This window comes from Heloderma suspectum, chromosome 1 (genome assembly GCF_057233095.1).
Source record: "Heloderma suspectum isolate Gila_16-S chromosome 1, 16-S_ref, whole genome shotgun sequence".
NCBI classification, from domain to species: Eukaryota; Metazoa; Chordata; class Lepidosauria; order Squamata; family Helodermatidae; genus Heloderma; species Heloderma suspectum.
The window spans coordinates 363,522,801-363,666,443 of record NC_139458.1 but is presented as its reverse complement, the minus strand read 5'-3'; the positions used below and the strand labels follow the sequence as shown (position 1 = coordinate 363,666,443).

The 143,643-nt window shown below is 42.7% G+C and overlaps 5 protein-coding genes and 1 long non-coding RNA gene across 11 annotated transcripts in view; 2 read left to right on the top strand and 4 right to left on the bottom strand.

The window, feature by feature from the left end:
- The window catches only part of ACTA1 (actin alpha 1, skeletal muscle), a 12,969-nt gene extending 6,060 nt beyond the window's left edge, over positions 1–6,909 (bottom strand). The window contains exon 1 of one of the 2 annotated variants that reach the window (XM_084828122.1): positions 6,832–6,909. The gene's annotated coding sequence lies outside the window, so the exon portion shown is untranslated. Of the gene's footprint in view, positions 1–379; positions 445–6,831 lie in introns of those variants that run through there. The other variant, XM_084828121.1, reaches the window with a different exon arrangement.
- On the bottom strand, positions 4,955–47,960 carry NUP133 (nucleoporin 133). The gene is made up of 26 exons (XM_084828120.1): positions 47,720–47,960; positions 46,233–46,351; positions 44,610–44,713; positions 43,034–43,141; positions 41,737–41,868; positions 41,282–41,452; positions 40,186–40,341; positions 40,040–40,110; positions 37,184–37,331; positions 35,638–35,782; positions 35,104–35,261; positions 34,788–34,879; positions 31,147–31,310; positions 30,340–30,434; positions 30,032–30,256; positions 29,129–29,251; positions 26,696–26,795; positions 24,863–25,105; positions 22,943–23,076; positions 19,257–19,415; positions 17,957–18,092; positions 16,530–16,648; positions 12,508–12,588; positions 10,406–10,470; positions 6,832–6,920; positions 4,955–6,499 (listed from the first exon to the last, which is right to left on the bottom strand). The coding sequence occupies exons 1-26, from the start codon at positions 47,887–47,889 to the stop codon at positions 6,363–6,365; spliced, it is 3,444 nt and encodes a 1,147-aa protein (XP_084684246.1). The 5' UTR covers positions 47,890–47,960; the 3' UTR covers positions 4,955–6,362.
- Positions 47,961–58,469: 10,509 nt separating this feature from the next.
- On the bottom strand, positions 58,470–86,397 carry ABCB10 (ATP binding cassette subfamily B member 10). Of its 2 annotated transcripts, XM_084828115.1 has the most exons (13): positions 85,511–86,397; positions 82,854–83,054; positions 81,562–81,764; positions 80,487–80,621; positions 78,612–78,758; positions 77,089–77,224; positions 71,292–71,387; positions 68,498–68,707; positions 67,103–67,182; positions 66,246–66,426; positions 65,724–65,767; positions 63,019–63,053; positions 58,470–59,775 (listed from the first exon to the last, which is right to left on the bottom strand). In XM_084828115.1, the coding sequence occupies exons 1-13, from the start codon at positions 86,058–86,060 to the stop codon at positions 59,514–59,516; spliced, it is 2,280 nt and encodes a 759-aa protein (XP_084684241.1). In that variant the 5' UTR covers positions 86,061–86,397; the 3' UTR covers positions 58,470–59,513. The 2 variants fall into 2 exon arrangements, with proteins under 2 accessions (XP_084684241.1, XP_084684243.1); XM_084828117.1 differs by lacking the exons at positions 58,470–59,775; positions 63,019–63,053 and adding an exon at positions 63,235–63,359.
- LOC146359785 (uncharacterized) lies at positions 85,236–92,669 on the top strand. Its single transcript, XR_014786772.1, has 3 exons — positions 85,236–85,317; positions 86,979–87,222; positions 87,647–92,669. It is a non-coding gene; the product is annotated as an uncharacterized LOC146359785 (long non-coding RNA).
- On the bottom strand, positions 86,466–115,533 carry TAF5L (TATA-box binding protein associated factor 5 like). 2 transcript variants are annotated; one of them, XM_084828119.1, is made up of 6 exons: positions 115,152–115,533; positions 112,435–112,579; positions 107,881–107,985; positions 105,127–105,851; positions 99,343–99,808; positions 86,466–86,575 (listed from the first exon to the last, which is right to left on the bottom strand). In XM_084828119.1, exons 2-6 carry the CDS (start codon positions 112,574–112,576, stop codon positions 86,466–86,468), a joined length of 1,548 nt encoding a protein of 515 aa, XP_084684245.1. In that variant the 5' UTR covers positions 112,577–112,579; positions 115,152–115,533. The 2 variants fall into 2 exon arrangements, with proteins under 2 accessions (XP_084684245.1, XP_084684244.1); XM_084828118.1 differs by lacking the exon at positions 86,466–86,575 and having other exon boundaries at positions 97,611–99,808.
- Positions 115,534–115,636: 103 nt separating this feature from the next.
- On the top strand, positions 115,637–141,063 carry URB2 (URB2 ribosome biogenesis homolog). Of its 3 annotated transcripts, XR_014786770.1 has the most exons (11): positions 115,680–115,772; positions 117,742–117,878; positions 119,128–119,304; positions 120,859–124,246; positions 126,141–126,295; positions 128,475–128,585; positions 130,218–130,451; positions 132,083–132,257; positions 133,332–133,422; positions 134,544–134,683; positions 140,001–141,063. XR_014786770.1 is itself a non-coding variant. In XM_084828114.1 (10 exons), the coding sequence occupies exons 2-10, from the start codon at positions 117,753–117,755 to the stop codon at positions 140,196–140,198; spliced, it is 4,620 nt and encodes a 1,539-aa protein (XP_084684240.1). In that variant the 5' UTR covers positions 115,637–115,772; positions 117,742–117,752; the 3' UTR covers positions 140,199–141,063. The 3 variants fall into 3 exon arrangements, 1 of the variants encoding a protein (XP_084684240.1); XM_084828114.1 differs by lacking the exon at positions 132,083–132,257 and having other exon boundaries at positions 115,637–115,772; XR_014786771.1 differs by lacking the exons at positions 132,083–132,257; positions 133,332–133,422.
- Positions 141,064–143,643: the final 2,580 nt, after the last annotated feature.

Below are 143,643 nucleotides of genomic sequence, written 5' to 3'. Positions count from 1 at the left end.
GGCTTCCAGAATTTTTTTTTTTTTTTAATATTGCTGCCTCCAACAAAAAGCAGGAACCTCCTCTTTCTTTCTTTCTTTCTTTCTCTCCCTCCCTCTCTCTCTCTCTCTCAAATAGTAGCAGCAATTGCAGCGAGGCAAGCGGGGCGGGCTGGATGCAGCTGTTTCCAGCTCTCTCCTGCCAATCGCCGCTCTCCCGGGGAAAGGCGCTCGGCTGCTCCCGCCTTCGGAGGAGTTTGCTCGGCCGGGCCTGCTTCCCGCTCCAGACGCTGCCGAGCCTCCCCCCGCGGGCCCCAAGCGCTGCCCAGCCCTCCTTTTCCCGAGCGCGCTCTGCCGAGGTCCAGCCCTCCGGCCAGCCTCCCTCCCTCCCTCCCTCGCCTACCTTGGGGTTGGTTCCTGGCTCTTAGCTCCGGTCGCTGCTTCTCCCAGCTAGCGCTGTGGCTCGGTGGGCTTGCGAGGGCTCGGTGGGTTTTATATAGGCTCTCCCCGGCCTCTCCCCTCCCCGCGCCGACCCACAGGAATGTCTCCATATTTGGGTCTGGGGCATCGAGCGAGCCCAGCCGGCCCGGCCGGAGCCCCCCAGGCCCCTTGCGCGGCCGCGGGGCTGCCCAAAGAAGGAGCGCCTGGCCCGGGCCCAGGTAACACGGGCCGGGCCGTATAAGGAGTGTCTGCCGGCCGGCCGGGACCTCCTCCGCCCCCGGGCCAGGGGGCTCTGTCCCGAATAATCCCCCCGGCCACCATGCCCTGAAAGGAGAAAGAAGCCCCGGCGGTGGAGGGCGGGCGGCGCGGCGTCCCCTGCCCGGCCGCGGGAGGAAGCAAGGAAGGAAGCGAGCGGCGGGGCAGAGGGCGAGCGGCCGGGGGGGGGGGGGCAGCAGCCGAGCCGGCGAGCTTGGGGCCCGCCCGCCTGCCTTCCCTTTCGGCGGCGCCAGGAGCTGGCCGGCAGCCCCGCGCCGCTGCGCCGCTGCGCCGGCCGCCGTTCGCCCGGCGCCTTCCCGAGGTCGCCCCGCGGCGGTCAGTGGGGCTGAATTTCTGCACTCTTCGAGGCACGTCGGCATAGGGGGCCCCGGCCTTGGAGGCTCCGGGGGGTGCTCGGTTCAAGCCACGCCATCGCATTTTGTCCCAGATTGGCTCGAATACCATTTGCAGTGGAATCCTACGTGGGTCTCCTCGGACGCAAATCCTGTGGCCTTCAGTGGGGCTCAGTTCCACCCAAGTGCGCCCAGGATTGCAGCCTTAGGGAGCATGGATTAAAAAACAACCACACATCCAATGCTATTCAATGTATCACCTATAGAATCGAACCCTTTCAGTCGGACTAATTCTGCTAGCTTTATGGCTGATACGGCGGGCCAGTTATCAGGGCCCTTGCCTGCAATGTTCTGGGCTAATTTTAATCTGGTTAGCGTTCTTACGGGATACAATCCTAAACTCCATTGAAGCCCATGGGATTTATTTTACAGGGAATGGGTTTAAAATTGGATTAGGGGATGTACGCACACTCTAGTAATTCCAGAATAACGGTTACTGCATGTAGTTGCAAAGTGTGCATATTTAAGATTGGTTCACTTGAGTTTGAAACTATGCTGCTGCTAGTATCAGAGGAATGTTGGAGATTGAGATCAGTGATTTGCAACTAGGTGTTTAGGATGAGGGAAGTAACATGGGATAACCATTAATCACCTGACAATTAGGTTGGCAGTCTTCTTCAACCTGTTGCCCTCCAGATGCTTTTGACTTCAACTTCCATCAACCCCAGCAAGCATAGCTGAAATCAGGAATGCTGGGAGTTGTAGTCCAAAATCTCTGGAGAGCACCAAATTGGGGAAAGCTGGTTCAAGGTGATAAACGGTTGCTGGAGCTTAGTGTAGCTAGATCACATTCATAATTATGAACTTTTAAGTCCATAGGCAGGCATGAGATGATTTTGAATTTTCAAAAGTACATTTCTAAAGAAAGTTTATTTTTTATGTTGTGTAATATTTTTGTAATAAGGTCTTTAAACAAGAACACATCTGACCTAAATCATAGCTGAACTGGGATGTTAAGCTGGGCCTGTCCCTTGTGGCCCACAACAATTCTCAAAATATTTGCCTGTTAGAGATGCTGTCTGGTAGAATGGAGTGTGAATTCCACTTCTGAAGTAATATTTCTGTGAGAAAGGGCTGTTTAAACACTTGCACAAGATTGTCTCTGAAGTCAGGACAGACTTCAGAAGGATTTGTCTTTGATGGTGGGGGAAGGGACAAGACCAGCTGACTACCACTATAAGGCCCTTTCAAAATACAATTTAAAATGCTGTGCAAAATCAGTTTTATATATAGATGATGATAAATATCTAAGGGGTTGGCTGGCTGCCAGGCTACACTGAAGAGTTACCATACACCATGGGCCTGCCGTACTTTATGCTATTTATACCGCTTGGGTACACTGACTTAAAAAAATCTAAAGCAATTCACATCTAGTTATGGTCATGGAGGAGGTTAATGGCAGTTTTGGGATTGGAGAAAGGGTGGAAGTACAAGTCCCCTTTAGGATGGGTAATGAGACCAGCCACTTATGGACAGAACAGGACTGAACTGATACCTTAGGGGGACAGCGTAAGTGCATCGCCAAAAGTGAAGGGAAGCAACAGCTACATTTGCAGCAATTCTAGTGGATGCCAAATATTTTCAACCACCTCATAGGCAGGACTATGCAAAAGAGATACTGTAACTTGTATAAATTATGTAGATGCAGGTGTGTACGCATAATTTATTCAGCCTCCACTAGCCATGGAAATGGGCAAAGAGTAAGGAGGAGTATGGAAGCCTCATCTCAGTGTCAACTGCTTAGCTCCCCCTACAGCACATCCGGTTTGAGATTTTGCCAGCCCTTGCCCATCCACACTGATACTTAGTTTCACACTCCCATGGATTAAAAAATTGTTTAAAAAGTGACACCGGACCACCAAAGCAGAGAAATCAAAAGGGAGATTTATCCTATAGCTAGTACTAAACCCCATCTTTGAGCAGCATGATTAGAGCAGCCTTCCCCAAGATGGCTGGAGGATGCTAGGAGTTGTAGTCCAACACATCTAGAGGGCACCAGGTTGGGGAAGGCTGGATTAGAGAATGCACACAGTTCCAGGCATGATCCAATAACATTGGTAGCATGTTTTCATTACTGGTAGAAATACAGGCATTAACAGTAGCAATGGTAAGAAGACTAGCTGTAACAGATCTGTTATAACTGTGTATGATATGACTAGCTTATACATTTGAAGAATACATACGTGCACTCACACAGACTTACTTTACAGACAGCATGATCTCATGCTGAAATTATGTCATGGACTAATTTGATGTATATATATTGTCTATTCAGTTGTGTTAGCTTTAGACAATCAGGATTGTCCATGTGCTAAAAATGTTTAGAATGGAAACACATACACACTCTAACTAAAATGTAGTATTTAACCAAAATGGAAACCTGTTCTCAAGAATGAATACCGCTTTCATATGTTTAGAAGCAAATGAATGGAGTACCAGACTTAGGGTCACATAGGGCCATGCTCCTTCCCTCTTCTTGAAGACATTGTCTAGAGAAAACCCAGCACTTACAGTATATGGGATTGTTATAATTTAATAGGGCTGACTCACAAGTAGATGTGCATAGGTTTACCCTGTAAAATCAAATTATTTGCACTCAAATTATTGATATACTGCTGATACAACCTACACAACATAAAAGCAAACTTTGTGACCTAAATGCTTTCATGAAATCACACAAGTGTACAAAACTACTGTACTTATAATTCATATGTCGTTTGATAAATATCCAAGCCAACATTAATAAAAGCTAATAAAAAACCCTATATATTTTCTTGTCACTCCAAGCTAGGGGTCATTTCCACTGTAAACATTCTTGGGGATTAGAATGCAGGATGATAGGCATGAAGGACTAAACTAATATTTTGTTAGTACTCAGCTACAACAGACAAGTCAGGTCAAATTCCAGCAATGAGAACTGAGTAAGAGTAAAGCTGATCTCTGTAGAAATTGCTCGAGTTTCTCAAGTTTGTCTCAGTGCAAGTGACAACTTTACACCCTTGCCTATTTAAATCAAATTAAAATTTCAGAAGGGTCAGTTGGAAGCGGCAATATTTTTTTAAAAACAAATTGAGAAACTTGGTAATTGTGAGATATTAAACCATTTCCACACTACAGGATTTTAATTGATTGGAAATAAATTCTCTTCCCTGACCAGCAGAACTGAACATAATATTATTTGCTGCATATGTTTTCCCTTTTGTAAATGTATTGGCTTGACGGGTACATGCAGATGACCAGTTTTCTCATTGCACAAGGACTTCTTGCATTTACCCTGTGTTGGATCCATTTGGGAAGATCCAACCCACAATCAACCTCATGCTTATACCAAACCCCAAACCAAACCCTTGCATGATGGTGTAGCGTTTAGACAGCCAGGTTCGAAGTTTAGCTGTATGTATGTGAGCAGCTGGACATGGGATGTAATTGCCTTGATGTTATTTTATTTTGTATTGGTGATCAATTTTACATTTACCTCCTAACTGTAAATATGCATATTACTATTTCATTATTGTGTTTGCCACTACACCCATGCAACAGTACTAACCATGCAGTACTTTGGGGGTTTTGCCTTTGGCCTCACCACTACTAGAATTCTGCCCCCAAGAACCTCTCTGAAATGGGATGTGGCCGTTGTTCTAAAAAAGGTTCATTAGCCCTGCTGAAATCCATGCCCACTTTCCTGACAGTAAGCCCTATTGAACTCAGTGGGACTTGCTTCTGAGTAAACAGGCACAGGATGGGGCTGTACTATGTCTTACGTAAACTGTATAACCAATATTTGGAGAATGCATTCTCACAAAACGTCTTCTCATCAAAAGCAGTTATAAACTCCCATGTAAACAATGACAGTGGAGGAAACCCTAATAGACTCCGGGGAATCTTTAATACTGATACAAAATTTCCAACAGATTGGGGCTGTGTAGCGCTTTTCATTGTTAAATACAACAAAGCGAAGGTGATTAGTTTAGAGACAAGTTAAAGAGGAGGAATATTCCAGCAGGACCTTCAGTCCACATTACACAACATAAAGTATGAAAGAAGGCCAAACCCTAGGAATTAAATGAAGCTGATAAGAGAGTGCTGTGACACACCCCTTTTTAAAGGTTCGGTTTATCACTATTAGTTTAAAATGTATATATACCCCTGACTATTCTAAATATGCCAATAGACTTCAGATATTTTGTTTAATCAGATCATTGAACCGCTCTTTGTTATGCATTACTTTGAATCTATTTCTAGTAGTGCCAATACATTTGTTTTCTACATTGGTTTGAGCATCTCCAGATAAGTCTATTCTTCCACACATACTCAGCTCCGCCACTCTTAGAACTGTATTAGCACAGCAAGAAGGGAAGCCATGGAATGGTAGCTGTGCTTTTAAAACTAGAAATTGGACTCTCCAACTGATTTAACTCATGACCTTCTCAGCTGTTGGATCAAGTTCTTCTATTGGGCATCTAGCCAAGGCAAAAAGTAAAATGTAAGGCGATGCAAGCAGCGTTGCAGTCAAACTCTGCATGTTTAGCAGTCCATAGAAAAGATTCTCCTGTGACATTAGTCAGAATAAAGCAACTATGCCAATTTGTATTAGTTCACCAGCTCTTTAAGCATTATAATTATTATTTTTTTGGATTGTACAGTAGACCACCAGCCAAAAAGAACCTGATACCAACTGAAGAAGAGAATATTCCAGGAGAGGCACTTGGAGGAGAACTGCTTTCTAGGCTTCATGTCACTACCTAGACTGTAGTAGAACGCATTATCAGTATGTGGTGAGCACCTAACTAACTATTTGTATCTAAAACGTCTGTGGATATGTATTTTGTTTGTAAACTGAAAATTTTAGTCTGGATAAGATGCAAAATTGCATGGATTATATTCACATACAGAAGAGGAGCACAAATTAGAAACTGGATTGTAGAAGTGAGAGAAGAAGTTTGTTCCAAACCATGTTTTAAAACTTGTTTGAGAGAAGCATAGAACAACTTTCTTATGCTTTGCCAAATGTTCTTCCTTGTAAAATGGAAATGCTGCCTAACCTTCTACAAATAAAAGCTCACTATCATTTTAAATTCAGAAATGTTCTTGTTTAGAGTAAATTACTTTATTGCAAAAACCAATACACAATGTAAAAAGGTTAACAGTTCAGTTTAGCCATGATTGTCTAGATCAGACATTTCTTGTTTAAACACTAATTACAAAAATATTACACCAACTAAAAAAACCCAGCTGTTTAATTCTCTAAAAATTGACTTTCTAAAATACAAAATGTTCTTATGCTTGCCTGTAGACATAAAGCTCATAATTTGCTTTAAGTATGAATTCAAAATAAGAATTGGATTTTAAGTATCCAAGTTCATCTGCTTGCAGCAAATCCTCCACCTCAGGTAGATATTCACTGAGCTGAACTCCTACAACATAATGAAAGTTGTATTAGATAATGTAAGTGTTCAGTGATTATGGAAACATCATTTCAGAACAACTTGTTTAGGAGTGCAATACAGTTATAACAATTTCAAGCACTATAATTTATGGGTAAGTTTTATTTTCAAACCACATTTAGCAGTTCCCTTCTGCCCTCAGCAAATCAAGTCTTACTGAAATTTTGTCATCTGTATAATTAAAGCTTGGCTGCCAATGCTTTTTTGTAGATTTGTTACCATGGGGTTTGTGTAAGCATATCTTTAAGCAAAGGAATCCCAAGTAACATATTTCTGACAATAATTCATACAACAAAATTTACCTTCTTTTAACAACTTTTGTATTATTTTCACAAATATGCTATCTTTAGATGCTTCAATTGGATCATCTTTGCCTTCTGAACTGGACCAACTGTAATCCAAAAGTAAAAAGATAAATAGGATATATGGTAAAGATTAATAAAAGAATAGACAAGATATTAAAGTGAGAATTCCCACTGCTACTTTCTCCCCCCCCATGTACATTTCCAGATCTGAATAATTTGCAGTTGTCTTGCACCCATGATCTTAAGCATCATAGTTGACTCAAAGCTATTTTGAGGCAGTATTAAGAATGTCAATAGGCATGTTCCACATTACAGAAATAAGGTACAAAATGTTATTAGATAGGCCTTCTTATGGATTTTGAGTGGTATCCAACTAGTATCTTCTGCCAGTGGAATGGCATCCATCAGCACAACAGATCCCCCTTTCAGCCCCCCATGTCTGTCCAAAATATGCTCGAGAAGTTTGGAGCAGAGTTGGGGGGCATGAGGGGCTGCAATGGAGAGGAAAGGAAGAGAAAGTTCAACTGCATGAGGAGTCTGCTCATGTAATGTTGAATAGCACCAACAGATTGTATCACAATTAATATAACATATTTCCAGACTTTGCAGGACATAGTCATGGAGGTGTTAGTACTAGGCTGTACCCTAGGTACAGGATTAGTGGAAAAATTAAGAAATAGCCTGTATGACATAAAAAGACCAGTCAAGTCTTAGCAATGACACGCAGCTTGCTCAACTAGCTTTTTTATGTCAAAGTATCTAATGCTTCTGGCTTAGTGTTGTTGCATTATACTGGCAAGCTGGGACATGTCTATAGACCTAAGTTGTCAATGGGTGAATTGTCTCATTAGCAGGTTAACTGAGCATTCAGCCTTGACCTGCCCTACAAGAAGAGTGCCAGAACTGTCTGTGATGCAGGATGCCGAGCTAGGTGAACTCTAAAATTGTGTTTTGAGTTCCAGTTCAATATGAATGGAAGTCTCTTATTGATAGAGAGGCATATCTTTCAGTAACATATTTTCTAAAAAGTATAAAATCTTTCCAAAAGAGGGGACCTGATTAAGTTCCCTTGCTACTGCTTTTAGTATAAGAATTTCCCATGTATCTGATGTTAACTAGAGGGGTTGCATTAAGCAACTGAGAACTTCCTTCTCCATTTCTATTCACTTCTCTTCCTGAAGGTGAAGTAGTGAACAAAACGAATGAGAGGAAAAAAAAATACCATGTTAGGAAGTCACTAAGTGTTCCCCATGAGCCTAAGGGTACTACCCAAGAATTCAGTTGCCATATATAGCTTTGGAGCAATAAAAGACATTGCACATCCCTATAGGGCAGGTGGTTCAAAGCTCCAGTGCAGAGAGCTGAAGATGCCTCAACACTGAAGATGACATTTACACCTGAATAAGGATAACCCTTGCATAGTTATTTAATTGATAATCCAAAGATCCATCAATTGGACAAACGTACAGAAATGCTAAACATGCTATTCAAATGAAGATCAATTTCTAACAAATGTTTGCCCTGCCAATTTGGATATCAAACCTTGACAGAATTATATTTAAGATTTGTTCCCACACAGTTAATACTATTTGTGATGGTGATCTCTGTTCAGTGAATCCTTAAATTGCTTCCAATATAGTAGGGGGAACAGATTAACTCCAAAATCCTATAGACTTACTCAGGAATAAGCCCCACTGAACTAGTGGAGACTGGCTTTTGAGTAAACCTGCACAGACTGGGCTGCACATATAGACTTCTGTACACATAGTTAGTGTTTGGAATAAACGTATCTCATATTTTTAAGGTAAATGTTGCAGTTCAGTCTTGCAGGGGCTTCGGAATTCAACCAGTTAAGCATGCTTGAAACACAATGTTGAATTCCATCATCTATTCTTCTGGTCCTTCAAAGCTTGAAAGACTAGGTAGTAGTACTATTTTAAAAGCAAACTAGCTTTTGAGAACTAGAAGGGGGTGGGGGGGAATGGTGTTCTAATTTGTCATAGGGTTTGTCTGAACAATCTGCAAGTAGGCAGATTCTAAACACCTCCCCACACAAAAACACACTCTGAAGAGCCATCTTCAGCTGTCTGTGGAAGAGGCTTCAGTTCAAATGCTGTCTTAACTGCAAGCAATTCCATAAATGGCACATGGAAAGTATGCCTTGAAAAGTTTAAGTTTATAATCAGCAATCTTTCTTACTATGTGTGAAATAACCCTACTGTTCTCAGTTGTCCAGAGGACCAAAAAAGTTGGCATGATATAATGGTTAAGAGCTACTAGTCAAGAAGTGCCCAGTTCAAATTTCAATTCAGCCATAATTTATTGGATAATCTTAGGTAAGCCACTGCATCTTGAGTTCCCTGTCTGTATTAGGAGAATAATATTAACCTGCCTGATGGCATTATTGTAAGGATTATTTTGAATATATTAAGCACTTTGAGCACTAAGGTGAAATCTAATGTGGTCCTTCTGCTGACAGAACTGCCTCTGTCAGCAGAACCAGGCCAGGGGGCGGGGGGTATTTCCATCCTCCCCTGCAGCCCCCTATGTGCCCTCAAACAGGGGATCAGAAAGCAGGAGGAGGTTGCTTCACATGACTGGATTTCCACCCTAAAACTTATTACAGTATTTCATCATTCCACAAGTTCTACGTACATAAATTGGTCTTTACTAAAGCATAGTTCTGTCTGAAGAATTCAGAAAAGAATTTTCTGAACTTTTACATGCCTGTTTAACTTGTTAGTATAATTTGAAGGATGCCCACTCCCATATCAACCTGCCTGTTCTCTAAGATATTCTACCGAGGCCCTACTCTAGGTATCTCTTCCATCAGAGGTATGATCACCTACAAGTGACAGGACTTTCTTAGCAGTGATGGCCCTGGTTATAGAATGCTCCCCCCATGCCTACCCCCACACCACTGAAGGGGTTTGCCTGGCACAAACACTACTATCATTTAGGAAGCAGGCATTTTAACAGATTTTACTAATTTAATGAGTAAATCTTAGGCTGTTATAAAATTTTATGTACTGTTTTCTAGTTTCTTTCTTTCTTTCTTTCTCTTTCTTTCTTTCTTTCTTTCTCTTTCTTTCTTTCTTTCTCTTTCTTTCTTTCTTTCTTTCTTTCCACCATTGTTAAATCTGATCCGACTTTAAAATGTTTAAAGTAAAAGAGTCAACTTGATATTAGAAACCAGAAAAATACAAGTTTAAATAAAAGATTAATTGTAATCAAACATTCTCATAAAATGGCTGCAGCAGAGGGAGAGATGGGGAGCAAGGCCACTACATTGGCTCAGCTGAGGCACCAGCTCCATTTGGCTCCTATCCCAGAACTGTTTCCATTGAAACAGATGGTTATGAAAACCTCCTAACTTTTAAGAAGTAGTGTCTGAGTTTGTTTTGTTTCCAACTTCACTTCTCATCACCTTTTCCTCTTGCGTCATGTATTTTAGATTATAAACCTACGGACAGGGACTGTCTTGTTTTGTTATTTACCTTATGTAAGCAGCTCTTTTCAGCTGAAGAGGAGTGTAAACATGCTTTATACGAATAAAATTGTGTTTACTTACCCATCTCTCAGAAGAGCTTTGCAAAGTATTTTAAGTTTAAGATAATTTATGTCCACTTGCTCATCCTTTATTTAAAGTGGGAGAAAAAAATGAATGTTAAATTACATTTGAGATTACTGAGGAAAAAGAATCCACATTCAAATGTGATAGTTCACTTAAGCTAAAAACAACATTAAAAGTAAGAAATTGGAATATGTTTCAAGGGCATGGGTCAGAAATGATTATTTTGAAGGAGATCTGAAAAAGGGATACTGCGTGATTGGGGGAGGAGGAAGGAACCAAGGAACAGGGTGCATCAAAAAGCAGCATGGCAGAACCTCAAAAACGGGGGTAACCAAAGGAAAAGAGAACCAATACCAGATGAGCTTGAAAAGTTTGTGGAGTGGTTGATGAGGATCTATAGAAAATAGTGGAGTACTGGAGGATTCAGTTTTAAAATATGCCTTTTATTCCATTGTAGTTAAGCAACTTTGCAAAAGAGCCAAAAACAATGAAAATGTCTTCCACTTAGCAACAGGCATATTCAACAGAAAAAATATATTAGGAAAAGAGCAGGGATGAAGGGGACAAAGAAGAAGCCATCTACTTTCTCAACAAACAACTGGACCTCCAGGAAAGTTATCAGTTCTGCAATCTGACTGGCAGTGTGAACCCAGATATCTATCTATCCATCTATAATTTTCACAGATCTAAACTCCTTAAAGAGAACCAGTATTGTTTTGTGCTTAGGGAAGTGAAGCCCCAGAGACAGATAGGTTGACTTGTTGTGGTGGCACAGAACGATAAGCTGTTCAGAGAGCAAAACAGTTTGTAGTTCAATTTCTGTGAGAGAAAGAAGTCAATTTGGCTGGGATTAAAAGCTCATGCAGGACTAGCCTGAGGACTGGGGAAGAGGTTCTGGGACAAAGAGAAATGAACAGCCCAGGAGCCCAAACAGGTGATGGAGGGGAATCTGAAGGAAAATTAGAGAATGAGGGTTGAGGAAATGGGCTGAGGGGACAGGGAACTGAGGTAAGGATGAGCTAACTAGAGAAGGGGCTCCAAAGAAACCTCATAGTGCTTTAAACTCATGAGGGAATATATGCTATAGAGAGAAAGATAGAAAAGTATTAGGGAGGCTAGTGAAGAAGCAGGGAGATTAAAGGAAGCAAGCAAAAGCAGACAGCAGCTTGAAACAATGGGTACTGGAGAAAAGATGAAAAAAGGAGGAGCCAAGAAAAAATGAGGACTGGGGAAAAAAGGCACATGAGACCAAAGAACAGGACGACTCCCTATTGGCAGCAAGGAAGTAGACAGGTAAGGGAGTTGTAAAGGGCTAGGGACAGTGAGCCAGGTTGACAAAGAAAACATAGAATTGTTAGATCTTGACAGAGGTATTCTACCAGTTATGGATTCCATCACTGCAGCACTGTGACCTGCCATTTCTACGGAAGTGGGGTGTAGGAAAATATGATTCCACATGTCTATTATTTATTTAAAATATTTCTAGGCTGCCTTTAAGGGCAAAAGCCCTCCCAAGGTAGCTTCCACAATAAAATCCCATACAATGAAATCATATAACAATGGTACAACAGCTAAAATTAATAAACACCAGCAATAAAACATCTAGCTTATTGACTTGAATTCTTTGGCTTCAGGCTTCTAGTGAGATTTGTAGATTCTCTTTAAAATGTATTATCATCTGTACACTCTCAAAATTCTATTAATTATTTGTTAAGAATTAACTTAATTCTTCGAGAGTGATTCTAAAATGACACACTGTCTTTTCAAAAGATGCACACACCGATTCAGGTGTACAGTTCTTGGTTGTTGTTTTACTTACTTACTTATTTACTATTTAATTTCTATACCACCCAATAGCCGAAGCTCTCTGGACGATTCCTTTATCTTCACAGACTTGGTCCTCCATTAATAAAAAAGGAGGCCACCAATAGACAAAACTGTCAGCATTACGTGGACTTCAATATTGTAATAGCTGACAAGCAAGAGGGTATGTATAATCTTTTATCCAGATAGGCAGGAGGCCAAGGTGGGGGTGGGGACTTCAGTTAGACTGAAAACCACTCTTCCTGGATCACTGAATCTCTCATTCATTCTCATACCTCATCAATATACTCCAGCAGATCAAGTGCCTTCTTGAAGTCATATTCATTAGCCCTCTTGTTCTCATGGCATATGTATAACTACCATATGAAAGGTGGAAACAGAAAATTATTTTTAGACTCCAAAACAGTGCAAGTGATCTTGTTAAAGAGCTCATTGTGAGAAGACCACCCTATATTCTAACTCATGTGACCTTTTCACTGAAATATGCATTGATTCAGCTGTAGGTATTTTTATAGTAAGGAAGTGTAGTTAAGGTTTTAGAAACACATTCCACCCATGTTACAGTGAAAGGACTGTTCTGCATGTAAGGTTGCTATATGATAGGCTTCACATTTACATACCATTTTAGGCTGTAGCATTCCAGACCATTGTGCTAGGAACATAGTTCCACAAATAAGTACTCTATTACAGAATTAAGTTCACACTGATCTACAAACAAGTATCATCTGCAATATCCTGAAAAAAGATCTGGAAAACCTCAAAAGAGATGCTTATGTTTAACATCTTAGTATTGTTTACTTTAATACGAGATCAAATCCAAAATCGATTCCAAGTCTATGTGTGGAAACCTAAGGGAAGTTCACAGAAGGAAGTTCACAGAAGGAACATTTCTCATCACATCCCCCCCATTACATCCAACTGAGGCCCCTAAAAACCCTCTCCAAAGGGTTTGGGGACCCTGTTGAACAATGTGGGATGAGGCACAGAGGGAACTGTGACTGATTTGGAGTGATTCCTTTCTCCCTCAGCAGCCTGTCCCACCCCACTGTTCAGAAGGCCCTGTGACTCTCCAGAGAGGCTTTTCAGGGGGTGCAGCTGGATGCAGGGTAAAGGAGGAAATAGAAACTTATCTTCCATGACCTTCCTTCTGTTCACTTATCCAAGCCATTATTCCTTCAATCTCAAGGTTAACACTTCTTTTATTACCGCATCACTATCTGCAACTGCTGACTGAAAGCAAAGTCAATATCCTAAGGACAGTTGAACTCAGAGGAAAGCCAAAGGTGGGTTGTACCCCACAAGCTTATACAATAATTAAGAGGCATTTTCACCCTATTTCGCATGGAATGTAGCTTGGTGGCTCAGAATATGCAAATAATAATGTAAGGTTGAAAACTGAATATGTAAACTATTATCTAAATTATCACCCTGCTCAGGTGAGACACTGTAGCAAGTAATCTGCATTTCTGCTGCATTTCGCCTTCACATCTGCTTTTGGAATATTATGTGCGCATTTGAGTAACACAAGGAAAAGGAATAAGGTGGAAAGAAAAACCCATGCTGGGATAAGGGATTAAAAGTGGTAGGTGGCAGTGACCCAAGATGGAAGATTAGGGGACACTAGAGTCTCTTCCCTTTCTGCTTACAGACTTTATAATACCCTTGCTATATTTGAGCACACTCAGGTTCCTTTTTGCCTCCCAGGATGGACTCCAGGAAATAGAGGGCCTGAGGAGGAAAAATATCACATTTTGCCACAACAGTCTGTCCCCGTGGTTTCCTACATTTTAAAATACTCAACTAACTAAAAAGCATATTTGCCAAGAAACGCTTTTAAAGCTAAGCTCAATGGCATCCCAATTTCTTGGTACTATCAATAAGTGTAAGTGGGTTTGTCCAATACTCTGGCTTCTTATACTGCCACAAAGCAACCACAGATAAATGCTGGAGTAAACCACAATTATCCATGCATATAAAAAATCTGTTGGATAAGGCATCTGGATATGGAGGCAGAGGACAGTAGAGTGAACATGGAAGTGCACAGCCAATTTATCTGACACAGGAAAATTTCTGGTGTTTGAGCCCTGGACGAAATAAATTTATTAATTATATTTATACTCTACCTTTGCTCCAAGGTGTTCAAGACAGTGTAGATAGTTTTCTTCTTCCCTTATTTTATCTTCACAATAACTGTGTGAGTTACTTTAGGCCAGCTTTCCCCAACCTGGTGCCCTGCAGATGTTTTGGACAACAACTCCCAGTATTCCTGACCACTGGCCACGGTAGCTGGGTGATGGGATTTGAGGTTCCAAGCCTCTGACAGAGCACCACATTGGGGAAGGCTGGTTTAGGCGGAGGATGATGTCTACTGCTCTCAAATTGCACAGCAGACTCTCAAGCATGCTCAATTTCTCTCAATTGTGGTGAGGTCATTGAGATTTATAGATTAGAAAAATATTTAACATACATAAAAAGGGCTCTCCCTGGGAGACAGACTCAGAACATCCTGGCTTTCATCACTGTCATAAGTAGTAGTGTAATCAGACTACATCCAGTAGTGACCCTTGAACTAGCAGAAAGCACATCTGCTCATGCAAGGCAGGGCACCCAATTTTTGCCAGCTGCACCACCTACAGGGACCCTCTGGAACAGTATGGGATATGGTCTCGAGGGCTGGAGTAGGTAGGGGGATTGGTGAAAATTGGATGTTCCATCCAAAGAAATGATAATTTTTATGTTAGTGAATGTTTATGTTCATGACTGCTCATCAGATCATAGCCCAAAATTGGGAAACATTATCTAACTGAATGTATTGATGTGGTACAACTCATTATGGAATGGTGCATTAGCTGAAAAACTGAGAAAACAAATCCGAGTACAGAGAACACAATCAGCTTCAAATGCATTTTGGTGACATGATTCAGAGAATGGAAGACAACCTCCAAAAATGCATGGAAACCTCTGGAAGGACACCTTTTCCTGAAGAGTGAACAACAGCAGCATTGAAGAGACATTTATAATCAGCCTAATGAACTCGACCTAGTTACTTATGAATTCTCAGTTAATTGTTGTGACTTAGGCATTTTTTAATGATTTCTTATAAAAATTTACAATAAAAATATTTTTAAAAATTGGATGTCCCACCTTGTGAGAGCATAAGCATTTCCCACGAATGCAAAACCACCACTGTATACAACCTATGGTTTATGTAGTGCCATCCCTATTCATGGCTCCTTACAAAGTACCAGAGGACAGGTCCTGCCATATGTTCATACCAAATACTATCAACACGCAGCAGGCCATGCGCTGGGCTTGATTTTTGCTCTAGAACAGGTGCTTCAGTTCTGGGGACTGTTGAAATGACACTTCTATAATTGCTGGATCATTACCTTTGATCTCTGCCATCCTGTCCTCTCATCAAGATGATGGATTGAGTCATGAAGCTGTGAATTTCAGAGCTCTTGGGAAGGGGCAAAATACTTTCAGTGGTCTCAACCGTTCTTTAAATAGCCAAACTCACTCACAAAGTGGCAGGTTGCTACCAACGTATGTTTTTTCTATTACTACTATTCTCCAATTTAGGAGAACATGAGGATATCATAAGGAATGCTGCGGAAGTGGTAGTAGTAAAGAAACCTTTGTGTGCTAGCCTTGTTTGCCATCCAGAAGGTGATTCATTCTCCCATTTTGTCTGACAAGTGGTACATACTGCACTAGGGGAGGGAACCCCAATGCTCACTCAGCTCTACCTTGGGCTATCTGTACAAATATATACTCTGGATTTTTATTTAGATCTGTCATGAACGTGTTGCTCAATAGTGCAGAATGTGTGTCAGGGGCTGCGCGAGTTTACACCCAACCTGAATCCCTGCCTACCCTGGCTGGTAAAAGACTGAAGTTTTCATATCCAGGAGAAAGTTCATTACAAGGTATACACACATAAAGGGAGGCAGAAAAGGAAGTAACATGAAATGTTATTGAGAGAGCTCTAATATGGCTAGTTTCCAAATGGACATACAGTCTTCAAGGTATTTTTGTCCACCAACATAACACAACACTGCCTTTCAGGCACACAACCAAGTGAAAAGAGCAACAACCTGTTCCTATCAGCCTCAACCCCAGTTCATTTTAAGTACAGTGGAGACTTCAGTCCTCTGCCCTTCAGAAGAGTATGCAATTCTTTGGAGGACTAAATTACAGTGTTTACACATTTTTTACTTTTAATGTTATTCTGTTTGGATAGGGTAACTGAGAAATCCAAATTAATAATACTGTTAAGACAATTAGTGGTATGTACCTCAATCAGCTGCGGGGCACTTAATACAGGCATTTCATTGAGATTTAATTTTTTCTCAGCCAACAACTGTTCAGGTAGCGTTTCTTGGTGCAGCAGAAAGCGCTCTTGTTCAGTAATTTCTTGAATACATTAAAAGAAAAAAGAACAGCACATGTTACTATAGTTAGTGAGTATGAAGATAGTAACTTGTTCTCCAAATTATTTAATTTACTATGAATAATTCATTGCACCCTAGGAGGCTTTCAGTGAGCCTGCAGTTTGAGCTTACTGTATCTGCATAGATCAGAAAGATGTGAAACAAAGCAGAGTTTAAGCCACCTGTTCAAGGTCAGTTTATACAAATGGGTGTATTTTTAATGCTGATTTAATCTATGAATGGCCTACACAACTATTATGAGTTATTACAAAACATACAGAAACTATGATAAAGCAAAGAAGCCTGCAAATTCCAAGTCTAACCTGTACTGAGACAAACCCATTTCTTCACACACTAAGAATTAGCCTGTCTTATTTTCTAGAGAAGTTCCTTTTAAAATCATATATCCATGCTCAAATTGGCTCCTTTAACCAGTAGCTTATTGAAATTTAGTTTTACTTTGATTTTTTTAAAATACTTTACTGTATTTAAAATTAAGAAAATGGGTTGCATCCAAAGATTGTAGGAGCAGGAGGCAGCTTGCGCAACCAATCTCTCTCTTTTCTTTCCCGCTGCAGCATCGAATATCCTTCCGCTCACCCCAATCCTTTTCACATGGGGTTGTGTTATACAGGGCTGAGGTGTGAGGGGGGAAATCACCCCAAATCAGGTGAACAGCCCCCTCTGTTCAGGAGGTCCCTGAGCCTCTGGAGAAAGTGTTGGCAGGAGGAAGAGAAAGATTTGCACAAGCTACTTCCGCTGTTATTTTTTTGAAAATGAAGATTAAAGAGGTACCAGTACAGTAGGGTTAATTGGTGTCTACTACTACTAAGAACAAGACTGCAAACAGTGGCTAGCAACTGGCATTCCTGCGAGAACTGAGTAAAAGATGGTAGGCCAGTGACTCAACCCCTACTTCCCTGAGCGGCCTATCAGTAAATTTAGTAGCCAGATACACCACTTTCTATTCACCTCGCTTGCCTCTAGGCAAAAAATTGGATAGCTAGTTGACATCAGTAATCTTTCATCAGTAAGACTGAAAACTTGCACATTCTAACCACAACAGTAATTTTCTTAAAAAGTTATCACACATATGCTTTTTATAAAACAGGTGAAGCTCAGTGGCAATTGACAGATTGCTCTGGTAAGCAAGACCCTGGTATCCACATTTCCCACTGTCAGTCAGCCACCATGTTGCTGAGAACACAACAAATCTAACAAATAAAGGTCCTCAAACATATACACGAGACCGTTTAAACTTTGCCTTAAAAAAGAAAAGAAAAAGGAGTACCTTCGATTTTCTCATTTACTATCACGTGTGATATATCAGAAGCCAGCACAGATAGTTTACTCAAACCGAGAAGAGTTTTCTTCTTTGCAAAGTACCGGGTTTCTGTATTTGCTAAATTCTGTAATGTTCGGTGAGCCTAGCATTGACAAATATGCAATATTAAAGTTACAGAACACCAAAAGGAAGGATAGAGATGCTAAACAAAGAAATTATTCTTAAAAATGAATTTATGACAATTACACATCAAATTAATGTTTCATAAGCACTACGTTCAAATTCTGAGATTGCTGAGGAGAGTTTTCTTCCTACCCTATGCTAAGGCTGCAATCCTAAACACACTTATGAGGGATTAATCCCCATTTAACTCAGTGAGACTTTCTTCTGAGTAAACATGCTTAGCAGATAAAGCCATGTTCAGAGTGCGCATATAGCATAGTTATTCACAATTAGAGATCTAGTGTTAACAGCAATAACCAAACATTTAGCAATCATTAATGTCATCTAGCCACTGGAGCCTGGCAAGACTTCTATGTAAGAGCATTTTACATGTATTTTAGAAGTGCATTATTATTTTGATTTCTATTGAGTTTCTCCACAAGATTTAAGAGAATTTGAATTTTTAATGTTCTGAATTACCATAATTATAGCCATGAGATAGAAGAACTTACTAAAATAGTGACAGGTTCCACCAGATTTAGAAAGAGATAAAACAGGATAGATTTAACAAAAAATGTATTTACTACCTAATTCTATATTGTGCCACCATGTAATATTTAGGCTAGGAAATACTTTAGATTTTTTTGTAAATTTTGCAGTTTACAAACAAAACAAGTACATTAATATGTCAACACTGAAGAAACGTAACTGCTAGCAGTTAAGCAAGAAAAAAGGTGTAAAAAAATGGAATCTTAAGCACTGTAGACATATTGGAGAGGTTACAAATTACTTTGGGTCAGAGTTTCAAAGAACTAGCCTGCCTTATATTCACTATTTTTTTTACTTTAGGCAAGAGATTTAAATTAGATGGGGTGGGATCCAGAGATACACCAGTGGAAGAAATTCTGTCAGTGGCATTATTCTGCAAACTGCAAATTCTCTCAGTGGCATTATTCTGCAAATAGCTACTTGGAAGCCTTTGCACAAGACAGCTTCAGTGCAAGCATGCATCTTGTGATGTGCATGGGATTGTGCAATGCCTTGTGCTAGAATGCACCAACAATCTGGCACACTGCCGGATTAGTGCAGGAGAAAGTCTCTACCAAAGACAGGTAAATATTTTGTATTTTATTATAAAGCATACCTTTTCCAAATCATTACTGTTGATGTCATGTAGCCAACTGAGATGCTCATGAGATTGTAAGAAGCTGGCTAACTGGCCATGCTGAGCAATGGGTTGTGATAACAGCTTCCCTCGTTTCCCCTTCTCCAAATACCAACGGAAAAGGAAATCTGAAAAATTCTAAAAGTTACAATTGCATAAGCACCTGCTTCTCAGAATGTGGTCTGCTTGCAAAACTGGAACTTGTACTAAAAAATATAGATCTTGGGAGAATGGAAAATGTAAGTATTTTCACACAAGTAATGTAAAAGTAATGAATCCATTTCACTCTGAACATACCGTTTTTAGCAAAAAGCTGGGACACAAGTCACCTACAGTAAGTGACCCGAACTACTCCGCAAATTTTAAGTGAAGGACTTGTGACCCCTTGTTTCAAGTAGTTGAGGATTTTAAATAGAGGAGCTACGTTTACCATATACATTTTTGGAATAGAAGTACATCAAGTCAGTTCAGTGGCTCTCTTCTGCCAGTAGCAAAAGGCAAAAAAATATATACAGAAACAAAGCCCTCTTTACCTATTTTGTCAACAGCACTCAAAAAAATATGAGAAAAAACAAGCAAGAATAATGAGAAACAAAAGTATGAGAAAAGGTGTGCATAAACTCTGGCTCATGCCTACCCTGGAAGCCATGCTCAATTTTGTGTGTGCATGGAGGGCTAGGGCCCCTAACGTGGTGTCCACAGAAACCTCCCATGGCATCTGCCAGGCAAATTGTCCCTTGCTTTTTAAAAACTCTTAACTGTTTTAAATGAAAAAAATAATTGGGAGGCCAGCACTGTGCCATCTCTATTTTCAAAAAGGCTTCTGGGCCCCATGTGGGCCCCACAGACATTCTTAGAAAATAAAAATGGTGGGTGGCTGCAGCCCAGTGTTTTGTTTTGAAGCATACCCAGCTGCCCAGAAAAATGTAAGCAGGGGTGGGCAATAGGGAGAATCTTGGGGGGCTAAAGGGATGGTGGGGAGGGAGGTGTTTTGCCTGTTTGTTTTAACATGGTGTGTGCAATCACTGGATTGTTTGGTTTGGCGTAGTGTGTTTTGTCTATGTGCACACACGGGGTATATTTTGTTTGGGGTCTGATTTGGGAGGGTGCTTTTGCCCATTATGTGTGTGAGCATTAGGGATGGCGGAGAAATCCGCCACGGACTCCAGTGAGGCTGGATTCTTTAGAATCTGCCCCCACGAAGTCCGTGGCGGAACGGACTGCTCCCCCCTGCCACCCCGCGAAGTCCAGTAGGGACAGACCCTACCTGGCGCCGGCCGGTCTGGGTCCATCTGCTGCCATCCACTATGCCATTTGCATCCCTGCTCTTTGCCGTGATAGGCTACGTAAAGTCCACTCCACAGACTCACCGGGGAGCGGAGCCGGCCAGGAAGGATTCGGGGGGGGGGGGGAACGGACGGATTGCCTCCCCCCGCGCCAGCGGACGCTCTGGGCCAGAGAGTGGGGTTTGTATACCCCTAGTGATCATGTGGCGAGGTGGGTGGATTGTTTGTTTGTATGCATACACATACGTGCATGTTTTTTTTTTCTTTTTTTGAAAATACTTTTTATTCTGTTTTTTAACTTTATAAATGAAATAAACAATACCAACACCCTAATCAAGCACATGTGCATGTTTCTGAGCATCATCAGTTTGCTGTAAAATGAATATTTTGTTGTGCGTTATGAGGCAAACATTTATTTATTTATTTTATTACATTTCTATCCTGCCCAGTAGCCAAAGCTCTCTGACTATATGTAAGATTTGGCATTTGTGGTTCACATCCCACTTCTGCTTTGTACTCAGTTTCTTGGGCAATTTACTTGTCTCTGTGCCTAATCAGTTTGCCTTCTGTGAAATGGGTATTAGAACAGAAAACCGTGGGTTCAAAGACCAGCTGGTTGTTTTAGAACTCAGACCCGATCTCTGCCTTGTACACGAGTCTCGGGCAAGTTATTTCTCTTTTAGCCTCACCCGTTTGCTTCCTGGGAAATGGGTGTTTTGTGAGTGGCCATGCCCCTTCATGGGAGCCATTTTGTGCGAGTACCCACAACACACTCTCAAAATTCTAGATCTGCCCACCAACCCAAAAAGGTTGGGGACCCCTGATGTAGGGGGACTATCTACTCATTCATGAGGGGAACAGAATCTAGGAATGCTTCTGAAGCATTCTTCCCACATTTACTCTCTCGTTTTCTGGACTAAGCACCAGCATTGAAAACCAATCCTACTGCTGAAGTCTGTCTCAAGAGTTGAACCAGAGATGACAGCAGTTGCGGGCAAAGTGCCTTTCACAAACACTCCATGTGAGCCCCATCACATGCAACTGCATTTATGACATGTGCCATGAAACTGGTCAGTGAAAAGGGTGGATATGTCACAGGCATAGTAAAATAAAACATCTGCTGGCCCACCCAAGCTAAAGCACACTTAAATGTGATATGTGGAACTTCTAGATGGGTAAGCACTTTATCTCCAGTTGTGGAGGACAGGAAGGCCTGGCATGCTATGGTCCATGGGGTCACGAAGAGTCGGACATGACTTAACGACTGAACAACAACAACAACTGTTTCAGCCCTCAGTTCTGAAGGCAGATGGAAAGATTTAAAATGGTCAGAAAAGCTCTGTTCAGTTTGTTTCGTTGGCAAGATGGCACTGTTTCCAGACATACGTTGGACATGCCTCTCTCATAGCATATTCCTCCTCCTCTCAGGGCTCCCCTTCCTGTAGCATTAACCACAACTGCAGCTTGTCAGGGGTGGGGTGGGGGTACAGCAGCGAGAGTCTTTGTCCCTGTTCATCAGTCTCTCTCACTCGTTACCTTCTACTGGACAGCAATCTCTGAAGGATTCAACTCCTGCCTGTTTTCTTGCTGTGTGATGCTATTCACACACCCCTTCTCAAGAGTTCCCTCCCCCACACCTACCCTAGCTACTGGCCCAGGTTACTTTGATCAGTCAAGGGAAGGAAGGCCTCTAACAATGCACCTCCCTGTTTCAGTCCAATTCAAACTATGACAGTTTTTTCCTTTCATGCCAGTGTCCAATGTTTATCCATGTGTTTCATAGGGCAAGCTGTCAACAGGGTCTACCACTGCTTCCTTAGTTGCTTCAGCCTCATCAGCCCCTCCTCTGACCCAGTGCTGGTCATCAGGTGATCACTCCTACGGCTGGAGAGGTCAATGGAACCCTGAAGCCAGTTGCACACATCCTGATCCTTCACTTTCTTATTTGGTTACACGAAGTGTTTCCTGTTGTGCTGGTTTTCTTTATGACCTTTACTTATTTGGCAGATCTGTAGGGTTTTACACACTGACTTGTTTATCAAAAAACCCACACCTCTCCAGTCACAGTCCTGAATGCTGCATCTGTGTAAAGGACAAGCTTAGTAGGATGGAAGCAACACTGAGCATTTTCTCAGTAAGCTATGAGGGTCTTGGATAGTCTGTTTCTGTATATGGAAAACAGTAGGATTTGAAATGAAGATTAGACAGGGCAGGTGTCCAGTCTGACTTTTAAAATCCCACTACAGTAAAATAGGTGCTTAACAGAGAAAAATCTGTACTCTCATAGTTCTGAAAGGAAACTACAAAGATTTTTCCTACAAACTACTCTGAATAGTTTATTAGTTTCAGCACACTGCTTGAGTGAATGAAGAACATTACCTGATCAGCAAACTGGGTCATGTAACGTTGTAATCTTGGCTGGTTATCAGTCTGCTCACACATTTGTACCAAAATATCAAAGTCACAGTATTTTTCTGCCAGAGCAGCAGCTAACTGGTATTGCCCAAGCGAAACTGGAAAAACAACAAAAACAAGGGAAAACACCCAGGATCAAACACATTTATCTTGTCAGATTAGACAATAAATATCGACATCATTGTCAGAAACTGTGCCCCATGGCCGGAATTTCTCCAAAACGATATCTACACACAAGATCTCTAACGCATATACACGTATACTGTCTGGAAATGGATATATAGCATGGTCCTTTTAACCAGCTGCTCATGATGCCATAAACAGTCAGACAGATTCAACAACATTTCAGAAGAGTTTACCCTATTAGGACCTTTCAACACAACCCAGAATAAGATCCACATTCTTCCATTGTAGGAATAGTAAAACGTTTCTAAACTTTGCAGACAACTAAAACCAAGTGAAAGATTTCTCTCTTAGCACAACACATGTGCCATCCTAATATCCAATACAAGCAGCACATCTCGACCACATATGAGAGATCTGTCAACAGATAAGAAGCATAGAGCATTCAAATAAATAAAAAATGTTTTTAAAATGGCAGACCACTGCTGTGGGCTGAGGGAATAGACTTACCGACTTAACCATTTTGTAAAAGTAGGCTATGAGAGTATTAAGAGGCGTGTGTGTGAGCTCAGCACTCTACTCCTAAAGAATCCACACACACATACAAAGTAGTAGGGCAATTTGTGGGGGGCACAGTCTATTTGCCATTAGGGATATCCATACGCATTCAAGAACAGGTGCCTCTGTCATTTGTGTAATAATTTTTCCCAGCAACAAATATTGGAGTGCTAGGACAATACAATAGAAGAGCTTTCTCGAGGAAAGGTATTTGAATCTTGCACAAGTTCTATAAATAACACATTTGCATTAACATCTGATTCATTTGAAAAGACTCTAAGTAGTCTCTAATCATTATTTGTGTAGAATCTGAAAGTGATATGGTCTTGCTATCAGAAAAGTGTCTACAAACTTAAGGCTAATTACAACATAATAGTTTTGAGATATGGGCATAAACGTGAAGCTGGAATGCAAAACCCACAGAAGAAAAATGGAAAAAAAAAAAAAAAAGGTTTTACATTGGAACTACCTCTCCATATCTACTGTTGACAGAAAACCTTATCAGGGTACTACAAAATTCTGAATTCATAATGCACAACTGAGACGAATGTGAGTTGTTCTGAAAGCATGTGAGTTGTTCTGAAAGATCCACTCATAGTAGCTGTCCAACAGAACTCCACTCACCATAACTACTACTTACACTCAAAAGCTGCAAAAGCAACATACGGATTTGGCAAAGGAGTAAGGAGTCAGAGAGTTTAAGAAACAGTTTGGGATTCAGTTGCTGAAGAGGAATTTCAGACAAGTTCTTGTCTGAACAGTAGCCATGTGGACTTTAACCATGGTATTCTATTCTTAACTAAAGAATTAGGCACTGACAGTAGTGAATGAATCCATGTGAGATTGTATTACTTAATAATTCTTTGCAAATGATTCCCCACCCCCATATCAATCTTTAGAAAAAGCAATTCAGCACTTGTCTATAACTGAAAAAAATTAACAACTGAACTTCACACTGTGAAACACTGTGTTTACATTCTATTCGACATTTTTGATTTGGTGTTACAAACCTAAAAAGAGAATTCTGCTGTGAAAGACAAAAAATAAGAAGCCACTATTTGTGGAAAACCCAAATAGAAAAAAGGGGTATTTTTCTATTCCCCTGCCTTCCCATTCCCTATCTCCTTTGTGTCATGTTTTCTTAGAGTGTAAGCCATTAGCAGGGATTTAAATAGCGCATTATGCAATAATAGCAACACTTACGTAGTGGTGACAATAGTTCTGATCTTCTCTGTATATATTCCATTTCCAGACTGTTGTACCGTTCCTGACACTCGGGCCAGTCCACAGATTTAAGCTGAGAAACATAACCATCCAGAAAGCAATCTAATAGTGCCACCAGCTGTTCTGTGACTGTGCTACGAAGCTTACTGTTAACCTGAGGATAGACCTTCTTCAGAATGATCTCATGTTGCTGGACTATTGCCATTCGCACAGCAAGAGACGCTTGAGTAGACCAGAAAAAGGAATGTTTTAAAGACATTCGTATTTGACATATGAAATATGTAAACTGACATATGATACACAGAGCGAAAGTTAAAAACAGGGGGAAACTGCAAAAGTAAATGTATTCAATATTCCCAGAGCAAGGCAGCACCCCCAAGAACAAGTCTTTTACTGGAACAACAGCCAATCAGCCCAGCAAAGAGAGGAAAAGTTGGGCATTAATAATTACAAATCAGCTCAAGAAAGCTCCAAACACTCTGTTAAGTTCAGGAGACAGGCCATGGTCCAGAACAAAAGGAGCAAGAGCGAGTCTTAAAATAGGACTTACTTTTACAACATTCATCTTTATATCAAAATCTAAAATGCAGACCTCCTTTATTTACATCTTAAATACTATGACTCCTATAAACTTCTGTCTGTCTGTCTGTCTGTCTGTCTGATTTCTATACCACCCAATAGCTGAAGCTCTCTGGGCAGTTCATAAAATTAAAACCAAACGGCACACAATAAAACAATATAAAATATATAGAACATTAAAACCACAATATAACAATACAACCAGAATAAAACCTAGCAGCAGTGCAGGAATTTAAAATACAGATTAAAATACAGCAAAGATAAAAGTCTAAAAAGCTAAAATGCTAAAATGCCTGGGAAAATAAAAAGGTCTTCACCTGGCGCCGAAAGGAATACAATGTAGGTGCCAGGCGAACCTCACTAGGGAGCTCATTCTACAGCCGGGGTGCCCCAGCAGAAAAAAACCTCCTCCTAGTAGCCACCCACCTCACTTCCTTTGGCAGGAGCTCATGGAGAAGGGCAGCTGAGGATGATCTTAAGGTCCGGACAGGACCTTCTAAAGGTCACGACACATTGCAAAATGCTATAGTGAAGTCATTTCCAAGTAGGATGTAACATGCATTGGGAAGCTTTAACGAGCCATATATATTACCTACATATACAATGTATTATACCTTCCATATAGAATTTTTAATCTGTTATGTGCAAAATACCTAGAGCATTTGGATAGCATATTAGCTCAGACTAGGAGATGTTTTCTTCCATCAGCTGCAAAGCCACCTCTACTATACATACTTTAGGTTTGTGTTATTTTCATGCAAGTGCAGATTCCAAGCTATTTCAGGCACGATATGCTATAATATATATATATATATATATATATATATATATATATATATATAATTTAATCCAGCTAAGTTTGGCTTTAGTTTCCAAAGCAAACCATCTAAAATGTTAACAACATTAACAGCCCCAATCAAGTAAGTATTTATAATAGGGTGTAGACAGCTGCATTTGTTCCATGTCATAAAACATAATGCTGCCAAGCAAGCAGATGTGTTAGCCTAATCATTCAGGATGAGGATGTAAGAAACAGAAGCACTTGACGCTAAAAGCTTAGTGCACAAGGGAGCCTGTCTTAATATTTATGAAACACGGCATTTTTAGTTTGAAACTCAGCAGGAACAACAACTTTAAAGGCAAATAAAATATTCTTCTGTGTGTAAGTACCATATACAGAAATACTGTGTTATAGCCAACCAGCAAAACATATCATATTTTCACTATTCTCACCTGTCCAGGGAACATACTCTGGTTCCATTTCGGGGGGCTCTCTTATTTTAAATAAAGAGGCTTTAGATTGGCGATCTTGGATAGCAGCTTGTAGCATATCCTAGAGAACATTAAGAAAATACAGTTATCTTGCCAACCTATCTAGCCTTCCTGTCAGCACTTGACATTTTAAAATATCACTCCTAATAGTGACCTCAAGAGACAAGTGCCACCACTCTAGGCAAATAGGGGCTGAGAGACAAGAGGGAAGTATCAGCATGCTTGAGGAAACCCCGAGGTTTGCATAGTACCCCCCCCCAAAAAAAAACTTTTAAGAATAAACCAATGGGGCCAAAACATAAACACAACCCAATGTAGAGACAGTTGGGAAATTGTTGGCGAGAACTGTGGAGCAGGAGCACTCCCTAAAAGGAGGAAGCATCTACTGCAACAGTTTGTGGCCAGTCCCACTGGTTCGATACTACTGTTAACATAGGTGATCTTTTCAGAAGACAAAACTTGGTTCTCAAGATGAATAATAGTGTACAGAAACAACTTTCTATAGATCATGAGGGCTACTGACAATTTTTTTTTTAAGTATCACAAAAGTACCAACAACAATTGGGGGTCTCAAGTTACTCCTACCCTTTAGCAGGGATTGTTGTTACCCTTAAATGGTAATATGTGGGTAACATGCTGATTATTTTACATTTTAGAAATATTTTATCTGTGTATCCTGTATTACAATTTTAAGCCACACTATAGCCTCCTCCTTTATTCCATTTGCTATGTTCAATGAGGAAATCCAGTTGTTTTTACCACTACAGTGTCTGGAGGCTGTTTTGGGATGGACAAGGGTGAACAAGCTCAAACTTAATCCAGATAAGACGGAGGTAGTGTGGGTTGGGAAACCAACTACTTTGGATGAAGGTTTACAACTGGTCTTAGATGGGGTTGCACTCCCCCTGAAAGACCAAGTGCGCAGCTTGGGAGTCGTCCTGGACTCTGAGCTAACTGGGGAAGCCCAGGTGGCAGCAGTGTCCAGGAGTGCTTTTTACCAGCTTAGGTTGGTACACCAACTGCAGCCTTATCTGGAGAGGACGGACCTTGCCTCAGTTATCCACACACTACTCACAGCCAGGCTGGACTACTGTAATATGCTATAAGTGGGGCTGCCTTTGAAGACGGTTCAGAAACTCCAGCTTGTGCAGAATGCGGACGACCGAGTATTGGTGGGGGTGAGCCGATTTGATCATATAACACCTATACTGCGCCAGCTGCACTGGTTATCAGTACATTTCCGAGCCCAATTCAAAGTGCTGGTTTTGGCCTTTAAAGCCTTAAATGGTTTGGGACCAAGTTACTTGAAGGACCGTCTACACCCATATCAGCCTGCCCGCACTTTAAGATCAGAAAGAAAAAAGAGAAAGAGAAAAAGATCAGAAATCTTCTCATTTGCCCACCTGTGAGAGCAGTCAGGTGGGTGAACACACGTGACAGGGCTTTCTCTGCAGTGGTTCCATATCTTTGGAACAAGCTGCCATCGGAGGTTTGCCATGCTCCCTCACTGCAGTCTTTTAAGAAAGCCTTGAAAACATATTATTTTACCCTGGCCTTCTACTGATATGACTGCTGTTGCTGCTGTTAACATCATTGCTGGTTTTATTGTTGGTTTTGTTTATTGTTGGCTTTTACTGTTTTTGTTTTTACATTTTTATCACTTTTAATATTTTAATTGTTTTTATGTATTTTATTGTAGTAAGCTGCCTTGGGAGGGCTTCTGCTCTGAAAGGCGGCCAAGAAATATTTTAAATAAATAAATACTGAAAAATCTTTTTTTCAAGCTGCTGGAAGATACCTTGGGAAAATACCAAGATCCTCTATTTCTCCTTCTTTTTAAATGCAGTATATAATATAGACTTGTCAGTTATTTATTAAACCTGAATTAGGGCATAATACAAAGTTAAGCATTTCAGGGCACAATCCCTCCCATGTATGTTCAGACAGAAAGAAGTCCTACAACTTTCAGCATTTCAGAGCATGACTGGTTAGCCAGTTAGGGAGTGATGGGAGTTGTAGAACTTTTTCTGTCTAAACATGCATACGACTGTGCCCTTAAAGTCTCACTGATTTTAATAGGAGGGATTTAAGCACATGCTTGCCTTTCCCAGTGGAATCATGCAGGACTTAAAAGCACTTAACTCAGTGGAATTATGTCCATAAATTGCTAGACCACTGGGTGAAATCCATCATGTTTGTCCGCCAACCCCCTCCTCTCTGTGGCCCCCTGCACACCCCCAAAACCTGCTGTGGAGGATTGGGGGACTCTACAGATTGAGGTGGGGGGGAGGAAGGGAACACCACTGCATGAGTGGAAGTTTGCTTGTGTGACACTGGATATAATCCACTGTAGTAGCTTTGTCTCACTGCAATTTAAATATTAAAATGTAGTACCTTTATTATATTATTTACATTGATAACTATTTCAGCCCATTCTTCACACTGAGCTGGTGTATCCTTCAAGACTTGCTTTTCCTTTTCCAGTAAGCATTCAAAAATAGTATCTATCTGTGACACCTGAAAAACAAAAGAAGTAACACTTGACAATTAATATATTTTCTCAGGTATAAACCAATGACTCAATCTGACATTTTATGCACTGAGCAGTTTAAGTGTGTCACTTAGCACATTAAGACAGAAATCCTATGGTCTCAGGGAGAGCGTCCCAGGGACCATAGGATATTGTGAAGTTCCCTTCCTGAGGCCACAGATACCCCCACAACTTCCAGAAATGCGAATGGGGATACTTCCCCCCACTGCCTTTCCTAAGCTTCACAGCTGCTACAGAAAGCACTACAGTGGCTTCCTCACCCGAGATCAGAGCTCCAACCTTGAATGAGGATGTAAATGAGAGGGAAGAAGGCAGGGAGACACCGTGGATCCACATCCTGAAGCCTCCTAGCTCCTGTCCCCATGACTCCATCAGATATGCTCAAAAGCATGTGTAGTGGGAAATCAGCTGAAAGGGGATGGAGAGGCAAATATCACCTTGGTCACTCCTCCTTCGCTTTGGACATGCACAGGATTGCTTTGGCCATGTTGTAAAAGTAACAGCTTTTTTGCCATTTAATTTTCATTATTAAAATTAAGCCATGAACAGGGTTGATTTTAGGCAGACGCTTCCTAGAGGAAAATTATTCATCTGCTGAACCTTCTGCTCCCGTTCAAACTAACTTGACATAGATCTAAAAGAAGAAATCTAGGATGGTACAAGGATGCTCACATATTTGAATATGAAATGCTAAATCTTATTCCTATAGAAAATCATGTGTGATTTTAAGAATGTATTTATTTTACCTCTCTGAAGAAAACATCTGCAGGTGTTAGACTTGGTGGAAAGTCACTTTCTCTTTTGCTCAAAGCAATCTGTATTGCAGCATTCACCACTTCCGGCAATCTATAATGATGGTTCTTGAGAGCAATGGCTGCCGATAACTTTTCTGCATGTTCACAGAGTAACAATCGAGTTGCCATTGGCATGCCTCTTACTTGAACACTGTCCAGATGTCCAAAGAGACCCACCTTGGGTAAAAATAATTCCAAAAAAACAGATTTAATGCCACATTCTCTATCAGTGCTTCTAATTGAGAACATTAGGAACCTACCTGACGAAGAAAGTCAACAAACAGAGAATGCGCTTGTGATTTATTTTCCAGCTGGCGAAGAAGAATGATGGACTGGTTGGTAAAACTAGCTCCTTCTATATAGAAATGTGATAAAGAAGGTTAAAAGTTAGTTCAAGTTTTAGATGTTTTTCTAAAAAAGCCCTCTCATTTTCAAATACACCTTTAGTTTTTAACTTAATTTTTAACTAAATTAAATGGTACTATATCAGCTTTCTTTGATTCCATGACAAATGTAATTAAGGTTCAGTTTTACTGGACTCTGTTAAACATTTATTTTATTTTAATTTTATTATTAAATTTATTAATCACCCATCTGGCTGGTCACCCAGTCACTCTGGGCGATGTACAACATACAATAAAAACAATAAAAACATTTTCTAAAATACCCTAACCCACCCCAAATGCCTGCCTGAACAGCCACGTTTTAATGCACGACGGCAGCTCATTAAAGAGGGGGCATGACGGAGTTCCCTACGGAGGGAGTTCCACAGAGTGGGGGCCACCACAGAAAAGGCCCTTAACATAAACATAAAACAAAAACATGGGCATTCAAACATGCAATACCTTAACTCCAGCATGAAGTGGAACAACCTTAGCAAGAACTGAACAAATAAAGTTTCTGAACACATCTCTCAGCCTTAAGGTATAGAGATGACATAAACAGTGTTGCTTAGAGAGATTTCCTCTCTCTGTATTCATTTCCATCCACACTGCAGAGATCACACCATGGCTATTTTCTTTAGACTGTATAAGCAGAATGTTTCTTTTATATGCATGAATTCTTACCTTCGGGGACTGACTCAGCCCACCGTGGGTCAGATGTAGGATAATCATCCACCAAATTCTCACTGATTTGAGTCACTGCTCTATCCAGGTCAGCATCAGGACCCAAATCTGCTTGCTGGGGAAAGAGCTCAGCAACTATAGCTTGTGCACCCTTCACATCATGCCTGAAAAGAAGGAACTGTCAGCCAACCCTTAGAAGGGCATAATATCTTCAGTACATAACTTAATTGTTAGTTATCTCATTTTAAATCTTGTATTGATGGCAATGCTATATGACACCTTAAAAGTAAAAGGCTGAAGTCCTCAGTATCACTCTGATAATCACTGAAATTGTCAGCAATAGCATGTAAGTAACTACCACATTTATTATAGCATGAAATTCTCTTTGTGTTAAATTTCCCAGTAATATTCAAATCATAAAGAACCCAAGACACATTCCATGTAAGAGCCATCCTTGTTGAGTATGTATTCTTTAGTATGTACCACTCAATAAGAACTTTATGAAGGATGCATACAGTTTGCATATTAATACCGAGGGACACACAAAAAAAAACATTTTCAAGCAAACCTAAGTAGCTGCCCCACTTACTGCTAAAAATAGTAAGAAGTATATAATCTGCCTTTGCAATCACAAAGATACAAATCAAGGTTCTGGCACAAGACAGAGTTTTGAAATTGACACCACAGACATTGGCCTGGTTCACATATAACGCTACGTCATGCTGTGGTGTGCTGAAATCTGTTCGGGGTCATTGACCCTCTACAGGTGTAACGACAGCGTCCAGTGGCAAATCGTGGGTTAATTAATCCACAAATTACGGGGATGTGCGCTGTGCACAAGCCGCCTCCTGTTTCCATTAACAATCCTTGAACACTGCATTTGAGGGTTGTTTCCATAATGACTGAAAAGCAGCATTTGGGACTGTTCGTGGGTTAAATAATCCCAGGTTAACCCAAGGACAAGCCATGACATTAAATGACTTCTACAGCATCTAACCAGAACAAGCCCAGAAACACATGTCTCCATAGAACAAAACCCAAATAGTGAAGAATGCACATTTTCTTCCATATTATATGGTGGACAGTCTACAAGTAGGCCATTTTGCAAGCAGGACCCAAGATTCGGTTCTGCAAGTGGCACCCAGAACTTGAGCAATGGGGATTCAGCGCTTCTTCTAGGAACCAGAAACAAGCAGGTTGGCAGAGCTCACATAAAGGAGCTCCACTGACCTGCCCTGATCCAAAAATGAGCATTTCCACTTGTTTCAGGGCATCCTTAAGGAAGTGCTAAATCCCTGTTGTGTAAGCAGTGGGTGCCACTTGCAGAATGGAATCAGTGGCAGGACTCACTTGCAGAATGGCCCACCTGGACACTGCCCATCATATAATAATATTGTTATATTGTTCTATGGAGTCCTGTGTTTCTGGGCTTGTTCTTGTTAGATGCTGTAGAAGTCAATTAATGTAGTTCATATCTAAAACCTACATGTGAAAGAAGAACCACAGGTTATCCCACCACTACCACCAGATGCAACAGAATATCATGTGGGTTAACCCAACAATGTTTCTTTTTTTAAAAAAAATTAACTTTGAAGCTTGGGTCTAAGGAACTCACTGCCACAATTTTTAACGCCATTTCTAATTAGATCTCACCAATAGGAAATGCTGCCTCAGCTATAAAACCTTTAAGTGTTGCCACTAGAATGAACCCTCTCCATCTAAAAGAAACTCAGTAGGCTGGTTCCTATGGCATAGGCATGGGATTGACACCACCACTAGAGACAACCTTTCAAAATGAAGAAGAAATTAGACGTTTATTAACAGAAATTATTTACAAATGGGAACAGTATTTCATTCTTCAAGTAATAGTTTGAGATTTCTTAAAGGTTCTTATATTAAATATGATTGCTTGCCATTCTTAATAGGTGAAAGTCTTTCGCTAAATAAAATTTCAATAGCTTTTCATTCACATCAGATTTCTCTACACTCCACCCCACAAACAGGAACAGGTTTAGGAATTTCCCTAAACTTCTTTACAAACAGAAGCAGTCTTCCTCAGCCTCCAGTTCTTCATAAGAACTGAAGAGCAATGCTGGATCAGACCAAGGATTCATCTAGTTCAGCATTCTGTTCACACAGCAGCCAGCCAGCTGTTGACGAGGAACCCACAAGCAGGACACCAGTGCAAGAGCACCCTCCCACCCATGTTCCCCAGGAACTGGTGTACCTAGGCTCACTGCCTCCGATACTGGAGGTAGCACATAGCCATCAAGACTAGTAGCCTTTTCCTCTAGGAATTTGTCTAACCCCCTTTTAAACCCATCCAAATTGGTGGCCATCACTACATCCTGTGGTAGCGAATTCCATAGTTTATGCTCTGTGTGAAGAAGTACTTCCGTTTATCTGTCCTGAATCTCCCACCAATCAGCTTCATGGGATGACCCCATTGGGTTCTAGTATTTTGAGAGAGGGAGAAAAATGTCTCTGTCCATATTCTCCACACCATGCATAATTTTGTACACCTCTATCATGTCTCCCCTTACCCTCCTTTTTTCCAAGCTAAGCAATGCCAGCTGTTGTAACCTTCCCTCATAGGGGAGATGCTCCAGCCCCTTGATCATTTTAGTTGCCCTAAAGTTCTTCCTCCTTCTTCTTGCTTCTAGGAGGAGTCATATGTTTCAGGGACTACTTCCTGGAGTTCCCTCCGGTCAGACATACAATAGGAACCTAAAATATATTACGTATAGCTTGCTTTGCTCCTAAATTTATCATGTTTGGTATAATAAATTTAAAAGTATAGTGTATTCAGACAATAGTTACCAACTTACTGACTGAGTTTATTTTTTAAAGTTTTAAATTTTAATAACTTTATGAGTAAACCTAGCTATAGATAATGTATTTTATATTCCTAAAGCAGCCTTCCCCAACTTGGTGCCTTCCAGATGCTTTGGACTATAACTCCCAGCACTCCTGACTGTTAGCCATGCTGCCTGGGACTGATGGAAGATGAAGTCAAGGTTGGGGAAGGCTCTAGATCTCTAAAGAATATTTAAAAAAATGCATATTTTTCCATTTCTCAAAATTTCCATTTTTTTCCTGACCCCCGCCTCGGGTTTTTCCCCTATGGCTTCAAAATTTCAGGAAATTTTACATCTATTTTTATGACATTACATGTGTTTACTAGCTTACCAACGATAAGATGTTGGTGTTATCACAAACACAACCTTGTTAATTATCACTGTCACTATTTTGCTTTTACATAATTACTTATGTTCTTTTAGTTTCTTTCTGACCTCATTCCTCTCTATTTCCCACCACCCCAACCATGTGTATGTATGCCTGCCAATTTGGGATTACACTCCCAATGAAGTGGACTCTAGTCAATGAAAGCTTAGGCCATAATACAGTTTTTAAGGTGCCACAAGACTTTTCATTATTCTGTATTAAAAAATTCTAGCAGCAGACTCCTCCCACAAAAACACCTACAAAAATTCAATGGAGCCAATTTTCTAACACACATTATCGAACAAATAGAACATGCTCTAAGAGCAATGTTAACATTTTGTGCTATAATTCACTTTAACTGATATACAAATACACTATGCTCGCTAGAAGGAAAACAAATATTATTTATCTTGTACCTGCAAAACTGTAAGAAAGCAGATTTTAATATTTTTGTTTTATCCTCTTGTGCTATAATATCCAACCTGGAAGCAGTATCAAATGCAGTACTCTAAAATAGAAAAGAGAGAAAAATGTAAAGTCCTTAAGGGAGGAAAACTCCTTCCACAAAGAAGCATTTGGCGTGGCAAAATATGCTATGTTTGAAGGAACTAACTTACCGAATGAAATCCACTGCAGGAATTATATATCTTTAACTAATGTCAGTACAGTTAGGACAGTCTTTTCCTTCATTCCCTTCCTCTCTTCAAATGTATGCCAATTATCTATTATTACCTCATCATTCGGGTCAGCTACAGAAGAGGCTAATGAATCCTCAACATCTTCAGGAAGCACAGAAATGGTTTCCCTTGAATATACGGCTACGAGTCCACTTTTTCTAGCAAAAAAAATTGGAAGTCCAGTAGAGGAACCTGCTCCTAAAATTCTATCACCTAAGGTAGGAAAAACAAAACTCAGTGTTACCACCATTCATGGATGTCATACTGTTCAAGATTTGCTAAGCTAGATAATAAGCAAGATCCCTAAAAGTTTGTGAGGTCCGGTTTTTATCAAATGAAAAAAGGTGCAAGACGGAATTTATTTAGAAGTTAACCCTGTGCAATGCAATTGGGATTTTTTTTAAATGTTAACTTTGCTGTCAGTCCCATAATTGCACAAGTTATTTAGTCGATAGCAAGAGGAACAAGAATCACTGCTGTAGCCATCACTTTAAAGTTCATTAAAAACTACAGTTTACGGGAGAGACTGAAAACACTTTGACTTAGTGAACACCACCCATGACTTTAAAAAGTTCTTTAGGGTTCTTACCTTGTGCACTGAAAATAATTTTCTCCTGTGGCAAGGGTGTTCTTCCTGTTCCAGTTGAGCAAGCAAATATCTCATCTTCTGTGTAAAGACAGGCAGCATGACTGGAGAAATCTGGGACTATTAAATGACACAGCAGTTCTTCTGGCTGAAAAATATTCCATTAAGGGTTACAATGAGCAACATGGACAATTATAATATTTGGCACTAACGTATTCTAGAAAGCAGGAATATCAACAACCAGCAGGGCTTGACGCAAATGTTCAACTACTGGTTGGCAAACCTGGTGGTTGGGCACACTGGGAGAAGGACAGCAGGCTGCAAGTGACAGCTCTGTGGACCGTTAGTTGACAACTCCACTTAATTTTCCATAATGACAAATGACATGCATACACTTTTATACTGTATTCCCTGAGGCTCTGGGCTGCTTCCAGAAGTATTTATGTTAATAAATCTGTCTCTCTGTGTCTTTCTCACATGCACATGCATGTACACACACACGCCCCTACCTATGGTACATACAGGAATAATATCAATTACTTTCTAGGTCATATGAAAGTCTTACACTAGCCAATCTGATACATATAATTCATAATCCTTTACAGTGAAATGCTATACAAGTCTGCTCTGAAGTAAGCCTCACCGAGTTCAATGGGGCTTATTCCCAGGAAAGTGTATACAGGATTGCAACCAATATGGCCCCCAGACAGTGTATGGGCACCACAGGATGCTGCAGATCTCCCCCTCGATGCCCTCAGACAGAACTAAGAGCATGGAGGAAGAGATCCAACCATGGATCTTCACTCCCCCCACTCCCAGCCACCGCAGAAAGTTTATCTTATGAAAGGGGGCATGCTAGTGGGCAGGGAGGGAGAGGAGAGGCTGGCGTACACAAAATCTTATGGCCTCTCCAGTCCCCTTCCCCACCCACTGAAAGATAAGTCCGCTAGATGGCAGTTAGATGGCTTCAGAGGCCTGTCTAACTCCTTTTTGTGATTTAAATGGAGGCAAAATCCCTGCGTCCTCCTCCCGTCCTGCCTGGATCTTGCCAGCAGGGCACAGGACAGGCAGAGGGCTCCGAACTCGAAGCCCTCTGTCTTCTGAAAGCACAACCCATAGGAGTGTGCTTTTACTTTCTTAAATATTTCTACAGAGTAAAGTTAAAGAGTCTACTGCTTCTATTTTTTTCACCTTTGGTGTAACACCTCTAGCAAAACACTTACAACTTTGCAATTGTAAGGGGCAAGTCTGTGGATATGGGTAGAGGGAATTACACATAAAGTTTTTAATTTAAGCAATATTATGGGAAGAGAGGCAACAAGGCAGGAATAGAAAGCTTATCAGTACAGGTTATCAAGACACTATTTGCAGAAAAAAGAATCCTAAAATGTTTGATTTAAATATATACATAGAAACAAACTATTATTAATCATCGCATGACCAAGTTACTTTAAATCAATGTGATGTTTTTCCAACCAGTGTGCGTGCTTAGGATCAGGAGCTAATAGTTAATGAAGCACAAAATAGTTTTAGGCATAATGTTAATTACCTGAAAAGGTGGGTTATACTGGGTGACCTCCACAATAACATTATCAGATATGGGATAACCATTATCCTCTACTGTTACCAAAGTATAGTAGATGAGACACGGACTGTCACCAAGATGCCAAGCTGCAGCCAAAATCACCAGCCCATCGCTATTTATTGGAAAACACAAGAAATAATCAACCAGTTTACCTTACAAAAGAATGCTCAGAAATACAAGGTAGCAAAAAAAAGTTTTTTCAACTATTCAACTGCATCCAGCTTGCTTTTCTTAGAAAACAGTATCTTACAATTGTGTACACACTATTGTTTTTACATGCTGCATAAAGCCAAATTTTTTATAATATTATTTTCAAATACTGTATTTTCTGTCAGAAGATATATTCCTTGGCTTCTGGAGGGGAGAAAGCAGCATTTCACAGAGCAGCCCTGCTTAAATTATGCTGATAAATCTGAAAAAATAGTAAATTAAAGCTGCAATCCTATATAGATATATCTAGGAGTAAAACCAACTGCAGAAGATATATTCCTTGGCTTCTGGAGGGGAGAGAGCAGCATTTCACAGAGCAGCCCTGCTTAAATTATGCTGATAAATCTGAAAAAATAGTAAATTAAAGCTGCAATCCTATATAGATATATCTAGGAGTAAAACCAACTGAACTCAACGGGTTTACTTCTGAGTAGACACGTATAGGATTAAACTGTAAATATGTTTTGAAATGCCAGTCCTACTTCCAGTAGCAATTATGTTGTCATGGATACTGCAGGGAAATATGAGCATTCTAGCAGACTCTTTGCTCTTGCTTGACCTAGTGAACCACTGTCTTACTCATCCCTGTACTTTCAGTTACTTTTTTACCCCTTAACTTAAAATATTTGAAGTTAGTAACAAAAGATTAAAAATGCCCATCCCCCAACCCTCTCTCTCTCAGGAGTAAGGGAGAAATCAACAGTGTGATGAAAACAGGATCAAAGAGCTAGTCAGTGATAATCTTTAGGAAGAAGAAATGAATATTTTGTATTTCAAAGATATTAATTATAAACCTCAGGTAGACAGTGAAAATCAAAAACAGTAAATATTTATGTTATAACTGGAAACTTAAGTAATTAATTGCTGGATACTCTTCAAGGATTTCTTTTTAAAGCTTGTGATACGTGCTAACTTATGAGAATTTAGGGTATAAAAGTGAGATTGAAACACTGGTTACTCACAGCGAAGGTTTCTTCTGGTTTGGCATGATGGAGACACCCACCATGGGCTGTGTCTCTATCGCCCAGGAAAGGCAGGGATCATGTGACATTTTGTCACAACCTGGCTTTCTCAGGCTCCTCCTCTCCTGTTCTGTCCATGGCACAACTAAAACAAACTAGCAGGGAGCCCCTTGGCCAGGTGTAGGACCACCCTTTTGATCCCTCCCTGCCTTGCCTCCCCCATCCTCCAAACTTTCATCACACCACTGAAGACAACGGAATCTTTTGGAAGATGCAATAATTAGCTCTTGGGAGGACTGGGCAAAGATACTGTCACAGGCTGAGGGAGAAGGCAGATGGTACTAACACGGGCTCCCCATCAAAAAGACCACCATGGTCGCCAAAGGCAGATGGAATGAGAGCTACTCCTTGATGGTGGCTGAAGCTGGTGTTATTGGGCTGCACAATGCCTACAGGCAAATTGGAGCTTAGATGACCTGCCACTAGAACAGGTCCTCTCAGCGACTTTAGTGGCAGGCTGGGGACTCTGGAGCAGTCAGACATTCTAAGCCTCTGACTTTTCATTTTGTTTTGCAGGTTATTGAGTGGCTGCCTTCTCCAGTGCCCAAAGAGGAGTGGAAAAGGGGAAGAGGAATGGAACTGAAGAGTGACAATTGCATGAGGGTGTTGGAGGGTTCTTTTACTTCAACACCAAGGGTTAGGAGGCTATGGGAAAAAATAGTTAACAAGAGTAAAGAATGAGAGAAATTCAGAATAGTTTTGTCCTGAGTGAAAGGGCTGGGGAAGAGGCGCCTGAGAGAGCCAGGTTGTGACAAAACATTGTCACATGATCCCTGTCTTTCCTAGGTGACAGGGGAGACACAACCCATTATGGAGGCCTCCTCATGCCAAACTGGTAATCTGTGCGCATAGAACGTAGGAAACAAACATTAGCACTTCATCCCTCATATTGTTACAGTCACCCTATAGATACATTTTCACACTCATAAGTAAACCATAAGTCACTGTGGTAAACAAAACATGTGAGAAATCCATCAAGAGAATACTCCTGCTTTTGTAGTTTGATAGGTATTGTACTAACAATTTAACTAAGAACTTGAGACACAAAATTTCTTTAAGCACTTTATTTTCATAAGATAAAACACAATTATATATGGTTTAAGAGCTGTTTATAGCTGTTTCTTCAGTGGAACAGCTTTCACCTGCTAAGGTGAAAATAAGTAAGATACTAAGTAAGATAGTGACTTAAGAAATGCTCCTTAAAATTTTTATTAATGTCTTTGAAATAATTTCTTGTTTACACTAAGCTTTTCAGAACTAGTTTGTGTGTTATGCTCTTAAACTATACATAATTGTTTTACTTTATAAAAATAAAGTGCTTAAAGAAATGTTGTGCCTCAAGTTCTTAGTAAAATTGTTAGTACAATACCCGTCGAACCAATGAAAGCAGGTGTATTCTTTCAATGGATTTCTCACATGTCCTGTTTACCACAGTGACTTACGTTTTACTTCATTATGAGTGTGACAATTTATGTTTAAGAGGTGACTCTGACAGTGTGGCTTGGAATAATGAGCTTTATAAAAGAGAGGCACATTGTATACACTAACTCATAGTGGAGGGTTCCCCACTTTCTGAAGAAGAACTTACCGATTTTGCTGCAGATCCAAATACTGCACGTTAACATCTCCTTTAATGTCTCCATAGTTGCTTTCAGATCCCTGTGCAAAGGATAGGTATTTAAAATGCCAGAAATAAAGCAAACAGTTTTATATTCCATTTTTATTACCTCTTACCCATATTGATTCCATGATGCTTTCTTTAAGTATTCTATTCATATCCCAACTGAGAACTTGGCGCTCTGTAGTATCATCTATTTCCCATTTGTAAAGATTTGAGCTGGTCACTGCATAAAATCTGGAACCGTTTTTGTCCCAAAGGACACTAGAAAGCTGCATTAAACATAAATTATGGATAGAAGCTTAGTGTTTGATTCAATGTAGTTCTTTATTTGAAGTTTGCATTGGACTAAAAAAGCTTGCTACCCAAACCCTAAAACTGACAATGAGCTTCTCTGCACATTTCTGAGTTCAGCCAGTTACATTCTCCATGCAACCCCTCTCTTTTCACAGAGTGCTGGAGTGCTCACAGAATATGTAGAAATGTATCTGTTGTGTGGCTCAGACATAAAATAGTGAGGGCAAAGGTGTGCTGTTCACTGATGATCTCACAGGCACCTGTGGCACAGTACCTATGACAATCATGCAACACGTTCTACACAGCAGTCAAGACTATAATGGCTTCACTAGCCGGGAAAATGCAGCTTTTTCCAGCAACAATCTATTGCAGCCTGAAAGTGGAGAAAATGCAGTGATGAAAAGGGTAAAGTACTTCCTCAAGAGGAAATATCTGCATCTCTGGCAGCAAACAAATGATAAACTGTTGGCATTCCATCTGCAAGTGTATGCATTCCTGGTTTCTGAACCAGTTCTAGAAGACACAAAGTCTAACTGATAATACTAAAGTCCATCAATATCATGACCACATAAATGTACCTTTTGCAATTCTATTTATAACATCTGCTGTAAAGCAGGATTGTGCAAATTGTGGCCTTATTTCAAAAGCCCTCTGCAAGTGATCAGTTCAGACCTACGGCAAGAGTGATTTCTACTTCTTCTGGCAAACTGCTGGGCAGGAAGGAAGAAGGAGAAAGAGAAAGAAAAGGGTGTGGCTCTGCCCACCACCAGCATGCATTCCACCCCCCAACAGAATGCAGCCCTAGACAGAAAAGAGGGTTCTCTACATCTGCTGTAAGGCATTTCTCTCATATTAAAGAAACTGAAAGTTCCAAATGTAGGATTATAATTAAGATTAATCTATTTAAAGACTTACTGCTGAATCATTACTGGGAGACAAGATCCCCAGCAAAGAAGAAACTCTCCGGCCTATTCCAGAAAACATGCCTTGTCCTTGCGGTAGACCATGCTGATGAATCTTGCCAGTACTGTCTGGCATCAGTCGGATGAACTGGCTCCGTGATGATGATAAAATAAAACTTCCCCCCTTAAAGAAAACAAAGCCCAATTCAGTTTCATCACCAGCTTTTTGTAAAAACTGTATTAGTCTTTTGTTTCAAGAAGAAAATACATACTTGGTGATCCACCTCAAAGCAAAATTCTATTCTTCTGTTTTACTTATACTCCCCAGCCCCCAGTTTCTCTTCACTTCTGGTTTTGGTCAGTGACATTGGCATTGGTAAGTGACACGATGCAATCTAGATTTTCAAGAACTGTTAATAAGTGCTCCTAAACTTCCATAAACAACTTACAATAAAGTTCCTACTTTACCTTTACAGCTGTTAGAAAACTGCAGAGAGCGCCTCCAAAATCTGTGTATGTCTCAGTATAGGAACTTTCATGGGCAAGGCTGGGCCAATAACGTATAGATCCTTCACTGGTGGCAACCATTACTGACAGAGACTTACAAAGACAGCAAACAAGATGCTTGTTAGGTATGTATTTAGATCTTAAACTACCCATTTAAACCAGTTTCAAGCTTCTAATTGTCATGGCTTCTAGACAAGAAGCTCTAGTAATCATACAAAGCAAGAAGGAATCAGTTTTGTGAGGCTGCTGAAAAGTGTGGAGTTGTTTCAAACTAATTTAAATCTGTACTGTATTTATTTATTTTCAACTGTTATATACTGTCCATTCAATACAGCCCTCTTGACAGGTTACCAGTGTTAAAATAATAAAATACTAAAACCTAAACATCAAATATATTAAAAGTCTCATTACAATATAAACTAACCAGATAAAATAAAATCAGCCATAAAACAATACCTAATACCCAGAAGAAAACTAAACATTGATGATCTTAAAAAGTCTGAAGACTTTCTTAAAACAACCTGAAAAAGTTCTTAAACTGCCTGTGGAAAGGGAAACACCTCCATACTGCGAGCTTGATCCTTTAAGGAAGGGATGGGGAATCTGGCCTGCGGAGGTGCCCCATCCAACTGGCGGAGCCTCCTTGCATACCTCCAGTGGGTGGCGCTTGGCCTCCAAGCCCCTCCCCCTAGAGTAATCTCCATTCTTATTGTGGGAGAAATAGATTTTCTAGGTTCATCTCAATTGGGCTTTAGGCCTGGCTTTGGTACGGAAACTGTCTTGGTTATCCTGTAGAAAAACGTATGCCGAGAGAGGGAAATGGGGAGTGTGACTGTGCTGAGGATAGTGAGAAGCGCTCAGAGGAGCCACCCGCTTGGCCAGTGGTGGGAGGAGTCAGTCTTCCTAATGCCAGCTGAGTCCCAGGGTTCACATGCCTCTGATGTCATACAGCTCGTGGAGGTGGGGGGAATCACCCCAAACACGTTCTGTGCCCCTATAGTAAAGTTTCACATTTTAATGTACTTCCTCTTCTGCTGGACAAAACTTTCCCCTCAACCTTTTATTAAAAAGAATTTTTTTAAAGATGGAAGAGCCACAGAACTTTGTTATAAACAAAATGTGAGTGTTAAAAAAGAACAATCATGTCTAGCATACTGACCACTTGATTATGACTGCAATTTAAAAAAAAAACATGACAAAAGATGGCATTCATTGCTTTATAAATGACATGTCCAAAAATAAATGTTAACTTCCTCACCTGCAAAGAAAGTGCTTCACCAGGGATGTTAAGACAAGATATAGCTACTAGGCCTGAACTCCACAGATAATCACTGGGTGGCAGCTGCAGTTCCTTGCACGCAGACAGCTGCAACACACAAATGTCTATTTTGTTTGACATATTTTGATTTAGAAGCAGGCATTTATGTTACTCAATTGAGCTAAAAGTATGTTCTAGAGAATGTTTCTCAAATCCTAACAATAAGATTTGAAAAAAGTCTTCTGATCTGCTAATCCCCTCATATTATGAATAAAAGAGAACTTTGAATTCCTGCTATCAGCTCTCAATTCCTTTTTTCCAAGCATGCTGACAGATATATTTACTCTCCAGAGTACCTTGAACAAAGTATAGTAGTTGATATTATTAGCTCACAGTGCAGCAGAGGCACTTTGGATGTGATGGAAATTTAGATAGCAGAGGAAGCATCCTTACGTCACATCCATGAGCAACATACAGATGCACAAAATTTCCATTTCGGTTGTGACAGAGAAACTTGAGGAACAAGAAGCCAAGTTCTTCATACTCCCCTGCGTTCCCCAACACCATCTAATGCCACACTAAAGCTTAGTTCCCACAAACAGCGTATGAGGTGGTACATAAGAGCCATTTCTCAACTGTACTACTTTAAGGGCGCAATCCTATGGCCGCTAGACAGTGCTCTGAGGTTGGTTCCCAGAAAACCGCCTCCCCACCCCTGCCGCTTTGTAAGAGGCGCGGGTTGTCCCCAGCAATGCGCTCGTAAGAGCAGCATGGCGCGGGGGAAGAGGGGGTGTTCCTGGGGATGGGGAGGGTGGAAGCGTCACTATGACACTTTCTATGTGTCGTCCAGCCTCCCCCCACAGCTAGATGGCCAAAAGCGGCTATCTCGCCACTAGTGCAGGGCAACCAGAGCGGGGAGGACAAGATCCCCTCGATGCTCCTCCCACCCTGCATCAGATAGTTGGTTGCCTCTGTGTTCGGAGGCGGCTGACTATCCCCACTGGATTGTGCCCTAAACTGTAGGTGGGGGCTCATGAGCGCATGTTCCTTCATACAATTTTTTCCCTGTGTGCATATCCATCCATCCATCCATCCATCCATCCTTATAGATTCATTTTTATAAAGACTTAAAACAGGAGATATCAGAACTAGAGTATATTGCCTGTTTCTAACAAAATATTAAGACTGCAACCCTAAACACACTTACTTGGAAGTCCCATTGAAAGAAAAGAGGCTTTCTTAAAAAATATGGATAGACTTGTATAATTACCCCTATTACAATAGAAACAGACTACTTAAAGACTCAGAGCTACTACATAAAACAGCAAGCTTGTAAGGTGCATGGTAGTTTTCACTTAATGGTCAAGTACCTATTATCAAATCATACAAGGTCTAAATATTTCACAGGGACCACTTTAAATGGTGCAACACAGATGTACCCCAAACTGACATCAATGGGACTCATACCAATGCCACTGTTTTGATGTTGCTTTGCCTACTTCACTTTTATTTTGAAGATACACATGATTATAACAAAGATCTATATTCATATATTTGTAACCTACTGTTCATTTACCTTAGCGACTGGTGACTGACCGACCTTCCAAATAATCAATCTGTCTTTGTAGACTAGCCAAGCCCATCCGCTTTCATCTAGCTGCACACTTAAATGGTCCTCAGCTACAAGAAAGAACAAATATACTCTATCTGAGGCATAGTGGAAGATATTCATCTTTGAAGTCCTATACATTTTGCCTGCAACAAAATGTTAACAGTATGGAGAGCTCCTGTTTCCAGGACACTCCATTCCTCTAATCCCTCTGTTTTTCAAACTGGTGCTCAGAGAACTGAGATTGCTATTAGTATATATGACAAGTGTAACCTGCATCAAATTGCTGGAGTGTTCCTGTTCACTGCTTCAGTCAGCTAGCTGTGCCTCCTTAATACTCCAGTCCACTCACCCTCCCAGCCATTTTTCTATTTCTCCCAACAACTGTCAGCATTCTGTGGCCATTGAGCATTCTTAATCCTCACTGGACCCCTCTTGCCCCACCCCCAAGCAGAAGTGGGGAACCTGTGGCGCTCCAAATGTTGTTGGATTCTAACTCCCATCAACCCCAGCCAGGATGGCCAATAGTCAGGGTTGATTTGAGTTAAAATCCAATACCTGGGGGGCCAGAAATGTGCCACCCCTGCCCTAGGGTTTTTTCCCTAAAGATTTTTTGCACTTTTGCAAACCTTGGGGTTCCCCTGAGCCTGCCCATGTTTCCCTCTTGTGCACGGATGGTAATGATTTGGCTGCATAAAGACCAGCACTGGGAAAATTGAACATTATTAGCATATATATGACAATGGTTGAGCCAGGTGAATATGCTTGGGAAAGAAGTTCCATGGTTTGAACATCACCACTAAAAAAGCTGTCTCTCTAGGAGCCATCCACCTACACTTTGAAAGCAGGGGCATCTGGAAAAAGACATCTCAGGAAGACCTGAACTGGCAGATAGATTAACTTGGGAGAAGGTAGTTAGATACCCAAGTATTTAGGACTTTGACTGTCAAAACCAGCAGTTTGAATTGAACCTGAAAGTAAACTGACAACCAGTGAAGATCTTTTAATATGAGCATAACATGATCATAGTAGTCAGCCACAGTTAACACGCTAGCTTTTGCATTCTGCACCTGCTGTAGCTTCTGGATTATTTGCAGAGGCAGCTCCATGTACAAGGCATTCCAATAATCACACTAGAGTGTAGGTAACTGTGGCCAGACCATTCCTCTTCAAGAAGGGTATAGATCATTCAAACTGAAGTTGGTGAAAGGTACTATGAGCTCCTGAAGGCACCTGCATATCCATTAGCAATGACGGATCTAAGAATACTACCAAGGTGAGCAATGCGTCCTTAAGGGGGAGAGCAAACTGATACAGGGTAAGTTAAATACCATTTAACTGGTTTGATAAGCCATTTACCAAAAGTATCTCCATGTTGTCTGAAATATACAATTTCTCTCATGTAAGTACAAGCACTAATTGTGCATCTTTTATTTCAAATTTCATGCTGTCTGAAACAGGCAGATATCTACCTCAACATCTAGAGATGCTAGCAAGCATCAAGTGTTAGGAAGATTATTATATCAGCAGATAGCTATTTTGCCATTATCCAATTATATTTTATTTGCATACTAAAAATGAAGCACTTACCATCAGCCATTCTCAAGGCCTCCATAACCTTTACTGGCAGAGGTGAACCAAACTTTCTGACATCGTAATTGATGGTTTCGCTTCCTGATGGATGATGTACAACTTTTGTGGGCGTACATCTAAGAAAAAACAGTTTACAAATAACTTTCCCAATATTTCTTGGTTTCCGTTAAGCAGTTACTACTAGAGTTAATAGCATTAATCCAAGACCTTGGCATGTTCATTTCATTTGTGGTTGTTTGAACACATGTGTACCCCCTTTAGCTGTTCAACCAATAACGCCATTCAAAACAGTTTTATGACCACTGTGCTTTTTACCAGATTACAGAAGGAGCTTACATATTTTACTTCACTTCTGCATGCTTTCTATTCCTGTATGGCAGTGGTGAGACACTTGTTTACAGCGGGGATCTGAATTGCCCCACCACCCCAACCAGGTCCTCCATGGGCCAGATGACATCAGTGGGCATCATACTTACAGATATGGGTCAGCAGATGTTCAGCTAGGATGCCTGTGGCCCTACCACTGACAAGATGCATATTTACACTTGTCTTCAATACTTCCCCAACCTTCTGATGAAAGCAGGACTAACAGTACAGGCCAGTATAAAGGCTATTTTTGATGGCTTAGAAAGGGGGTTGTGTGGGGAGAAAGGATTGCAGTATTGAGGAAGGAATCACAGTAGGGAGGAGGGGAGTTTAAACTCTTTCCTCCCCTATTATGGTCCCGATGAAAATCAATCTTCTGAAGCTGGTATTTGCATTTGGAGGAACTCCCACAGCATCTTTGGAAAAGCAATTTTCAAGCCTGATAATTACCAGCCCTGCTGGCCAATAGCTACTATTTACTTTCTCAAAATATGGGTGTTAAATGCAAAGACGCATTTAACGTCATGACTTGTTTAGCCCTTAGTTGCGATAGTATCTGCACCAGCTCTCACAGGCTCACGAGATCAAGACAGCCCACCGTGGGTTAAGTCATGATCAGCTGCGGTACGTGCTGGCTGGCATTTTGGCATCTTTGAGGCTGCCACTGCATCCAAATCTGCATAGCCCATAGCCTGTTGTAAAGTTACACAAGGGGTGTTTAGCTTCTCGCATAACCCACAGTGGCCGGGTTGGGAAGCAACGCCAACCCCTGGCCAGAGGCTGAATATGCAAGATGCTGGGCGGCACACGCCGCAGCTCACCATGGCATAAACCATCTGCAGTGGGTTGTTTTGATCTTGCCAAGCAGGTCACAGAGTTCACATGTATGCGGGGAGGGAGCGCAGAAACAAGAGCCTGATTACTTCCACCTTGGCATCCCTCTGAGTTGTGGGAAGCGCATCCTGCTCCTTTTTCCCCTCTCCCCCACAACTCTGAGGCAGATCAAGGCACGAGATGGGAAGCGGCTTCACGTCATGACCTCGGAACAGGCGGAGGAGAAACGGCGCTTCGGCTCCTCCCGCTGGGCAAGGGAGGGCGAATCCCAGCCCGGCACTCACCGCGCAGACAGAGAACCGAGGTTCCTCCTGGTCGCCGGCGAGAAGAGCGCCGGGGAGCTGACTGAGGAGTTCGCCAAGGCTTGGCTCTTCCTGCCTCCCGCCCGGAGGCTTCTGCGGCCTGACCCGCCGCCGCCCGGAGCGTGAGGCGAGCCGGGCGTGGAAAGAAACATCGCGCGGAGCCCAGGCTTCCACACAGCGACGCTGAGAAAGCTCGCGCGCCGCGGCCGCTTCGCTCGCGCGCAGAAACGACGTCATGCTCTCCGCTTTGGGAAAGGATTGGCTGAAGAGCCTGAGCTGTCTCTCCCGATTGGCGCGCAAAGGCGGGAAGACCCGCGGCTTACGTAGAAAGACGCCGAGGGGGCGGGGGACGAGTTGAGGAGGACGGGCGTAGGCGGAGGGTTCGGGCTACCTCAGAACCGCTTTTATTGTTGCTCATCTGAGGGCACAATCCTATACGTGTTAGACAGAAAAAAAGGCCTACTACTCCCAGCATCCCCCAGCCAGCCACGCTGGCTGGGGGATGCTGGGAGTAGTAGGCCTTTTCGTTTCTGTGAAAACGTGCGTAGGGTTGCGCCTTGAGTACATTTAAAAACGCCCACTGTGGCGGAAACACGCCAACTGTCAGGGCCTCTCTGCACCAGCCTACAATCCTGCATTTAAAACGGGGCTTTCTGCTTCCGTTTTAAATGCACGATCACAACGGCTCCCTTTTTCCCGTGCTTCCTTTTCCCCCACCCCCTTCCCCCTCCTTCCCCCTGTAGCATTGTTAAGTCGCGTCCGACTCTTCGTGACCCCACGGACCACAGCACGCCAGGCCTTCCTGTCCTGCGCTCTCTCCCGGAGGGTGCTCAAGTCCATATTCATCGCATCGGTGATGCTGTCGAGCCATCTCATCCTCTGCCGTCCCCTTCTTTTGCCTTCAGTCTTTCCCAGCATCAGGGTCTTCTCCAGGGAGTGTTCCATGGGGTTGTCTTGGCAAGAATACTGGAGTGGGTTGCCATTCTCCAGTGGACCACATTTTGTCAGAACTCTCCGCCATGACCTGTCCGTCTTGGGTGGCCCTGCACGGCATTGCTTACGGCTTTGCTGCGTTACGCAAGCCCCTTCGCCACAACAAGGCGGTGATCCATGAAGGGGCCTGTAGCATTATCTGCCATCTATTTAAAAATGGAACAAAGGGCATTTAGTGCAGGAGACGCTTTGAATGATCATGGCGTCATGTAAAGTGCCCGCAAACTTCTGCGAAGGAGCAGTCTCAATCGCTCAGTGTGAAGGAGCAACCTAAACTCATATTGGCCCAAATTTGAGGTTGCTGCTCCTTTAGTTCCTACTTGTTTATTTGGCTTTTAATGGACTTTAGCAGGGGCCAAGTATGACTTGTATCACGGGCTCCCTTACAAACATGTACTGTGACGTCATGCCATATAGATGGGATTATATCCAGTGTTAGCCCTACTTAGACCTATGGTAATGAATGGGCCAACTCTAAGTAGGACTAACACTGGATACAAACCTAAATCTTGCAAGATTAAGAAGAGCCAAGCTCAGACCAAGGTCCATCTAGTCCAGCATTCTGTTCACACAGTGGCCAACCAACTGCCTGTGGAAACCCATAGGCAGGACATGAGTGCAACAGCACACACACCCCGCCCCCATGTTCCCCAGCAACTGGTGTACATAGGCATACTGCTTCTGGTACCGGAGGTAGCACGTAGCCATTAATAGCCTTATCCTCCAGGAATTTGTCCAATCCCCTTTTAAAACCATCAAAATTGGTAGCCATCACTACATCTTGTGGAAGTGAATTCCATAGTTTAATTATGCGGTGTGTGAAGAAGTACTTCCTTTTATCTGTCCTGAATCTCCCACCAACCAGCTTCATGGGATGACCCCAGGTTCTAGTATTATGAGAGAAAAATGTCTCCCTATCCATTTTCTCCATGCATATTTATGTACACCTCTATCATGTCTCCCCTTACCCTTTTTCCTAAGCTAAACAATCCCAGATGTTGTAACCTTTCTTCATAGGGGAGTTGCTGCAGCCCCTTGATCACTTGAGGACACAATCCTATTCATCTTTCGACAGAAAAAGTCTTACAATTCCCAGCAGGCCCTAACCAGCGTGGCTAGCTAGAAGGATGCTGGGAGTTGTAGGACTTTTTTCTGTCTAAACATACATAGGATTGCACCCTTAGTTGCCCTTTTTCCACTTTTTGCAACTCTACAATATCCTTTTTTAAGTGCAGTGACCAGGACTGTACACAGTATTCTAAGTGTGGTTGCACTATAGATTTGTGTAAGAGAAGTATATCTTGGCAGTTTTATTCTCAGTTCCTTTCCTAATTATGCCTAACATGGAATTTTTCTTTTTCACATCAGCTGCACACTGGGTCGACATTTTCATTGAGCTGTCCACCACAAACCTAAGATCTCTTTCTTGGTCAGTCCCTGCTAGCTCAGATCCCATCAGCTTATATCTTAAACTGGGTTTTTTTTTTTGTCCCAGTGTGTCACTTTACATTTGCTTATACTGAACTGCATTTGCCATTTTTATGCCCATTCTCCCAGTCTGGCGAGATCCTTGGCTTTTAGAGCTCCTTGCAATCCCTTTTTTTTTAGCCACCCTAAATAATTTGATGTCTTAAGCAAACTTGGCCACTTCACTGCTCACTCCTAATCCAGATCATTTATGAATAAGTTGAAAAGCATTGGTCCTAACACCTCATGGATGTTGGATCTCATGGGTAATGAAGGAAAAGTTACTAGTTTAATTCTGAAATTAAATTTTCTATATTTCTGAAATTATACCATGTTCCAAACTGATGCTTTTTTACCATGCCCCCTCCCAGGTTTTGCTAAAACACCCAGCCTAAAGAAGAATCTGACAAAACCTGCATATGTTGTTGCTATTATTAATGTATGCATCCTTTCCCATCGTAAAAAGCAGTCTCAAAGCAACTTACACAAATGTAACTTTTTGTACTAAATATATAAATGAGCATGCACATTTCTATACACCCTCAAACAGTAAATTTAAGTACAGTATATCATATCCATTTTAAAAAGAAAGGATTTAAAGAAAAGAGAGAAAGAGGGAAAAAATGAGAGAAGAAAAAAAAAAGGACATATATATCTGTGAGCAACTATCTCTGGCCTAGCCTGAATCTTACAGACTAAACATAACCAGTTAACAAAACATGTTTGTAGATTCCAGTTCATGGGGCTGGAACAGAAATCTCACGCGATTTTCCATTTAGCCACGCCTCTGCCATTTCATGATTAAGAAACTTCTTCATCTAGCCTTCAGAAAAAATGCAAAATGTAGCAGGATATTTTAAGTGATATTGTAAGTTAATTTGTTTTGCCAGATTTTTCGTCTTGATAAATTGCCTTCTTTTATCAGCAACTTCTTTGGTGTAATCTGGAAATAGCATAACTTTATCTTGTTTCCAAAAAAGATTTCCGCCCTCTCTTGCCAAACGCAGGATATAATACAAATTTAACTTTTTCATTGGTCTTTGTCACTGTTTTCATTAAAAACAAAAAATTCAGATACACTGATAAGAGTATATCACATACAGAAGCACCAATCTCTCTGGGCCAGCAGCTTACCGTTCAGAATGTTGTTGGCTTTTATTGTTGTTTTTATTGCTTTTATGTTTTTATTGCTTTTAATATTTTAACTGTTTTATGTATTGCTGTAAGCTGCCTTGGGAGGGCTTCTGCCCTGAAAGGCGGCCAAGAAAATAAATTAAAATAAAAAATAAATTCTGCAGATTGTCTCCAGCAAATCGCACAAGATCTAGATAATCAGTACATAGATACAGGAAAGTAGGTTTCCATAAATAAGCATGATTTACAATTTAAACTCAGTTTTCTTCCTCATGGTAATGGGGTTACAGCCTGAGCCTTGGTAAAGTGTACCCTTCTCCCTCCCATGCTTGGACTCTGAACCTTAGTAACAAAGCATACCCAGCTTGGGTCAGACAGCTCCTGTACTGTTCTAGTTGGCTTTGAAGCCTCAAGCCAATTATTCCAGTGCTTTCCTTTCACGTTTTATAGACAAGTAAATAGGAGGATGCCATTCTTGCACTAGTCAATATCTTTTTTTTTAAGGTGAGAGAGATTCAACTCTTTCTCAAAGACCTGCCATCAATCCTAGAAGATTGGCTTTGACTGTGGTTAGTGACAAAGGCACTCTGCCCATGCTCAGTGAAGCTGGTGCTCTAATGTCTAAAACTAATAGCATTCTTGGTCTCAACTCACAGCCTCTACAGTCTAAACCAACTCAGCAGTCCTTGTATACAAGATACATAGATGAGCTACCTGACCTCACAAGATACATGTAGGATTTATGACTAAAACAAAAGATGGATGAACACACACACCAACCTCATATCAGCCTTTTTCAATTTTTGGAAAAGGCTTTTTGGGGGAGGAGTATGAAAATGACCCTCCCCCCAGCTTGATTATTACTGCTTTAAGCTTAATGACAAATATGAACAAAATATTTGGTATAAATTTTATATAAAAATATAAATATTTTTCTTACTATTTCTGCACACTTTTGTAATGCTTTGGTTAAGTGATGATGTTATGAATCTGCTCTAATAGAAAGACAGTTTGCAAACAGAGGAAGGAGGAACTTGGGGGAAATTACTGAGAAAGAGAAAAGAGGCAGTTAAAAGATTGCAGAACAGGGAGGGCAAGAGCAAGCCAGGGAAGAAGGACTTAGGAAAAGCTAGTGGCTTTTAGACAGAAGTAGCAGATTTAGCCTAAAAGAGCACATTAGCAGCCTGTGCTAGTGCCCATATATTTTCCCTCTCTCCATAGCAGCCAAGGATGGAGAGAGGGATCAATTTAAGGGTACTTCCAGATGGAGACTGCTAACAGTCAGAAGGGTTTGTGCAGCTATTTCATCTTTTCTTCTTTAACAAATTTTTCACAATAAGAAAAAAGATGGAAGACACGGTGGGAAAACATGGGAGGGAGATGAGTGGAAGATGACCATGTGTGGACCCCCCATAAAATTCTGTAAATCAGGCATGGCAATGGCACAATAAAAAGCACATTGCACTACTGGTATTGTGCTAGACATAGTTGACACTAGTGCAATGTCATTTACATTCACAGTAGTTCAGACTTGGATACTACTCATTGGTGAATTGGTGCATTTATAAATAACTGGGGGGGGGGATGCAAGTGTCACTGTTAATTACTACTGCCTCACTTTTATCCTGACACTCTATCCAAATCTGTGCATGTTACATTTTCCACCACTAGGGTCAGTGGTTGAGCCACCACTGCCTACAAGCAAGTAATGGAGACTGTGTGAAAGAAAACATTCAGGGCACAATCCTATGCATGTTTAGACAGAAAAAAGCCCTACAACTCCCAGCATGTCCCAGGCAGCACTCTGTGCCTTTAAACACTTTTCATGACAAAGGGGAACAAAGATTAAAGTGCCAGTTACCAAAAAGGAAATGAATATTAGCACTGACTGCCCATTAACTCGACTGAATATATCAAGCACAAATCAGTCATTAATGGTGACTGATTAATAAGTTTGAAATATTCATTTTAAACATTCCAAGGCAATGACTTACTAGAAAATGTATTTAATAATCAAACAGAAATTTTGCCTAAACATACAGTGAGTTTTTAAAAAGAGTGCACACCTGTGCTAAATGAATGAAGCTTGATCGTAGGACACAGTTGAGAATGTGCCCAGTATATCCAAACCTCAGCATTTAAACATTATACTTTCAAGTTAGACAAGTTAAATATGCTTAGACCCCAGCTTTCTTGCAAGCCTGCTTTTCCATTATTTTCTACAATTGTCTCAACTACTGTGCTATGTACTTGTGTGTGTGTGTGTGTGTGTGTGTGTGGTAAATTATCCTCTTGCATCTAAGAGGGTTCATCAGCTAAATATCTCCAACAATATTGGAAAGAAGCCTCACTTCCATACTTAAGAGATGCTGTCATGGAAACCTATAACACCAAGTGGATTTCTGAAATTTCCATTACATCCAGTCTCAGCTATGAATTTATTAAATGACATTCGACAAGTAATTTTCTCTCAGCCAGTTTGTGATCTATAAAATGAGATGATTTGAGGATTAATAAAAAAGATAAGATATTGTATTTCCCACCAGTGGGGAATCTGTGGCCCTTTAGATGGTTTTGGGCTACAACTCCCATCTGCCCCAGCTTGCCTGGTCAATGGTGAGGGATGATGAGAGTTGTGTTCCAACATCTGGATCACAGGTTCCCCACCCCTGGTACACACAACACACTATAGAAAATATAATACCAAAGCAAAAACCAATAAACGTAGTGTAAGTAAGATGACATCTCATTAGGGTAAGTTATAAGAAAGCTGCTATTTCCTCACATTAGTATTTATCAAGAAATATTTGCATTGTGTAATTTCAGGTCCTGTCATGTAGGATTGTTCAAATATTATACTACAGATAGCTTTATAGTGTTTATGAAATATTTGAACTGTTTTTCAAATATAATTTGAACATTTATTTAGCATATTGCAAAATAAAGCCACTCCTGATGCGGCATGGGAATTCAACACACTGAGCAGAACTAAATATTATGGGAGGAGTAGTGATACCACCGAAAATGGCATCCCCATATTGACTTCACTCCCAAGAACATCTAGTATCACATACAATATATCACATCACATCACAGGAGGAGTTTCCAGAATATGAGGAAGCAAATGGTGTGGATGGGTGGAAACACACATTTTTGGCAGCATCTCCATGTCTCCCATAACATATGGTTCTGCCCTGAGAGAGGCTATATATTATATTAAGGTTTAATTTTGTTTCTTTTTCAAAACTATAAAAGTAATGAGACAAATCCATGCTATTAAAAAGCAGAATAAGTAACAAAATGGCAGCTGTAATACATGGTTTATTAATACTGTTTAATCCTAATACAAAATATTACTGACAACAGGACACTGGAAAATAAATATCAAAGAATGTAGCAAAAAATCATTTTTTTAAACTTTCCTCTTATATTAAAGTCAGCTAGCTATATTGAAGATGAACTTGTTTTAGGCTCTGAATTGCTAAATACTTCACTCTCAGACTGTTCCCTGCAAAGACCACTGAATTACTAATTGTAAAAAAGATAATTATTTGAAGGACTAAGGGGCTGTGTTCTTCTCTACACAGCTGAAAAAGCTGCATGTAATGAATGAACTTCAAGCAAGTCAACTGAGAGATTCAAAAGACACACAGCTAGCAGGCCACAAAATACATTGCACTATACTTTAGATATACAGGGCATTTGCAGATAAACAGCAAGGAGCTAGTCTAGTCATTACAGGTTGTATGCAATTGTGTCTTGCCACCAGCAGAACAGACACAGCTGATGGAAGGGATTCCTTCTCCCTCCTTGCAGTCTCTCTCCGGAATCTGCTCTAGAGGGTTGGGGGATCCCTCAGAGTAGATCTGGGGAGTGCAGCGGGGAGGAGAGGAAATCACATGGTGCAAGCAGGCATCCGCTTGTGTGACATTGGTTGTAGCCCTATGATAGCTACACAGAAGGCATTCAAAACATTGCAGCAGCTGTGTGGCACTCTATACAGAACAGCTTGTCATTTGGACTGCCTCCCCCCGCCCCCGTTTTCTATATGCTAATTTTAAGGTATGTACCCATACAAAAATTCAACAACTTGTAGTTTGAAATTGACAGGAATACCACACTAAAAAGCAGTACTTCTCTAGTTAAGTGTCCAATGTGATAAGGTAATTGTATGAGATTTTGATACTGTTCTAATCAGCATGACTGCATTTTTGTAGTCTATTTGCAAAATGGAAAAATACAATTGTCTCAAGAACTCCAACACAGAAAAAGATTAAAGTATAACTACCACAGTTCATGCTATGACATGTCCCTGATCCCATTGCCATCACCCCCTTCATGAGATATGAAAGATTTAACAATTCTAGGCCTTTGGATGAAACCACTCCACTGTATCATCAAATGCTGTAAGCCAATTCAGGGGGAAACAGATCAGTACTTAAGGCAACTGCATAAGCTGCAATCTTATACACAGTGGAATGAACACGTTCATAAACTAGGAATACCTGGAGTGAAGGCAACTCATGTGCTTCTTTTTGAACTGGACTTCTGTCTAACTGCAGGTTACAAACATGTCGTCATTGTAACAACTCCCACTTCATGAAAGTTTAGAGCTCATTCTGTGTGTTATGTATTGAGGCTCTCTCAATGAGAGTAATTGTTTCAATTTAGGCTGTAGATTACTGGTAATTGGGGGGTGGGATGGGACTATTCTTGGCACAGTTCTAAGGTGGAAGATTTCATACCAGTCTTTGGACCTATGAGGCTCTAGACTCAGCCCAGTGCAAATGAATGCTACATGCAGTAGTTTGAGCAACATGTGTATTGTCCTCTCTGTTCAAAAGGAGATAGCAATGTGCTCAAATATACCCTGGTTGCCCGTTTCCTATAGTACACCAGTTTGCATACATGGACGTCTACTGCTAGATCATGCAGTAGGAGGCAGCATGGATTTGTACTGTTGAAAAAGTATTACACATGCAATCGTTCCATCTAGTTCCTATGCAAGTTGTCCTGTGCTTGCAGAGCTGTTGCCAAAATGGCACTACCTATATACAAGAGGAAAGAATCAGCAGCCTCAGGATAACCCCAAAGTTTGATGATGCCCCCTCTTTAGGTTTTTTTTTAAAAAGGGAGGACTCCCAAAACAGCCCCAGAAGGACTTAATGGCACAGAAAGTCGGTAGAATCTAACAATCTAACCATTGGGCGGGAGGTTGAATGGAAGAGAGTGGCTGGGAAAAGGAGGAAGAGCGACAGATATAAAATGGATAGAATGAACCATCTCGTTATCTGGATAGGTTTATTTCCTAATCTCTGGTTCACCCTTATAAGCTATTTTAAGTGTTCCCAGAGACAGAAGTGAGAGCTACCCATAGACACTGATGACAAAATCTTAATGTAGTTGGGATTAGGCACAAGTGTGTCCAACCACCCACTCCCCAAAAACCCAAATGGAAAGGAAAACTCCAAAAGCTGGCCTACAGTACAGACACTGGAGCAGACACCACCAGTTCACAATGTGCCGCTTTGATGAGCGAATAATGTTCATGCTACACAGCTTAAGAAGCAAAATTGTATGGAGACAGACACTCAAGTTATCCCTCACAGTTGTTGAGTTTGTTCTGCCTGGTGCCCTTCAATATCTCCCCTATCCTGCCCACCCCCAACCAGGACCTAAAATAGCTCAGGTACCAAGGTCCTCTTTCCCCTGTTTATCTAGCAGTAGAACTTTTTGTTTTTTAAACTTACTTTTCACAATTAAATAGTTCTCTGCAAAATTTCTGATTATTTTTTTGTAAACCAAGTTTCCCATGTATTTTAAATGTAGAAATGACACCGTTCCTATGAAAAAGACAGATAAGGAAAAACCCCACGACTGTGCTTGTGGCAGGAATACAAAGCATGGGGATGAGCTTTCACATGGAAACTGGACCTAATGGTCACTTATCATAGTGGAGGTTATGTGAATTGCAGACCTAGTTCCAAAAGATATTCTTGAAAACTAAACTGTCCTCTGTCGTGGTTTATGAAATATATATTGTGAAACGCAATTACAAGCCCCCCCCCCCCCCCCGCAGCTGTCATCTGCCACACAGTTCTCCAAAGCTCTGGAGCAGATTTTCAGAGGGTGAAGGGGAAATGGGTGAAAATAGAATCATAGAATAGTAGGGTTGGAAGGGGCCTACAAGGCCATTGAGTCCAACCCCCTGCTCAATGCAGGAATCCAAGTCAGAGCATCCCTGACAGATGGCTGTCCAGCCTCGTCTTGAATGCCTCCAGTGCGGGAGAGCCCACCGCCTCCCTAGGGAATTGGTTCCATTGTCGTATTGCTCTAACAGTCAGGAAGTTTTTCCTGATGTTCAGCCGGAATCTGGCTTCCTGTCACTTGAGCCCATTATTCCGTGTCCTGCACTCTGAGAAGATTGAGAAGAGATCCTGGCCTTCTTCTCTGTGACAACCTTTCAAGTACTTGAAGAGCGCTATCATATCTCCCCTCAGTCTTCTCTTCTCATGGCTAAACATGCCCAGTTCTTTCAGTCTCTCTTCATAGGGCTTTGTTTCCAGTCCCCTGATCATCTTTGTTGTCCTCCTCTGAACCAGTTTGTCTGCATCCTTCTTAAAGTGTGGTGCCCAGAACTGGACACAGTACTCCAGATGAGGCCTAACCAGTGCTGAGTAGAGGGGAACTAGTACTTCCCGGGATTTGGAAGCGATGCTTCTATGAATGCTGCCCAAAATACCATTTGCCTTTTTTGCAGCCACATCACATTGTTGGCTCACCAACAATGTGATGTGTTGGTGAAATCACCAACAAAATCACCAACTATGTCTTCCATGAATGTGAAATTCTGTGAATAGATCTCTGGGTCGAACTGAAGGGATTCCAGAACTTAGTGTGATTTTAATTTCCTACAATCTCAAACCCGCTGGAAAAATCAGAACTTTTCTACACCAGGCTGTTCATTGGCTGTTAATCTGCTGTATCTACTTTTGGTTTCATCGCAGAATTGAGATCCGAGCACTAAACAAGGAGCATTTCCTTTTCCACTACATAAGCTCTAGATAGCACAGTAGTTGTCAGGATTCCTTTTGCCCTCACTGAACCTCAAACGCCAAATCAAACACAGACAAGAGGCTTCAAGCTACGGCTTTTAATCCATTACTTCAATGGCCCGTACAGATGCAAATTCTCAGTGACTCTCAGTCTACAAAGGAAATGCCTTCGGGGGTTCAAAGGATAGTTACAAAAGTTGCCCGCCCTTTGAAGAAAGGTGGGCTCCCTAGCCTAACTTAAGGTGTGGGGGGAGGTCTCCCTCTCTCTTGTGAGGCTTCTAAGTGCAGCTGTTCACGCCGGGCCAATAGGGCAGTCGGTCCAAGTTCCACCCTGGCCATCTCTCTCTTGGCTCTGTGTCTGTGCCTGGTGTCTAAGAATTCACACTCTCCAAACCTCTCCCTGTTCGCTATCTCCCACGGGGGTGGGGGTGGGGTGAAGTGGGGCCCTCTCCGTCCAGCTGGACCTTTGAAACCCAAGGAGTCTGCCTAGCCATGTCTGGACAAGCCTTGGAAACTACTTCCCCGATGTCTGGCGGTTCTTCTTCAGAATCTGAGCTACTCTGCCACTCCCTGCACTCAGAGGCAACCCTGACAGTAGTACAGTGGAATAGCACAAATACACAAGAGGAAATTGCACTTTCACTTTTACAATTAAATGCTGCATTTTCTTTGCTCTAAAAAAACTCACTGAAAGTGCTGATTAGACACGATGCAAAAATGGAGAGTCACAACGTTGTCTAAATAACCTGTAAACAACTATGAGTAGGGAATGATGAGCACACAATAGATGCCTTGTGCAGAAATGCCCTCGGTGTGTTTCCAAACCTTAAGGTTAAAATCAGTAACATCCATACCATACCATATCCATTAATCAAAGCAACAGAAAAATATTTAGTCTGAAAACAATTCAGTGTTAGATATCTTCTCAAGAATAAAATTATTTAAAAGCTCTGCATAAAAAGTTTAGCACAACCAAGTTTTGAAATATTTGGAACATACTGGAAAAATATACATATATAATATTTATTGTACATAAATTGAAACATAATTTAAAATTCTTGGAAATGTGTTACATTTCCATTCTTTATACTCTTTCATACTGGGATTTTTTAAAAAAGATTTCTCTTTCAGGATTTTACATTTAATGCAGAACTTTCACTATTCTGGGTAAAAGCCTGTTTCTTCATTAGTTTGCTGAAAAGTCCATTTGGGTTTGCCAGCAGAGTTTCGTGCTTCCCACACTCAATAATTCTGCCTTGATCAAGAACCGCAACAGAATTAGCGTTCTGAATGGTAGACAGACGATGAGCAATAATGAGGACAGTTCTCCCTTCCATAAGCCGATCTAATGCTTCTTGGACAACGTATTCGTTTTCAGCATCCAAAGCACTAATTCATGAACAGAATGAAGAGGAAAATATTTTATTATCCCCTATTACAGTCTGAGGACATTTAGTTTACTATAGACTCTAATTTTCTAATTAGTTTGCTTTCATTTCATTTAAAGTCTCTCATAAATGAAAGTAGTTTCAGGGTACTGAACAAAGGTCAAGATTTGTTGTCTGTTTTAGATGAAGCAATATCCCTTTATTTGGGTATAAAATTTTTTTTGGGGGGGAATAGACTTAATACAATTGGAGAAGTATGCCGCTACACTCCCACTCTTGTGCCGGTTGGACCCAACGTCTGTGCAGCAGAAAGCTAGCAGTTCAAAAAGCAACTGCAGAAACAAGTGGAAACGCTTGTTTCTGGTTCAGGACAGGTCAGCAGAGCTTCCTCCTGCAAGCTTCACTGACCTGCCCCATTCTGGAAATGAGGGTTTCCAATAATTTCTGGGTGCTTGTTAAACTCCTAACTCCCCGTTGTGCTAGCGGTGTGACCTCCTGGCACAAGGGCAGACTTGGATACTGCTTTTGGCCTTCAGTACAGAAGAGCAGCTTTTGACAGATCAGCTCCTACGGATATCAAATTATGTATGCTCATTTTTAATCTGCAATTTAACAGACTCATTGGCAGCATAAATAAAAGAAATGGTAGCGAATCCTGAGACAAGGAGCACATCCTGATGGAAGCTTCCTGGGCTTCTAGTTTAAAAGTGTTCCAAAGAGGAAGAGAGCCCTCTCCCCATCTATACAAATCCAGCTGCGAGGTCTTCATAGCCTATGCCAGCCTTCCCCAACCTGGGGCCCTCCAGATGTGTTTGACTGCAACTCCCACAATTCCCAGCCAGAATGGTTTGGCCATGCTGCCTGGGAATGATGGGAGTTCCAGCCCAACGCATCTGAAGGGCACCAGGATGGGAAAGACTGATGTATACATTTTATTTATTTGTTTGTTTGTTTATTTAAAACAGTTGTATCCTGCCCTATATCATTAAGATCTCAGGATGGCGTACAGATAAAATCCATTTAAACAGTATAATAAATAATTTAAACAGCTAAAAGCATATTGAACCATTAAACAAGCTAAGACCAATTAGAAAACCTAAAACAATAAAACAGTCAAAACAGTGTGCAACTTTAGGGCATTCAATATCCTGCACCGATCCCTGTGAGCGATATCTCTTGGCTTGGACCAGCTGAAGCACCCGAAGGGTCTGGTCTTCAAATGTCAGAATCATTAACACCCATTCCTTACAAACCACCCTGTGGAACTGACAAAGTGTCAGTTCAGTCATGATTTTCATATCCCGTTGCCCGAGCTACTTCAAACTCATGAAGTGTACCGGGAACAGAGTTTGGGTACATATAAACAGATTAAAAACAATGCTAACAAGATGAGAAGTAACAGACACGTTGAATACTAAGGTTGTAATCCAAGAGCCAGTGTGTGTAGTGGTTAGAATGTTGGCCTGTGACCAGGGATGCAGCCAGGGATGGACCTTCAAGGCACTAGAGCCCAGGGAATCCCTGCAAATGGGTACCCAGAGAGTGGCAGGTGATGAGGGCAGCAGGGAACAGAAGCAAACTCCCTGTTAATTCTGTCGTCATGATGGTGCTACGATTTGAGTTAATTTAAAATGCAAGACTGCACATGCTCAGAGTATTTATTTTAATCTGGGTTGGCAAACAGTTTTGTTGTTATTATTGTTCTAATGTATCAGGAATGTAGAAGCAGTTGTAAAGCATGGGAAGGTGGTTAGGGAGCAAAGAGAAATGTTAGTTGTATGCCTCACAACTGAAGTAACACACAGGGTCCATAAGACCATTAAGTTCACAGTGTAAAATGACTGAGCTGCACCACTGACTGGGACTTGGGAGACCCGGGTTCTAGCCCTCACTCAGTCATAAAGCTCACTGGGTGACTTTGGGCAAGTCACTGACTCTTGGCCTAACCTACCTCACAGAGTTGTTGTGAGACTAAAATGGATCAAGTACTCCACCTTGGGCTCCTTGGGGGAAAGGCAGGATATAAATGTAATAAATAAATAAACCTAATTACCGAGGAGTAAGCCCCATTGAATGCAGTGGGACTGACTTCCAAATAAAAATGCAGAGGATTGTGTTTCATAATCATCCTTCTTATTGTTTTAAAGGCAGCATATTGACATGCACATCTCAATTCTCCAAGTGGGGAGAAGTCTCAGAGGTGCAGGCCTTACCTGGGTCCCTCGGAATGAGGTCATTGGAGGCTTATGCCATTCTGTAATATTTTCAATTATTTACAAATACATAGGTTAAGCATAGATGACAGGGAACAGCTTAAACACTCCAGTAGACACTTTTAAGTTTGCTTCTCCTGCATCAGATCTTCCAGCATGCACCCTAAGATGCTCCAGAGCTCCAGCTTAGTTCTGAGTCTGCCCCCTTTCCCCGTCTCATACTGACCTGGTTCGCATGTAACAATAACCCAGAGTACAGGTTGAGTATGGGTTGTTGTTAAATCATGGGCTGTTGTTGAAACATGGGTTGTTGTCATGTGCGAACCCTGCACTATGGTTTAATTATGGGTTGTTAACCATGAACAACCCAGGAAGAGAACCCATTGTTTGTTGTTGGGTTGTGAACTCTGGGTTGTTCGTGGTTAACAACCCACACTTAAACAATAGTGCAGGGTTTGCCTGTAACAACAACGCATGATTCAACAACCTATGACTCAATTTGCTAAGATAATAGCTAATTTTCCCCATTCTAAAAAAAAAAAACGGAAAAGTGCTCTGAAAAAACAGAAGCGAAACTGGAGGATCATGACGTCATCTAAAGAGCCCGTAAACAAGCTTGAGTAAGGAATCAATAGTGCACAGTAAATGCCTTGTGTAGAAAAGCTCTCAGTGACGTATATACATACTCTATTCTTAGAACCCTCCATGATTCTAAGGAAATATTATGCCTAACTTAAACAATGGATATCTGCTACAATGTGTAAATAAGCTATATATAACTTCTTTGATACAGTTTCATATCTGAGATACTGAAATAAGAGTGACAGTGTTCGAAGATCTGAAAGGGCAGTAGCACAAAGCTGGAAACGACAGTGAACATTTTACATACAGGAAAAGACATTAAATGCTTTGGCACAAGGTCAGTAATAGAGATGACAACAAGTCCTAGGTGTCTTGAACATTAATGCCTTCTTCTAAGCAAAAGATTTTCCCATCTAGTTGTCACTTATGTGTCATTTTTTATTACTTACCTTGTTGCTTCATCAAGGAGAAGAATTTTTGGATTCTAAAGGACAAAATGAAATTGAATTTATTTGGACAGTTTTGGAGGGTTGAAGATTGCTTTCATACAAAAATTTTAGGGAAAAAATGGGAATGCCAGTTGATGTACATCATCAGGAAGGACAGCTAAGTCTGTATGTTAGATAGCTCTTGGTTTATTTATCAGGGCTGTGCTGAAACCCTACCTGCCCTTTTGCAACCTCTTCATTTTCCTGAAAAGAGGCAGTAATTTTTCTGCCTCTTTTGTTGGGATGCTGAACATTTCGGGGAGATTTCTGAGGGTGCAGGACTCCCTCCGGTGGTTACCTTACTGAAAGAAGGAGGAGAAGGGATGTGTGTGCTCTTTCTTTTACCATTTCCCCCCCATTCTGCCCTTGCGGCCTCTCCAGCTGCTTGAGCTTCTTGGAAAGACCCCTGGAGGACTTGGCCAGGACTTCCTCCCTTGGGGCTTTCCAGTGCTGTTGCATGCTGAGTGCCTGAAAGCTGAGCGAGGCATTTTTGGTTTTGTGTGTTGTTATTACAAGTCCTTTTAACAAGAAGGAGGAGGAGGAAAATAACTCCTTGCTCAGCTTTCTAGCACTCAGCAGGCAGCCACACCGGGAAGCCCCTAACTCAGTATACGGCAACTTCTGCTAGCGCTCTCTCTCACGCTTACACACACAATTTGAGTCACGTTAACAAAATCAAATTCAAGAGCTTTGCTGGTGGCGATCACACCAATGAAAATCACAAGCTTGCTCCCACAACTGCCAAACAGCAATGCTCCCAAGCACAGTGCCAAGCACAGAACCATAAATTGTTGAAAGAAAAGAGAGCTCTACTTTCTGGCCAGTTGCAGATGCACAACCACAATGCTGAAAGAGATCAAGGAGGAGTTCGTTATCTTCTTTAGAAATGCTTGTGCTTCCTTAGGGATGTCTGCTTCACACTTGGAGAATAATAGTCCTATAACCACCATCCTTCCCACACTAACATTAATTTGTTACCAACTCTGTCAGGACCACTTCCCACAAATGTGGTGACAAACATGTTTGAAAAGATGTTTATATGTGGCAGGGATCCCTGACCAAATCACTAGCCCTAGAACAGGGGTGAGCAACACACAGCGTACAGGCTGCATGAAGCCTCCCTGCCTTTCTGTGTGGCCCCTACTGCTGCTGAATTTGCTGTAGCTCCCCCCCAATTGCTAGTTTCCTGCTGAAATTTGGCAGTGTGGTGGCAGCAAGAGCAGTCCATTTAGCTTTAAACAAAGCAGGGGGCAGGGGTGTACCCCCAGTGGGTTCTGTGGGGAGGTGGGGGCAAAACTGGAAGCTGTCCACCCCTGCCCTAGCACATAAATGTATCTTTCAAAACTGGTGTCTGTCTCTTTCGGAATGTAATAAAACGGATGTTCAGAATGTTAGAGAGGAATGGAGTACGGGAATTAGATTGCTCCATAAAGCTTAACCAATGGAAAGTTGTTCTAGCTTTAGTGACTTGGTTCATAAATAGCGACGATCCATGGGCTGTCATGCATGAGTGGGAGAGAGTGGGCATGCTGTCTTCTGTGCACCCGCCTCTTCTGTTTTTACTGAACAACCCATGATTGGTTCCTTCATAGGTTGTTGAGCATGATGTCTGAACACTCACTGATGGGTTGTTTAGGGGCTAAACAACCGACTGGTTAAACCATGCCCACTCTCTTCTGCCTGTCCCCGACAGCCCACAGTCTGTATAACCCATGGGCTGTCATAATGTGCAAACTGGCCCCATATGTATTATTCCTGTAGATTTACAATTGAGGCTGATTCAACAAAATATATTTATGTACAAGGTTGAGCCAGGGTAAATATTATAGCTTTTACTAGGCATCGTTAGATATGTTAAAATTCCTCTAGGGCAGCCATAACTGGCTGGGGGATTCTGAGAGTTGTGGTCCAACACATTGGAGGGCACCAGGTCAGAGAAGGCTGCTGTATCTAGGGCCAAGTCTCAAAAATGACAAATGTGCTAACACCCAGTATGAGTATATAATCATGAAATTTCATCACATTTAACTATAAAAGGCAGTCCTTCCTCAGAACTCTTTCTTCCATGTAAAGACTGGAGTTTTTAATTTAACTAGATTAAGAGTTATTACCAACAAACATGAAGACATTCTACATTTTTTTAAAAAGTAACCTGCAACTTGTAATTAGCATTACCACAGAGCCAGTTAACTCTCTTAAAGCACTAAATACTATACTTTGGATATCCTGATCAAAATTAGTATCTTCCCAGGCTCACGACGGGCTGCTCCTGCAAGAGCAGGCTATTCTAGAAAGACCTCGAGAGCAGGTTCCAGTAACAGCCCAGGTTTTACTTCCTCAAAAAGGATGCAGAAGGAAAAGTAACAGAACTGCTAGAATGAATATATTTCTTTAATTTATATCCCACCTTTCTTCCTTTGTGGAACTCAAGATGGCTACATGCGGTTCCCAGGTGGTCTCCCCTCCAAGAACTGACCAGACCCAGACCTGCTTAGCTTCAGCATGGTGGCTGCCTCATGTGCCTTCAGACCATGCCTTGGGACATGGTCTGAAGAGAGAGAGCATGACATTGCCATAAATGTAACACATTTCCCCTTTTTTTATTAACTGTCGGCTATGAAAAGTGTACATATCCTTTTTCCTTTCTTTAAAACATAAAGGCTTACCTTGAGAAGAGCCCGAGCAATTGCAATTCGTTGTTTCTGCCCACCTAATATATATCAAAAATATTTTATGTAAAAACGCAACATAACTTTTCAGTTTTCTCTCTGGGAAGCAGGTCCTGGGTTAGACCAAGGATCTGCCTTCCATGGATCCAAGTTCCTGGAAAAACTCACCAAGTTTTTCAGGTTCCTCACTTCCCCCAGCACCACAGTTCAATATGTTCAGCAGAGTCCCCCACCCTCTGTGAAGCATTTCCAGGGGGCTAGAGGGGCTGCTGTGTGGAAGAGGAGGCGAGGAAATCCACTTCCACAAGCCCCCTCACACATGCATAAATCTGGATCCAACCCAATGAATTATTTTTACTCAAATATAGGCAAGATTAATTACTCCTTTCCACTGCAGAAGGAGTAATGACATTTAAAAAATAATGTTAATACATTCCAAGTGATAAACTTAAATCAGTATATTAAAGAAACAAAGCACATAAACTACACAAATGCATTCTGAAAATTGCAAAGTCTTACCTGAAAGAAGAACACCTTTTTCCCCAACTAAAGTGTGGAATCCTTTTGGAAAATTTCTGATAAAACTAGAAGCATTTGCAATCTCAGCAACTCTCTCAATTTCTTCAGCAGTTACTGTAGAAGGGTCCTCTGCACCATAGGCAATATTTTCAGCAATAGAGCACGAGAACAAAATTGGTTCCTAATATATGTAAAAGCACAGTGAATAGGACAATCCAGCTTTACAGGACATACATAGACAGCATTACAAATAAAAGGGATATCATGCAACAAATAAAGTGATGAAAAAGAAAACACAATTTTCATAAAAATGTAGTGATGTGTTACAACAAGGGTGGACAACCTGTGGACTGGTCTCACATGGCCCTCAGCCTAATTTCAGAAGCTCTCTGCAAGTGATCAGGGGTTCAGGCCTCTGCATGGGTGATCTGTCCCTTTCCCCAGCATCCTGTTAGGTGGGGAGGAAGAGGGACAGAGAGAAAGTGGTGGCAGAGAGAGAGAGGGAGAGAGAGAGAGAGAAGGCGTGGGCCCAACCATTTTTCACTCTGGCCCCATCCAGTGCTGGCTTCAGCCTCACCCACTGCTAGAATGCAGCCCCCGAAGAGATTATCCCTGAGGGAAAGTGGCCCTTGACAGAAAAAGGTTGCCCACCCCGTGTCACAAACATGACTGCTACCTTTAAGTGGTCATAGTACAAATCAAATGGATGGTGACCAAACAAAGCACGCCAACGTTTTCAAAGCTTTGTCCAATGCTTTGAATGGAACAGTATGGCAAGACATTCCTTTGACAGAGGGGTCAAAGGAATTATAATGAATAAATTTACTACAATGAAGAAACCTCGATTCTCCTCTTACCTGGCTTACTGTTCCGATTTTAGTCCTGAACCAGAGTGGGTTGAGCTGACGAATATCTACACCGTCGACAGTGATACCTCCTTTAACAAATTAAGACATGGCTGTGATAATATTCTGGATACTGGGGGGTGGAGAATAGAGAGTGCAAGAAAAAGAGCAATAATAGCAGGGGGAGACACTTAAGTGCCACAGAGGTCCATGACAGTATGCTCCAAGTAGCTTTTTAAAATAGCAGCAGCATGAGAAACATCGGGTCCTTAATGGTTTTTTAATCGTCCAGTATGAGTGATCACTACAGAGGCATCTCACTGTTTAATATAAGAAATGATGATTCAGGCAATTACTAGCCAGATCCAATCAGTTTACAGCGGGTGGGGAGACACCTCTGGCTGCGGGCCTCATCTGGTCGACTGAGGTTGCCTGTTTGGCCCACAGAGGCCTGGGCAACCTGTACAGGCACCTTGCCCTTCCCGAGCCTCATCCCTACTGGGGGCTTTGTAAAGAGGCAGAGAGAGGAATCCCCATTTTATCTCTTATCTGTGATGGGAGATAACAAGGGGATTCCCCTGTGCGCCGCTCCCCCTCCCACTGTTTTGGAGATAACAAGATCTCAGATTGGAGATATCAAGATGCCTTCGCTGCACTCCAGCCTTTTCTGATGGGAGAAGACCTGCCCACAGCAGAGCTGGTTCCTGGTAAACACCCCAGGATGATCCTCCTCTCGATGTACCTGCCAGGGATGAAATGATATCAGGGGGCGCGGCCCCGTCCCTTTAATGTCAGGGGTGTGGCCACTTCTCCTTAAGTCATTCAGCCCAAAGAGCGCTAGGTGGGGGGTAATCCAGCCCCCCAGCCCATTCTGGCTGTCGGCTCTTGGTTTAGAGGGTTGTAGGAACGGCATGTTTATATATAAATTATTGGTGGGACAGTATCTCTCAAAAGAGGCAACAGAAGCCATCCCCTCAGCTGGAATGTCACCCCGGGGGTTAGCCATAAAAATACAAGATAAGCCTAACATGTTTCTCTGAACCCACTTGATAGTGTTCTTCCATCTTCAGGAATGGATAAGGGCTTCATCAGTTTCTTCCAAGGAAACGTACTGGTGAATTTTTGCCTTTAATCAGTTGATGCTCCTTTCCAACAACCTAGCACTGCATTTTCCCTCAACATTCGCCAGTAGCCTTCCAACAGATCCACAAAGGTCCCACACCCCTTCATTTGGAAATCACTGTGGAACAGATGGCTAGCCAAGTTGCCCCTTCCCTCTTAAGAGGCAAGTTCTGCACAAACAACATGAACAGGCCAGCTTTATAGCTGAACTCGAAGTACACCTAACAACTGCTGATCCATTTTACACACACACACACACACACACACACACACTTACTTCCTTACCTGAGATTGGATCATAAAGCCTAAGCAAGAGAGACACAACAGTCGATTTTCCAGAGCCACTTGGGCCAACCAATGCCATGGCAGAGCCAGCTGGGATATTAAGGGTAAAGTCTTGAAAAACTAATGCTTCTGGACGAGTTGGATAAGCAAACTGGATATTTCTGAACTCCAGAGCACCTTTGAAGACATCTTGGTTTAATATCATTCCCTCTAAATGAAAACCAAAAATCACAAAATTAAAATGGCAACAAAGATATAATATCAAGCAAAAACACATTTCTGAGTGAAGAACTGAACAGTTCTCACTTACTTAGTAGTTTGATAGTATCACATTCGGTAGTGCCATCAAAAGACAAAATAGGGGCACAGGGTTGTTTACTAAGATTCTTCTTCCTGTTTTATGGATCTGGGTATTCTGAAATATAGGTCATAAGGCAGCTAAGGGCAGCCTTCTCATAGAGCAATAGCAGTTGTCAGTACTTTCTGGGAATTAAGTACTTAGCACTTTCCTGTTGTCCTAAATATCCCAAGTGCCCCTGCTGTTTATGGCCATACTGGGCTAAAAGGCATGTATTCCCACTCCTTCCCAAGTTTGGTAACATGGCCAGGCCAGGGCTTCAACGGCATCAACGAGAATTGAATGACAGAGAATGGGTAACAAAAGGAACATAATTTACAAATAGGAATGTGTGAATCATCCAAACTCAAGCTCATCAAGGTTTTCCGAATCCCACCTTGAAACGTGTTCTGACTCATATCTGTATCAGATTGTGAGCTGTGTTTTTTTATTTTCTCATGAAAACTGGTGCGTATTTTCATGCGTATTTTCCCACTTGTGTGTATTTTCACGTGTGCCTTTTTAAAATGTACACACATTTTTCTCCCATCGATTAAGGTGTGTTTATGTGCATTTTTCAAAAGAACTCATTTATTCCACATGCATTTTTCATATGTACACATTTTTCTGTTCCACAAATGGTATCGCAAGGTCAGAAATATACGGACATCGATTGCAAATTGCATTTGTTTCCGGGAGGTGCAAACTGGGTAAATTCTGTTAAAAGACCCCCACCTGAAACAAATTTTTCATGCAGCCCTATTTGCAGATGAGAAAGTTGAGTGGAACAGATGGAGGAGGGCCTGAGGGAATATACAGAGGGAGAGCCAAGGTAGTAGTCCTCAGCCACATCCCTGCCAAGGACACACAGAGCCTTAAAACCAGCCCTTTGAGGGAACGCCAGCTGTACAAGGCACTACTGGTCAGAGAAATAAACAACACTGCCTGTCACTACCTTTCTGTCAGTGATGCCAAACATTTAATGTGCAAAGTGTTCCACAGTCTTTATCTTATTTGTCCTCGCTACCCAGCACTCCTGTCTTCTTGTACTCTGTAACATTCTGCACAAGTTGATGGCACAACCACAATTAAAATAAGTAAGCTAAACACAGAAGTAACAAAACGTGGCTGAAATCTTCCAGCTAACTGCATCTGTTTAAATTACTTCACAAATCAACAGAGTTTATGAATTCTCAGAAGTGTATCCATTATGATTAGAAATTACAAATAAGATGAACTTACTCAAAACATGTTATAAAATGAAAACTCACACCCACAGTCTGAGCAGTAGGCTTTCCCACTAATACCCCATGAATAAGCCACAATAATGTGACAATACACCATGTTAATCACTGGGTGTGACTAGCTCACACAGAGAATAATTGCCCCTGTTTAGGTGTTGAGGCACATTATTTATCTTGCTCTGCCAATTCATCCTATGCCTACAGTAACTGGATCTTTTACAAGGCAATCCTATGCATATTTACTTAGATGTAAGTCCCACTGTGTCCAATGGGGCTTACACCCTAGTACGTTTGTTTAAGACTGCAGCCTTAAGTCTTTGGACTGGATCTTCTTTTCATTTGTGCTCTACATGGTAAAGAGATACACCTATCTCTTGCACTGCTTGGTCTTTTGGCCTCAACTTTGTGGAAACATTTCCTCATCCCATCCCTCTGTCCTCTGTACTCACAGTATACATACCTACTCCCTTTATCAGTTCATACGTCTGATAAAGGGGGCTCTCACCCACAAAACCTTGTGTCACAACAAACTCGTTAATCCAAAGCTGATGTCTCCAATGTGGTGCCTCTGGGCACCAATGTACCCACAGACATCTCTTGGCGCCCACCAGGCTCCTGCCTCTCATGATTTTTATTTTGTTTCTTAAGTTTATTTTAATTTTCTTTAACTTGGAGGCTAACATGCTGCAAAGTGAAGGGCTGCTCTCCAGCACCATTTTTAATTGGGTTCAAAACAGTGGCTTTGGGTTTTAGAGTTCAGACTCCAGCTCTGCCTTATACTTAGATTCTTGGGCATGTGACTTTTCTTTTAATCACAGCAGTTTGCCTTCTGAGAAATGAGTGTTTTGTGACTGCCCGTGCTGACCATGGCAGCCATTTTATGAATGAGCAAGCCTCCCATGGCAGCCATTTTGTGACAGCACCCATAACACTCTCTCAACATTCAAAATGTGTCCAGCAATGCAAAAAAGGTTGGGGACCCCCTAGTCTAAGGTGCCACAAGCCATTTTGTTGGGCTTTGCTGAATCAGGCTAACATGATCATGCCTTTTGAATGCTTATTCAAATATTTTACTCTGTTAAAATATTTTATGGCAAATTTCTGAGAAATGTTTTTAATTTAAGAAAATCTGAACCAGATTTTGACTTAAAATGTCTACGGATGTCGTACCAGCTTAAACAATTGCAAAACATTTATGAAACAGAAAACATACCATTAAAAGGAAGTTCTGGCTTTCGGTCAATAAGTTCCCAGAGACGTCCTCCTGCACCTAATCCTTTCATTAGCTCAGAATAGAAAGAGCTTAAACCTAAACAAGAAGAAACTATTGTTATGAACAGGAGTATGTGGGACATGTAGTCTGTCATGAAAGATGTTGGCATAACCTCCACTACCAAATGCATTTTCCAATGGCTCTCTGAACACGCAACTTGAAAAACAAGTCCTGCACATTTGATACTATAAGCTCTGCCAATCCCCTTTTCAACAGTGGATTGCACTCCTGTTCTCTCTTATTTCAACAGGGTAAGTAACAACCTAGCACTGGAAATGATCACACAGCACAGAACCATTTTTCTCATTTTTTTTTCCTTTAAGTAAAACCCTCTCATGGAATGGCTGGCAGTGCTACTGTGAGAAAAGAGGCCATCTTCCTTGTGATCATCAGTTTGGGATTTGTTTACAACATTAAGGCTAGATTATTGCTCCTGCTGGAGTTGTACAATGGATAGTGGTCAACCTCTACGAGTGCATACAAGAAAGGTCAGTGCAGTTTTTCCCTCCCTAGCACGATCAGGACTTCGCCACCTGTGCTAAGACACATAACTTGTCTCCTATTGGGAAGTTCCATTACATCCAATCCCTAAATCCATACTAGTTGGTCCAACATGTTTCTCCCATCCCAAAGAGGTGTGTTTTTTTAAAGAAATTATTAATAATCAAACGATGACCACCTTGTGCTCTACTGTCCTTGGTCCAAGTTTCAGACTTCAGGTGGGTGAATATTCCATCTGAACTCTTAGGGGATGTACTTTTATCCATATATCCATTCATAATTTGTATATTCATTCATATATACCTCCATTATTCTTTGTGCTAGAAACTGGGCGACACTTCAGCATTGTGAAAATGAGTAACATTCTGCTCCTGCTATGGCTTGTGTGCTCATCCCATGATACTGTTCATCTATTTATGAACATTCATAGCCATTTTCTTTGTAGTCACCTTCAACACTACAGATGGCAAATGAAAATGTGTTTCCATAGAGCCCCAAGATGTCTCCCTGCTTAGAGCTGTGATCTTGGGAAGGGATATGTGTTTAAATCAGGCATGGGCAACTTGTGGCCCTACAGAGGTTTTGGCCTACAACTAACATCAGCCCTAGCCAGCATGGCTAATGGTGAAGGATCATGGGAGGTGTAGGCAAAGTTATCCGGAGGGCCACAAGTTGCCCACCCCTCCCTGGTTTAAATATTTAATCATGTAACATTCACCATGATTTTTAGAAATTGCAGAAGCATAGGCTGCTGAATCTTAGCAAAACAATAAAAATGAACATTTGAAAATGGTGCCTGTGCGCTTGAAGAAGAAGTGGAATGTGGAGGAAGAGATGGGGGATTGTAGCTCAGAAGCATCTCCTGGGTGGGTAACAAACACCCCTGTTTGGTGCAACCATGGTTGAAACTCTTCCTGCTGAAATAATATGAAGAACTGTTTGCTGTTGAAGATTACAACATGACAGAGAAAGATACATCCACTTTGAGACCAGCAGATATGCCTCTGCACCATGCCCTCAACATCGTACGCCCTGATGAAAAAAATAGCTGAGAGCTCTTTTAAAATGACTTTTAAAATTGCAAGAAGAATATTGTGTTGGTCGCTGCATAGTGTGCCTGTGACACGAGAGCAGCCCTCCCCAATCTGGAGTCCTCTAGATGAGTCAGACTATAACTCCCATCATCCCCAGTCAGGACATGGCTGTTGGCTGGGGCTGATGGGAATTGCAGTCGGTTACATCTGGAGGGCACCAGGTTGGGGAAGGCTGTTGTAGAGTAACCGCAGTCTAAACAGCACTCACCATTACACTGCTGTAGATGGGCTGGGCTCTCTCATTTCCCCAAGGGCACTACTACTGTCCCCCAAAGTTAGGGAAATGTACTTATCCCACACCCCAGTCTGGGGAAAGATATTTGGAACTTTTGCTACAGATCTGAAAAAAAATGTTTTCTGGATCCTGAAGGCATATTCGTAGGAGAAATCCCTTCTTTGGGAAGGATCCTAGAGAAGATAGGCAGGGAGAACTAGAATGATTCAGAGGTCCCCACACTTCTAAAACAGCAACATCTGCAGATGCTGGTGGCTCTGATGTTGTTGGGGCAGTGAATCCACTCCGGGTTTCAGAACCAGTCAAAACTCTAAAGGTCCTTTAGAGTTCTGACTGAAACCCGGAGCAGATTCAGCACCAACCTGACACTGGAGCCACCAGCCTTCACTGAGCAATATGGGTGCTAGTTTTCAAATGAAAAAGGCACCATAGGAAAAATTAAGACACCTCTAACACCAGAGATAATCTGAAAAGGAATTATTTCCCCAAGTTAAAAAAACATCGCTGCTGGAAGCTCCTTCTAGGAACACATTTATCTTCTTATGTGCCTGCATGCTATAACGACTGTTCTGTAAGGAGGAGTCAACTTCTGAGGTACAAGATTGGGTTGTTATCTGGAATAATGGTAGGAGAGCAATGCACAGGAGACAGATAAAAATTTGGCAGAGCACTGAAAGTGATATTGACAGGCATTGCTTCCTGTGGTACACACTTCTTTGTCGCACTGTAACCTCTAGGACACTTTTGCAGGGTTTTTTTTTAAAGTGCTGCAAAACGTGTAAAACCTGTTTTTCAGTGATGACAGTCAATGAGTGTACTACAGAAACAAAAGAGAAGAAATTCTCAAATGGTGCCTATAAGAGTTTTAAATTAACATGAATGAGCTTGTTTTATACTACACATAAGAAATGGGAAACAAAAAGCTTATTTTGTTTCCCACTTCCTATGTGTAAGATGTGTGTGTGTGTGTGCGTGCGTGTGGAGTTATACCATGGATAAGATTGTCTTATAAGAGATATGTCTTTCAATGCTTTAGGCATTTAAAAAACTTTTTAAAGTGGAAGTATAAATGCATAGGTTTATAACTGTTTATATCCTTGTTTATAGACCAGCCCCTGAAGAATGAAAGAAATCTTTCTGAAATATGTCAGTTTCAAATAAAATTAGATATCCTTTGAGAGTTTCTTCTCTCTTGTTTTTGTGTTGTGTAATGTGCCTTCCCTCCTTGTTTCCAGTCAATGAATGTATACAGACCATATGCAATAATGGCTCTTTCATATCACGTTTGAATTGTTTCCACATCAGAATCTATGATTTATATGTGAAATATTTAGTACCCCTGCTCTAGAAAGTTTGGGTCAATCCACTCAAAAATGTTAGCATATTTGGGAATAGCATGAACTCATTTGGGTTGTCCTGCCTGTAGAAATACAGGCCCACTTCACAAACAGTGGAAACTCAGGGTAACCGTAAGCAAGCCTTAGTGCTAGGTCATGTAGCTTGATCACTCCCGCTTGGCTCCTCCTGCCAGTGGAAGTTGCGAAACAAACCAGGGACGCTCCATCTCTGGCTTGGTTAGCGTTATGTCCAAATCCAGAACTCTGCTTTGTCTCTCCCCCAACAAGCCAGAGTTAGAACCCAGTGTTTGTTCTTGGGTTACAACTCCGCTTACTGGGGGAGAGACAAGGTGTAATTCAGCTGCAGTACAGAGGCTATGGACGTTCCGCTTCTCCTAATGGCCAGGTCTTGGTATTAAACTTAGAATATCATTGCAGTTGATGGAAGTCATACATATGCTTTGTATGCTCTTTGTCTTAGACTCCAGTCACATGATATAGACCATTGTTACTGTGTTTATCCTAAGACAATAATGCAAAAATACGTAAGATTATACTTTTATTGAACCAGGTCTGCTGTTTAACATGAGTTTTGGAATTGCCTGCAACTCTGTCAGACAGAATAGAAATATAGGTAGTCTGCAGGTATGTGGCAGGCTAAGCATATTATATTCTTTTTTAAAAAAGTTAACATTCTACACCAAGAAAAGCTGAATTCTGCAACATACACATTATCAGATTTGCATTTTCTTCTTTGTTTTGCATAATGTATTCTTCCATTTGTGCTATTTTGTACAATTTATTCTAGTTTTCCTAGTCATGAAAAGGGACACAAAACTATGAATGGCACTGAAATCTTGCCCTCTTCCTGGTGGAAATATTGCTTATCTGCATCTCTGACTTTTTGAGATTTCATGTGCACACATTTTCAAACATATCTTTGTAACCACAGGAACCAGAAACTTGATCTTTCAAAAGAACATCAAGATTCTTGAGAAGTTGAATTTGATTATGAAAACCAAATTTTGCAGATTTCCTGTGCTCCCATGGAGCCAAGGTATTTACTACTGCAAATAATTTTAAGAGGTATTTAAGAAATACTTGTACTTCAGGATCCATTTATCCTAGTTATGAAACATGTAAGAGTTGCAGGCTATTCCAAAGCTCATGTTAAAAAGCAGAACTGGTTCAATAAAAGTATAATCTTACATATTTTTGCATTATTGTATTAGGATAAACATAGGAACAGTGGTCTACATCATGTGACTGGAGCCATTTTCGAAGTGTGGTCCAAATCTAACTATGAGGTTGTAGTAAGTTTGTGAGTAGGTCATCAGATGGACAGTAATACGTGCTGGGATAGATCCTAAGGCAGGGATGGGGAACAGCTTTCAGCCTAAGGGCTGAATTAAATTTCAGAGGTGCTCTGGGTGGCCACATTCCACTGGTGGGTGAGGCCAAAGGCAAAAGAGAGGTGGGGCTAAAAATACAAACAATACCAGCACGTTGTAGCTTGAAGCTGTTCCTGCTAGCAACTAAGCCTTGGGACAGGCATTTCAAACCTTTGCAATGGGGGAAAAGAATTCAAAAGCTGGGAGACCACCAAACAATCATAGTTGGAAGAAAGCAGGTGGGGACAGGGAAAGAGGGCGTGGCCTTGTGGGGAACCCCAGTGGGCTGGAAATGGTCCCCGGGCATGAGGCTCACGTCCCCTGTTCTAAGTGGTTCCAAGACAGACAAAAATCTGTTGATTCTTTCCTTTTGCAAAATGGAAGGATTGATTTACAATACTGCTAGCATACTTTAAAGGGTCTTTTTGAACACAAGAAAACTGCTCTGGGAAACTTTTTCAGCTGGCCAGCGGGGTAAACATTCTTGAATAAAAAATATTAAAAAGGAGAACCCTGCTGGGCCAAATCAAGGGTCCATCTAGCCCAGGCAACAAGATGCTTCTGGGAAGCCCACCACCTAGGCATGAAGACGTCCTCTCTTCTTGTTGCTTCCCAACAGGTGGTATTCAGGGGCATACTGCCTTTGATACTGGTGGCAGCATATAGCCCTCATGACTAGTAGCCATTGATAGACTTCTCCATGAATTTGTCTAATCCCTTTTTTAAGCCATCTAAACTAGTGGTGATTGCCACATAATGTGGCACTGAATTCTGTCAATCAGCTTTACCCAATCTGGAACCCTCCAGATGTTCTGAACTTCAACTCCCACCAGCCCCAGACAGCATGGCCAATGGCCAGAAATGCTGGGAGTTGTAGCCCAAAACAACTGGAGGGCACCAGTTTGGGGAAGACTGCCATAAATTAATTACACACTGTGTGAAGAAGCAGTACTTTCCTTTTCTCTGACCTGAATCTACTGGCAGTCAGTTTTGCTGGATGACCCCAAGTTCTGGTATTATGAGTACGGGAGAAAAACTACTCTCTGTCTACTACTTTCTCCACACCACACACAATTTTATAAACCTCTTTCATGTTCCCTGCTTCTGAACTGACATCGTTCCTATAATCTTAAATGTTTTTTTGTTTTTGTTTCCAAGTATACATTTTATGATCCATACCTCCGATACTTATGCCAACCCAGAAGGCATACATTAAGAAAGAAGACAGTTCACCAATGGTCATGTGGGCACTGCCCATCAGCAATCCTCCTTTGTACAGAACAGAGAGCACAATCAAATTCCCAGATAGCCCAGTCTGAGAAGGAAGAAAAAAAAGCACTGAAAGAGAAACATGTCTTTCAATTCAATCCTTCAAAGCTGCGCCTCCTAAAATGCTGTCGTATTTGTATGAACACCCACTCTCTGGCCTAAAATAAAATACTTGAAAATGCATCCTTAGTATCTAGACTGGCAAAATTGAAGACTGAGGGCACCAACACTTTCATCCATATTTTTTTTAAAGAGAATCAGCTGAACAAGGGCCAGGTAATAACATTATATGTGGCAGGGACACCATTGGGGAAAAGCACATTCAGAACATTCTAAGTAGGAAACCCAGTGCCCCCCAGACATTTTAAACGACAACTCCCATAATCCCTCACTATTGGCCATGCTGTAAGAATTGCAGTCCAAAACATCTGGAGAGCTTATCCCTGCACTACATTAAGGGTGCAATCCTATGCATGTTTAGACAGAAGGAAGTCCTACAACTCCCAGGGGAAGTTGGCTGGGGCCTGCTGGGAGTTGTAGGACTTTCTTCTGTCTAAACATGCATACGATTGTGCCCTAACTCAGTTATTTTTGGAAGATAACTTTGGGACCACAACTGTATCTTCTGTACTTGGCAAAAACATTAGAAAGTCTCCAAGGAGAGCCAAATAAATATTAGCTTGGATCCAAACGTGCTATTGCACAAGTGAAAGGCACTTCCACTCCCCCTGATTTTTGCAGATTTCTCCTGCTGCAGTCCCCTGTGACATATCCCATGTTGTTCTGCAACATCATCTAATCCTCGGGAATAGCTTATTGTGGTGGTGGTGGAGAAGTGCAGAGGCCTAGAGCAGGAAGGGCACATGGGGAAGTCTGCTGGGGCCTGTTCTACCCATCCTGGGACCACACCCTTTATATCAGTCAGGAAAATATAGCCGTTGTAAACGTCTTCAACCAATTTCCTTAAGAAATGTATCATTAGCCTCCAACTACATTAGAAGACCAAGGAAACTCACAACTGGTACAACAGCAGTTTAAAGGGAAAATACTGCCAGATTCATGCAGTATTTATCCTGATTTTCCATTTAAAGCATCTAGTATCCAATCTGCAAATTTGTCTATTAAACGGAGCAGTTTAAGAAGCAGTTTGGAAATTCCTTTGGGCAGTTATTCCCAACGAAACTCTAAAAAAAACTCGTTCGGTGCCATGATCATAGTTAATGCTAAGAAGAAAATCCTCTGTAAACAAAAATAAAATAAGTGTTCCATGCCCAGAGATGCAACTCCTCGCTAGGTTTGCAAATGATTTTCTGTAAGGGGACGATGGTATGGAAAAAGAGCATGTACATCAAAAGCACATTTTAAATATGCAAGAAAAAAGCCAGAGACATTACAAAAACACTGTGGATTCCTCACCTTCTTCATATACTTACTGCTCCAAAGAATCCTGCTCGAACTATTGCTTCCTTTCTGGCCAACTGTAGCACATAGTCAACTTTGCTCCTATATTTCTCCATTTCGTTTAACTCTTGCCCAAAAGCTCGAACTGTTCTTAAATTTCCAATCCGTTCTTCTGCTAGCTGTAGTAAACATTTTTTTATTTTAAAAAAAGAACATAATCCAGCAGGCTTGGTGGATTCTAATCACTGCATCTAAGTCCTACGCTAGCAGGTGCCGTATATTCCTACTAAAGTATTTACATAAAGTAGAAGCATTTGGCACAAAATGGCACAGATTAAAAAGACATGTCTGAATTCTGCCTCTTTGTGCTCCAGTGCAAAAGGGAGCTGGAACTAGGGATAGATGGATCAGTCTAATTTCGGTCCATGTCACTTTCACACATGTTCATTGATAAGTCTGTTCTGTCTCATTTCCACACTAGTGAGTGATTTAAAAAAACAAAAAGTCCACACAAAAGTTGTATATAAATAGGTAAGTAAATACATATTTTGGATTGTATTTTATCCAAAAATACATGTTATTGCATTTTGATATGTTTTTTTAAAAAAATTCAGAACTGCACTGCAAATTCAGAGAAGTACGAAATCCAAAGAATATCTACATTTTTATCTGTGCCTTGCTCGAAGAAGTGCAGATCAGGTTAGTTTGCATCAGAATTCTCAGAGAGAGAATTCCTCAAGAACCCCTAGCCAGAACAGTACAAATAAATCCCATTGAGTACAATGAGGGCCTACTCCCAGGTCCATCAGTACAGGATTTCAGCCTAAGAAACTTCAGCATAGCAGGGAGCTTGGGCCATTGCACTGCAGCACAGCTCGCATCAGGCAGTTACGCAATGGCACAAGGTCATGACAATGCCCTCTCACACACTTAACAATAACCCATGGTTTATTTAACTCATGGGTTCTTGAATTCTGAACTGTGGTGAAGTGTGAACGTGGCCATGCTAACAAACTATGGTCTGTTAACCACACATAAACCAGAAAAAGAACCCATAATTTAGTGTTGGGTTGTGAACTCTGGGGCAGTATCTAAGCAGAGACCACTGCTGATTCCGTTGTGCAAGCAGTACCCATCACTTGCACAACAGGGATTTAGCGCTTCCTTTAGGAAGCCCTGAAAGGGGCCAAAATGCTTGCTTCTAGATCAGGAAGCAAGCTCCTTATGCGAGCTCTGCTGACGTGACCCATTCCAGAAACGCATGTTTTTGTTCATTTCCAGTTCCTAGAGGAAGTTGCGTTAAAAGCCTATATACACATCTTCTTTAACATCCCGGGGAAAAAGCAAGGGACAAAATGGCTTTATTCCTTACTAACAAGAAAGCACATGACCTCCTGACTCTAGGCTTCACTTTCAATTGAAAGGGGGAAGAATTAAAAAGAAAAGAAGGTTTCAATACTTCTGTTGCTTCAACCTCTACAATTCATCATCCTGTTACCTCATATCTTAACTGAACCTGTGTGCCTGAATCACACCTTGTAGGCCTTGCTCATCATTCCAAACTGAATGGAATGTCGCCATGAAGTACCCAGATGGCAGGCCGTCTCTGTAGTGGCATCCACCATCTGGAAAACCCTCCCTCGTGTAGTCCAGGAGGCAGAAAATGCAACATCTTTTAAACACCCCCTGAAAACACACTTGTTCACCCAGACTTTTCCTGGGCTGTAAATTAATTACACCACTCCATTTTACGGCTCCTTGATATTTTACTGCAATTCGTATTGTTTTTAATGCTGTGGAGGGACTGGAGGGACATGCTTGAATACAGGCAAAGTTCCATGTGGTAAAAAAAATCTGTAGTTCAACACTAACTTCCAACATTTTTATTTTAAAAATTGAGAACTGACCTGTGTTGCTTCTGCAAGGGAATCCTGTGTCATTCTAGTCAACTTTCGTAAATACCTTCCATAAATTACAGCTATGAAAGCCAGAGGCGGCACCACACTCAGCACAAATGTGGCAAGTTTGGGAGAGACAAAAAACTGGAAGTGAAAAAGCAATATTAAAACATGTCAACATTTTAATACAATTAAATAGACTCTGCTAGATCTATTAATTAGATAAGAAAAATGTAACGCAGTGTGGTTTCCTTTCAACATTTTGCATAGTTGTGTGTGTGTGTGTTTTAAGTATTCCTTGTTGCTCAGAACTGTACCACAGCAGAGATCAAAGGCTTTTAGCTCCAAAGAGGTATATAATTCACTCATGGACAAGATGGGCATCAGTGAAAGGAAATATTTCAAATGATACCTTTGGAGCTATGCCACAAGTGTTATTACTCAGCATGCCTAGGATGTGTACCGAAAGCGGGCAGGTTACAGCTCTAAGCAGAGGTGCCGCTCACTTTCACAATCAAACCTCACCCAAGTTACATGATACAGTTGCATAATGAGTTACAGTAGAAAGAACTGCCCACAAATGATGCAAACTTGCCCATAGGTTTGTTGGATTCTCTCCCATACAGCCTGTGATCTCTCCACCTCCAGTCATAAGAAGAAAGGTGCTTTGGATGCCTGTATTGCTGCATACAGAAAGCTTATTTAGAGCCAAGGACCGCAAATATCAGTACATATTACAAACCTTTTTCTAAAATTTAAAGACAGACAAAGAGTTGTAATACATATTGGTATTTGCAGACCTTTCCTTTAAATGCTCAACCTTTTTTAAAAAATCCCCTAACGGGTATGCAGTGTCGTAACGGCGGGTTTGCGGGGTTGAAGCACCAAGAATTTTTGATGAGCAGGAATTATGACGTCATCTGCCACCCCTACTCTTATAATGAACTTCATATAAAGAAAGACAGTCTTTGTATTTGTATCCTTGCACAACAGCTTCACAATTGGACTCCTACACTTTCACCCTAACCACTTTGAATCTGCAGAATACAGCAAGGGAGAAAGACAGAAACAAGTAGGCACATACCATCATCCCAACCGCAACTGAGGCCTGAGCCCCAGCTCTTAGCCCATCAGAAAGATTTTCAGTGACTGAACGGCCCAAGAGCGCCGTGTCTGAAGATAAGCGATTAATCAGCTCTCCAGTGCTGGTTTTGTCAAAAAAAGCTACTTCTTGTTTCAAGAGAGAGGAAAACATTGTGGCTCTCAGCTGTTTCACGATTCTCTGTCCTATAAGGGTCAGGAAATGTGACAATTGCTGAAATGATTTTACATATAAAATATAAGTTAGGAACATTACCATTTCCAAAAGTTATTTGCAACAGATCCCATGTAACAAAATCAAGCGAAAACATTTATACATGCAGAAGTGCTTTCTGTTCATGCACAGTGTTCTTTGGATCCTGCTCCTTGTTTAGAACATGGCACCTAAAATAATATCTAGCTTAGTGAATATAGAAACTGCCTAGTTTCTTTCAGGGATCCACTGGTAAAAGGGGCCAGTGTGCATGGAAACACGTCTGAGTAACCCTCCTTACAGTAAGGTCATCACTGGAGCTCTGCACCCTAAGAAATCTCTCTGAAATTCTCAACATCCCAACAAAAGAGGCAGAAAAATGATTGCCTCTTTTTCAGGGAAATGAAGAGGTTGCGAAAGGGCAGGTAGGGTTTCACCACAGCCCTGATAAATAAACCAAGAGCTTAGTGACTAAAGACATATGCTCAAGTTTTCTTACCGCGCATTTGTTACCCTTTAAAAACCTTACACTCAAAGTGGTTAACAAGGACCTAACAGTGTATTTCGCCGCCCCCCCACCCCCAATGCAGATTAATAAGTAAGAATTCTGATGTCAGAATGGAGCCAGGAAATGGCAAATTAATTTATTCCTAATTAATTAATTCAAAATTAAAGGACACAGGGTTGGATCCAGCAAAAGCACCCGGTTGACGGAATGGCTCCTTCTGTCACCAGGAGGCTTTTGACACAGCAGAACCTCTCTGCTGGCTGAGCAAGGGAAGGAGGCGATCTTCACCAGTTCCCCCCTCCCCTTACAGTCCCTCGAACATCTGCTCCAGGGTTGGGGGACCCTCTAGAACAGCAAGGGAGGCGGCACTGAGGGCTGCAGAGGGAGAGGGGAAACAGCAATGCCAGCAGAAGCATTCGAAGTGGAACTCTAGTCAGGGGCACTCCTGCCAGGGAATAAAAACTCTGAATTCAACCCATTATCTTGAATGTGCAACTCTTAGCCTGGAACGTCTTTCGGCCAGTCTTTCTGTTTACTGCAAGGTACTGTAAGTTTACATTTTCACCCCACTTACCTGCAGTCTGCATGAGGTAGACACGGATAGCATTGGCAGCAGCACCACACAAAAATATTCCACTTAGCAAGGCACAGAGGTTGGTTAGGTTGTCAGCAAGGTCACCAGTGGGATTTGTGTAAATGACATCAATCACCTTCCCCAAGAAAAAAGGGGCAGACATAGTAATGACACTGGAAACAGTCAGAAAGCCAACAGCAGCTAGGAAAAAAATAAAGAGTTTTTTAATAAGTGAAAAACTGATGAAAGTTTCACATTAATATTTTATAAAGCACTTACACTCTGTCTTGTTACTTTCTCGCTGTCTAATTTGAGCACAGAAGATTAACATGGATCACTTTTTCCAGAGAGGTAGCCATTAGTCTGTTGCAGTAAAAACAAAGAGTCTTGTGGCACCTTACAGCACGGTCCTAAGCATATCTACCCAGAAATAAGTCCCATCAAGTTCAATGGAACTTACTCTCAGGTAAATGTGTGTAGAATCGCAGCCTTTAAGACATATACATTTATTATAGTGTACGCTTGCATGGACCAGAGTCCACTTCATCTGATACATGGAATGCCATCTTGAGCTGGCAGGGGCGAGCAAAGATGAATGAAGATGAAATTACTGTTTTCATGAAGAGGATTACTGTAGTGTTTTTTGCAATATAGAACAGTTTTGCAGCTATGGTCCCTCCCCTAATTAATCAAACAACACAGTCCTAATGTTAAGATGGTTGCAGTTGACACAGTGGGGGTGCAGGGATGTGTGTGACACAAGGCAGTAACATACTATGAATCAGGGCAATGTAGCATAAGAAGTAAGGGCTAAAAGGGGCTATTGAATGTGTAAAATACTGTGTGTTAGAGAAATCAGAGGTGGGAAATTGGTAGGAAGGCTGAAAATATCCCAAGGGCCAGGTCCCTCCAGGTGCAACAAGTTGGATGCTGCCTCTTAGCAATGTATTGGGAGTAAGCCCCATTGAACACGGCGACACATGTACAGGATTCGACTTTCCCAAGTAGCATCTAAGCAGAAAACTTCACCCCCTTTAGTAGAAGATTATTTCCATGTTCTCTTCTTTCTCTGTACAGGCACATGGCTTGTTTCAAGAGTTGTGCATAGACCCTGAAAAGATCAGCAGATTCTTACTTCTGGGATCCTCTGCTCAGGATATTGGTCTGGGCATCCAAGCTCATCATGGAAATGTGAGCCACGCTACTACTCAAATTTCCAACAGAAGAGAGGTATAGTGTCAGGGAAGTACCACACCATCACGGTATGTATCATATTGTTGTGATACAGTAAGTGGTGCTGTCCCAACCCACAGTGAAGACCTTCAGGCTGCTCCACCAGAACGTGCACATGGTGCACTTCACCTCATGCATTCCTTGGCACATTACAAACACCTGTACACACATAGGCACCTTTTCCTGAAAAGGCTGGGTGCCTGATGGCACAGAAAGGTGCATCTGCATGTTGTATATCTGCCAACAAACCTGTGTACGTCAGGGGTCAAAGCCTGCACTATGATGCCCCCACCCAACACATATTTACTGAATGCACAGAAAACTGTGAACTTCAGAAGAAGCCTTGCGTGACAAGAACGTAGCAGGAAGGAATAAAGCTTATGAGTTGGGGTAATCTGAGGGGAGGAAAGTGAATGCTTGGATGGCAAGATTTGACCTTCTGGTGTATGAAGAGATGAAAGGGTTCAACTGTGAATGAGACCCAAACAGCAAAGGTGGTATAGGTGTCAAAAGTGTAATGTCACCTTTAGTATCGGAGGCAGTATGCCTGGGTATACCAGGTCCAAAACGGACATCACTTTAAATGTGTCAAGCAGCTACATCTTTTTCCCTACATTTTTACACTAGAGTAGGTGCAGGGCTCCGATCCAGACTGGGATGCTAGTGTGTGTGTGGGGGGGGGTTTAAGGTTTGGACTGGGCCCCCTGCACCTACTCTAAAATGAGTAAAAATGACAAGAAGAGGTAGCTGCTAGATACTCATTTGAAGTACTGCCTGTTTTGGTCCCCATTTACTGGACAACACGAGCAGAAAGGTGCTGTTGCACTCGGGTTCTACCTATGGGCTTGGCCTACGTGTGAACACAACGCTGGACTAGACAGGCCTTTGGCCTGATCTAGCAGGGCTCTTCTTGTGTTCTTAATTTAAGTACAGGTAGAGAGTTAAGTGAAACACTATGGGTGGTAGAGTAAGCGAGTGTGTATGTGTGTGTGTGTGTGTGAGAGAGAGAGAGAGAGAGAACACAGTTGTATATCTGCGGCGAGGGAGAAAGGCAACGTGACGGGAGTTAACCGAGAGAGACAGAACCTCCAGGAGCCGCTTCTTGCCTACAGTGGGCATTTGCGCGGACGTACGCTGGGTGGAGCGAGCGCCCGGCAGGGGTTTGCAAGAGAACAGGAAGAGGAAAAGACCGACCATAGACGCCTTTCCGCAGCTCTGCTGCTGTGTGAGAGTCAGTTCTTGGTCGTCGGGATGAGGGGGACGGGGAAGCGGGAAAAGTATGGGGGGGGGAAGAATAAAGTAGAGGAGGAACTAGGAGCACGGCGCGTGTGTCCCGCGGAGGGCGGCGCTCAGGGCGCTTTGCTACCGGGCGCCCTCGGGCAGGCGAGGCGGGAGGGGCTTGTTCTCGTCGTCGGGAGGGGTACCTGTCAGTCTCCAGCGCTCAGGATGCGCCGCGGCCAAAAGCCTCTTGGCGTCCGACACTTCGTCGCCGGGCCCGGCAGCCTGGGTCAGCGCGGCGCCCTGCGGCTCGCGCGCCTTCTTCTGGGGGCTCCCAGCCGCGGCTGCCCAGGAGGATGCGGCGGCGCGCGGCGCAAGGCGGAGGGAGCCGGGCGGGGCGGCCGCCCGCGCTCCCACGCCGCACCTGCCCGTTGCGTGCGGAGACGCGGCGGCCCATCCTCCGGCGGCGGCGGCACCGAAGGGAGCCCGAGAGGAGCACTGCAGGCTCCGCCGCCGCCGCAGCAGCAGCAGCAGCAAGGGCAGGCGCGGAACCAAGCCCGCCATAGAGCAAACGGGCGGCCGCGGCGGCAGCTGCTGCTTCCTGGCCGTGCCGAGCGGGAGAGGACGGCACCTCACAGTCTCCAGCGGCGCTGCCCCATGAGACGCGGCCCGCCTAAACGGGGGCCCGGCCCGGCCCGGCCCGGTCCCTCCTGCTGCCCGCTGATAAGGCCCCCGGCTGAGGCTTCCTCCTACCATCCCCAGCCAGCAGCGACACCCACCAGAAGCGACCGGGAGCCGGCAGCGCCCTCTGCTGCTCCTCGCGGTCTCGCCAAGTGCGCAAAGGCCACGGCTTCTCCAGGGTATGCCGCGGAATGGAAAGTGCAGGGACAGGGAGCCTGCTTGGGAAGCCAAGCTCTCGCTCCTTATTCCTCCAGCTTATTATTTATTTAATACTACTACTACTAATAATAATTTATATCCCACCCTTCCTCACAAGGAACCCAAGGTGGTAAATGGTAAAACTACCACCTGCCAGGATGTAGTTTACAATTATTCCTGGAACGTGAGAATTGACAAAACAATGCCTTTTGTCCATGCTTTGAGTGCCAAACAACAACCAGCCTCCAAGCGTCTGGGCCCCAATCCTATGTGTATGTCAGGTCAGCCTCCCCCAGCTTGGCGTCCATCAGATGGCAGTGCTGGCTGGGGGATGCTGAGAGTCCAACTCACCTGGAGAGCACCAAGATGGGGAAAGATGTTCGGTGAAGCACCTTTAAAAAAAAAGAAGTGTGTTTAGCACTGTCACTTTTTATCTTGAAGGAAAAGCAACTAATCAACAACTATTGTTGAGGTAAGAGGACAAACCCAAATGGGACAGAGTTGGCTGCTCAAATTTCTCTCTAAGCAGCACCATAGGCCCCAATCTTGCATGCTGCAGCATCCAAAGAGCGGTGAGCAAAAGCAGCGGTAAATTTCAGGGGGAGAAGCCCAGCTTGGCCAAGCCTACCCACCACTTGTGCAGCGTATGTCTAGGCCTACCCATCACTTTTGTCAGCACCACCTTCTCAGGAAATGAAAGCATATAACTAGTACCAATATAAGAAAACAACTTGTATTTATTTCCTTTCTCTCCCTTTGTGCTTCTGATGTTTTTCTTGTGCTGTTCTTCCTCAGTGCTTTAGGCAGCTTCAACCTCATCCCACCACCTTGCAGGCCAGCTGCCCTTACAGAGGATTGCTCTCTGTTTCGGAGAGCTGGCAGAGGACAGTCCTCTATTTGAAGAACTGTCCAGTGCAAGTCTAGTTTAAAGTCCAAGAACCATAAGGAGGGAGAGCAGCAGGGGCCTTGAAAGTGCCTGTCAGCAACTCGCACCTGGACAGCACATTGAGAAGCACACAGGTCACCTGGGCTCACTATGGTGAGATGGATTGTATTTCTATTTAAATTATAGTTATTTCTAAATTTGCTCCTACACAAACATTTGCATATGGAAATGTTATGCAAATCAGTGGCCTTTTTGGTGATGCAGTTCCTCTTTTTGGCAAGGTATAAATGGCCAACCTACTTGCAGGTTTCTCTTTCTCATTTTTTTGTGCTCCTACAGCCATACAATGTATTGTATTGTAGTTATCCCTTTTGGGGTTATATAACAGTAAGGCCCAACGTAGCAAACAGTTTGCTGATTTGTTAAAGGAAGCCTCTGGTGGGTACACCCCTGCCAATACATGATTGTAATAAGAATAAAAAGAGAGTGTTACATTTTAAATTTCGTTTTGCAAACCATTGCTCTTCCTATCCTGGGATCTGCAAAATCAAATCCAGCTATCCCATGTTCCCCACAGCCAAAAGACTGCCAGGCCATCCCCACAACCCAGGAAACCTACCACTGTTATGTGCCATCCACAGGCTGAGGCTCCACTCAAGAAATCAAAGTGAATTAAACGCCAAACAGGACAGAGGAGGTAGGAGCAGCCACTGCCTTCTCTTGCTTGTATGCTTCCTGGCCCTCCTCCCAGGGGCAGAACTCTGAAGGGGCAGCTGGCGGGGGGCTTTTTCCAGCCTCTGCCCCAGGACAGGGGAAGGGTGAAAAAACAGCTGTTTATTGTTTTTTTTATTTCCTTAAAAAAAGTAGCAATATTAGGTATGCTTTTTAAAGCAATTGGTTCACTGTGTCAGTGTAAGAAATCACTGTATCTAATTTCCAAAGATGAATGAACATAATAAAGGAATCACAGGTGCTGACTTTGAGGGAAAAAACCTTTGCATTCACCACTTTTATTTCTGATAAACATCAGAATTTTTAAGCATCATTTTGAGATATATTTATATTTTAAACTTGCTTTCCTAGTAATGCAAAGTTAGAAGTACCCCATCTCCTAGGAGGCAACCCCTTAGTTATATAACTTACATGCACTATAATTCATAATACTAGCAAACATAGAACACAAACGTAGCACGTATACTGGTATATGGACTGGGCAGTGATGGGATGGAAGGGGTGATGATTGATTCAAAGAGATTCTCTCTGTTCTGTATGTATTTTTTTTTAAGTACTGTTAGCACCAACTGCCTACAAATACGGTAGCACACATTTCCTGAAATCAGAATCCTGAACTTTTGACAGTTTTCCTCTGTTGGCAGAATATTGTAAATCATCAGAGGAAGAATAGCAACAATGCAATTTATACACACACACACACACACACACTCCGTGTAGAAACTTAAATAAAACAGGGCAGGGCTAGGCTCCTTTTTGCTGGAGTGCTTTGAAATAATCATGTCCTACTGGAAAAAAAAGTGCCTTTGAGGAGTAAGTGAGCATACTTCCCTCACTGGTTGTTAGAATAAAACTTGGGAGGTGGGAGGAGAGGGTTAAATAGAAATAGAAAAAAAAAGGTAGCCAGGGTGTTGGTGATGGGGAAAGGAAGTCAGCAGCTGTTTATTCAGTGCATGGGTTTGAAGCTTTGACTTATTTTGTTGATAGCAAAGTGTTACAAGCATTTTGGATTGTGCTTCTCCCACTTCTCAATTCTGGGAATGCTATCTAAGTGGAAAATATAAGCAACGTTTAGCCCCCTATTCACTTATATGGTTTGCCATAGACAGAAAAGGGGGATTGTAATTGGGCTGTTAGAAGTACAAAGACAGGTCAGTATTTGGACAAAAAATGAAATGGAGGCTGTAGAACAGATCTCTACTTGCCCAGTCTTATGTAAGACTAGCCATAAATCACAAGTTCAGTGGAACTTATTCCTAAATTAGTGGATAGGATTGTAGCCTAAGCTGAACATTTACTTGGGAGGAATCCCCTTGAACACAATGGAACTTCCTTAGAGCATGGATAGGCTCAGGCTATAAGATTCATGTTTGATACTGTCCAAACTGATGCTAATGTTTTATTTCATGTAAGGTCCATCCAAACCTGTCTCCCCACCCCCAGCCTATTGGAATATGTTTTGACATTACAAATATGGTGTTGGGTTTCAACTGGGGAAGCTTCTATGCTACATAACAAGTAGAAATTCAACAGGGGCAACTTCTCTCAACTCTGAGTCCATGATGAAGACTTTACCTGTTGAATATCTCATCACACAAAATTAAAGTAGTATTAAGCATGCTTTTTAAAGCAATTGATAGACTGTGCCAGTGTAAGTACTAACTAATTTCCAAAGATGATTGCCAGTTTGTCTTTATAGGGCACAGGAGTCTTCCTTCCTCTAATATTTTTAACTGCATGTAGTTTGTTTTCTACTCTTGGGATAGCAAACATAGTAGTTTCAAAAAACTGCAGCAGAAGGGAGGCTTTCAACATCACCTTTAAAACTCAAATAGGTCAAAATTCAACAGGAGATGCCTCTCAGTGTATCTTCCTGTTAAATGTATGCTTGTCATGGGGCATTTAAAAGCCCTGTCACTACAATGAAAGAGCATCTAACCCTATCTGTTTAATTTGGATTTTATAGTCATTCCTGTATATGTCTACTACTCTCGCTCCACACATGGGAGATTCATTCAAGTAGAGTCCTATTAGGGAGCCAACACCCATTGTTCTTGCTACTGTGATATTTTTTTATGCTTCCCTCTCGATAATGATGAGACTCAGCCAATTGATAATTCAAATAAAGAATTCATTCCACAGCTGAAGCTGGATACTGGAGATGTTTCTTCCAAGCATCTGGAGTGAAACAGACAGACTTAAAATCTGCCCCCCCCCCCGCCACACTCACATTTAAATATTGGCAATATTGTTATAATAAATGGTGGAGGAAGGCACTAGACTAGGTTCCTCTGAAAGAAAGCAAATATTTTCTTACTGAGAAGATTACTGTGAAGACAGTCCTGACAGTTTTTCCCTCTTACGGGGCAGTATCGTATTAGACACTACTGCTAATGTAAATTATGTTGTGCTGGTATAAGCAACTTCTAGTGCAATTCCAATAGCGTTTGCTGGTGAGACAGGTTTTCACAGAAAGTCTGAAACAGGATATCTATTATGCATCCTGTAAACAAACGGGTGCTTATTTCAATGTGCCATTTTGCACTTTCAGCTATTGATCCAGAAGTAATTTCTGAAAAAAATTACACCTTGAGATCCTGCCAATTTTTGTTTTCAAAAGTTCTAGGCTCCTTGGTCTTAAAAAGCCTCTGAGCATTTACAGACTGCCACTTCAAGGGGAAAAACAGTTTGTCAAAACCACACCAAAGGGTACTACAGACAAGCTCCTTGTGATGAGAATCACGCAGCTTGCCCTCAACATACCTCTGCCCATTTATGGAAGCCGCTCAGGTGTTCATGCTACCAATCATTTTGTTTTTTAATTGTTATTCTGGTGGTGGGTTGTAGGTTGTTTTATGCTGTTTTAGGACATTTAGAGGATCACATATCTCTAGTGCTTTATTTATGGCTATTTTAGGCTATATAAGCCCTTTTGAGAACTTGTTGGAAGCTCATGAAGAAGTAGAAGTTTCATACTACATAGATGGTGTCTCAGCCAGCCTTAATACTATCACTTAAGTCAGAAGGCAGCTACTTGACAGGTTGGGGCCGTTTTCTAGCCTGGATTTTCTACATGGTGGTGGCAGAAACACATACCCTCAATTACTCTGAAAGGATAGCTGCATACTTTTATTAAGGACCTTTATCTAGGAATGCATAATAAATGCAACCAATGCCCTTACATATATTAATGAACATGTATGTGCTATAACAGCAAATGTACACCAACAGCTTGGCTTCAGTTTCGGTTTTCTAATTCTGAAAACCAGTATAACCACGGCATAGTTTTGGGAGTCCTTATAAAATTTTGGCTAGTAGTATATATCAGGTTGAAAGTAAGATTCCTAACTGGCCTCAAACCAATCTTGCAAATTCAAAATTCTAAGTTCTGCAATAATGAAAAAAATATGGCAAGTTAAAACAGATCATGCAGAGATGACCGACATAGAATTAAATACCAGTTTGGGCCCGAGGCTTGGTAGATGGAAATTGTATAAAGGTAATAAAAATTGTGCAAGATGTCAGTGCCAACTACCTGCAAACTGCAGATTCTATAATGTCTTAGGAAGAAAGAAAAGGCTAACTGCATTTATTGTGTTCAGTATAATGATGCACAATATTACCAGCAACATTACAAGCATTATGCAAAAATACTGCTTGCTATAAAAGAGAGCTCTTTAGTGCTAGTCATTGTGATTTTCCATTGCCTGTTCAGTGCCTTAATAATGCAGTCCTCTGCAAGTTTACTCCAAAATTAGTCCCATTGTATTCAATGGAACTTACTGTCAAGACAGACTGCATAGAATTGCACGATTAGAATATTGCACATACAGATTAAGACAGTTCCTGGATAAAGCTTCTAAAGCCAAGAAAAACGTGATGTTGTATAACTCCTAAAACAATTATGAGGACCTAGCTTTAAATTGCTCTTTTCCTTTGCTTGACAGCTACTTTACATACAGAACAAAACTGTTCAGCTGCTGGTCAGTGTGAAAATACTGGTCTCTCAGATTTGTTTTTCTCTAATGGATCAACCATTATATAGCAATAATTTTGTAAATTCAATACTTTAAAAGGAAAAGAAATCCATTTTTTGGCTATTGGGCATGTTTCAAATGCTTACCTTGATCCATAAATCCTAACATGCAGCTATAGGCTAGAAATATCAATCTTTATGCTTAACAGCATGGTGAACAATCATGATCAGTACAAAGACTGGATATGTGCCCCTTTTAAAGTTATTTGGCAATATAAATATGGTTAACCTCAGCTATTAAGAGAAGGTCTGCACCTGGAGGGCTATTAATTGGGAAGCTGACAGCTAGTTCCATCATGCATGGCTTCCATCCTATATATAATTTCAGCTGAGGAGTGGCCTGATGGGACAGACACTGGCAGAGCTTATTTATGCATTTAATGACACTGTCACACAAGAGTCCTGTAATAGTCCAGTTTTAGAGCCTGGCTCAGCACAAGTAACATGACATCCAGGACAAAGGCAGCCATTTCATGTGGCTCAAAAAACCCAAAATTAGCAACACAGCTGTAATGGGGTACAATTATGCCCTAAGCCTTTGAACACATTTGCTCTAAGAACCAGGATACCAAATGAAAGGGGGGCGGGGAGTACAAGTAAGTTTAATGCTTGACACTGAGTAATTTAGAAATGTCACAAGTGGTGGTCTAATTTTTGGTTCAGGAAGCTGAATATTGATTACTACTATACATGAAGCACATTGAAATGTACCATATAAGTGCCAAGTATAATTGTGATTTCTAATCCCTTAAAGAAACACTACCTTTGTTTTTTTTAAAAGCAACAGCAACTTTTGTATGACATTTCTATTAAAGTGAGCAAGGAATAACCTGATGTAGCTTCATTTTGTTGTGTTGCTTTTTAAAGGCAGCAATCAAGGAAATTATTCAAAAAAGATAGAGCAGCTTGCTTGAAAGACTCGTTTTGCCTTAGTTCAGAACCAGCTTGTTTTCTACTCAGACACAGGAAAAGGAAACAGTAACAACATAATCCGAACCATACTTAAGGTAAGCACTCTTGGTTTTGGTGCAAATTTCTTCCAATGATGCATACTGCTTAAGACTGCAACTTCAACCCCCGCCCCCCCCCCCCCGTGTGTGTGAGAGTGTGAGAGAGAGTGTGTGTGTGTGTGTGAGTGAGAGAGAGAGAGAGAGAGAGAATTTGAGTTTTTAAAACATGAAAAACACCAGTTGATCATCAGTGTGTGGACACAAACTGAACACAGGAGGGATGGCATCACACTGAATTTACACATGATTTTTCCTCCATGCAAGTGCTTCTTATTTAGGAAAACTTTTGCCATTAAAGTAACACGGGTATTAGTGCTGCTCTCAGCTTCTACGGTTGACAACTAGATGACCCTCTTCCAAAACTCCCACAACTCACATGTGAGATCTCCACATTTTAGGAATTACCGCTAAGGCTGGTGGTAGGTGGCAGTATTGCAACTGAAACGCTCCCCATGACCCGAGTTCGATCCCAGCAGAAGCTGGGTCCCAGGTAGCCGGCTCAGGTTGACTCAGCCTTCCATCCTTCCGAGGTTGGTAAAATGAGTACCCAGCTTGATGGGGGAAAGGTAGTCACGACTGGGGAAGACAATGGCAAACCACCCCACTACAGTCTGCCAGGAAAACGCCAGCGAAAGCGGTGTCCCTCTAGGAGTCAGCAATGACTCGGTGCTTGCACAGGAGGAACTATTCCTTTTTCCTTTCCTGGAACTGCAATTCCAAATCCCACCCCTGCAAATATGGTCATTATAATGAGTGAGAATACTGAAAATGCACATTAGTTGGCAATTGGCACTAATAGTAGTGTTCAGTGAATGCATTGCTGATATATAGACAAGGGAGAGTTCACATTAAAGGGGACGGCAGAGGATGAGATGGCTAGATAGCATCACCGATGCAATGAATATGAACTTGAGCACGCTCCAGGAGACAGCGCAGGACAGGAAGGCCTGGCGTGCTATGGTCCATGGGGTCACGAAGAGTCGGACACGACTGAACAACAACAAATTCACAGTCATCATGGTGACAGCTGGAGTGTGAGCTCTGAAGGAAGGCACACCATGCTACTGGAATTATGTGCATAAGGAGATATACACATGCTTATGTGTATGACTGTATGCTATGTTCATACAGTACATAATTAGATCTAGCGCCTTAATCCAAAATATACTTACCCAGAAATAAGTGTTAATAGACTTTGCCAAGCAAAACCACTAGGAGCAATGGGTAAGAAAAATACTAAAACCAACCCTATGAACCAAGCATCCTGTTGTTGACCATGTGTATCGCCCTGTTATTCCTCATCCATACAACTTAAAATACTGAAAGGACAAAGTAAAACATTGGCCCTGTTCAGACATAAAGCAGAGAAGAGGGGTTAGGCTAACCACAGTGCATGCTCCTGCCACATGTGCACAGAACCACAGCCCACAGCATGGTTAGCCTAACCACCCTCGGTCCTGCAAAACCCTGCAGTTCTCTGGACGGGCTGCCACACATCCCAGCAGCCTCGGCAGAGCAAGCAGCCATGGGCAGCTATCTCGGGGCTTGATGCTGCAGCAGCTGCAGGGGCCATCTCAGGGCTTGGCATTGCAGGGAGTCTCAGGTGGCCATCTTGGTGCTGGTGCCACTTCTGCAGTGGGTTGTGAAGCACGGGGATTAGGGATGGACAGACATCTCCATCCACGCTTGCCAAACCCTCACCACCACTTGCCCCCACGGACTGCGTGAGCCACTGGACAGGCACGAACCATGAACGGACCATTCATTTATTATATTTCTATATCATCCCATAGCTGAAGCTCTGGGTGGTTCACAGAAATTAAAAACCATTAAAATACATTATATAAATATAAAAACCATTCACATAATGACATAAAACACACACAACAACATATATCTAAAACAATTTAAAACGATCAGCCAGACAAAATCAAGAGACTCATTATATGCTGCCAAATGCCTGAGAGAAGAGGGCAGTTTTAACCTGGTGCTGAAAAGTTGACAATGTTGGCACTAGGCAGGCCTCGTCAGGGAGATTATTCCATAAATAGGGAGCCACCACCGAAAAGGCTCTCCCTTGTTGCCTCCCTCAGAGGAGGGTCCGGGCAGAGGTCCTTAGATGCAGAGCATAGTATATGGGTGGGTTCATGCCAGGAGAGGCATTCTGTCGGGTGCTGTGGTCCTGAGCACTGTAGGGCTTTATAGGTCAAAACCAGCACTTTGAATTGGGCTCGGAAGCATATAGGCAGCCAGTGCAAGCGGGCCAGAATCGGTTTTATATGTTCAGACCTTCTGGTCCCTGTTATCAGTCTGGCTGCCACATTTGTACAAGCTGCAGCTTCCAAACCATCTTCAAAGTCAGCCCCACAAACAGCGCATTGCAGTAATCTAACTTGGAGGTTACCAGAGTATAGACAACTGAAGCCAGGTTATCCCTGTCCAAATAGGACAGGGATGTAGCTGGGCCACCAACTGTGGCTCCAGGAGGACCCCCAAACTACAAACCTGCTCCTTCAGGGGGAGTGCAACCCCATCCAGAACAGTTTGAGCACCCTCCATCCGGTCAGCAGAACCACCCACTAACCGCGTCTCAGTCATGTCTGGATTAAGTTTGTTTATTAGCCCTCATCCAGTCCATTGTCGTAGCCAGGCACCGATTTAGCACATCCACAGCCTCACCTGAAGATGGAAAGGAGAAACAGCTGTGTGTCATCAGCATACTGATGACAGCTCACTCCAAAACTCCAGATGACCGTGCTCAACCGTTTCATGGAGATGTTGAATAATATGGAGAACAAAACTGACCCCTGCAGAACTCCATACTGGAGAGTCCATGGGGCCGAGCAATATCCCCCAAGTACCACCTTCTGGAGCTGACCATCCAAGTAGGAGCGAAAGCACTGCAATGCAGTGCCTCCCGCTCCCAACTCAGACAACTGCCCCAGAAGGATACCATGGTCCATGGTACTGAAAGCTGTGGAGAGATCAAGGAGAATCAACAAGGTCGCACTCCCCTTATCTCTCTCCCGACATAGGTCATCATACAGGGCGACCAAGGTTGTTTCTGTGCCTGAACCTTGCCTGAAATGGATCTAGATAATCAGTCTCATCCAAGAGTGTTTGGAGCTGGTTGGCAACCACCCGCTCAAGAACCTTGCCCACGAAAGGAACATTTGCCACTGGCCTAAAATTACTAAGATTTTCTGGGTCGAGGGAGGGTTTCTTTAGGAGTGGTCTCACCACTGCCTCTGTGAGGCGGCCGGGGACCACTCCCTCTCGCAAGGAAGCATTTGTCACCTCCCTGGCCTGACCAGCTGTTCTTTCCCTACTGGTTTTTATAAGCCAGGAGGGGCATATGGAAGTGGTTGCATGAACCAGTCCAAGCACCTTGTCACCATTCTCTGGCTGTGCCAACTGAAACTCATCCAAGAAAACAGGACATTCTTGCCTCTAATCTTGCATAAATGGCTGCTTTATGGCCGCCATTTGTGTAAAAGATATTTTGTGTAGCTGCCACTTTTACACAAAATGGCAGCTGTCTAGGGGATCAGGCAGCTGTGCAGAGCTCACCCGGCTGTCCAGCAGCAAATGGGCGGGCTGGCTGGCAGGGTCCACGGACCCCAGTCCAGCAGGCCGAACAGGGGGGAATCTGTCAGACTCCACCCCCATATTGGACAACCACAACATCCCTAGTGGGGATTTTTGCTTTCTGCAGTGGCCACAGGTGTTTGTGCCTGGGAGCACAAAGCGCTCAAGATTGCTGTGCTGATAGCAGCGTGGGATTGAAAACACCTTTGTTTCCCACATGTTTCTTCAATTTCATACCACAGGCAGGGACAGAGAGTGAGGAGGCTGGCTCTCGGCTGCTGCATCGTATGTTGCTAGGCACATTTTGACCATGGAGATCTCATACGCTGGAGGGAGGTGCAGGGCTGTTTTCGGCCACTCTTGCTGTGGAGCTCTATGGCAGCATTCGGATAACCACAGGGGCCTGTCAAACATCACCCTAAGCTATGGTTAGGGCTGCTAACCCTGCTGCAGCGTGTGTTTAGTGAGAGTGTTTAAACCATGGTTATGTAGCCACCATGGTTAGGAAAAACGCCTTCCACACAGCACACTACGCCATCATAGTTAGCTCAAAACACTTAATCATCATGGCTTACTGTTACATCTGAACAGGGCCATTCAGTTGAAAGGGGGAAAAAATTGAGGCCAATTATGTTTCTTGAAAACATTAACTCTTCACTGATACTTAGGAGAGATCTGTTGAGATCTCCAAATCACACTGAATTTCATGCAGACCATCTGGCAGTGTTCCATTTAGAACAGACACACCCAGGCTCAAATTCTTAGTCTGGTTTTTGCATAGCTTTGGACAAGCCAGTCTGTGTTTTGCAGGGACAATTGGCCTTTATGTGCTAAGAAAATGGCTTTTAACATATTTAAGGTACCACTTACTGTTTTATCTTTAATGGAGGGTTATGAATCAGTTTACCTGCTATCTACAACTCCCATCAGCTCCAGCCAGCATGGCCAAAGGTCAGAGATGGGAGTTATAGTCCAGCAATATCTGGAGGACACAGTGCTGCTGCAAAGCCTGGTGACTGAGAACATCAGTATCTCTACCAGTATGAGCCTGCAGAAGAGCATCTCCCCCTGGTTTAAGAAGTATACAGATGTAACCCACCAGGCAAAATTACTTGTAGCTGCTTAATGAAAGCTAAAGCCCCCTCAATTCCACACAGAAATGCCGAGCCTCTCTTTAAACTAAATGCTTTAATAGAAAAAACAAAAATACAAAATCTCTTTCCTGAAAGCAGAAATATTCAATCTTCTCTTAGAATGAAGACATTAAAGTTGTTCCCCCCCAACCCCGCACATTTTGCATGCTCACACTCTTGTATGAAAACTTCATGAAACAACTTATATTTCAATATTCAGTGGAAAACATCAGAAATTGGCAAAGCTGCATCTCACAATTAATAATTTAGTAATACTATTTTCCCACCCTCTGGACACCTTGTCCATATTTATCTGCAGAAAATGTATTTGTCGAGGTGAAATGTGTCCCTTTCTATTAGGAGTCGAAACATGCTACTACAAATTGATCCATGTTTTGTGCATTCGTTTCAGCAGGAAAGCTACTATTACCTCATCAATCAGATATCTAGTATTTTGCATCACCATCACAGTGCAACCAGATTTGGAAAAATCCCAGATTTCTGATCTAGGAATAGCTACAAATATCATAGCCAAGGAATCAAATCCAAATTGTATCTTTTTGTAGAGACAGCATTTGTCACATACATTCAAAAATAAAAATACCATGGCTTGGATCCAGACTTTGCTCCTGCCAGTGGAAGGGGAGACAGATGACGTTTTCCGATTCCGTCTTCCCCCTGCAGTCCGTTGCACCCTCTGAAAATCTACCCTCTGGACTAGTGTAGGAGTTGGCACTGGTGACTACAGGAGAAGGTGGGAATTGGAAAAAGTTGCCTCCCCACTTCCCCCAGGGGAATCCCTTTGCTGGATCAAAAGCCTTCTGTGGATGGAAGGAACCCTTCCATTCACAGAAGGTGAAGTTCAACCCAACCCCATGCCTTTTATATTAGCAAGCTGGAAGTCAGCCTCAATGTCATTTTAAACATTATTGTAATGTTGCTTATGTTTAGGAGCATCCCTAAAACAAAATTCATTTTTCTTTCTGAGAAGGCAAAGATTCTGATCCCACAGAAACTTCAGTGGGAAAACCACCAATTGAGCAAAACAGTTGATACAGACACTCTCACAAACCTCTAGGCAAAGGTAAGTAGGATGTATCCATTAATACAAGATATTTAAGTGCAAATGCCCAGTTGTTGTTTTAAATTTTTTTGACTGGGTTTTGGGCTATCCCTACAGCAAAATATTCTGGGCTGTTGGCTTTCTCCCATTCCTGCCCTTGCACTATTAACATACAACTACAATAAAGTTCTTCTGTTGCTCTCCCTGCCCTATCTTTTTGCAATAATGCAAGACATCTTCAAGTACAGTATTTCCATCATTCTGGACATGCCCACCAATGGGAGAGAGAAAAAATTCACAGTCAATTATATATAATCTCAGTTTATAATAGACTCTGGCTTTCAATAACATCCCCCCACCCCATTTTTTTAAAAAAAGGTTAATGTTCCTGATTCTCTTGTGCAATTCCAGTCACTAAAAGAAGGTTACAGGCCATGAATTGTACACTCAGTACATTATTTATCTGTCCAGTATATACACCAACTAGTTCACTGGAAGAGCCATCTATGGGAGCATTGCAGTAAGTGTTTCGAATGTCCCAAACCCGAACAGAGTTGTCCATTGATGCAGAAGCAATCAAGCTACTGTCCGGACTAAAAGTAAGGCTGGTGATATTATCCGTGTGCCCTCTCAGTTCTTTGTAAAGCGTGCCAGATGCCAAGTCCCACAGTTTTAACCGCTGGTCTTCACCTGCTGAAGCCAAATACTTACCATTTGGAGAAAATGCAAGTGACAGCACAGGGCCCCGATGACCTGTAAACAGACGTACTGTGTTTCCTTGCTGGGTACTCCAGAGACGCACTGTTTTGTCTGTGGATCCTGTTGCCAAATAGTTAGAGTTGGGGTGAAATTTAATGCAGTCCACATCCGCCAAATGGCCTGCGTATATCCGCAATGGATACGTCCGATCAAATGACCAGAGTCTTGCTGTGCGGTCATGGGAACCACTGGCAAAGTACAAGCTGCAAGGACTGATGTCCAAATCCCACACAGGGTAGGCATGCCCTTGGTACAACACAGTGTTTGTAAAACATCCAAGGTCCCAGTATCTGATGGAAGTGTCTTCAGAACATGACAACAGTCCTGAACTGTCTGACAGAAACCTTGTGCTATACACTGGTCCACAGTGTCCTCTTAGCATCTTCATTTCTGTACCCACGTTATCATCATCTTCATCCTGCATGGAGGAAGAGACACAACAGTTTGTCAATTTGTTCAGCAAATACACCAATGAAAATTTGTCCTCAAGAATGATTTCATCCAAGATGTGTAGCAACAGAAGTGAAGCATTATGTGCACTGCAGGACTGTCTATGCAGTGCCTACCCATGGCATATCTTGTTGCTACCAAAACATTTAAAATTCCAGAAGCTCTATTAGTTTTTAGGAGCTAGACCCAAATGTTTAGATGCTTTTTCCAGCCCCAGCTACCAAGTAGAAAGATCTTAGAGAGCAAAAATTACCAGGCTTATATTTTCTCAACTCCCTGGATTCAGACAACACAATTACCCACACTCAAGGGCTGAGTATGGGTTAAGTGTGGGTTGTCATTGAACTGTGGGTTGTCACATTGTCTGAACCCAGGCACACTGACAAACCATGGTTTGTTAACCACGAACAACCCATGAAGAGAACCCATGGTTTGCTGTTAGGCTGTGAACAGTGGGCTGTTCATAGTTAACAAGACATGCTTTGTTAGCATGGCTGGGTTCAGGCAACACAGCCCACGTTTCAACAACACACGTTTCAATGACAACCCACACTCAAATCATGCTCAACCCTTGAGTTATTGTGTTGTCTGAACAAAGCCACTGTTTCATTTCAATATATGTCTGGTGGCAGCACCCTGATTTTGGAATTCCCCGCCCAGAGAGATCTGCCTTGCCTGTTCACTAATGATCTTTTATTGCAGACCTTCCTTTTCAGGAAGGCCTTTGGTTTTTGGTGATTTTAGTGAACTTTGATTGATGGATTTTACCACTATTTTTATGATTTTAATTTTTCAGGGTTTTGCTACTCAGTTTCTTCTTTGAAGTAGTGGTAGTTTAGTCTTCTATTGTCTTGTCGGTATTTTTTATCAATATTTATAGCATTTTTTCTTTGTTAGCCACCTTGAACTTTTTAGAAAAGCAGGCTATGAATACTTATTTAAAAAAAAAGCATGCATAAAGTGCATTTGCAGAGGTATCATAATCCTCCACAATATTCCCACATCTATTAGAAAGGCTTCAGTATTCTTTCAAAAGCGGCTTGTTCAATGTACCTTGGGAGTCTGCTAAATAAAGGGCTGCAGCATTCTGAATTCTAACTCAGACACAAAAAATACAACAAGTGCAAGCAAGATATCAGAAGGCTTTAAAAAAGTTTAATTCTTAGGAGCTGCCTAGCTGTCAGGACTACAGTAAACAAAGTAATTCTTCTGAAATCAATGTTTTACTCATTTATACCCAATCCTTTACCTTTTATATCTGAACTTGTTACGGACTCCTGCAGAAAAATCTCCTAAACCCCAAGAGCTAACCAGGATTTCAAGACTTTCAGATATCTTATTTTTAACGACACACAAGCATGTAAGCATATTATCAGCTTAGTTCATTCAGTATTACATATCTGGCTGGTTTTATTATTCTGAAGAATAGCCTCCACTAAAGATTTTTAGCACTTTTCACCCATAATTTTGCCAGAACTGTTACAAACACGCCAATATATGTCTCTAGACTCTTTGGTTTGAGACAGTGAGGGATCCTAGTAGCATCGATTCTCCAACCTCAGGCTTTCATAGCTGTGCTTGCTTAACGTGTGTGTGTGTGTGCGCGCGTGCGTGCGCGTGCGTGCACACACAGGGGGAGGGAGTCAGGAGAGAAGGAACTGGACAGGAAGTTTACAGGCCTTCACATGCAAAGCTTCTATTTAACCCAGTGAACTACTGCATTGTGGGATAAGCAGTACATAACTCCATTGTTATTTATCAGCAAAAGTCAGTTTCTTGTGTTAAGGGGACTGTACCATCCCTAGGGCCGGTGTCAGGGTCACCATGGTTTGGCATCTGTTGAGGACCCACATTCCAACAAAGGACCCACTCATATGAGCTCACTGATAAGAGTGCTTCCCCTTCCCCATTATAACCTGCTTGTTCACCCATTTCTCACTCTGGCCCAAACAGCAGTGGTGTGAAGAAGGAACAATAGATGCCACTGCTTGCACATTCATAGGCTCTCTGCCTAGCAAGCAAGAAGGTGGTAGTAATGATGAGAAGGAAAAGCCGCAGCAGGCAACAATGCTGGCGAGAAGGTAGATTTACTGGAGAGGCACATGGGGGGGAGTTTTGCCCAAGGGCCCTCCAAAACCTGGAGCTGACACTGACCATCCCTATCTTCATTTTCGAACCAGCTTCAGTGAGGATGGAAGTGCTCTTTCAAAAATGGCAACTGTTAATACACTCTTGGAACAGAGGACAACATGAAAGTCAAATAGGAATCCAAAGTATTTCTGGTCTTACTGAAGTTGGTTAGAAGATGAAGACAACTAGTGACTATTACTTCTTGAAATATGAATTTGAATGACATATTTTGAGACACACTTTGTATTAGAATGTGTCGGGGAAAAGTGGATGTAGACTTGGAAAAGTGCTTAGTAATTCAGCTAAACTGGAACTTTACATGCCCATGCTACCACACTAGAGATGGACAGTACAATCAATCACAAATTTAGATGTGAGCAGGAAACAGATTTGAGTTGTAATACACGATACATATGTGGAACTGTTTGCCCCAAAATTAAATATTATATTGGAACTAACGTAAAGCAAATTATTTCAAAATGGTATAGATGGCACATGATACTAGTTAAACTTAGAACAATGTAAATTATACAAAATGACAATTGCTGGAAATGTGGACACATTCATACAGATGATCATACTTGGTGGGATTCTGCTAGAAGTTCCTGTTTTGGGGGAACAAATAACAGAACAAGAGCTTTGGTTAGATCCTATTAAAGATTCTAAGGAAAACAGAGAGCATATAATTTTATATCCTGCTTATACAAGCAATCTGGGATTTGAAGCCTCTGTTAAGCTATTAGCTCCCTTAAGGTACTACTGATGGCCCCAACAAGGGCAGCAGTTTTAGAAATACCTAAAACTTCTATTAGCTTGTTTTAATATCAACATCCTAGCTCTACCATTTGTATATTTGCTGTAGATTCCAGTCACCATCCTGTACAATTACTACAACCAGAAAAATTGCAACTGCATATTTGTCTAGCATTCACCTGAAACTGCACAGAAAACAATGAGCAATGAAGGGCTTGGGGTTTTGTTTTTTTGCATCCTTATGCCTCATCTCCATCTGGAGTAATCTGCTCCTTGGATTAACTCAGCAGCTGGATAAATAGCCATTAAATTATGTTTACACCAATAACAGGTTTGAGTCCCATATCTTTTTAGACCTGGGCTGAAGTACTCTAGCATAAGACTGTGGCACTATTATCTTTCAAGGAGATGATCTGTACCAGTGAAAGCATTAACAACCAAAGCTTGAGCAGTAGGCAGAGGATGAAAGAAAAAATCCCCTTACCTTCAGTAATTTTTCAGAGTGCTATATACAACCGATAGGAAAAAAACAGCATCTCACCATTTCATATCAGTGAATATTATATGAATATTATGAGAACAAATCTGCCTGCCATAGCTACTGTGGCTCAGTCTTTTTTTTTTTTTTTTACTTCAGATCCTCTGGGATCAAATTACATACAACGTTAATGCTTTTTAAATGCCGTGTGCACTTTAAAAAATCTAATACAGAAAGGTGTAAGATGATAAACCTTCCCATCTATTAAAGAAGTTATAATTCTTAACTGAAGATCAAGCATTGCAATTAGAATCTTGGAAATGTACCGCATACCGATGGAGAAGGAAAATTTCCACATATTTATACTCTTGCTTTAATTTTCTTTTTAAAATAAATAATCTCTGAGAAGAAACTATACTTGCAGCTGTCAAGTACTACAGAATAGGAACACACTGACCAGGTTCACATGACCAAATTAAGCCACCATGTCTTAAAAGGGAACTGGGTTGTATTCCTGTGGTGCCTGTCCATCAATGGAACAAATGCTGCTGGCAGAATGGATTCTTCCTGTTCCCTGCAGCCTGCCAGGGTGCTCCAGATCTGATCCAGAGGGCTGGGGGTCCATTTGGAGCAGATTTTCTGGGAGCACCATGAAGTGGAGAGGAGAGGAGAGGAAGGGGAAGTCCTGCATGGAGCAGGGGGTTGGACTCGATGGCCTTGTAGGCCCCTTCCAACCCTACTATTCTATGATTTTAAGTCCCATTGCACGAGAGGAAGTCCACTCATACAACATTTGATGAAGCATATTGTATGTTATCTTCAACTGGGTGCAATGAATTATGGCATGGGTAAATGAGAAAGGCAAGCCAGCCTAGCAGTTCCATACTGAAAGGTGTGAAATACAACTGGTGTTGTCTAGCAAGAAATTCAGACAGAAGAGGTAGAATCTGAATGCATAGAAAATAAACTGTTCCCTAAAAGACTGAATGAAAGAACCACTCTCTCAGTTTTCTACACTTAATGTGGGCAGGGATTTTCATAATCTCCATTACCATCACATTATCATTACTGCAATCCTACTCATTTCAGCTTATTTTTCAATCCCCCTTAAAAACATTAACATTCTATAGAGAATTACTACATTGCCTTCTAATATTTATGCTTTTCCAATATCTACTTTCCCAGACTATTTCTTTACTCAGCTTTTTGTTTTCTTCCAACCTTAGTTTTTCCCTTGTCCCTTATTTCTCTAGTGTGGCACCAGTATTACTCACACAAGATGGCCTTCGGATTGGTGCCTCTAGTGGTAACTTTGCTTTTGCTTGGGCAGCTAAAGAAAATACAGTAGGGGCAAGAATAGATGGTTTAATCAAGCATCTTCTGCAAGTCCACCCTCAGCTTTACAGGTTATTCACAGGCAGAAAGGAAAAGTAATGTCTTTCTTTAAATCAGATTTGTATAATGGGAATGAAATTTGAAAGATTAACAAAGCATTTTGTGTATCTACTTTTCTCTTCCCCTGACTCACATACCACCTCATTTCTGCCTTTGAGAACTTGGAATGCACTGATGTACATGCTTGTGAAGGATGAAGCAGCCTTCCGTGGGGAGGCCTTGCAATTACTAGCGAAGATAGAAGTGCGTGCGCATTTTTAAATGGGACAAACAGCAGAGAGCTGACCTGCCATATTGCAACAAAGATGGGTGTAAGGGCAGCTGACACCTGCCAAAGCTGTTGCCCTTTATCACTTTCAACCTGTCCAGCAGTTCGGACTGACTGGCAGGAGGAAAGCGCCAGTGAGGCAATTCACTTTGGCTTAGCTTGGGAGGCTATAACAAACTTAGATAATCCCTCCCATAAACCATTTCAACATGAACGTAAGACCCACACTCCCAAATGTATAAGGGCTGCAAGATTCTCTGACCTCCTCATCCAAGATATCACAAGCCAGGCGGATTCGGGACACATCTACCAGATGAGGCTCAGATTTCAGTTTCTTGGACCGCAAGCTCCACAGCTTTACACAGGAATTGTCAAAGCCAGCAGAAAGCAGCTTGCTATCTGGTGAGATCTCTGCTGTGTTTAACAACTGCTCAGTGTTATAGAACGCATAGAAACATATGGTGGTGAGTGACGGAGGCCCATCTTTGACTCTTTTAATGCTATCCTGCAGGATGTCCAAGGCTGCCTCATTCTGCAGGATGGAAGCAGGCATGTCAGTGGGTTCCAGGCCATTGCTCTCACTGCGGGAAGAGCCACCACTAGCATATAGCTGGTAGTCCATCCTCTTGGCCGGCTGCACGTCTAAGTGAATGTGCAAGGACAGGACTTTGCAGAGAGCGTTGTTGTTGTCACTCTGGAGGTAGCGAAGGAGGAAGTTGTAGCTGTCTTCTTGAAGGCGGATGACATACTTGTTGTCCAGAAATGCCCGGAGCTTGAAGTTGGACAGGATGTCTTGAATTGTGAGTGTGGTCTGTAACTGCTCAATTATATCCTTCTGGCTGGCATTCTGCAAGAACATACCATGGAAGCGACTATAGAAACTGTCCACTGTGCTCTTTAGGCCATTTTGGACCATGTTAAGATGGAGGTAGACAAAGAGGGGATATAGAAGAGGCATCACTTCATGGCTGTGCTGGGAATCTGAATCTAAACATCAAAGACAAAGAAGCATCACTTTAGCCCTCTCAGTTGGGATTACAAGGAAAGCAAGACTACCCATCTTCTTGGGCAGGGATGGGGAACATATGGCTCTCCAGCTGTTGTTGAACTGCAGCTCCCATCATCCCTGACAACTAACCATGCGGGCTGGGACTGATGGGAGCTGAAGTCCAACAACTTCTAGAGGGTCACAGGTTCCCCATCCTTGTCCTAGAGCATCTGCAGATAGACTTTTGTGTTTTTTAAATGCACACTGCATGACATTCACACTGAAGAGATTAACAGCAACTCTGAAATTAATGTAAGAGCACTCATACATGGTATTTGGGTTCTACCGTGCTCTTGAAATTGCTATTGGGATTTACTTCAGCGGAGATGCAGAAAACAAGCAACCCAGAAATAAAACTCTGAAGCATAACATTTTGAGGAACGCTTTGAAAACAAACTCTTTTACTGCGTGTGTGTTCCACTCCCAGGTTGATCCCATGTCCCTAAATGTATGTGGTAGAAACCAGGCTCAGAATAGAATTAACCCAGTTTGGAGGGGGAAGAGCCTGTTTCCTACCACATACATTTAGGGCATGGGATCAACCTGGGAATGGAACAAACACTAGAAGAGTTTGTTTTCAAAGCGTTCTTCAAAACATTACACTTCACTGTTTTATTTCTGTCTTGGGTTGCTTGTTTTCTGTATCTCAGCCACAGTAAATCCCAATGGTAATCCCAAGAGCACAGCATAATGAACTTCTAACTAGGAGACACAGTTCCATGTAATCTGCATAACTACTGTGTCCCATTCTGTCATCTTCATGTCACCATTTCCTCCAATCGGCTAGCTGTAGGCTGTGATCAACAGGACCATCATCGCCCATTCACTAAGAGTCAGAATATTCTATAGAGCATTAAGGGTGCAATCCCATGCATGTTTAGATAAAAAAAAGTCCTAGAGCCAGTCATGCAAGGGGGACTTTTTCCCTTCTCTTCACTCTTCAACATCTGTATTTCTACCAGTTGTCGATTTAACCCAGCCTTCTCAAACCTGGTACCCTCCAGGTGCCTTGAAGTACAACTCCCATCATCCCCAGCCAGCATGGCCACTGGCCATGCTGGCTGGGGGAGGATGGGAGTTGCAGTCCAACACATCTGGATAACACCAGGTAGAAAACGCTGATTTAAGTTTTTTTCATCCCAGGGAAGCAAGAGAACTCTTTAATATCTATGGCCAAAAAAATAAATAAAAATCAGGTATGTATTCTTCCTTCAGCCTAGCAGATTGTTCTGTAAATCTTGCCCCACCCACTCATCTGCCCCTCTTTCCTCCATTCTATTGTGATGCTAACTCCCAATTGGAAGGACTGTGTAGAAACTAAAATGTCACCTCTTGACTGTTTAAAGCTTGAAGTGGCAGCCAGGATAACTTGGTGGTGCTCTTTACAGCCTTGGGAGAAACTGTGGTAGCAGTATTACTGTGTGCACCCTGTCTGAAGGTTTTAAATCCTAGGATGGGGAGAGCATGCAAAAAGTGCAGTACTGCTTTTCTCCAGGCCCAAAACCCATTGCAAGGCCACTGGTGGAGAAATGGCAGGGAGAGCGTCAAGCACTCTGGCAAGCAAGCAGCCAGCTGCACCTCTGGCTTTCTCTAGGCCTATCCTCCCTTCTCACTACCACTGACAGGATGCCAATTTGCGCTTATGCCACACACTGAGCCCCATGTTCAGATGTGGCACTTTGCTTCGTTACTCTGTCTATCGTCTTTGTGATGGAGAATAAAAAAAAAAGAGCAGAGACAAGAGTTAGAAAGAATTTGTCGCTTTAGAATTTGTCTAAATTTGTTGCTTTAGGAACTAATGCCACAGAAGCCATTTGAAAAGAGGCAGGGCAGGGGTAGGGTGAGCCTCCCCACAAAAGGCCCTAAGTGGGGGAGTCCTCTTTCTGTACCCCAATGGCCCACACTGACCCATAAGTTCACTAAGTTCTCACTTGGCAAGCATATACTTCCTATCAAGTTGCTACCCACCTGTAAGAAAGTTGCGTAAGCGTCCAAACTGTACTTCATATTGTTGTGGCTCTGCTAGGCAGGGCGCAGCGGAGATAACGTTTGCACAACCTGATTCAGACTGAACTAAGGGATGAAACAAAGGTTAAGAAAATTAGCTTCTAGAAGGCACTGAAAGATGCAGTATAACATACCCCTGTTCCCATATTGACACACACACTCTCTCTCTCTCTCTAAATACATAGACAAACTAGTAGGGCAAAAACAAGTCTCCAAAGTTATCACAGAGGCAATAGAAGGGTCACTCTAAAATCTGGATGGAAATAATACAGCACACTTGATGCCCACATATTAACCTTTACATACAAGATTTTTTAAGCTCACTGAACAGTATTATTCCACCTTTAACAACTATATATTTATTCGTGGCATTTATACACCACTGAATATAATAAAATCTCTCAGTGGTTCACAATATTAAAATACAATACTAAAACACAACATTAAAAGACAGCATTAAAGCACACTTCCAACTACAGTAAAAAATCAGGAGCAGTAAAATGGAGCAGCATAATTAATTTACTCATAGCCCAGGGAAAGCCTGGGTGAACATGTGTGTTTTCAGGAGGTGACTGAAAGATGTCACATTTTCTGCCTCCTGAACTACACGAGGGAGAGCTTTCCAGAGGGTGGGTCGCACTACAGGGTATTTCACAGTGACATTCTCATCATTTTGGAATGACCAGCAAGGCCCCCTCTGCTGATCTTAAAGGTCCCCTTGGCATGTACAAGGGAAGGTGGTCTGCTAGGTATCCTGGTCCCAAGTTGTTTAGGGCTTTGTATGACTATTGTCATACAAAGCCTTGTATGTGGGAACACCTAATGCCTTGGTGGCACTAGCTACAGAATAGACCCATTCAGATATTTTATGTTCATCACTAATACAAACTGCTTTTTTCTAAATTGGCATTTTTAATTGCATACTGGAAACTGGGATACACTTAAAGAACATGCTGCCCATCTACTTCAATTTCCTTGTGTGATGCAGGGTGAATTCATATATGTAAAGACATTAAACATACCACACAAAATGCACACCTCGGTATCTGAAATATGTCATGATAAACCACCATCACTAGAGACTTTGTGTCACCTGACATCATTTCAGAATACTTTTTCGACTAAGGCCACTCAAAGTTCAGTGAGGACAGCCACTGATTATGGAATAATCAACCAAGAGTCATTGACTGGTTTGAATTAGACCTTACATAATTTTAAAAAATAAAATCCAGCAATGAATACTTCTCACAGTTGGATTGGATTCACACATGGGGAAGGGGTCTGGCAGGAGACTTTCCTGCCCTCTTCTCTGCCCCACGAAACGCTTCTCCTGAGGGTCAGAGGACCTTGCTGAATGAAGTGGACTGTGGATCACAGGAGTGAGGTGAAGGATGGGGGGAGAGCCTCAAAAATCAGGTGGAGGCATCTTCCGCAAGTTCTGTTCCTCTTTGTAGAGCAGGTAGAGGCATCTTCTGCTCCTATTTGTGGAAAGTACCTCTACCAGATTTTCAGGAATCCTTCTTGCACCACAGCACACCCACTTTAGCAGAGTTCCCCAATGCTCAGGAGAGGCATTTCAGGGGGCTGAGGGGACTGCCAGGAAGGAGAGGGGTGGGAAAGTCACCTTCCACCAGCTCACTTCCCTCCACATTTATCTGGCTCCAACCCCATTGTGAATGTTTCCCTGACACTTGTATCTTTTTCTAGACCACTGTGTGCACAGATGACTCCTCAGAAAGGTTAGAACCACAATCCAGTGCCACTATTAACTCTACTTACATTGGGAGATCCACAGTCAATTAAGTTCTGGCAGGCTGGAATAGTTGCTTGATTTCACTGTTAGAGCCACCAGGATTCTCGGGATCTCACAAGAAAAGGTTCTGAAGCAGCTTTTGAGGCAAAGTTACTTCAGAGTTGGCAACAATGGGAAAGACTTAAGGCATATTAGGAATTACCCTGCTATAAGTAACTTGCACTATGAAATCCTTAAATTATGGAAAATTCAATTAGGATTTTGGATTTGCGCCAATATAGCTGACTTTTTGCATGGGTTCACATAGTTTATCCAAAAAATAAAAGCATAAATGAGATTTAAAGGAGTGGCTGAGTTTATTTTAACACCTGTTCCTTCATGAGTTAAGAGAAAGAAGAGTGAGCACTCCACACTATGGAAGCAAATATTAATGAATTAACTAAAATTAAGGTAACCTTGTCCATATGAACAGAATTATCTAGTCATCTATTTACTGTTTGTTATCTTTGAATAATGCTCTTGAGTCTAATTTTTTTTAGCTGAAGTTATGTTCTTTTGCCCCTATACCTTCCATATTCCTCCATCCTTCTTTTTCACCTCTTCATGTTTACACTAGCACTTCTTCTCCCTCCTCTGTATAGATTACAGCCTGATCCTAAAACCAGCAAAATAAATGCTTTGGATAAGATGTACCAAAAGCTGATTCCAGATGATCACTATAGAACATGTTTCTATAGTGAAACATATAGAATGTTTCCCTATAGGTGCAAGCAGGTATATGATCAAACGCATTCAACATGAGAGCTCTGGTCTATATTTTAAAAATCATTCTTCTGCTAGACCTCATGTTGCTCCACTCTTAGCAGCAATTCTGTAAGATTTAGCTTATTATGGGCCTATAAACAAAGCTATCATTTTTTGCATTAAACAATAAAAGATTGTCCCCATTTCATCCCCCATGTCCCCCATGTCATTTCATCCCCCATGTCATTTACCTAACCCTCTAATTGCTTAAAGAAAAATAGCAACCAGATTTACAGTATCTTTGTAATTAATTGTTAACTAAAATCACAGTAAATAAATAAATGGGTTTTTCTGGATAGATAGGTAGGCTAATGGTGACTCCAAATGCACATGCCTAGTCTAAGCTACATGAGAAGAGCTAGATGCTCTAACATCCCTCTCATGAAAACAGAAAATATAATTCAGCATAACCCCAAAGCACGGAAACAGCATTTCTATAGGTTTGATGGCCGATACCACCATCCTTCCTCCAAATTTTGGACGTCTTAGCTTCAAAACACAGTCTTCTAAACACCATTATTGATATACATTTTAAGTTTCCATTGCACCACACAAAGCTGTCCAGTGTTATCATTTTTAATTTCTAAACTTTTCATACTACTAAAGTTAATTATTTGTTAGATTCTCAGGACCCGGAGCGACCAGACTGAGCTTTTAAATATTAAATTCTGTATAGGCTTTTATCTTTAAAACACATTAGGTACCTCCGAAAATGAACATCACTGCTCATGACTTTATTTGAAACAACTTTTAAACAAGTCAGTAATTTGTATGTGTATCCCCTGATTTGATTAATTTTAACTGGGCTTTCAAAGGGGCGGGGGGGGGGGATAAGCAGGTGATAAAATGAACATACTGTGCTAATGCTTAGTGCAAAATTCCAACAATAAAAAGTGTCAGGGGAATAAACTGTATTTATCATATGTTCTATGTAAGTTCTATATTACTATTAAGCTGTAATACCTTCTGCTGATTTTGTAGCACACTTGGCCTAGAGAAATTCTAAATTATTTAATTCCATCTCAGTGAAATTCCCAGATTTAATAGTTTAGCCACATTGTTCTTAGCTGAGTCATTTCAGAACATTTGGGAATCACAGCACGCCCACTCCACACTTCATTTTGAATGCCTTAAGAAACTCCCACAGGTTGGAAGTTACCCCCCCCGCCCCCAAAATACTTTCAGCTTTCTCATCTTTAGTCATACCACATCTGTGTCCCACTTGGGAAACAAAGAATCATATAATCATTTGTATTTACCGTCCTGGTTCACTCATAATGATAACCAATGGTTTAATTAACCCATGGGTTGTTACCCTACCCAGAGTTCACCCATGTTTTGGCTGCCAGATGATCGAGCAAACAATGAGTTGTTTTTTCAATTCTGGGGTTGTTTGGTTCCCACTCCTTTCACTCCTCCTTCCCTTTATCCTACATGCCTACTGTAGTACTGGCATGTAGAGCAGCATGGACTTTTTTTTTTTTTTTACTACTCTTGCCTGCCATCTCAGTAGCTTGGTGAAACAACCCATGAACAACCTACAGTTGAGTTCTCATGCAACAACCTATGGTTTAAATAACCCACAGTTCACAACCCAACCAACAATGGGTTCTTTTCGTGGGTTGTTCATGGTTAACAACCCATAGTTAACCCATAGTTCTGGCTTCGCAAGTAACGATAAAGTATGATTCAGCAAACTATAGTTAATTAAAACATGGTTTGTCATTACATGCAAACCAGGTCAATAGCTTCACAACTGTTTAGAACAGCCTTCCCCATCTGGTGCCAGATATGCTGGACTAAAATTCCATCATCCCAGCCAGCATGGCCAATATTTTGGGATGATGGGAACTGTAATCCAACACATTGCACCAGGGAAGGCTAGCTTAGAACTTTCACTCTACTAAAGACAGAGCTGCTTTATTCCTATAAACCCATAAGAAAATCTTATTAAGTACCTGTTAGATTAGCTGCCATTTCTTCTGCAGTCTGGCATAAGCGCAGCCCTTGCTTCAGAGGACCTTCCGAGTCTACATACTGCCTGCGTTTGAGGTAGCAGGAAACTGCCATCTGAATCTGTTCTGTCCGTACACGTTTCATGACCTCCAAAAGAAAAGGAAGTAAGCTTCCAGTCACAAAGAGATGGTAAGATCATGGAGAGATTACACAGCACTTTTAAAAAACATATTAGAAACCCATGGTAAACTGACTCTCTCATTATTCATTCCAAAAGCATCCCTGGTACAAAATGCATCCTTTACTTACTTGCTGAAATACTGACATATCACCTCAGATTTCCAAAGCATTAGGCAGTAGATTTTGAGAGGGATGGCGTTATGGCAATAAAGTGCTTTTAGGATTGTGGGTGTTTGGGTGAAACCTTGACCCGATGTTGGTGCAGGTTTCATTGTTGACAACCTCAAGGCAGAGCTGCTGGCTCTTGATGTTTTCCTTAACCTTTTCTACTTTACTCAGAAGCCCCAATAGGAATATATTGAATGTATCACTTCGGCCATAAGCCCATTGGAAAGGGACAATGTCATCTCTGTGTTCTGAGCATTAGTGCTTAATGTACTGTGGATACGAAACAGTTGCAATTCTATAAACAGCAACTCTACTTCTTACTACTAATATGCTATTTTCTCAGGCTGTGAAAAATCAAAAGTTAGTTTCAGTTTTGTTTGGTTTCTTTTACTATACTGCACTTTTTAAGTTTCACAGTTAGTTAGCAAGTGGCAACTTACTTAAAGGTTTTTATTTCCAGATGTTTTTAAAAAATCACTACATAACCACTCCACCCCCCATTACAACTAATAGTACGTAACAGGTGTCATTCCCTTTGACTTTAACATTAATCAGTTGAAAAGGCACCACATGAAACCTGATAGCGAAGAAACCAATACAGACTGCACGAGGTGTGTGAAACAGAAAAATGTTCTGTGTGTCTACTGTTACTCAACATGCAGACACACAAATAATTCACTACTCTAACTATATTTCTTATCTCAAGGAGGGAGGTGGCATAGGGGAGAACCCACTATAGATGAAATTATGCCTTCAGCAACAACTAAACCTGGGATGGGAGATGTGTGACTTTCAAGATGTTCTTGGAGTTCAACTCCCATCAGCCCTCATTACTGAACATAAGAAGTGCCATGCTGCATCCGACCAAGGGTCCATCTAGTCCAGCATTCTGTGTACACTGTGGCCAACCAGATGCCTGTGGGGAATCCACAAGCAGGACATGTGCGCAACATCACCCTCCCGCCCATGCTCCCCATCAATTGGTGTACATAGGCATACTGCCTCTGATACTGGAGGTAGCATCTAGCCATCAGGACTAGTTGCCACTGATAGCCTTCTCCTCTGGGAATTTGCAAAAATTATGAAAATATAATCTAGCCTTCCCCAACCTCTTGCCCACGGATTGTGGTGGACTATAACTCCCAGCATTGCTGTTCGTTAGCTATGCTGGCTGAAGCTGATGGAAGCTACAGTCCAACACATCTGGAGGGCACCAGGTTGGGGAAGACTGTTGTAATCTGTTACTTGCAAAGTGAATGGCTGATTTGAAAACCTACATGCAATTTGGAAGTAGTAGAATAAGTTGACACCCAGAATATTTTTCTATTTTTGAATGATAAAAATTTTCTCCACTCATTTGTGAGAAGTTATACCTCTCCCCAATTACAACCAAAGACAAGCCACCAGTGATAAATCACTAGATATGTTCGTGGATCTTCTCCTTTACAGAGAGATGGGTTAAAGTGTTGGGAGGCTACATATTATTTGATTCATTATATATTGGTTATGTACTACTCCCATGATATAAGTGGTACAGCATTTGCTCATACACCATGATAGAACTATTGCTAACAACTGCTATAGCATATTGTTTCTACTGCAAGCTCCCCCTAGCAGGGATATATTATGCTTAAAATAGTTTATTGTAAAACGGCCTTCCCCAACCAGGTGCCCTCCAGATGGTGGACTACAACACCCAGCATCCTCTAGCTAGCTATGCTGGAGTATGCTGGGAGCTGTAATCCAACGCCTTGTGATACGTTCCATGGGGTTTTCTTGGCAAGAATACTGGAGTGGGTTGCCATTTCCTTCTCCAGTGGACCACGCATCTGGAGAGCACCAGGTGGGGAAGGCTGTATGTAAAGCATCACTTTACATCGGTAACACAAAGCAAACGACTAAAACCAGCCGACGGTGCCCAAATATACGAAGCCTGACTTCTAAAAATAAATAAAAGCCAGAACTGCCCCGCATGCTCCCAAATATGCAAAGCCCCCTCTTGCTCCAAGCTTCACACACGAGCGCAAAGCCGTACAGAAGGTGTCGCTCCCCCGCCTCGCCTTCCACCCGCGAAAGCGTTTGCAAGGAGGAAGCGAGGCAGCGGGGAAGCGAGGCGAACGGGACGCTCGAGAGGGACGATGCACCGAGGCTGCAGCCTCACGCTTCCTGCCGGCAGCTCTATATGGAAGCAGGACACAAGCGGCGGCAGCTGTTGCCGCGGCGGCGTGAAGAGAGAGAGAGGGCGACTGCCCGCCTCCACCCAGGGAGGGCCCTTCTGCGCGCCACGCTTGGCTCGTCCCGCCGCTCCACCCGCCCGGGAAAAGGAGCTGCTACATGCCGAAGGGGAAGGGGGGGGAGGAAGAGCACTCACTGGAGCATCGCAGGCAGCAGAAGAGCGAGAGAGGGCGCGAGAGGCGCCGCCGCCGCCGCGCCTGGGCGCGACTCCCAGTGCAGGCACGAGACGGAATTCCTGGGCTCGCGCCGTCAGTCACGGCGCCCAGTGGCGCGAGACGCCGCAGCCGCTGCCGCTCGTGCGGACCCCGGCGCGCGCGCGCGCGTGCAGCCTTCTCTCTTTGCTGGTGGCTCCTCTGCTGACGGGGCTAGCTTGGACGTCCCGGGCTGCTGCTGCTGCTGGCGGCGTTGCTCCTGCTCCTGCGACCGCCGCTGCTTGGAGCAGCCGCTCCATGACTGACGGGACTGACACAGAGAAGGAGGAGAGCGGGGCCGGGGAGGAAGGCGAGCGCGCAGGCGCCGCCTCCCCACCAATGGCAAGGTCCCTCTTCCCTCGGCGCTCGGCTAGGAATGCCTGCGCGTCTCCCCCGCCCGCTTCAACTCGCTGGTTCGGGTAAAGGTTACGCGGAGAAGGAGGAGGATGTGCCGGAAGAAGAAGCACGTGCGCGAAGGGGGCGGAGCCAGCGCCTGGCGAGGAGCGCGGAGGCGAGGAGCTGCCGATGAGCGCGAGAGCCGCCGCCGCCGCCGCCGCCGCCGCCGCGTGAGTCGTTGGGCGGGGGAGACTGTTGGTGTGTTCGACGCAGGGGCCGACGTGTGTGCGAACTAGCGGAGACACGTGTAAAGTTGCCATCGATGTGCAGGCCAGGCTTCCCCAACTAGGCGCCCTCCATATGGGTTGGACTACAACTCCCAGCACCCCCAGCCGGTTGGAGATGCTGGGAGTTGTAGTCCAACCCATCTGGAGGGCGCCTAGTTGGGGAAGGTGGGTGCAACCATATTCTGTGCACGTTTACCCCTGAGTAGCTCTCACCGGGTTCAGAGGAACTTGCCCCTAAGTTAGGGTGCCTAGGACTGCAGCCTGAAGAACACGTGTGAGCCCCTCGATTATGCGGGATCCGTGGCAAAGTACTTTGTTCCATGTAAATGAGAGAGAGAAGTGGCAAAGTTCAAGTTTCCCTGGAAGGCCTGCGTCTTGCTCTGGAATTCATGCGTCTTGATGTTTAGTGTGGTACAGAGGGGACGTGGTGAGGGGAAGGAAAGCTGCAGATGCTAAAGTGCAAAACTTGCGTCATAGTTCTGATGTTTAAGATTGGCACATTGGGGTGGTCTGTGCTTTCAGTTGCTGTTGCTCACTGCAACAAAGATGATCAGGGGACTGGAAACAAAGCCCTATGAGGAGAAACTGAAAGAACTGGGCATGTTTAGCCTTGCGAAGAGAAGACTGAGGGGAGATATGATAGCGCTCTTCAAGTCCTTCAAAGGTTGTCACAGAGAGGAAGGCCAGGATCTCTTCTCCATCATCCCAGAGTGCAGAACACGGAATAATGGACTCAAGTGACAGGAAGCCAGATTTCAGCTGAACATCAGGAAAAACGTCCTGACTGTTAGAGCAATATGACAATGGAACCCATTACCTAGGGAGGTGGTGGGCTCTCCCACACTGGAGGCATTCAAGATGAGGCTGGACGGCCATCTGTCAGGGATGCTCTGACTTGGATTGCTTCATTGAGCAGGGGGCAGGACTCAATGGTCTTATAGGCCCCTTCCAACACTACTATGATTCTATGAGTGAGCCCCAGTGAAAGCTATGAGCCACCTCAGACCTGTTTGGAGTGTTGCCTGCATTGATCTCAGGGAATGAGGGGTAATTTTGGTAGGCCTGAACCTAGCCGCTTCTGTGTTGGGGGAAGGTATGACATTTAGTACCCCGAACAGGGAGAACAGAACTGGACATGCAGAGTAATCATAGACTCAGCTGCATGCTACTGAATGTAGAGATGAGGTGTGCTGTTGACTAGGCCAATATTTTAGGGCAGCCTTTCCCAACCTGGTGCCCTCCAGATGTGTTGGAACTTAGATTCCCACCATCCCCAGCCAGGGGATAGTTATAGGCCATGACATTTGGATGGCACCAGGTTGTGGACAGCTGCCTTAGGGCAACACTTGCATGCTCATACCTGCAGAGATTAGAGTTGTCACCAACTGATCATGTGTCTTCGTTATTTTGGACAAAGGCTTAGGAAGTATCCGCACAAGAATGTCCCACGCTCCTGATTTAGCACTAAACCAAAAACGTGAAACGAAGTATATTGGAAAAGAAAACATGTTGCAGTGCAGGAGAATCTCTCGCAGTGATGCAGCATGTGTAATGCAGGCTGTGGCACCATTGCTTCTGTCATTGGGCTCAGTTGCAAGGAAAGTGGGTGGAGGATGGCAGGTTATCAGAGACTGAACAGTGGGTGTCACATGGCTTATGGTTTGCTGGGATCAGATGCACTGGGCGAGCCAATTTTTTTCTTTAAAATGTACGTGCACCCTCTTTTACAATGATCTTTGGATCGAGCAATAAACGTATGCATGTGCACCCTTATATCACTGATCTCTACCATAGATCAATATACAGAACTACTTTAAACAAGCACTTGTGTTGTAAGAATAAATTATAGATTAGTAGCACAATTAAGGCATATTTCAAATGAACCTTCTAACATTTTTTTGTTTTGTTTTAGATACTATTTCCATGGCTGCAATTTACTCTGGTATTCACCTGAAGCTGAAAAGCACAAAGACATCTTGGGAGGACAAACTCAAGTTAGCTCAGTTTGCATGGATTTCTCATCAGTGTTTTCTTCCAAACAAAGAACAAGTAATGTATTTTCTTAAAGTTTTCCCCAAATGATGTTTCACATTGTTTTTTGGTATAGGTGGCTTTCCCCCCCAGGCTGCCACTTGGGCCGTTCAGACAATACGCTAACCCACACTCTGTGGTTGAGTGTAGGTCGTTGTTGAACCATGGGTTATCATGTTGTCTGAATATCCGCAGGGTGGCTTGTTAGCCATGAAGTATGGCTTGTTGACCACCCTGAACAACCCGACGTCAAACCATGGGTTCTCAAGGTGGGTTTTTCAAGAAAATAAGCCACACTGTATGGTTAACAAGCTACCCAGCGGATGTTCAGACAACACACTAACCACAGTTCAACAAACAACCCACGGTTCAACAACCACTGAGTGTGGGTTAGCATGTTATCTAAACCTCCCCATCATGTCACATACAACTGAAGTATGTGTGGGCAGGTGGGCTATGTACATTTTTTGTGAACTTGTGAATATTGTAGATTTATTTGCAAAGCTGGATGACACCGCCATATCCCTTACAGCAGTATACTTAGTGTAAGTCTGCTTATAAAATAACTGGGTTTTTTTTCTTTTTTTGAATTAGATGTATATTCTGCTTTTCCGTTGATGTACCCAGGAGCCATGTGTGGATGGTCAAAGAGTATAGCTTGTATATGTGTCTGGGGGCGGGGCAGGGGGCAGAATTGTGGTCCTTTCTGCACAGAAGGGAAGGCATTTATACCTCAACACACCCCATCCACTCAGTGTAACTGCCTGTGTGTTAAGGTCTTATTTGGAGGGCCTTCTCAGGATGCCCTCACCTTCTGAAGTTAGCCAGGGCCTTTTTGGCTGTTGTGCTTCAGTTGTAGGGTGCCCTTGTTGTCCAGACTATAAGATTTGTAGCCATGGCAGTTTGTGAAGGCAAACAGTGTCCAGACACTGTTCCGCAGATAAAAGCAGTTTCGTTTTTCTTAAGCAAGTAAACATGCACAAGCAGCTGAGAGCAGTTAGTTCAGTATTAGAATCATTGTCCATTTTGGCCATGGATTCTCTTGAATCCCAATACTGGAATTGTTTTGATTTATTATTAAACTTGTATTCTTCACAGCTCTTCCTAAGACTCAGAGCAGCTTGCATATGGTTTCTAAGCAGTCTTCCATCTAGGCAGCATACAGGGAGGCAACGACTTTCTCTCTCCCCTCTTCCCCCACAGCTATCTTTAGAGGATACAAAATAGTTATTATTAATTTGTATGTGTATATATTTTGGGAACATAGGTCTTACTGGATTGGGTGAGTCATACCCTGGTTTCCTGTTACAACAAGAAGCTTGAATTGCCAGATGAAATTGTTGAGAAACTTTGGATGTACCTGGACAACATCCTTCATAGCAGAAAACTACAGAATCTTTTCAAGGATGGAAAAACTATCACCCTACGTTTTTCAATTGCACAGGTAATTCAGCGGCTGGGTTCGGATGATCAGTGGAGGAAAATCAGGTTCGGATGATCAGTTGCCCTCCCTCATGTGTGCTGCTCACACCCCTGGAATTTCCCTAATTACCTTTGCCACAGTGCAGTTTGCTGTGTCATCCAAACCTGGTGAGGTGTGAAGCTGGGGTGGCATCTAAACCATCCCATAACCCCTACACGAAGCCATGGTTTGGAGGCCACCTCCACCATGCACCTCGCCAGGTCCGGACAGCACAGCAACCTGCACTGCAGCAAGGGTAATTAGGGAAATGGCAGGTGGGCGCACAAGCGGCACACGCGGGGTGGGCAACAGAAGCCATCGTGGCTTTTCCCCGCTGATCATCTGAACCGGAATGTGTAGATATAAGAACTGAAGAAGAGCCCTGCTGGATCAGACCAAAGGCCTATCTAGTCCAGTATTCTGATCCCACAGTGGCCAACCAGATGTATATGGGAAGCATATGGGAGGAGCCGTGGCTCAGTGGCAGAGTACGTGCCTTGCATGTGGAAGGTCCTAGGTTCAATTTCTGGCATCTCTAGGTAGGTTTGGAAAAATTCCGGCCTGAAACCCCAGTCAGTGCTGACAATACTAGGCTAGATAGACCAAAGGACTGATTCACTGTAAGGCACCTTCGTATGTTTCTATGGACAGATCTGTCAGTTTTGTTCTTTCTGAGATTGTTGGATTTTCAGGTTTAAGCTTGTTCCTGTCCTGATTTTGCATAAGTTTGCATATTGTGTTTTTTTAAGTCCACGTGTAAATTTGCATGTGCTTTGGGCACTTCCCTCAAAATATATGCATTTCTGTGCGCATTTTTCAAACATATGCATTTTTCAAAGTACTTTCTATTGACATAATGCGGTTTTGTGTGCATTTTTCTCTAGGATGTGCATTTTATTTGCACTTTCCATTAATATGCACATTCTTTGTGCAGTTTTTTTCCCGATGAACTGCATCACTAAGCTTGGAAAAGCACAGATTTCAGTTGGCAACTCAGTATTATTTGTTTATTTGGTTAGTAGAGTTATTTCCTACTTTTTAACTACAGTCCTTAAAATGGCTTACGATATTTATAAAATACAGCAGATACAGCAAGAACCACACGGCCCGGAAACAAAGCTGAAGCGCACAGCCAGCTCCTCTTGAGCAGGAGCCAGCATCTGAAGTTCCTTCCCGTGGGGCTGTTGATCTCAGTCCACTGGTCCTTTGGGGTAGGGGGCAGGCCAGCTGGAGCAGGTCCTGATGTCTCTTGGCCTGCTCCTGTCTCCCTTTCTCCTTCTTCCTTCCCACATAGCAGTTGAGGTCTGCCCTGGCTCACGTATTGGCTCAGGAGGTGCAAATTTGGTGCATTCACATAAAAATCGCAATGGAATGAATTTCTCATCCATTCCTAGTTGTGACTGACTTGTCCTATTGATTTCAGTAGGTCTACTGTAAGCACGGCTAAGCCTGGATCCAACCTGCTCTCCTTTAGAATATAATTCCTGCGTAGAACAAGGACAATGAATTTTACTTTGTTTCTTGTTTATTCTTCAGGTCATCAATGAACAGCTTTCCGTTTCTTACACTCAAAAAACATTGAAGAACGTGGGCACAGTGCTAAGCTGTTGCAGCAGCATCCTTTCCCTTCTTCCCCTCTCTCTCGTCTATACTGCAAAATTTGAGCTGTTGGTGGATCTTCTAAGTAAGTTGTCACGTCTAGCATGTTGGCAGCTGTCGTCTGAAGATTCTGTGTCTTCCCAGTTGCTTGACATCCTCCAACTGACCTTTGGGCAGTACCTTCTGATTCAGAGGCAGCAAGCCAATGCCAATCGTGTATTTGGACAAGTGACCAAACACCTGCTCCAGCCATGCCTGCTCCTGAGACATTTGCTCACCACTGGGATGTGGGCACAGGCAGAAGGTGGCAGCCGACGCCAGCATCTGAGCAGGGAGATCCGCAACCATATTGAGACGTTGTTGAGGGCTGCTGTTTTCCAGCCAGAACTCTTGTCATCCTATAGAGAAGAGCTGATGCCAGAGAAGGAGCCCCCCAACACCAAGAAAGGGGCCTTGAAAAATATGCTGCTGCCAGCCAGCACAATCCAGACTGCATTAGGGGATGCTAATTTTTGTCAACCGTCTCTTCATGGGAAAGTGGTAGCCACTTCAGTGCCTCTGCTCTTTAAATTTTTTTTAGAGTCCTACAGTAAGGCCGAAAACCACCTGCTCTGTTTTCACATGCTCACCAGACTCTTTGGATGCCTTGGGATTTCTTGCCTGCAAGGGGATCTTTGGAACAGCCATCTTTCTCCATCAGAATGGATCTCAGAGCTCCTAGCAGCTGAGCAGCTTCTGAACTCAGTGCTGAGCAGTGGCGTCTATAATGTTGCTGCTGATAAGATTCGGCACAAGGCGGTTCAGTTTCACTTTTACCGCCAGTTGGCCCAGGTGCTGCTGAATCGGTCTCAGGCGGCCATCCCTGCCTGGTTTCGGTGTCTCAAGGCCTTGATCTCTTTAAACCACTTGATTGTGGAACCCGACTTGGATGACTTAGTGGCCTCAGCTTGGATCGACATGGAAGTCTCTGAGCCCCGCGCAAAAAAGGCCCAAGAGGCTCTCATCGGCGCTCTCTTCCACACTTACACCAAGCTGCGGCAGTTCCAAAAACTCTTTGAAGAGGTCCTGTCTGTTATCTGTCGTCCTGCTGCAGAAGAACTAAGGCTCCCGATTCTGCCGGCCAGCATCAGGGCCAAGCTCTGCGAATGCCTTCTAGATCTGCCACCCAATCAGATTCTGGACATGGTCTCTCTCATCTTGGAAAAATGTCACACTTTCATTATTCCTGATGTCAAAGGAGATCCTGAGATGGCCATGAAGCTTCAGTCCATGAGCACATTGCTGCATTGTGTTCTGTTCCACATGAGGAGCTTAGATGATTCCACCCCATTGCCTGTTGTGCATCGGACTCAGAAGCTGCTGGAGACAATGCAAAGAGAGGTCATCCAAACTTTGTTCGATCTGCTGAAGGATTGCCAGGCAGGAGAAGCCAAACTGGAGCTTTGGGCGGAGAAAGTCGGGGACTCGGCCCTTCTCCTTGCTTGCACCTGGGTAGCGACCGATACCCTGTTTAGTTTAAATTGCAGACAGTATGCCTCCCCAGTAACCAAAACTGCCTTTGCTCTTGCTGATTCTCCTGTTGATTGCTGGGACTTCTCAGGTGTTCTCCCCGGTTTGGACGCACAATGCTGGGAGAAGATAACAAAACTTCTGACCTGCTCCCAGTCAGTGAGTAGATACTGCATGGAATGGCTGGTGCTTCAGAATATGAAGAAGATGTTGATGCACACCAGTTCTCAGACAGAGCTGTCACACCAGACTTTGCAAGATGCTGTAGCCTTCATCCTTCGCTCTGGAAGGTCTTGCATGAATGGAGAAGAGCCCGAACCCTGGGATGGCAATGCAAGCACCATAACTAGTCTGACTTACCCAACTGCACATTGGCATCTAGTAGTCTCCAATCTTCCTGTCCTGTTCCCCTACCTTTCTGTGAGCGATGCCCTGTATGTTGCAGATACACTCCTGAAGACACTGTTGGCAGACCAGACACAGCAAACTCTTGGTGATGATGACGCTTCCTTAATCACAGTTGGAAAGGTGTCTAAAGACTTGCTGTGCAGTCCTGTTCTCCCAGAAATGCGGGTACTGCACTCGTCTTTTGTAAGCCATATCATTCAGCAGTGTGCTTGTCTGCTATACTCTACAGTTCATAATGTTGTTGATCAGCCTCTTCACCGGCTGTCGGCAGAAGGCATTCCATGGTATGAAGTTGTCTCTTCTGGTCATGTAGCCAGCGTAGGGCCTAGTGATGATCCTTCCATATGCTGGATGGTGATGGAGGAAGTTGCTCAGAATATACTATCATTAGTGAAAGGGAGATCATATGTTGCCTTGGAAGAAGAGCACATCAAAAGACTTTTGGATTTGCTAGAGATAATTTCAGCGTTGAATCTGGACAGCCTCTTTCCTTTGGACCACACACGGTGCTTCCTTTTACTAGTATCTTTGGCTGTCAATACCAGAGCAAATGTTGCTTGCAGCAAGGACTTGTCTTCAAAGTTCCTGGCAACCTGCTTCTACCTCCTTGCATGCCTGCAGACCAGCAGAAATGCAAATGCATCCTTCAAGGTTTTGCATGCCAGCGATGTCCTCGAAGCTGTCCTCACCTCCATGTTTGCGGTCTGCGAGACTTTGGCCAGTGACTCAATGGCTGCTCCTTGGGACGAATTTCTTCATGGGATCCAAATCTTTTTGGAGCACTATCTTCAGATCACTCTTGAGAGGAGGCAGAGTGTGAAACTGAACCTGGAAAAGTTCATGTCTTTCCTAGCAATGTGCAAGCCGTGTGCAGCCAGGGCTGTGCACTCTGAGCATTGGAGCCCGGCAGCCAATCAACTTCTTTTAGTGGCGCTAACTGCACAATGTCATGTTCTGACTTTGCACCTCCAGCAGAAGCATGGAAAACTCCAGGCTGCCAGAACGCTGCCTATTTTGCTTAAACAGGCAGTGCTGCAGACGGGAGCAGCTGTCCAGTTCTGCCTTAGAAACAGCACAAAAGGCCGTCCATTGCCTTTAGCATTTATTCCATGCATAATGACGCTTCTGAAAGCAGATTCCTCTTGTGCACATTCAGCAGTCCTTGGGACTCAGGAGAATGAGCCCCAAAGTCCACCGGAGCCAAGCACATACCAATGCCTTTCTCACACTCAGTTATACCAAAGCTTTTACATTCAGATACTGAGAGAACTTGACTTGGCTGGGGGCAATATCCGATTCCTTCGCTCTGCATTGCAGTTCTTAACTGTCTTCTGTTCCATGCCAGAGTTGTATCCTGCACAAGCCACTTCTGCTGCCGTATTTAGCGCCATCAGAAAACTACTTGCAGGTAAGGATTTAGGAGAGACTTGATGTCCATGCTGAAGGTTATTGCGGAGATACTGCTGAAAAAGCTGAATGTTCAGCATTGGCATATCTTAATGGTGTCTCCCTTATAGAAGACGTCCTGGCACCTGTTCCTGTAGCCCCACTGCCTAAAAGCTCAACATGATTGTAGTTACATCACAGACTGCAGGTTATGTCCACTAATGCAGACACTGGGAGCTACTTGGAGACCTATAGGAATCTGGAAAATCTTGAACTTGCAAATATGCCTTTTATAAAATGAAGCTAGTTCCTGCCCCCCATGGTTGTGAGGCGACAGTGAAGAAACATGGCTGCCTTCCGCTAAATTCTTCCAAATAGAGGGAATGTGGGTGGGTCTTCAGCAGGCAGGGAGTGGTAGTTCTTCCATCAGGTTAACTTCCTGATGAAGTTAACCTCATGACTCCTAAGTCATATCCCTCTAAATACATTTTGCCCATGTCTTACCTTCCCCACCCCTAGCGTGTTGAAGCCCAGTTCCTCCTAATGACAATGTTAATCCACATTAAGTAAGCCTAAAGTCTCCCATGTGGTGCCCGTGGGACACCACTCTTGGCTCCCACTAGGCTCCCTGACCCTTCTAATTTTTGTTTTATTTCTTAAAATTGTTTAATTATTATTATTTAACCGAGAGGCTGGCATGCTGCAGAGTGAAGGGCTGCCTTCCAGTACCATCTTTATTTGAGTTCTAAACAGTGATTTTGTGTGTTAAAGCTCAGACCCCACCTTTGCCTTGTACTTAGGTTCTTGGGCAAGTTACTTTTCTTTTAGTCTATCCAGTTTGCCTTCTGGGATGAATCAGCAAGGCCCCCACCATGGCAACCATTTTGTGAGACTGCCCACAACACACACTCAAAATTCCAAATGTGCCCACTGACCGAAAAAGGTTGGGGACCTCTGACATAAGCAAATGGTATAAATAAACTAGGCCTAGTTTGCCAAAATCACACCACGTACAAAATTGTGGATATTTTTAGTTCTAGTTTTAGATCCATATGGGATTCTCATTTCTTTTAAAACAAGTGGGCAACCTGTGGCCCTCCAGATGTTTTGGCCAGCATGGCTCACGGTGATCCAAAATCTGGAGGGCCTACTTTAAAAGATAGCCAGCAGCTAGTAACTTATGGTCCACAGCCAGCCCTTGGCTGATTGCAGTCTGGCTTCTCTGGGCCCTCCAAGTTGCCTCACAGCTAGCTGATTACCAGAGATATTATGTGGTGGGATCTCTCTACTGAGTATGTAGTATATTTCTTCCGGTTCTCCTCTTCACCTTCCTCTTTCCCAGAACAGGCTTTATGCTGGCTGAGGGGGAAGTAGAGAGTGGCACAGGATGGCTGTGAGGCAATGGCAGCAGTCTGCCTAGTTGACAGCACTAAATAAGGAGGGAAAGGCCACCTTGTATTGTATTGCCTGCCCTGTCGCATAACCACTTCACTGTGCAAAATTCTGCCTCTGTATTGTACTGGTTAACAAACATATTGACAGGAACTGTTGGAGATTTCAACATGAATTTCATGCGGCGGGAGAATTTGGGCCTTTCATGCTTTCCCTGACTATTAGGCCTCTGAAAGGAAAGGGGCCCCTATCCAGGAAAGGGGGTGTTATGTTGTCTGGTGGAAGGGTGTGTGTGTGTGTGTGTGTGTGTGTGAGAGAGAGAGAGAGATGAAAGATTTAAAATATTTGATTACTATTCAGTGTAGCTTTCTGTGGTGGGTGTGAAGGAAGTTGTTCTGTGCCCGAAAAGCATTAAGAAGCATACAAAATTCTTTTGAAATTTATTCTTAATGGTGCAGCATCTAACACTATTCTATGGGCCTAAACAGTTTGGGTGAATGCTTCTCTTGAACTATTTATTGCAGGTCTGGGAGTACAATTGATCCAAGACATAGAAGAGCAGCTGACAGAATTGACCGCCCAGCTGGTGGAGAATTGCACCACTGATGACTTTTGCGCCATGTTGAGGCTGGTGCTGGAGGGACTAGACGTTGGCAATGTTTGGAAACAAAATCCAGAAGTAGGGGGCAAATTTAGTTTTATTTACTTCTCTTTTAAACTTCTCATATGGATCAGCGGTGCTTAGCCCTTACCCCCATCCAACTCGCTCCCCTAACATTACATTGCCCCCATATGTTAGCAAGCGCTTTCTTACTACCCTATGCAGAGAGGAGACACCGCAATATGTAGCATTGAAATTTACCTCTGTGAACATATTGAGTCATATAGCATGTTAGAGTAGACCCAGTGAAATGCATGGGGCTTAGGTTAGATAAAGATTGGATGCAAACCAATAGGCTGACTTCTACTGAATCAGACTATCTTGCCAGTGTTTTCTATTCTCCTTTGCACTGCTTGCTCTCTAAGGTCTTTCTTGGCCTTTCTGCTCAAGGTCCTTTTCACATACTGATGCTGGGAATCAAATCAGGGAGCTTCTGAGTGCAAAGCATGTGCTCTGCCCGTGGAGCTATGGCTGTATCCCGAAAGCACCCAAGCCTTTCATTTGTAAACAGTCTAAGTGGGGAATTGAACCAGGCTGTCTCTAGTCCAGCTTTCCCTGACTAGGCACATCCCTGATGTATCTGATTACAATTCCCATCATCCCCAGCCAGTATGGGGTTGACTGGCAATGATGGCAGCTGTAGTCTGACACATGGGGAGGGCACCAGGTCATGGAAGGCTGCTCTTGTTCAAATCCATTACTCTAGGGCCTATTCATACAACATGCTAATTCACATTCAGTGGTTGCTGCATTCAGACAACATGCTGACCCATGGTTCAGTTAACAACCCACGGTTCAAAACAACCCACTCTCGGTGGTTGAGTGTGGGTTATTTTGAACCATGGGTTGTTTGTTGAACCATATGTTAGTGTGTTATCTGAATGCAGCACTTTTTCCACCTGGTGGATTATTGTGTTGTCTGAACACACCCAGGATGGCTTGTTAACCATGCAGTGTGGCTTGTTAACTGCCCTGAACAACCTAACAACAAACCATGGGTTCTTAAGGTGGTTTCTTCAAGAAGATAAACCACACTGCATGGTTAACAAGCCACCCTGGCTGCTTTCAGACAACACGCTAACTCACGGTTCAGCAAACAGTCACAGTTCAAAACAACCCACACTCAACCACAGAGTGTGGGTTAGCATGTTCTGTGAACTTCTCCATAAGTGCTGACACCTGGTGCCAGCAAGTAGGCAACAAAAAACGGATGAAATTCCTTGAGGTTGAAATTTAGTACCTTCTGATTATGAGATGGATGTGCAATTTTGAATCTTCTAGATGTTGCTCTTTTAATTCTTAGGACCAGCCATAATTTCATGCACAGTATCAAAAGTTAGGGTAGCTGCATTGCCAAATAGTACAGCTGGCTTTGTGTGTGCGCACAAACTTAATACTTCCTCTTTGCTCTTCCACTGTTGATTAAAGCTGCCAGATCACTTGCTCTACTTTTTAATGATGTTGGGCGGGTTCTCACTTCATGCTAAGCCACCCTATGAATAAGCCGCAGTGGATTAGTTGTTTGCTGAACAACCCACAGTACGCCTGACAGATGATTGGGATTGCTGTGGCTTGTTCTCCCCCTCAGTCCTCCAGCCAGCTCTGGCACTTATCCTAAGCGCCTTTGTGGCAGAACCCGTGTCGTCTCCTTGCCCAATCTGATCACTGCCTATTTTTGTTTGCCACGTGTTATTTTAAAGACCCAAACCCTTCTTATATTCTTTTTGTTCTGAGCACCAATATCTGTTGAAGAACAGGATGCACTGTGAAATATAGCAGAATGTCTTTTAAGTTTGCGCTGGGCAGGCCAAAAGGAATGACTTAATCCAGAAAACTTGTGGCTGCACCTGCAGCTGCGCTCTTCATTTTGCTTGTTTGGAAGCAAGTCTAACGTATTTTATTTGTCGGCAAGTGCATGAGTTGGTAAGCTGCTGCTTATGTTGGCTTTCCTAATTGTGTACTTCCAGCAGTTTGTCTAGTAAATAATTATAACTACATGGCAACCCCCCCCCCCCAACCACTAATTTTCACGGAACCTTGGTGTGTCTAGCATTCCTAGCACCTTTAACTATTGTTCACTTCTCCGATTTGGTGAGCATTTTCATCACTCTTTGGTGAGCATTTTTATCACTCTTTTTATCACTCTTTGGTGAGCATTTTTATCACTCTTTACTGCTTTTCTTTATCTTTTGTGCAGGAAGTATTGTCAGCTGTTACACTAGTCAAAGTGCTACTTGGCTGCCCGTTAGGTGGAGAGAAAGAGAAAGCGTTCTGGTTTTCGAGTCCCCGGATAATCATGGCTTTAGTTGTAAGTATCTCTGCAATCAGAACTGGAGTGATCTAGAGCGTTTCCACACTGCTGAAAAAAGATGTGCTCCTGTCATATTTTAGTCTTAGTGCAAGTACAAAGCTGCCACAAGACCCCGTCCTGTGCTTGGTGCATGATATCAAATTACTATGACATGTAGTAGATGCGAAGTGAGAAGCTGCGCTGGTTGTTATTCCCCCTCTCCTTTGTCTTGTTTTGGTGTTTGTAACATGGATAGATTTGTGTTCCACTACAGGAGAGAGGTAGCACTCCGTCCCCAAAGAATCAAAAGGCGACCAAATATAATCCGCACAAAATGTAGGCACATGAAGGAGGGGAGCTGCCTTACTACTCTGCAGCTTTGAAATGTTCTGCTTAAATGGGGCTGGGTGTGCATCCCATCATTAGGGCTTGCACAAAGAGTGCTAAACCTCAAGCACAGGGGTCAAATCCTGACTGCCTGCAGTCCCAATCTGACCCTCCAAGTTCTCCCCAATGACCCCTTTCCCCCAATCACCAGTCATTTGGTAGTTTTACGGCTTTTGTGCCATTTTTTCCGCATTCTAAAAAGTTGAAATGCCACTCCTAAGGTTTTGTTACTGGCGGTAAGAGGTTTAATGAGGTACTATTGGCCCTGCCCCTTTTGCTTTCAACCCCGCCCACTACCAGGATGTGGCCCCCAAGAGCGTCTCCAAAATGGAATTCAACCCTTAGGTTGAAAGAGGTTCAGCACACCTGGCTTACAGAGTGGAAGGCCATGGGTAGGCAATTCTAGCAGAAGGCAGAATTTATTTATTTATTTTCATACCACCCAATAGCTGAAGCTCTCTGGGTGGTTCACAAAAATTAAAACCACAAGTTGCAGCATAAAACAATATAAAATATGAAAGCTTAAAACCACGATATAACAGTACAGCCAGAATAAAACCTAGCAGCAATGCAGGCTTGCTTCTCATCTTAACATTTTTAACAGAATGGGTGAGTTAAATCAGCACTAGGATTTTACAACAGGGGAGTTAAGTCGCTTGCCACTCCACCACGTTCAGTAAGTTCCTGTGGCACTTGTGCAAATGGCAGTTGCAGTTGTGAAATGTGCTTTCTGGGGATGCATTATGCTTTTCCAGGTACAAAATATAACTCATCCTGTGTCTGTACAGCAGACATGCAGCCTCAGAAGTGCAATCTTGAGGCGCCTGGAGCATGTAAAACAAACAAGTAACTTCTATTTAGCGAAAAACTGATCAGGCAGAAGGGCTCTAGGCTTTCTTAGCAAACAGTTTGGCTATAGAGCAGGCCCTGCACCCTCCCTGATATTGGCAGCCATATGCATGGTGCCTTTAAGAAAACTTTGGCTACAAACAGTAGCAGAGGAGGACATTCAGGAACAGTTTCCAACCTGTGTCCCCCAGCCCTTTAGCATGTCCTTCAGCCAAAAACATGCATAAGTTTTGACAAAGGCAGAGCTTAGATGTCAGATACAGGTGGTGGATATGCAGGCATTTACTGGCATTACTGCAATTTTGGGAAACCGTGTATGCTTCTGGAAGCCCCGTTGCAGGAGCTCATGGGAATGGTGGCAAAGCATGTGCACAAATCCCTTTTCTACAGCTTTTTTTCTCCCTTCTGCCATAGATGCAAACCAGAGAGGCCTCTCAAGATCTGGCACTGCTTCCCACTCTTGTTGTGCCTATACTGGAGGCAGTGGCAGTCCTGCTAAGGCGAGGAGAAGGGGTCCTCTCCAACCCTCATCATGTCACCCTTGTTTTCAACATCCTTCTGACTGTCCCTCTTGACCAGAGAGACTATGGGCGCATCTTCCTCGGGATTCATGAAGTTCTGTTTTCCATACTGCAGTGCCACCCTAAGGTAATGAACAGAGATGTCTTTTGGTGGTGTTGGTTTTGTTTTTTAATAGGATCTGCCTCCAGTATCAGAGGAAGTATGCATATGTACACCAGTTGCTGCGGGACATGGGCGGGAGGGTGCTGTTGCACTCGTGTCCTGCTTGTAGGTTTCCCGTGGGCAGCTGGTTGGCCACTGTGTGAACAGAATGCTGGACTAGGTGAACCCTTGCTCTGATCCAGCTGGGCTCTTATGTTCTTAGTGGTTCCATCTGTTCTGCTCTTCCCAACTGAGCAGCTTTAACCCTAATGGGTAGCAGAATATTGAATCTCTTTCTATGTGCAGGGGCCATAGTTCAGTGTTTTGAGTGAATGCTTTGTGTATATTATGCTTCCCTGCCCCCCGCCCCTGATTTAATCACCAGTAAAGAAATTTCTGTATCGAGTCCACAGAGAGAGAGAGATCTAAGAGGTCTGCTTTTGATGTTGCATTTTTATTATCAAAGGCCTTAAGGCTGGGGTTGTGTGTATACTTTAGGCTTTAAAAAATTACACTGCTCTAAAGCCCGGGATTTACTGTAGTCCATAATTAATGACTGTAAACAGTATAAGCAAAGGATCTGAGTCTAGCTGGCTTGCACATAAACAGAAATTAGTGTGAACAGACAATCTCCGAATGCTGCGGAGGACAATGGTTTCCAAACTGGATTTGCATTTTACAAGTGAGACCCACAACAAAATGCTACAGTGTATCCTCACCCAGGGCTCCTGTTCAGGGCTCCAGCAAGTTTGGAACAGGAGCATTATAGTGCTGTTCAGGCCTTGTGGGGGGAAAGGGGAAGGAGTTTCAGGAGCAGGGAAGAGGAAAAGGACACATTCTTTCCCACCCTACCCGGAGGCCTCCATTTGCTGTGGCATACAATGCTAGAGAGCTCAGGCCTGGGGTTGGCTGCCAGACCAGATGGATAGCAGTTCTGGAGAAGAGGAAAGGTGTCCTTTTTCCTTTCCTTCTTCCTGTAACATCTTGTCTGTAGTGAGTGCAGAGAGGGGAGGGTTATTGTTAACTTCATGGCATACATCCCTCTTACACTACCCCCAACCCCAGCATACTGTAAGCCAGCCCTCCCCAACCTGGTGCCCACCAGATATGTTGGACTACAACTCCCATTATGATGGGAGTTGTAGTTATAATCCAACACATCTGGAGGGCACCAGGAAGGCTTGAGCAGGCTAATTTCTTCTTTCTCTTCCTCCCCCTCCATTTGGTTCCCCTCCCTCAACTGACATCTCAGTATTCCTTATGTCCCACAGGTTCCCAGCTCTTTGCCAGGCTGGGTTTGGGGATTTGTTTCCTTTTAAAAACAAAAATAATTTGCATACTTCAGTACTTCTGTGTACCTAGGGAATACCCCAAGCATGTAGAAAGCCACTATCTTATTTTTAAGTGGCCCTGTTTGGCTTCCAAACTTAGAGGCACTCAGCCACCCGAGTTTGATAGTGGAAGGAAAAAAATGTTGCTACATAGCACTGGTGCGTGTGTGTGTTACCTGGGCTTGTGTCTGAGACAGTTGAAAACCCCTCAAATGTTAGCATCAAAGCCAGAAGTCACTACTCTTTATGTGCGATTTTTCAAAAATGTTTTTTATCATTTAAAAGTGTAACCAGACTGCATGCAAATTAATGGAACATGTGGCTTCTGCAAGCATGATTTGGCCTGTGAGAAGACTGAGGGGCCAATTTAAGTAGATTGACTTCTGCTGCAACCTGAGAGAAGTTTGGGACTAGGAATCTACACCAGCCTCAGCCTCACCTTTGAACTGCAATATTAACAGTGAGCTACACTGCAGGGCTATTGCATACAACTCTCTTAGCTCAACCTGGAATGTGAAGATAAAAGGAATGTGAAGATAAAAATATGTGAAAATCATATTGCAGGGTTCTTGTACTCTCTCAGCTTCAGTCCAACCTCCAGAGTGTAATAGGAATGTAATACTACTGAACAACACTCCTGGGTTGTTGTAAACCAATCAGAGCCTAACTTGCAGTATTTGGTGTGAACAACACTGCAGGGCTGTCATAAGCCATTCTCTCTAGCCATAGCCCCTTCCTACTTGCAGTACGGCAAATGAACTGCATTTGCTTTGGAATTCGCATCAGCAGAGTTTTAAAAAATTCACACTTAAATAAGAACAGAATGAGTGGAAACTCTTCTTTTTGCTGCTACCTTTTGGGGGTTAGGGGTGATGGTGGAGACGCTGGTACCTGATCTTAACTAAATTAAAATATTAGATTTATCTATTGATTTCTATGAGCACCTCTCACTTCCATCCATGGGGATGGTCTAGAATAACTTCTTAGTGTGAACTAGGAATGATGCATTCAGACAATAAGTGGTAGTCTTTGTACTCTTTTTATCTCTATGCGTCTCTTCCTCTGTTTCCAGCCACTCCATTCCATCCCCCTCCCACTCAGTTGTCAGTTTTCCTCCTCTGTGTCTCAACATTCTGTGCTGTTGAGCTCTTATGGGCCTCTTTGGGGGTTCTCCCCCCTTGCCCCTCCATTGCGTTTATGTCTGTAAACCTCTTGTGTCTGAGTGCTGCCATTTTGGCACTTGCTTCTCAAGTTTAGAAATAGAATATAAGATGATAGCACTTGTGGATGATTTCTGCTTATGTACAAAACTTGTACTTTATTGCGGGCTTCTCAAAATCTAACACTTCAGAATAGTGTAACTTTGACCCTTGCCTCCACTCTCTCTTTATATCTGATTTGAATATTTGGAAAGGTTTCTGCATATCTCAATTTGCCACGTCGGTTTATGGTATAATAACCAATATATTTTCATGTTAATATACAAATTATCATTTGTCCGGTTGCTGCAGAGCCCTCTTTCATTGCTTTTCAGGTGATGCTAAAAGCAGCTCCATCCTTCCTGAACAGTTTCCATAGACTGGTTGTTTCAGTTATGCATGAAGGGAGACAGAAAGGAGACAGAGGTCTGAGATTTATTGTTTTTCCCACTCTGATCTTGTACTATGGTCCTATTCTCTCCATTGTGTAAAATGCTTTTGCATAATGGGCTGGGCTATGTATAGCCCAGCCCATGAAGTTTAACAGGTTGACAGCTGGTCAGCCAGTATGTGAACAGAATGCTGGACTAGATGGAACCTTGGTCTGATTCAGCATGGCTCTTCTTATGTTCTTAACAGCACAATCCTATCAATGTTTACTCAGAAATAAGTCCCATTGAGTTCAATGGCGCATACTCATTATGCATGTCAGTGGCAGGAGTAGTCCCGTACTTGAAACCCAATGTATGCATGAATCTATTCCCAATCTTGGAGTGAATTGGAAAATCAGCATACACAAGATAGGGTGGCCAGTTGCAAAAGATGCCCAGACTCCTGCACCTTTAATAGTTGTGTGGAAGAGGGGGTTTTGGCAGGTGCAGCTTGTCATGCAAGCTACATGGCCTGAAATTCCCTGTTCTACACAACTTTTCAAAGCACAGGAGCCCTGCCCTCTCTTGCATCTGGCCACCCTAATGCCAGAATCCCTTGAATATATCAGAGCTTCTCTGTATTTTGGGATAGGAACCTATGACTTTAATTGTATGCAGTCTTTAAGACACAGTCTAATATCTCATTTCTGCATTCCAGGCAGGACTGTTTGGCCATTTTTACTAATTCACTAATCAGCTGGAAACAATCGCCATTTTGTGTTTCTCTGCTATCCCATTTACAGCACAATCCTATACATGTCTGCTCAGAAGCGGAGTTCATTGGGACTTGCTTCCAGGTAAGTGTGTATAGGATTGTAGCTTCAGTCCATCAGTGAACATATGAAGTCATGTTCGTTTCTCTTTGTACATAAATGGAGCTAAAGTTTGCTTCGTACAAATCAGGAGGGAGCTAATATTGGACAATGTCATCTCATCTTGAATGGATCATTTCTCTTTATTCCCTTTATTTCCCTGATTTCATTCATTCACACTTAATCAAATTGCAGAAAATATGCTGTGGTAGGATGAGCGTTGGTTCGTTCCTTTTTTTGCAAGACAAAAAGATCTCAAAAGAAATGTTTTTTAAATCTCAGATTTTAAACTTTGTTTTCAAAGGCATCACCGACGAATTTGAAGTTATACTGAAGTGTGCCCACTTGGTGGAGCGGATGTATACTTACATTGCTGCAAAAACAGAAGAGTTCACTGTGTTATCTGCCTTCATGGTGGCCCAGTATGTGATAGAACTGCAGAAGGTAATGACCAGCTATTTATCTGAAGGACCTATTACTTATTTCTAAGAACAGAAAAGGGGGTAATATGATGAAGATGACACATGGGAAAAGAACAATGATGTATTTATTGTGCATCAAATTTCATAAAGGGGGTGGGCAACTTGTGGTCCTCCAGATGTTTTGACCTGGAACTCCCATCATCCCTCAACATTAGCTATGATGGCTCAGGCTGATGGGAGTTGTAGTCCAAACAATCTGGAGGGCCACAAATTGCCTACCTCTGTCATAAAGGGACTGCAAAAAGATTCTGGAACTTTAAAAGAAGCTTGCAATCAAGATTTTTATTCTGATTTGGATACTAGTGCCTGCCGCACACTGAGTTGCCTTCGCTTACAGAAAGAAAACCAACTGAAATGTTGCAGTCATCTTGCCTCAAAGCACGTTTCAGTGAAATTAATAGAAGTTGCTGCCATGGAAACTGGAAAATGTCTACAGTCCTGATAGCTATATATTTCCTCCAGTATCGGAGGCAGAATGCCTCTCCATACCAGTCACTGGTGAACATGAGCAGGAGAGTGCAGTTACATGCATGTCCTGCTTGTGGGCTTCTCATAGGCAGCTGCTTGTCCGCTGTGTGAACAGAATGCTGGACTAGATGGGCCCTTAGTCGGATTCAGCATGGCTCTTCTTATGTTCTTGCAGTGTGTTAAGAATCAGAGTGTACATACTGTATGCAGACATGCACCAATTTGTTTCCTTGGATGATGCAATTTTGGGGAAATGAGTCCTGGTACAGCAAAACATTTAATTCCTTTGCGCTGTCAATTTTTCATTGGATATTACCCTCTTTATTTTTCTCACCTGTTGGAATCCAAATGCCTTTCTTCTGATGAGCCTGGTTGCCTCCCCATCCTTGGTTGTAGCCCAGGTTCTCACCTCAGTCCTATGCACATTTACCAAGAAATGTCCCTTTGGAAATAAGCTCCAATGGGGTTTGCTCTCAGGTAAGTGCATAGGACTGCTGCCCCAATCAATCAACTGGAAGCTTTTTTTCTGAGAGGGAAGGGGGTATTTTTAATAATAACCCCCTATAATTAATAATATTTTAATAAAAATAATCTCCACAGTGGCTCTGGTTGTTAACAAACCACCTACTAAGTTTTCACAGCTTCCAAGTTTTCTTCTACAACTGGCATTTCAGAAAGTACCTCAGAGTTCAGACATCCTGGCTGAACCATGGTTTGCCATTATGGGAATGTGGGATTTTGTTAAATCCGGTCCATCTGTGTTTCACGGATTGTCAGGTGTCTTTCATTCCATCGTCCACTCATTGATGGAATTGGATTTTTTTACCAGAATTTCATTCAACTTACACTAATTCGCTTTAGCGCTAATGTGTACTTGCACAAATGCGCTAATGCATATTAGATGATACACATTAGTTAAAGCATGCATGCAAGTCCACATTGGCGTTAATGCGCACTTGTGAATTTGCAAATTAGCACAAATCCCACCCCCAATGAAAAACTTATCTGTAAGTCTGCCAGATCTATGTAACCCAGAAGTCAGAAACTGTAGGAGAGAACTGGTATGTGTGAGGAGAGGGAGGAATGTGCAAGCCTGAAGCATGTTCCTGATATCTGAACCTATATCTTTGCTGCTGATATCGTAGCTGCCTTTGGGATCTCGAATGATGATAAATAACTACTTCTCAGCAAACTCCAGTTTCTCTTGGTGAATCTGTTGTCTCTCTCCCTAATGCTTTGGACATTACCCAGGCATAGTTAGTCTGTAGTTTACACCAGATACAACATTCCCCCCTTCCCCAAGCCAGGGAAGAAAAACTAGAGGGAGAATTTTGAGTTTTGAATGGGAGCAAGCCCACGCAGAAACACACAAATCATATAGTTCCCAAACTTGTATACAGATCGTCCCAGACTAAGTAGGCAACCCGGCCCCCACAAGAGGTTTTGGACTACAACTCCCATAATGACTTATCATTGGCCATGTTGTCTGGGGCTGATGGGAATTGTCATCCCAAGCCTTTACAGACACCAGATTGCTTACCTCTGGACTAGGAATTTGCAAAGCTGTGACTGTATCATAGAGAGCAACATATGATTTTTGATGCAGAGTTTGGTAGTTCCTGTGAAATGCTGCATATTGCAGCTGTAATTGAGAAAGAGTAAATGTCTGGGATAAATGACAAATACAGAAGAACCTGAAAATATAGGGGCACTTTCTGCACAAACACTGGTCAAGGGATCAAGGAAGTGCCCCCTTTTCACTCTGCATATACTTCTGTCTCTGTCCATTGACACCAGTACTGTAGGCTTTTATCCATCCATCAATTGCTCAGCAGTATCTAAGTACCATCCCTCCTTCCCATTTGCTGTTATAATTAAAAACATCAATATAATGTGAGGAAAACACTGCTACCACTTATAAATGAGGCAAATACTCATTTGCCTCACTTATAAGTGGTTGCACCGTTTTCACTCTTTTTAAATTTACAGTTTGTTCAGTTTGTTCAAGCTACAATTGAAAAATATGGGCTTCTTGCTTTGCAGAATTCCAGTTTTCGTTTTGAAGGGCATTTTTTAAAGGGGGTGGGAAGGCCATGCTAAACCCATTTGAATTGTCCTGCAAGCAATTTAGATTAGAAGACTGTTAACAGCAGCAGTGTATGCTTGGCTCTTTCCTAAGCCTGTTTTGGTGTTACTTTGATGTTGTTGGAGAAATTGCTAACGTCCAAATAATTTTTCTTGGTCTCTGTCTGCAAATGTTTAGTATTGGAATGGCAGTTGTTATGATTTTGTGGTGGCTTTTGAGGTCTCTGCTTAGTGTTTTCAGAAAGAGAGAGTTGATGAGGTACAAAATTGGGGTCAAGGCTGAGCTGGTCGAACCCCATTAACTGGGTGCATATAAAGATGGTCTGTTTTCTCAGTAATAACAGTTTCATGGCTGCCTTGGATGGATATACATTGATCCTTTTATTCTTTGAAGGCAGCTCTCTCTCTCTTCTCCCTTGCTACTGTATCACACGCACTGTCATAGTGATTAGAAGTTCACCTCATTAGAAGAGAGTTTATTACTTGCCTTAGGAAATGAGGGGAAAGCCTGCATTTTAATGATAGCCTCTAGTTTAATTTCTGTTACTCTAGGAATGTTATCCGACAGGTCTGGCAGCGTGAGGCTAATTTGGGCTTTCAGCACACAGAGTGCAGAAGGGAGGGAGAGAACAGAACATGATCTCCTCCAGAAGCTAGCCTCAGAGTCAGATGCTGCTGCCAGGGCTGACATTTGACTGTAGAGTTTGTGCCAGTTTGGGGGGAGATGGGCAGAAACAACTGATGCTCAGGTGGATATGGTCTGCCTTCTGGTTTGATGGCTGGCAGACTTAGGTTTTCTGGTTTAAGAGGATCATATATAATGAATGCATATATCTTGCATTTTAGCACTTTTATAATGCAATCCTTCACTCAAAAGTAAGTCCCATTGAGTTCACCGGGGCTTACTCCCAGGTAAGTGGTTAAAGGATTGCTGCCTGTCTGCTGGAATTAATTGTCTTAAAGCAAAGTTAGTCCAGTAAATTTGATGGTTTGGATCCTAACTAGGTGTCCATGAACAGAAGGAGCCCTTCCTATCACAGGCAAGACTGAGATCCAGTGGAGGATTCTGTTGACAGAAGGAGAGGGCAAAGGCAATCTTCACAGATTTCCCCTCCCCCTTCAGCCCCCCCTCCAATCCAGAGGGTCCCCCAGCCCACCAGAGCAAATTTTGGGGGCACAAGAGGCTTCAGGAGGTAAAGGTGGCCTCCCCCAACATCCATTGGTGGGAGCATCCATGAGCGGAACTCCTTCTGTCTTGTCTTATCAAGGAGGAACAAGTTCTTAATATTGATTAAATTGCAGTATAAAATGATGAGTGCTTGGATGGGATATATTCACTTGAATTTGAAGGATGAACTAATAACAAGGGCTATTTTCAGAACTGACTGTTTGGAAAAGGTTTGCTGTGGTTCATTGGAGATGTCATTGCATAGCTTTATTAATACATCCCTTTCTGTTTTAACTTTTATTAAAAGTTTTTAATATAGTTAAAAAAAACCCTAAGTTGAAATATAACCAACAAGCAATGGATTTATAAGGATGGCTTCACATATTATCGTCTGTTTGCCGTGGCCCATCTAAGTGAGGGCCCCAGACCATGTTTGATCAGCCAAGTCTTTTCCCTGGGCCTGTGCAGCCCTGAACTGACACATCTATAGAATTATAATTCAAGGGGCACTGGGAACCTTGATGATGGGTGCATGAAGACTATAGACCAGGGGTAGGCAACACATGGTTCGCAGGCCACATGCAGCCTGCCCACCCACGCCATGAAGCCACCCCTACAGAGCGTTAAATAGGTCAAATTTAAGTGAACAAGCCATATTTGGCCTATTTACTACTCCGTAGCAGTATGTAGGTGGGTCTTTTTGCCATCACTAGCGGCGCCCCCCAGAATTCTGCAGGGCAGTGACAGGAGTACAGCCTGCTGGAGGGCCTGTGGGGCAAAATGGCCCCCAGACCCTCTGCAGTTGCCCACCTCTGCTATAGGCCTTATGTTTCCTACCCTTAATGCAATAGTAATAATAATAATGAGCATTTATAAAAATCCTTTTAAAAAGTTTTCAGTACTTTACATTTTATTTCAGTAATCCTCACAACAACCCGTTAAGGCAAGTCAGTATTATTTATCCCCATATTGCAGTGGAGGGCGGAGAGAGTTTGAGAGATAGCAACTTGCTTGAGCCCCCCTAGTCAGTGCATCACAAATGTAAGATTTGAACTGTGGACTTCACAGCTCAGGGTTCTATTTTTTTTGTTACAAATGGATCTACAAACTGCTGAACTCTAAGAAATCTAGCATCTCTTAGTTTTTGCCAGTTTATGAGAAGCATAAATGTTAAAGATGACAGCCAAAGAAACCATTAACATTATAGTAAAACAAAGGAGGTTATTATGTATTCTGAACTTAATGTAGCAATATTTATTTTCCATATGTCTAGGCCACCTTATAACAAAGTTTTCACGGTGGCTTAGAGTGAGGAATAAAAGCAAATTAAAACCCAATGACAATAATACAAATAACAGTAAAAGTGTACTACATTTTAGTATCAAGACTGCTGATCTTTTCAATCAATCTAACAAAATTGGAGAGAGGGTGTTATCCTACAAGTGATCTATGTCCTACTGCAGGTGGATTAATAAACCAATGTTTCTCTTCACCATTTGGGAGGGATGTGATTTAATAACTGGTGACAAACTTTAATAAGTCTTGTGTTTCCCCCTAGGTGACTTTGCACCCAGCTGTGAAAAAACATCTAACAGAGGGAATTTATCACATCTTAGATCTTTGCATTGAACGTGATATCAAGTTCTTAAATGCCTCTCTACCAGTGGGAGTGAGAGAAGTCTTGAAGGAGCTGTATCGCGATTATACTCATTATCACAAAACTCTAAAGCAAGGGGATGAAAAGTACACCGCATGAGCAGCCCTTCCTATAGTTCTGGAAACTCATGGAGGACTCTCTTTTCAGGTGACAAGCACTTGCTTGTTCTTAAGGGTCTCGGCACTTGAGTTTGAAGTCCAGAGATTGTGTGCATCTTTAGCATGTAGAACTTGCTCTCTGCATAGGTGGCTGACAGCCCTGTACTATCCTCAGGATTGCACGCAGAATCTTTTCCTTTTTTTTTTCTTTTTTAAGGAAGTAATGTTAAAGTGTTTGTGCACTGCAAGAGTAGAGACCAGTGGTGAAGTGGAGCCAGGGCTCACAGGGGCACAGTGTCAGCACTTTTATATTAGCAGGGACGCTGACATCATCTACCACCCCTCTCAGGCTTCCCTGTTCCCTGTGAGCTTAGCTGCAATCCTCAAAGTAGCTAGGAGAAAATGAATGTTCCCAACAACTATATAGTGTTCCTTGTAATGTAAATCATTTTGGAGTGGCCTAGTCTTGAACAGGCAATTAAGACCCATTAGCTTTACAGACAACCTGCTCCTGGTGGAGATGGAAACTTCTAGAACTGGTTTGTTGCTATGGGTCAACACTGTTGCCTGCAAAGTTGGATTCTCCTTGGGGGCGTGGCTGTGGGGACTCCCATGATGAGTGCCTGCACTTCAAAATTAACCAGTACACCACTGGTAGAGACTAGTTTCATGAAGCGTATTTGATATTACTGGCCCAGATTTGGCTACTTACTTCCTGGGTACAGAGTTCAGGGTCCTCCATTTTGCCTGTAGTCAGAATCTTCAAGAAACAAGGTGGCTTTTCTTTTGTTGCAGATGGGTCGTCCTTCATGTTAAAGAACAGATGAATATATAATAATTTATTTTGGTTTTATCTCCCCCCCCCCAATGTTTTGTATTGTAACTGTAAGATACTGTTAATTAATTATTAAACCTAAGAATTTTTACTTAAAAAATGGAGTTGTGTTTCTTACGCACTAAACCCAGGCTGGAGAACCTCTTTCAAGGGCCAAATTCGGTTTCAGAGAAGCCACATTCCAGGGGTCCAGGGCCAAAGGCAAAAGGGGTGTGACCAAAAAATGCCAGCATATTTAGCTTAATGCTCTTACTGCCATCTTGCTGCGAGTACCTAAGCCCTTGCCCTAAGCCTTTTCAAGCTTTTAGAGTGGGAAAAACTGCACAACACCCAGGAAACCACCAAAAGATTGGTGGTTGGGAGAAAGGAGGTGTGACTTCTGGGGAATCCCAGAGGGCTGGATTGGGACCCTGGGCCTGAGGTTCCCCACCCCTGAATTAAACACTGACACTAGCAAAGTGCATAGTCTTAGAATATCTGATGTTTTATAGCACGCGCGCACACACACACACACACACACACTGCTTGTGAGTAGCAGTTGTCCTCTGGTGAGCAGATGTCTGCTCACACTGCCATGCTATCCAGAGAGACTTCAACATCTCCCAAGCATGGGTGGCAAATAAAGGTTCAGGTGATGTTTACCCACCCTGTTCCACTTTTCTTTCACCTCTCCCAGCTGTGCCTTAAGGCAGGAGTGGGGAAACTGTCCAGGTATTTGGTGAACTACACCTCCCATTATCATTGGTCATGCTGACTGAAGCTGATGGGAGTTGCAGTTCAATAACATCTGGAGCATCACAGTTTCCCCACCAATGCATAGCTGGAGAAGGCCCAGGGGAAGTGAAAGAAAAATGGAACAGGGTGAGTAACCATTGTGAGTAACCTTTATTTGTCACAGTGGCCGGGGTTGGATGATCAGCGGAGGACACAACACAGTGTTGGTTGTTCTCCCCCTAGCCCATCCCCCGGCACATGCCGGTCACACAACGAGGATAACCCTAATTACCTGTGCCACATCGCAGGTTGTTGTGCCGTCCATACCCAGCATGCATCACAGGCAAGTGACTTTTCACCCACCCTACAATCTATGGATTGCAGTAGGGGTTGTAGGGCAGGTGAAAAGTCACTATGCCCATGCTGCATGCCCGTTTCAGATGACATGGCAACCTGCAACATGGGTAATTAGGGTAATCCCATGCGGGGGCAGGGCAAACAACTGACACTGCGTTGTTTCCTCCACTGATTGCCCGAACCTGGCCATTGTATTCTGCTCTAGAGCAGTGTCCATTTGTCCCTTTCCCCTTCACAACAACCCTGTGAGGGAGGTTGAGCTGAGAGAGACGTAAATGGCCCAGAATCACCCCATGAGCTTCACAGGTAAGTGGAGATCTTGAACCCAAGTGTCCTCCATTCAAGGCTAACACTTTATGTCTTGGCTGTCTTTCACAAAGTTGTTCTATATAATTTCCTTTGAGAAGCCTTTGCCAAATATTGCCTTGTCCTTAATTTCTTGTGACTATTTCATGAGACCACAATAATTGAACTATATGTTTTTATACTCTCTCTCACACGGGAATTGGTAGCATACAGCACTGCAGGTACATCCTTCCTCTCTACTCATGTTCAGAAGCACTGGCAAAAGGATAATGATAGCAGCAATTTAGGGTGCATGTGGAGGAAATGGAGTGAAGGAGAGGGGAAGGGTAAGAGCTGGTGGAATGCAAGTCAGACCCTGAAGGTTAAAGCAAAATCCATCCACTAAATCTAACAATCTGGTTTGCACAACAATAATTCCTGGGTTGTTTAACCCAGAAATTTTCAGGGCCAAGCTTTCAGTCAACAACCCAGGATGTCTGTGATGAACAAACCCAGAACTCTGAGCTGTTTAGGAATTAACACCAAACAATCACCCATGGTTTGTTGTTGGGTTGAACTCGGCCATTACATATGAACCAGATCAATATTTTAGTAGGGCCCCACCGGGCCTCCTGATAGTAGGGTGCAGCAGGCCTAGGAAACCCTTTACCATTTAAAGGAAAATCCAACTTTAATCATAACCTAAGTTAACAGATAACTTTAAAAGGGGACTGGACAAACTCATGGAGGAGAAGGCTATCAATGGCTGCTAGTCCTGATGGCTATATGCTACCTCCAGTATTAGGGCAGTATGCCTGTGTACACCATTTCCTGGGGAACATGGGCAGGAGGGTGCTGTTGCACTCATGTCCTGCTTATGGGTTTCCGGGGGGGTAGCTGGTTGGCCACTGTGTGAACAGAATGCTGGACTAGATGGATCTTGGTCTGATCCAGCACGGCTCTTCTTACATTCTTATATAACTGCAAATACTACAGAATGACAGTAAGCTTCAGGTGGCGTCCTTCCCAAGGGAGTCAAATCCAGGGCAACAAGGAGGCTCTGGAACCTCTCACTATGCTTGGGCTGAGTGTAACAACAGTAGAGGGTTTGGAGGCTGTTTTTTCACAGTCTGTGCTCAAGAGAGGTAATCTCAGAATGTTTCGGCTCTGTAGCCTTGCTGATGATCACGGGTCATTCTTCTATCACTATGTCTCTAGAGAATGCTGCAGTCCATCCATCTCTGCATACCGGAGA

What these genes read in the sequence shown, in the direction of transcription:
- TAF5L (XM_084828118.1), bottom strand. Translation starts at nt 112,576, where the DNA reads ATGAAACGTGTACGGACAGAACAGATTCAGATGGCAGTTTCCTGCTAC. An exon ending in AATGGCAGCTAATCTAACAG is followed by an intron (nt 107,986 to 112,434) that starts GTACTTAATAAG and finishes TTCATCCCTTAG; the next exon opens with TTCAGTCTGAATCAGGTTGT. An exon ending in GTGATATCTTGGATGAGGAG is followed by an intron (nt 99,809 to 105,126) that starts GTCAGAGAATCT and finishes TCCTCCATGCAG; the next exon opens with GATGAAGATGATGATAACGT.
- NUP133 (XM_084828120.1), bottom strand. Translation starts at nt 47,889, where the DNA reads ATGTTTCTTTCCACGCCCGGCTCGCCTCACGCTCCGGGCGGCGGCGGG. An exon ending in GGCCTTGAGAATGGCTGATG is followed by an intron (nt 44,714 to 46,232) that starts GTAAGTGCTTCA and finishes TCTTTCTTGTAG; the next exon opens with CTGAGGACCATTTAAGTGTG. An exon ending in AGAGTATGTTCCCTGGACAG is followed by an intron (nt 25,106 to 26,695) that starts GTGAGAATAGTG and finishes GGTCTACTCAAG; the next exon opens with CGTCTCTTGCTGTGCGAATG.
- ABCB10 (XM_084828115.1), bottom strand. Translation starts at nt 86,060, where the DNA reads ATGGTAGGAGGAAGCCTCAGCCGGGGGCCTTATCAGCGGGCAGCAGGA. An exon ending in TGAGCGCTGGAGACTGACAG is followed by an intron (nt 83,055 to 85,510) that starts GTACCCCTCCCG and finishes TTTTTTTCCTAG; the next exon opens with CTGCTGTTGGCTTTCTGACT. An exon ending in CTACCTCATGCAGACTGCAG is followed by an intron (nt 81,765 to 82,853) that starts GTAAGTGGGGTG and finishes TGACCCTTATAG; the next exon opens with GACAGAGAATCGTGAAACAG.
- URB2 (XM_084828114.1), top strand. Translation starts at nt 117,753, where the DNA reads ATGGCTGCAATTTACTCTGGTATTCACCTGAAGCTGAAAAGCACAAAG. An exon ending in TTCTTCCAAACAAAGAACAA is followed by an intron (nt 117,879 to 119,127) that starts GTAATGTATTTT and finishes TTGGGAACATAG; the next exon opens with GTCTTACTGGATTGGGTGAG. An exon ending in TACTGCAGTGCCACCCTAAG is followed by an intron (nt 130,452 to 133,331) that starts GTAATGAACAGA and finishes ATTGCTTTTCAG; the next exon opens with GTGATGCTAAAAGCAGCTCC.